Here is a 144,179-nt window from a genome sequence, read left to right as displayed (position 1 = left end):
GTTGTCTTAGAGAGTCTTTAGAATATATGCCATATGTTTTCTTGTACAAGTCTTATGCGTGGATGCCCCTGATCTCCATCTTATATGGTCCACCATCCTCTTCTCCTAGATGTTTTCATCTTCCAATTGTAGTTTGCCATGTCCATCAGTGTTACTTCTCTGGAAGAACGACTTCCTTTTGCGTTCCGAACCAGCAATATTTCAAAATAATAGCAGTAGTAGTAGCAGTAGTTTCAGTAGCAGTAGTTGCAGTAGTAGTAAATTTGCATTCTTTCAAATCGTTTCTGGCCTTTCAAATAATGCTTCTCATTGATATGGGATGTCATTTGGGATTATTTTGCCAAAATTTCAACAATCCCCTATATATTCTATCGGTAAAAGGTACAATTATTACAATTCTCTTCCTAGGAGCAACAAATATTTTTCTATTGTTCTTAGGGCTGGCTAGGATTCACCATGCTATCACATCTGGTTCATTACACACATTATTTCAATCCTTCTCCTCAGGCAATCATACTTCTTTCTTCCTCATCATCTGAGACACATGCATACCACGTAATACAAATTGCTGAGTATAAATCAACCAATCCTAATATCAAATCAGGTTCAACTAGACAAATCTGAATTATCATTAAGTACAACCAAGGTTAGATATGCTACAGAATATTCTGTCTTTTACTGTCTAAATATGCTTGTTATTTCGTATGTCCCTTACAATTCTACTAAAATTTTCTGGACATTATGCTTTATTATTTTGTTTGTTTGATATCACTGTTAGGATGTGATTGATGCCTCCAAAATAAACACAAAGTGAGTTCTAGCTCATTGTGAATATATCAAAAAATAATGTGGCATACTAGATAAGAACAGGACCTCTGGTTTCCAATCCTCTGGGATAAATTCTAACTTACCAAATTGGAATCGCCTTTATTTTTTGGTATTTGGCACAAGTATAAATTTAGGCCTCTGACCCATGACTTGCCCTACAGTTCTTTCCACACCTTGCTCTACCCTCAAAGCAGGAGAGGCCCAAAGGGCATGGGTGTGGACACCCCAGCCCAGGTATCCAAGCTCTATTTCCTCAGCCCCATCTCCTAAATCAGCCAGCCTTTAGCTATCCTCAGCCACCATCCAGGTCTATGGGTGTACACACTGGAAGCATAGCCCACCTTCTAGAATGTGGATCAGCAAAAGGCCCACATAAGGTGAAACAGCATGATAAAATCATGTAGAAAGGGAATTCTAAACTCCACAGTACCAGGTGCATGGTCTAGAAAGGGCGAAGACTCCAGATTCTCACATGCCTTTGCCCAGACACCCTACTCATTGTTCCATGGAGCCTGGTGTGCCAGAGAATGGGAGGGGACCTTTAAAATCCTAGGCTTAAAGTAAAAGCCTACTGTGTAAACTGGGTGACTTGCCCACTGCAAGCCAAAAACTGTCAAGGGCATAGTGTAGATGGATATAACAAGCTCTTATTAAAAGTTATCTATTGTTATTTTTATTCAATTATTCACATTTTTGACTACTACCACCACATTAGCCTATTTTACAGACCTTGTGAAAGAAAAATGGAACAATATTTTTTATTAGATTGTTTTAACTTTCTCTTCCTAATTTCCATTATTCTTACTATTTTTTTTTCCCCCAGGATCAATGGAGTGATATTTCTCTCACTATACCACCATGATGCTAAACTTAGGTTTTGCACTAAAATGGGGCAACTAGAAAACTTTAAGGAAGAGTTTAAGGGCACACTTCCTCAAACCTCACCCTTTTGTTAATTCCACCTCTGCTTCCAAAATGAGTCAAGGTCCTCATCTTTCCTCCCCATGTAGAACTTTAAATTCCTGAATGCTAGAAAAGAAAACCAAAAAACTGGGTGTCCTGGAGCCACCATATATAAAATCACCAGTGTCAGATGGGTCATACTCACTATTCAGCAGCAATTTTTTTTTTTTTTTTTTTACATTTAGAGTCAAATCCCTATGCTGTATCTACAGTACCAACTCTGCAATTTCCATAACCTTCCTTCCAAGGCCATGCCCAGCACGACTTTCTATTCTCTAATACCCCTTCACACAGGGGCTTACCCACTACTTTCCCAGTCCTGTGTCTTAAAACTGATTTGAATCTATCTCTAATGTTTTTCTTCTTTCCAAATCACTTTCACATCCCTTAGCACAATAACTCTCTCTGTCAATGTCCTAGAATCTGTGCTATTCGGCCTCCTCCAAGATACCTTTATCCTTAAATCTTCACACTGTCATCTTCTTCCTTCCCATTAAGCCTTTTCTTCTTTCATGAACAAAAAGCTCCCTTGATCTTCTAGCTATAATTCTACTTACTTCTTTTAAATCCAAGTGTCTTGAAATTTAATCTGTGGACACTGCCTCCATATCTATTCTTCTTATTACTTCTTAACCTGGTCTTATCTGCCTCTGTTCCTTCTACTCAAAAGGTGTTCGTGATCACATCAGAGAATTTATCATTGTTCTAATAATTCTTCTATTTCATTATTTTATTGACCTCTTTATAGCATTTTACATGTTCTTATATTTTCAACTCTTCTTTGGATTTTTGTGTCATGACTTGATCCTAGCCTTTTTCTTACCCTTATCATTTCTTCTTTATATCCCTCTCACCATCTGTACCTTAAGTACTGTAACTTCAATGATTTATCCTATTTTCTCTCAAAAAGTGTCTTCCTGAGTCATTTTCTAAACCCCATGGCTTCCAAAACGTATACCGTTAGCGTTTATCAATTTCAAAATCCCAATATTCAACTGCTTTTTGACTGTTAGCCCAAAAGTAAGAAATGTACCTCAAACATTGCATGTCAAAAACGAAATCACTACTATTCCCACTAAACTGTGTCTCCTCTAATAGTATTATAGACAATATATCAACCACTCAGAATTCACTAGTAAATACAAATCTATTTCTTCTTGAGTGTGGCTAAGCAGATACTTCTTGGATATAACAGCAAAACATAATACAAAAATAATGAACCTCTAAATTGGAATTCATAAAAAAATGAGAATTGTTTTCTAAAGACACTGTTAGGAGAGAGAAAAAAAATACCCACAAATTGGATTAAAATATTTGTCAATCATATATATGCTTATGGTAGACTCATATCCAGAATATATAATGAATATTCAAAACAAAAATGTAGGGGAGTAAACAAACCCAAATAACACATGGCCAAAGAACCTGAATGGACACTGAAAATATCTGGATCAGTAGTTGTTTTATAGATTCCTTATGGTTTTCTTAAACATTCATGCCATCTTGGAAGAAAGCTAATTTTACCTCTTTCCAATCCTTATGACTTTTACTTTTTTATTGCCTTAATGCAATGGCTAGAATCATCAGTAAAAATTTAAATAGAAGTGGTGCAATTCTAATTCTTTACCTTAAACTTTTGGCAGAAGAGCATATTACTTTATTTTTATTTTTTTAAAAAAATTTATTTATTTATTTTTGGCTGCATTGGGTCTTTGTTGCTGCGCGGGCTTTCTCTAATTGTGGCGAGCGGGGGCTACCTTTCCTTGCGGTGCGCACGCTTCTCATTGTGGTGGCTTCTCTTGTGGCAGAGTACAGACTCTAGGCGCGTGGGCTTCAGTAGTTCTGGCACGCGGGTTTCAGTAGTTGTGGCTCGCGGGCTCTAGAGCGCAGGCTCAGTAGTTGTGAAGCACGGGCTTAGTTGCTCCGGGGCATGTGGGATCTTCCCGGACCAGGGCTCGAACCCCGTGTCTCCTGCATTGGCAGGCGGATTCTTAACCACTGTGCCACCAGGGAAGCCCTGAGCATATTACTTTAACCTCTGTAGTTTGTGAGCAATTTGTGAGGAGCTATTTTTAGACATTTTTCTCAAATTTTCAATCACTCTTTACACACCAATGATGATTTTCTAACTCTGATTTCTCTCATTATTTATTAATTGGCATTCTACTGTAAATAAAAAAACTTTGTTTATATTAGAATGGACTCATGGACTTTATTTTACAATAAATACAACTGCTATACTTTGGTACAGAGGCAAATTCTGATTTGTCTACTCTTGTGTACTTTTTTGAGGATCCATCTCATGTTGTCTTTGTATCTCTATTTCTGTCTCTATTTTGTTCTCTCTACATATAAAAATATATATGCATATACATACATTTTATACTTTATAAACATATATATTTTATATGTAAAATCTACTTTAAGTATAATAAGCATTCACAATACCTAATTATTTAAAACTCTTTCATCATTAGATTCATATTTTTTTCTGATATGTTGGCCCTGAAATAATATCATGTATTATTTTTAGATCCTTAGATATGACACCATTTCATAAATTTTACACATACACATTTATAATTTTCTTAAATACTTACTTGGCATAATTTTACAAAATCAACCCATAGAATTGCCTAATAATTCTTGCAATAGGGAGTAGATTGTAAAGTATTATAAATCTTATGAACTATGAATTTTCATTTTGAAATTTCTAGCAAAATAAGTTATGGGACACAAATTTTAATCTTTTTAAAGAACTTGAACAGCTTAGCTAAGGGTACAAATATCTCAAATGGTTTCAGGAAAAAATTTTATGTCCTTCCAAATTACTGGACCAAATAAAACAAAAACAAAAAACCCTGCCATTATTCCTATCTGTTTCACATAGCAAAATTCTAAGTGAACATTTATCTTAATTATAATTTTATCTTTTATATTCATTTATGATTCTAGGGAATAACTTTCCACATACAAAACTGCCTATAACAAAATTGGCATGAATTGTTGGCTGCTGCTTTCAATTCAGAATGGTTGAGATTTTCCAACAGAATATTATAAAATGAAAATTAGTTTACAATATAAATTCAACACAGAGAGACCTGAAAAGTGTTTTTTCCCTTTGGAAATCTAACTGTTCAAGTTAGTAAGATGAAGTTAAATATATTTACCTGTGGCATTTTTTTTCCTTCTAAATGCTGAAATTCTAATAAATATGTTGTGTCAGAAATCATCAAAAGCTTGTTACTAGTCAAGAGTTACAAGACAGATGCCTAACACAGTTAACTGAAAATGAAATTGGTTTACAGTCTAGTCTCATTTGTTTAGTTATATTTAGTTTATATGCTTGCTACTTTTTTGTTTAGTAAGAAGACTTTCTAGTCCTAAAACTTGTGAAAAAATCATTAAAATTTTTTGAAATGTGCATCTATTTTACCATGATGATTTTTATTTGCAAATATTTTTTACCATAGTTAATGACTTTTGTCATATTTAGGACAATATGTTAGCATTACAGCAGTGCATTTACCATGCAATTACATTTCATAAAGTCCTTGAGTTCCACACCTTGAGTTTGATTTCTCATCTTCCCTAATTCTAAGTATTCAGTGGTTTATGTGGTATTTATGTTTCTTTAATTTGAAATTTAATAAAATAGACACTAAAATAGAAAGAGAAAATGTAACTTGTACTTTCTTTGAAAGCAGAAAATAATGTATTCCACTGAACAGCTGGGTAACTTTCATGCTTTATGCAAATTAGTTCAAAAGTAACAAAAGTAGAGAAAATGTAAGTAGATGACTATCTCAAAGTGCAAATGAATGCAAATTTTCTACACATTAAAAAATGTGTGCATACACTTATTTTAAAAACCCATTATATAATCTTTAACAGAAAACAAGATTTCATATTTTTGCTGCATAACTATAGGAGATCCAACTATGATATAAAATACTTTCACCTGGAAACAGAATAAAATGTACTAGATCATTTTGAACATACAAAGTAAAGAGCAATATGGGATCATAACAGAAACAAAATTCAGATTTAAGAATTCCACATAGTATTTTAATATTGCAGAAAACATAAATATCTTTTTTTTCCATTTTAATATCTGATCCTTTTTCCACTAAGCATCTCTCACTCCAAAAGGAAATAATCTTAAGGAGTTCCATTAATCACTATAACTTTACTTTGTGAAATAATTGTTTTAAATTCCTTATATCCTTCATTATGTCTTATATATCATCTTTTTCTTATTCTATAAATGTGAAAACAATGCAGTGATGATGTATCTCAAATGACCTTTAAATTGAGGTCTCCAATTGATATTCAACAATAACATTCTAAATTACCCACATTTTAAAATTATGTAATACATACATATCACAACTAGACAAATTGCATACATTAGTCTATATCACTGGAATCTTAATATTCACTTTTTATTGATTTAGATCTTAAAGTTTCCTATATTGAGTTTTATTGGGGTAAATTTTCATAAAAAGATAGAATACTGCCTTGAAAACATGTAAAGAAAATTTTAATTTAGCCTCAATGTATAGCATTTCTACCATCACATATTGAAATTCATGGTAAATAATGTAGAATCAGATAAGCAAAGCAGAGAGTAGGTAAAAATCAATTTTGTATACATTTGGTGCCCCAACAATAGACACTACCATCTCATAGATCCATTTTTAAGTCTTACATAATTTGAAATAAACACTGTTATTAAAAGAAAAAACAGTGAGGAAACAGTCTTGCTTTTTCCAATCATTCTTTGTTACTCCTAAATAGTGTAAATTTCACTTTTTATTATCAAATATGCAATACTTGAGTCCAGTAGTTATATTTTTATTGCTCAACTATTTCAAATACACTTAAAACATATTTAGGAAGTAGGATATATAAACACATACCAAAAAAATAAAATGATTATGTACACACCAAAACATTAAATCACATCATCATGGAATAGTCATATCTTCATGTTCCTCATCTATGGTAACTTGATACAAGATATCTGTTTGATTCATACACAAGTAAAATGGTAGCTCATCAACTAAATGTACATGTTCCAGATAAAATCATTTTGTCTGCGACGCTCTTCCTAGGCCAAGTTTGCCAGTCCATCCTTTGCTTCTAAGTATTTTAATACTTCTACTTTGTGTTGTAATTTGTCTGTGTTACTTGACAGTGAGCTCTTCCAGCACTGGGGCCAGAGACAAGTTACCTGAGACCAGATCATGTATAATTTACCTTTATAGATTAAATATTCCCTGTCGAAATGAGCTTTCCAAAACACAAATCTAATTATCTCATCCTTCTGCTTCAAATACACTCAGTGATTTCCCATGTATCTACAGAGAGTTTAATATAAATACCTTCACTAGCTGGCTTTAACCTGGTCCCCACACCTCTGCCCTTAATAACTGTTAACTTTAGCTCTATAGAACTAGCATTAGCACATCAAACTCTCATGGCTCTTTCACACTTTGATACAGATGTCTGAGAGCTAATCTTCAAAAGGCCTTCAAACTTCATCTGATACAAGAGGATCTTCCCTACACAAGGTCCAGTCAGTACAGTAGAAACACAAGGATCTCTTCACACCTACCTTTTAATCTTTCTTCTTTCCTCACAGGAAATCGCTGTCTAGAGTTTGATATTTTATATACTTTAAAAACATATTTAAACTTATGGGAACTATTTTTGTATTTTTCTTATTAAACCTTACCTGTTAAATATAAGGCAAATACTGCCCATCAATTCATTTTTGTATTTAAATTTTCTTAAATGTGTATTTTGTAGTATAAAAGTATTTTTCCCTCCTAAAGCTGAATTGCAGAAATCCTTTCTTTACTGCTACTAAGAATAGCCTAAATTAGACAGGCCCTGTCTATCTCACAGCTTTATTTAGTGGTTTGCTATATAGTTTTCTACAACCTTCATAGTTTATTTTTTTACATTCACAGTTTTAGCCTCTTGAAGTTTTGTTGTGAAGGAATTTCTACATCACTTTTAATACATATTTAATTTTATGCAACCCATTTATAAATAATTTATCCTTCCCTCTATAGGCATGAAATGTAAACCTGTCTCATAAATTACATACTCAAATTACATTTATCTTTTTCTGTACGTACAATTTCTTTTGGAAATTTACTATAGCATAAAATATGGTTACTTCTGGCTGTTATTTCTCCTAAGAGAGCAGAAGAGTTTCAGATGGGCTACAACTGTCATCTAGCAAATGGAGAGGTAGCCTCCACTGATACATTTTGAAGAAGTGATAGAAGAAAGAGAAAGTTCTGTATGATCATTTTTCAAAAGTTGTGAGCTTAATGTACTGGTTCCTTGAAAGTGTACTAAAATCTTTTATCTCTTTGAAAAAGATTATCAAAACAGACACATACACAAATGGAACAGAATCAAGTGCCCAGAAATTAACTCATGCATATACAGTCAAGGTCAACTAATATTTGACAAGGGAGCCAAGAATACTCAATGGAGAACAGGTAGTTTATTCAATAAATGGTTCTGGGAAAACTGAATACTCACATGCAAAAGAATGAAACTGGACCCTTATCTTACACCACTCAAAAAAACTAAATTGAAATGGATTAAATGTAAGTTTTAAATCTATGGTTTATTGTTGAAACAAATTGAGTGTGTTGATATAAATTACCTATTGTTATATGTATGTATATAAGAAATAACTGGGGAAAAAAAGAGAAAGATAAAGAACTTGAGGATATAAATTGTCATTAAACAAGCTTTGGAACACTTAGAAAAAAAGAATATGTTTCTCCTGTTTTTTCATTAAAAAATTTTTCTTGGCTACTAATGACCTGTTCCATAAGAACTTTAGAAACAGTGTGTCAAGTTTTGTTAAAATATTTTACAATTTTTACTAAGACTGCATAACTTAACTTGGTAACAATTGTTATTTTTATAATACTAGGTTTCCTCTCAAGGAACATGATATGATTCTTAAGATTTTTTAAGTAAGGCAAGAGTGCTGAGTTGCAATGAAAAGATTGATAAATTTGATTAATAAAAATAAACAATACAGAAATGAAATCTACTTTCTTGATAAGAACTGTTTAATTGGATAGATATAGATGATAAATGCATATATGGAAATATCTATAAATTTTGAATATAATTTATATTTATATGCATATATAGTTTTGTTTCAAGGTTATAGTGGTCTTATATAAAATATGAGAAATATTCTCTATTCTCCAGAAGATTTTGTACAAGACGGTAATGAGTTATCCTTTGAAAGCTTGTTGGTAATTCTCCCAAAAAGCCATCCAGGGCTGATGTCTTCTTTATACTAAGATTTTAACTGCTACTTTGAATTCTTAAATAGATATTCAATCATTTAGGATTTACATTTCTTCTTGAGTCAGTTTCAACATTTTTTCTACTAGGATTAGTCCTCTGTGTCCAAGTATTTAACTCAATGACAAAATATTTCTTTAAAGTTTGTAGTTGCAGTCAAATTTTCACTTGTATTTGTTCTTTTCTCTTGTGTTTTTTGGCCAATCTTGCAGAGTTTGTTTTGTAAGTTTTTTCAAACTTGTATTTGGCTTTATTTCCATTCTAGTTTTGTTTTCTCTGTCATTAATACCTGCTGTAATTTTTATTATATTCTTCTTTCTACCTTCATTTTGTTTATTTCATTTTATTGTTATTTTGCAGTGTTTCTTTTTCTAACTCCTTAAAATGTTCATCAAGCTGTTAATTTCTATTTTTAATAGTTTATAGATTTAGATTGCACTTGAAACTTTTGCTTTTACTGTGTTGCCAATTTTTGATATGTATGATTTATCATTCTGTTCTAATATTTTTACATTCCTATTATGATTTCTTCCTTGACCCATGAGCATTTAGATTTTTTAATTTCCAAAAATATGGCATTTTATAATTTGTTTAAGAAAACTCAGATTGTTGTCAGATAATTTGTTCTATGTGATATCTATTATTTGATATTTGTATAACTATGTAATTTGGCATGCTATTGATTTTTGTGAATATTTCTTAAATGAATGGGAATAATGTTGGATGTAGACATCTATGCATGGCCCTTAAGCAAAGCTTGAAAAGTTTGTTGTCAAGCCTTTTATAATTTTGCTGGTGTTTTATCTCCCAGGTTGGTCAATAACTGAGAAATATGTTTATTTCTCGCAGTTCTACAAATTTTTCCTCCTACTTTTTATGGTGACATATCCCATCATATAAATCATTTGTCAAGTCTTTCTTGATGGATGTTTGGGTTATTTCTAATAATTTGTAATTGCATACAAAGGTGTAATAAGCTTGGACATTTATCATTTTTAATTCTAATGAGTAAATCTATGATACATTTTGAGAAGTGCAATTGCTGTCAAAGGCTATGTTCATTTTTAATTATGCAAGGTATTAGAAAGTCTTGCTGAGACAATTTAGGTAATTTAGGTTTTCATACAATTAAATCATATTGAAATATTAAAAATTATTAAAGTAACACTAAATCCAATGTAATATAAACTCTGAAAGGTATATATTTTATGATTTTTTGCTGTCATTAGAACCTAATAAAGTACCTGGTATATAATAACTGCCTAACCAATATTTTTGAATTAATACATGGTACAACGTACATTTGGTATTTTGGCCACTTTGCACTCATTTTCCTTTCTACTATGACCAACAATGCCATGCTGATTTTGCATTGAGGAAATCACCCATTCTTCAATCTCAGTCAATGGGCTTAGGATTGCTTCCAAACCCAGTTCCTGAGTGATAATGAAAACTTGTCATTACAGGGCTTCCCTGGTGGTGCAGTGATTAAGAATCTGTCTGCTAATTCAGGGGACACAGGTTCGATCCCTGGTCCAGGAAGATCCCACATGCCACAGAGCAACTAAGCCCGTGTGCCACAACTACTGAGCCTGTGATCTAGAGCCTGCGAGCCACAACTACTGAGCTCACAAGCCAGAACTACTGAAGCCCGCGGGCCTAGAGCCCATGTTCCGCAACAAGAGAAGCCTCCGCAATTAGACGCCCGCACCACAATGAAGAGTAGCCCCTGCTCGCCGCAACTAGAGAAAGCCCGCGCGCAGCAACGAAGACCCAACACAGCCAAAAATAAATAAATAAATAAAATTTAAAAATAAAAAAAAAAAAGAAAACTTGTCATTACAATGGGCTCAGTGATTAATTCAGTGATAGGTATTTGACCCAGTCTCATCCAGTGAGGGATGGTGAGACTTTCCTGGACAAATTTCTTGGCAAATTTAATAGGATTTAAACATGGGATGATGAAAGCCTTACATTGCTACAGTCACTTTGGCACTGCAAGGAGAGAACCTCTCTAGGAACGAAATTCACAGAAGATGTGTGCAGCTGAGAGACTGAGAAACAACAGGCACTAAAGACATATTAATCCTATGAACCTAAAATGACTAAAATCAACTCAGTTTCAGTATTTTTCAATAATGTGTGCTGAATGATACTTTTCTTAAGCCAGTTTGTGTTGAATTTCCTGTCATTTTCAATCAAAACTGATTCATGCATTCTTTAATGTAATATTTATCTCTATTTGATCTTAGTTAAATTCTCCTATACATCACTAATACATTTTCTTTTCTTTTTTGTTCATAATAAATAATGCATGGTTTATCAGGGTATTAGCCTTTTCAAAGTAATTTTATCTTTATTAATTCTTTCTACTTCCTTAGAATAATTTAGTTACAGTGTTTAGGTTTTTAAATTTTAATTTATTTTTATACAGCAGGTTCTTATTAGTTATCTATTTTATACATATTAATGTATATATGTCAATCCCAATCTCCCAATTCATCCCACCACCACCAACACCCACCATACAGTGTTTAGTTTCTTGATACGAATATTTAGTTCAAAAAAGTAAATGAATAGATTAATTTGAAATTTGAATGCTACCTGAGAAACTTTCAAATCTATCCCATTAATTTTCATAAAAAGTTGTATAATAGCCTTTATTTCCTTAAAAACCCTTCTTTTTTATTCATTAATGATTTAGGAATATACGCAATAAAATATTTGCATATATTTTATTTCACAGAGGCCAGTGTATATAGCCAATATAGATTTTGTTTTTAATATATTAGTTTTCTTTGTATGTGATAAAGTTACTATTTTGTATGTGATAAAGTTTGCTATTGTTTCATGCCCAGTTAAAAAAGAAAATATTTACTTATAAGTCATAACATTTGTGTTTTCAAACTAAGTATAATTTTCATTACATTACATTAATATCATAGAAATCCACCATTGTGCTTAATATTCCATATACTTTTACTATAGCAAATATAAGTTCATTAGAAAAAAGTTTCATTGTATCAATGATAAATTTTCCTCAGTTTTAAATTTCTCAACTCTAAGTTCTCCTTGAATACTGGTTTTCATAAACCTTACTGGTTTACATAAACCTTACATCAGTGGTTTATAATTAAATATAAATTAGATTAAAATTTCATAAAGTAACAGTTTCCAGAAAATATATAAAGTAACAGTTTCCAGAAAATACATGGAGCATATTATTGGTTTCTTTTACAAAGTTTGATGTGTAAACAATGTTTTAAAGAATGAATTTCTTTCTAATTAAAATTTTTAACTATCTCCCACTTCAATTTTGTTTAGCTGATATAGAAAAGTTATCATTTAAATCCTATACTTTAAAGTAGGATTACTATTTATCTGTCCATAAATCATTTCCAAGATATTTTTTCTACTGCAAAAATTACTTAAAAGTTTTACATATAGAAATTTATGTGTCAAATATGGCAATCACGCAAGTATTGCAAGACCATAAGTTTGAAGACTGCCTCATTCCTTGTGGCTTATGTAGTCAATACCAATCATATTAGTCAATGCCACAAGGTGAGAGACCAACCGTGACAAAGGCACAGAAAATGGAGCAAATAATATGACTTGAGTGTATGCACAAAGATAGTATTGATAAAGGAAAATGAGATTTTTCCAACAATTACAGTAGACAACGTAACAGTCATAATTGAATGGACACCACACTGTAAATGAAAAAGCAGCTATGGGCTATTTCAGTTTTGATTCTATAAAGAATGAGTAATAATGTCCCAGGAGTTAATGGGGCATTCACTGACTCATGAAAGTTTAGGGAGTAGAAATGAATCACTCATTTAGCATCCAAACCACTCTGAAGTGGTACTTGTGGATTAATAAAGCCATTCATCCCTGGGGCTCAAATAAGATTTAATATTGACTGGCTTTAGTATACACTATCAAAAACCATCCAGATGAATCATGGCCTGCTACTTTTTATAAGAAGGAAAACTTGAGAAATCTTAATAGAAGGAGCTGGCAAAGCAAACAACTGAATTGTATCTGACACATTTGAAGATATTAAATAATTTATCCTATTCTTACACATTTGAAAAAGTATAACCATGTATCTGGACTATTTGCCTGGGGAGGTGAGGTTATTGAAATTCAATCGATCTTGCACATTTTTGTGAAACAGATATGCATTCTGTCTTCCTTCTTTCATCATGCATTTTTAAAATATATAACTATATGGTTATAAAATACACTTATAGAAAGTAATTTAATAAGGAGAAAATGAGAGAAAAAGTTTTAAAAACACATGAATTCCATCTAGAGGTAACCATAAAGTTTTGCTTCATTTTGTTGGCATGTATAAACACACATTTTATGATCATGTTCCTTACATATTTTGTAAGTCATGAATCCAACCCACTGCATTAATCTTCCTTGGATGTGCTTTTACTAAGAGCAAATTAATCACCACATTGCAAAATCTCATAATTTTCAAAGACATGAGCTTTTCAAGAAATGATAAAGAATTGGTTTTTACATGGCTAACAACTAGATAAATTAAGCCTCAATTACTAAATGAACTTTCCTAAATCATCAGTCATTCTGCTTATCAAGTGCTTCAGCTTTAAAAATACAAGTCACCCAGAAGAAATTTTGATTTTGCCATAGATGAGAATAGTACCTTGTGTGCACACACATGTGTGTATATGTATTTATACCTCAGTACCGGTTTTTTTTTTCATCAGTATTTCCTCACTAAGAAAAATGATCAAAGTCCAGAGTTAATTTCTCCCAGCAGCTGAATTGGTATGGCTTGTTCTGAAAGGAGGCCCACTCACTCTTCTTGTAAGGCTTTCAGGTTCACTGCACAATTCCAGGCCTCAATCTGCATAAGAATGCTACCTTGGCTACAGGCCTGAAATATTAGTGGAATAAAGCTCTGACATCAGCTGCTCTCCCTACTCAGAGTGTAATTATGTGTTAGAAAAACCGTGCCTCCTGCTGGGGGCTGCTCCTCAAAGTCCATGTACAATGCTTCACCAGCCAAGGACAGTCTTTGAATGTCTTTGCTGGTCACCGCTCCACCAAAACATACAAATCCCAGGATTCCATTTATAAAATAGCTCTATCCTGGCTAGAGTTTGCTTCAATTTTTTCCTCTGCTTTTCTATAATTCAATTGTCACCCAAACCACAAACCTTAGAAACACAGTTCAGAACTCCTGCCTTTTCTTAGCCATATCCAATAATTCTAGTTCAAAAATGCCTCTCTAATTTCATTCTTTGTCTCCCTCATTTCTTTAAGCACAAATAGTAGATGATAATGATCATCTAGTTCCTATACACAACGTGGTTGAAAACACAGGACTATCCTTAAAATAAATTTTATTTCATATACAACTGAAGTGAGTTTTTCCCTGTCTTACACAGTTGATCTGAAGTAAAATCTATGATAGTTACTGAGGGAGTTGAAGAAAAGAAATAATTAACTTTACAATATATTTGGAGAGACGAAATGAAAATATAAGCAAGCAACACAGTACCATATCACAACAGTATATAGATATGACACTCTCTGCCGCAGAGAATATGCAGATAAACATGGACTGGAGAAGTCAGAAAAACTTTAGGATAGCGTAGGACTTTTCTGAGCTATGAGAGGTGACTAAAGTCAGGTTCCTGGTACACTATAAAACATCAAGTGAAGATGACAGTATGAATATATGTAGTCATATACATAGACAAGGCCACTAAGAGAACTTCAAAACAAGGCCATTACAGTAAAAAATAGTTTCTCAATAAGAACATGACTTCAGTAAGTAGAATTTCAGGAGTATAGAGAAATACGTGGATTCTAGGAGATCAGATGTGTGTGGGTCTCTAGTGAAATTATCCCATTTTAAGATGATGTAGGTATGGATGAAGTGATAGAATGTGGAGATGAAAGAGTTAAAGCTAACTTTATGGTTTACAGTACTGTCATTGGGATAATATGATATTAAAAACAAAATAGAGACATTTGGATTAGGTTAGTTTTTGAGGAAAGACACTAGGGAAAAATGCAGTTATTTGCTTAAATAAGTTTTCTATTTTTAGGCCACAAAAGGGAAAAAATACAGAACTATCTAACTAATCAACAGAAGGTAGACCGGTATGAAGTAAAAGCATTCATCCAAGATTTGTCTTGGGTCCATTTCAGTAAAAATCATTGTTACAGTTACTCCAAATTCTCATTTTAAAATAACAGCTGTTAAAATTGAGTGCTTACTATGGGCCAGGCACTATGGTAGACATAGTATATTCGATTTATCATGGTAAGCTAATAAAGTAGGGGTATAACTTATTACAATGTAACAAATGAGAAAATGGAAATAAAGGGAAGTTTACAAACCTTTTAAAGGTCATAGAATTTGGTAGACACAGAGCTAGAGTGTAAGCGTGCAACACTCTATTATACTGCTTCTTTCTCAAATATAAGCCCCTATATATAAATTTTACATTCAAATCAGCCCATTAATGTGGACGCTGACTGTAAAAATATCATTTACTTTTTGAATCAAGAGGGACAAAATGAGAGTTCACCCGTATTATATGTCTATTTTCTATTTTTAATTAAATCCTTCTGGCCCAAATTTCCAGATGATCTTAAAAAAATTGAGTCTGACACATTAGTGTTATTTATTATTAGGCCCAGAACATAGGATGACTTATAAAGTTTTGTTGGTATTATCTGCAATTTCACTGATTTTTCTGTGAAGAAATCCATTTGACCAGAATAATGTGGCATAGTTTTTCATCTACAATGACCAATGGAATTTGTTTGACTTCTATTAAACTAGATTTACAAGTGAGAATATTCAAACTTAGAAATTTGGCAAATAGGCTGCAAACGTGGAATATTCGTCATAATATGTACAAATATAAATGACAAAGTAGCTAGCAAAGCATTTGTTATTATATTGCAAATTGTCCTAGGCCAGAACACAGATTAGTAATAATTTTACTCTAAGATTTCATTTAACCAAGTGTTTGAGAGAGGGGAAGAGATAAATTATAATCTTAATGCATAAGGATTCTCCTTTATGGATATAATTAAATTTTTTTCTCTTTGGTACTCTTTCATACTTGGCTATGGTCCTACGTAAAATCATGTATTTCTAAATAATCTCCTTCAACTGAAGTTTCTTCCACACATCCCCCAAAATAAATGTTTCCCAATTCTTTCTTTGAACATCCTTTTCATTTTCTCTGTTACTTTGAAAATATCACTGACAATCATTTAAGCCTCAATTCCAAATTTACTTTTTGTGCTCCAGACCCCACTTTTCTATTTCAAGCCATTATTCATCTACATCTCTTCAAAATCTGTTTCTTAACTATCCTCTCTGCCTCCTTCCCCTCCCTTCCTTTCAATAATTTCAGCATCCTCATTATTGCCATGCTATTATCAGTGGACCAATTTCATATACCTATATCAAGTTGTGCATATTCAGGCTCCACAAGTTTTACTGCATTTCTAAATGCACCATTTTGTTTATCTATTAGTCACCTTGCTCCCAGAATATTGAAATGGCCCCCAACTGATTTTCCAGTCTCTTCCTTCATATCGCTTCAAAATTCATAAACCAAACCATAGCTCTAATCTTTATTTCTTTATTTAGCCTACTTCCACTAAAAAATTAACAAAGAGTTCTAAATTTCTCTCAAAATAGAACTCACTTAATCAAGAATTCAATCATACCTTTCATACATATTATATTTACCCAAACTAGAATCCTATTTCTTCCAAATAGGTCTTTCTTCATATGATTTTTTTTCTTGTGCTATTCTCAAAGTCAGGAATGTCTTACCCTATGTGTGGGAATTTCCAGGTGGTACCAATCTTTTAGCTCTTGAGATCCAGCTCATATTATACCATCAGTAGAAAGGGGTTTTTCCAGCTTCCTAAACTGAAAATTACTTCCCTCCAACATATTTTCATTTATATTCTAACACTAGGAATGTTTAGCATTATACTGTTGTTTTTATTAATTACTGTAAAACAATTTATGCCCAAAACCAGTGGCTTAAAGCAATAATATTTATCATCTCATGGTTTCTGTGGGGCAGGAATTCAGGAGTGTTTAGTTGCCTCGTTCTGGCTCAGTTTTTTTTTTTTTTTTTTATTTATTATTTTTATTTATTTATTTTTATGGCTGTGTTGGGTCTTCATTTCTGTGCAAGGGCTTTCTCTAGTTGTGGCAAGCGGGGGCCACTCTTCATCGCGGTGCGCGGGCCTCTCACTATCGCAGCCTCTCTTGTTGCGGAGCACAGGCTCCAGGCGCGCAGGCTCAGTAATTGTGGCTCACAGGCCTAGTCGCTCCGTGGCATGTGGGATCTTCCCAGACCAGGGCTCGAACCCGTGTCCCCTGCATTGGCAGGCAGATTCTTAACCACTGCGCCACCAGGGAAGCCCCTGGCTCAGTTTTGTCATGAGGTTGTAATCAAGATGGCATCTTGGGCTATCATCATCTGAAGTCGTGAATGAGGCTGAAAGATTCACTTCCAAATTATGCACTCACATGTTGTGAGGAGGCCACAGTTCCTTGCCATGTAAGATTCCACATAAGGATGCTAAAATCTCATGACATGACATGTCCTCATGACAGGGTCCTTGATAGCAAGTGACCCAAGAGGAAGAGGAGGAAGAAGGAGGCATCCACAAGGTCTCTCATGTTCTATCTCATGTACTGTCACTTCTGCCTTATTAGTTAGAAATGACTCACTAAGTCCAACCTACCCTTAAGAATTACACTCCTTATATTGATTGGAATAACACAGAATTAATGGACATATATTTAGATTACCAGACTTATCTTTAATGTGTATTTTTCTACACTATTTACTTAAAAGCAAGCACCCTGCTTGCTTTTTTGTATCCCCCAGGAAAGCTCTGTGCTATGTATGTTCTTTTATAGCTATTTGTGCTCATGCACTTGATTTGATTAATATTTACATATTTTGTGCTCAGAACTCTAAAAAAGACCAATTAAGCAGTTTTAGCACAAAGAAAATATTTGAAAGTTTATTTAGCTTTTCCTTAGAATACTCAATATTCTAATGTGATTCTACCAAATGCAAGAGCTTGTAATCTTGTAATCAGTAGTATATTAGCTAAGAGTTATATCTTAGCTAGATTAAAAAACACATATTGTATCACTTCTGTTTCTAGACTACGGAGACTGGCAGCATAGAAGAGCTGGCAGTGAAGATATGTCACTTCTAGACTTTCATTTTCAATGGACAGCCTAGGTTATTTCTGGTGATTGTTTTTCTCTTGGTGTTTTATATAATAGTGTTTTTGTTAAATCTTTTCAAATGCCTCTTTTGAATGACAAACTTACAGTTCAAGAGATTTAAAAGTATGATGCTGCAAGCCATGCCTTTTAAACAGTTTTCAATTGACAAATCACTGAGATAAAAACATATCTTTAAACAACTATTCTTATACTTCCCAAAGATTTAATTTTGGATTTATCACTTTAATATAAAACAAATATATTTTTATTAATAAAGGTATTACTTTTCCTATATAAGAAATGATATTTTGAGTAATTAACTGATCATATTTAAATGTTTGCATATAGAATAAGTTTTACACATTGTCATATTAAAAATCACTCTTTGAAATGCAAGAACCTAATCTTTTTAAACAAATGGCTATAAAAACCCTATTCTTGCAGACAATTTTGAATTCTTTTAACTATAAAAACTATCTACTTAAGATAAAATTCTGTTTACCAAAACAAAAGCTTTCATCTTTTCAATATAAACTTTGAGTATTAGGTAATAACGTGTAACTTCTAAACTCCAATTCAGAAATTCTTAAAGATACAATCAGAAAATATTCAAAACATTTACCCAATGCCTTATGTTATAAGCTGAATATATCATACACTCTAGGTTATATGGTCATCTAAAAGTGACAGTCATAAAGCTGTTTAAATTTTAATTATCTGCAAGGAGTCTGGCTCAAACATCCCTATATATTTCCCTTCATTTTGGCATCTTGGATACAGCAAAATTCATAGCAAAATCAACCCCAATATACAGTAAGACATTTTCCTCCATTTCTGAAGTTATAAAGGAAAGGAGTCAGACAAAACCACAGTAAACCATAAGAAAATGAAAGATCCAGAAGTAAGCCCATCAATAAGCAGATGTTTCTCTGGCAGAGTTATAAACCTGGGAGGAATAGCACAATGGGGTCACTGGAGAAGTAAATCCAGGAACCTGAATCTGCCTGAGAAAATATGTAGGTCATAGACAACAGATAAATGTAGCATAAATAAAGGGAGTTGGTGTTTTAGTAGTCTGAAATTTTGCCTGATTAAAGAAAATGGTAAAGTAGAAAGTTCAACAGTATTTCCTAACTTTTTTTATCCTGGTCTTTATTTCTCACTTTCTTAATATTTTTAACCAAAGGAGAGATACTAAAAGCCTAAGTTTGCAACATTCATCATGGGTGATAAAGCTGAACCGTAATATTTTTTATCCCATTTTTCCCCTCAAATCAAAATATTTAAAAATTTGTTTTCTACCTAGCATTAAAAAAAAACCCTACTGTGAATGATTTTTAAAAGGTGAAAAAAAAATAGAAAAAACATATTATGTTTCTCATTTTTAAAGATAATTTTCCATCTTTTATATTTGATATATATAAAACATGAGCTTAAAGTATACAATGTGAAGATTTGGTATACATAGATATTGCAAAATGATTACCTCATTTATTTTTATATTGATGTTAGAACCTACAGTAGGTAAGATATTTGCTTTTGTTTTGAAGTATTTATTTAGGACATTTTCATACATTGCTAATCTAGGAATTATTCATAGAATTATGCTTTGTGTCACCTTCATTTACAGGAAAAAATTGTCTCCCTGAAGTTATAGAACAATTGACCTTTTATGCCAAGTAATGTGTGTATTTTCCAGAAGGAAGAAAAAAACTGACTCAGCCCACTCATGTCTAAACATTGCTGCCATGCATGTATGCAAAAGGCAGTCTGCAGCGTACCCAGAGTGTCTGGCTGTGCAACTTGGTCACGAGAATTTCCTCTGCCTCTTGAAGATCTCTCACAACTCTAAGTCCATTGACATTTGCAGAGCTATGTGGAGAATATGAATGAATATGAATGTTATTTTTCTAAAATGAACCTTCACTTGTAAATCTATTTGATGAAATATATTGAATGCCTGTGTATAAACAATAGATATTTCTCTGTAGAATAAATCACTGGGGCAATCTGCCCACCGTGTGTGTGTCTATAGTTCAACAATGGAGTCATTTCTATAGCAAGAAACAATGATGCTACGCTTATATAGTAAAAATGCAGTGGACTAAGGGGTCATGTTGTAGTAAACTAAGGAATAGATACTATTTTTTACAATCTAAGTAATAATAGAAACTTCCGAGAAAAATGCAGGACAAGCTGTTTAGATACAAGATTATATCCCACAGCGAAAGTATTTTTATAGTAAATATTTAATTAAGTTGATTTTCTAACAATTTTATTTGTAGGATAAGAAAATGGATGAATATTTTCTCCAAAAGTGATTAATTTTCCAGTTATTTCATTTTTTCTATTTATTTACTAGTTGATCTTTAAATTTCAAGGCTATGGAGTATTCATTTTCCTTCAAATAAATGTAACAATTGGTATTTTATATCTTTGAAATAGCAAGTTTATTGCCAATAAAAATAAAGACAACAACAACCATAGAAAACAGAAGTATGAAAAGACAGGAAACTTGATAAGGCTGATCTGGGAAATTCCAATCCTCATTAGAATAGTGCTCCAAATACTCCCGTATCAGATTACTATGTGGTTATTACTGAAAGAAAGAAATATCTTCAAGTGAAAACAAAATGAAATAATAATCCTTAGTATTTTGTTGTGAGGGACAACAATTTTGTCAAGTATATTGCTTTTTCACCACATCTAAGTGGTAGGGTTCATTTTAAATGGCTATTTTAATCATTCTTTTATTATGAATTTTAGAATTCAAACTTTTTCAGGCCAACAAAAGCAAAACATTCTCATAAGGGATACCATTCCTCTTGTTCCTTCCTTTTATTTTCCTGTCTTGTTGGAACTTAATAAAATTGATCCAAATGCTACAAACCCCTTTGTCAATTTCTCTATTGCTTTGCTATGTCTCTAGATTTCTTCTAAGGCCACATATAAAGCTGAATTAGTCTCTGTAAATAATGAAATTAAGAAAATTGGAAAGCATCTTAAAACGCATGTCACTAGAATCCTACATGATGATGTCTTTTTAAAGCATATATGATACTTGGTTATACTTTACTCATCTATTGCTAGTTTCAAATCATTTTCTGAATGCAGCTAATTCCATCATTAAGTTTTTCCTACGTTGGTCTAAAATCTGATGTTTTATAACTTCGTCCATTTATAAATATCTATCACTCTTTTCCTTACTTCTTTCAGGAGTCAATCATTCCTGTAATTATTGGAAGTCCTAGGAAATTTTGGTTCTAATAAAGACATTTCATTTCTATTACTTCATATATTCCTCCCTAGTAATACATTCTATTTAGTCAGTGGGGGGAAAAAAAAAAAAAGAAAAATACGACATAAAGACCTGAGGCTTCAGGCCAAAATTTTTCTTTTTATAAGGCACAGGCCCATTGAATTAAGGACTACCTTACTCCAGGATGACGTCATCTTAATTCTATCTGCAAAGACCTTTTTTTTTTTTTTTTTTTTTTTTAAACAGAGCCACATTCTGAGGTAATGGGGGTTAGGTCTTCAACATGAATTTGTGGGGTGTCCAAATCAACCCATAACACTTTTCACTGGCTCATTTCTTTCTTAAAATGTGCGGCTGTTAACACTTCTCAGTATACCCATCAAACTTCCATTTTCCCATATTGTTCCTGAATCAAAGTCTATCATTTCAAATCCCCATTTTAAAAAAGTCCTAAGGCTGTTGTTTTTCTCCTCTTCCCCCTTTTTCTGCTATGGCTTTTTTTTTTTTTTTTCAATTTTTATTTTAATGGATTTTTTAAAAATACATTCATTAGGTTTTGGAGGAGCCGAATTTTGTCAATTGTCTTTAGATCTACCATTTTTGCCCCCAATGCCCAATTTTAATAATGCCATTTTAAAATGCTTCAAATGTTTTGTTAATTGTCACTAGTGGAAAGGAATAGAAATTGCTGAAGTGAAATCAATACATTTGTCCCTTGGTATCTGCAGGTGCTTGATTCCAGGACCCCAAGGAATACCAAATCCACAGATGCTCAAGGCCCTTCCATAAAATGTACTTGCATATAACCTAGGTACATCCTCCCATAAGCTTTAAATCATCTCTAGATTACTTATAATACTTAGTACAAAGTAAATGCTATGTAAATAGTTGTAGATACAATGTAAATACTGTGTAAATAGTTGCTAATGCATGTCAAATTCAACTTTTGCTTTTTGGAACTTTCTGGAATTTTTCAAATATTTTTGATCCATGGTTGCCTATGGGAAACCCACAGATATGGAGGGCTGACATAATTGCTTGCTAAACAATTAGTTTCCTCAGTTTTAAGAGATTTTGAATCAAATTTGTTGGCTTGTTCTCTAAGTGAACATTGTATGTTTGATAAACATTGTGTTAAAAAAATGTCCAGAAAGATTTTTAATCTCTGAAAATATTTGACCAATATTGGAGAAGCTAATTAAAATGTTACTGTTTCCTGAATAGAATTCATCTTCCAAGAAAATTGAAGATAATGGAGATAGATTTCACCTCATTTTTTTTTTACTTTTCATACTTTACAACTTACCATGAATTTATTTGTTTTGTAGACTTATTTCTAACATCCTACAAGGAACTGTTTACGTTTTGAGTTATTCAGTGTAGGATATTTTTAAGATATGAGTTAAATGATATAGATACAATGTGAGTGTGTGTTTTGAGAGGTAAGTGCTGGTATGTCCAAGTTTGCATTTCTTTTATAAAACAGACCAAAGATAAAAAGCTGGTAGTGAGCTCAAATTATGTGAAAAGGTACTGAATAGTATCACACTTTATAAATGCACTATACTGTAATTATGATTGCTTAGCATTATTTGGTTAGGAGTATCTCATCTATGAATATTGTCAGTTTTCATGTAAATGTCATTTTCATAACAATTTAAAAAATGACTTTGATCGTTTGTGTGTATGCACGCACGCACACACACACACACACACACACACACACATGAATGCCCTTGAGTAACTTCTGAATGCCCCCTAAAGCTCTGTCCTCAATTTATTTTAATATCCCTTCAGAAGTTTGTCAAATTCTTAGTAAGATTTATTTTTCAGAAACCCGTAGTGGCATTATTTAGTCTCTAAGATACACCGAAGTTTGACTCTTGAAATGATTTTAGGTTTTATCTTGGGACTGCAGTCAGACTTTCTTTCTCCAGCTCTCTGCTTCCCCTCTATTAACCTCTCCCAATAATCAGCAAACACATAGCAAAACTTCAATAACTTCCTGTTGGCTTTTGTCTTGTGCTCTGTAATCGTGAGCCTTCAAATTGTTTTAATCAATATTGAGATTTCTTTGAAATGTTACCCATGCGTTATTATTATTGAAGAAATTAATCACAGCCCCTCCACTAGCACCCCGGATCTAAATGTATGTGAAGAAATGGAGTGAGACTAAAGACAGCCACTGAAGGAGATCCAGCTCATTAAAATTAAATATCATTAGGGACAAGAACCGGCATGAAGTAAAAAAAAAATGATGGATTTACTCAGCTTATGTAATCATAATACTTTCTTTTGAATATTAAATATCTTAGAATGGGTTTTATACCAATGTTAACATATAGGAACTTAATTAAAAAAAAAATTCTGGTATTTATAAATAGTGCTACAGGACTTTAAACAAGCAAGCTAAAATGGTATCATATGCTTTTTGACATGCATTTGACTTTCTTTTTATTTGCCCACTTTCCCTTGTTTCTGTTCAAAGAGGACATTTTCCATTATCAGGTAAATAGTAAAGATCAGAATATGTCATGAAACCTATATACCAAAAGAAATATTAGGATGATACAATAGTTATGTGGACCTCAGGAATTATACTTTAAAAAAACACTCAGTGGTAGTAGTCAACAGGGTAATTGAGCAACTCTCCCAGTAAGAAGAACTAGAAAAGCTACACAAAATATTAAATTCTGCATAAAGGCATCAAAGAGATATTAAGGCAGTTAAATTAGAATTAAGGAATGCCTATTTGTCAAAAAAAAAAAAAAAGTGAAAAATCTCAAGAAATTGAAGATAATCACAACTCTAAAAGTCAACCTGTATCCAGAGTACATCACGGAGTCCTACAAATCAATTAATAGAACATAATCAAATTTAAAAGGGCCACCGACTTAACAAGACACTTCAAAAATGGCAAAAGTTGTTCAACCTCCTTAGTCTCAAAATAATATAAATTAACACCAAAGATATATACCAATACAGTCAACAAACATGGCTACAACTCAAGTCTGAATACCAAATGTTGCTAAGGATATGAAAAACCTGATATGGAAAATCTGGTACTCTCATAGACTGTTAGAGTATAAATTGATACTGTCACTTTGGAAAGCTGTTTGGCATTTTCTACTAAATTTGAATGAATGCATACTTCATGACCCAGAAATTTCATATATATTATGCATGTACATGTGCAGCAAGAGATATGTGTATTTTGCGAAGAATCTTCTTCTACATAAAACATAAAACAAGGTAAAAATCTATCAACATTGGAATAATTGCAAATTGATAAACAAATTTCAGTATATTGATAATACAGAATACTCTAACAACTAAAATAATGATATACAGGTATTTTTAATACTATGTATAACTCATAAGCAATGTTGAGGGAAAGATGTTAGATACAGAAGAATATATACAATATAATAGCACTTACATAAAGATTTAAAACTTGCTAAAGTTAATCTATGGTGCTAGTAATAAGGATTACCTCTAGGGAGGAGTAGGTAGGAATAGTTCTGTGGGTCATAAGCATTTCTGGTATGCTAGTAAAATTATTTTTCTTGACTCAGGTAGTAAATATATGGGTGGATTCACTTTGTGATAATGTTTTTGTTGTACATTTATGATGTATGTACTTTTCTATACCTATATTACTTAAATTAAAAAAATTTACATTTTCCCACAATGTTGTCTCAGGAAATTTTTTACTTTTCTAATAAATTTTCATTTAACTCCTAATAGTCAACTAAAGAAATTTCCATTAAAGTTTAAGATTTATAAAAATATTTCAAAGGAATATTTGTAAATTTAAAGCTAGTGGGTTTAAATATGATAAATTGAATACAACTTTGGATAACTGGAAATTTTCTTCAATGCTATTTTTATTCTCATAACAGTACTTCCTTACCTCATAGAGAAGCTAAGATAGCGATAGCACATTATGATAGAGCCATGAATTGACATATGCTTGGTGTTACTTAACTTTATGAATATTCATTAGAAAATTAGCACCAAGACCAAATAGTTAACTAAGCCAACTGTTTTAATATATATATACATTTTTAGTAAAAGTGTCGACCCGCTAAATGCAGGTACATATAACATTGCATATAAACATTCATAAACCATACTAAGTAGTTCATCATTTCATGTAACTTATCCTAATATATAATGTTAGTTTAAACAGAAATATAAATCCTAAAAATAAAAACTGACTGTAAGAGTAACATAACTTACACAATTTGGGAAGTACAAAAGCAAGCAATATAATTATCTTCCACATCTAAATGTGATCACAGATATACAAATTCTCTTTTCCTTTCCATATTTTTGCTATTCAGATGTATGTATATTCAGCACAGTTTGGACATATTAACTCTGCTCTTCTCTACATGTAATTGTCTAGCAAGACTTTTACCATGTCATTAAAAATGCACTGCAAACAAACTTTGAAGGTTATGTCACTGCCTAAATAAAACACTTATAGCCATTCTACCATTGTTGGGCATTTAAGGTTTTTGCTCATTTTGAATAGTAATTTTTAAATGCTGTTATAAAAATACTTGAATGTAATATTTTGTTAGACTATCTAATTTCAAGTGGAAATACTGTGCTAAAGCATATAGTTTATAGGTCTTGATAGATACATTGTTAACTCACTTTATTTTTACAGAACGCATTTGGAAGATCCTAAAAATTATACTATCAGGAATAACTATTTTAAGCTTACTAAGTTTGCTACTACAGGTTCTAAAACTGGAATATAACAGTGGCTATTTGTTATTTGATAATTTTAAAATGTTTATACTTCATTTTTATGAAAAATTAAATATTTCAAATTGTACTTAAGGGCCTACAGTAAGTTAATCTCCCTTCCATACCAAACCCTCTATTACCCATGGTCAGTTGAAAAATGATCAAATCACTGGTATCTCCATTTGTGAGAGAACTACTCTCTGTAAACATTTAGGCCAGTACTTTTTAAAATTAACAATATTTGCAATTTCTTTCAAGGAAATTATTGTTTCAAGAATCTCTTGTTTTTAGGGGTCATTTTAGTAATTTGTATTTTCCTAACAAACATTTTAATTAAAAGTTATTTTGCATAAACAAGTTGTTCTCGTGACTTTGATATCTTACTTGTGATACTTTCCCAAATTTAATTTTGTGGACAATATTATGCTTTTGTTCTTTTTCCTTGATAAAGTGATATGTTTAGTAAACTCTTGTCTCATTTTTTATTTTTTGGAGGACCATTTTTTTTTTTTTTTGCATTGAAACCTCTTGATTTATTCAGATTTAACATACAATGATGCAACTGTGACTCCAAAGTGTGCAAAGTTAAAGCCTTCAACTGCAGCTAAGAGGAGAGGGCAGGAACGGTACACCTGGGGATGGGGGTGAGTCAGGAATGATGGGCAGCCTGGAGGACCAGTTTTAACTAATATTTTGCCTAATGTATGTATTGATATTTTAGTCTTCATCTAATTTTGTTTCTCTCAATATTTTTATTATTTTTCTTATTAACCTGTTTATTTTCTCAATATTTTGAAAAATATCGGTTGTTAAAATAAGTTTCACTGTTTTGCTGCAATATCACTAGAGGTATATGTACATTCTTATTGATTTGCAAATGTTTTGAATGATGGCAAGGAAACTGCTTGATTGATGGAGTGGGAAAGAGATACTTGTAAAATTAATAATTAATTTGCCATCTCCTCTCTAGATATTTCTTCAGTACTGATTCCACGTGAGACTCACAAATATAATAATGGGACAGATGATTTTATGAGCAAGGAAATTTAATCCAACATGAACCTATTTGTGGTTTTACTAATTTTCAGCAGTAAAGATCTTTTATTTGCATTTTGTTTCTGTAACTTGAAGACCTACAGGACCTAACACACTGTAGAAATCACTTAGGAAAACATCCCCAATAAAAATGACTTGTTAAAATCACTAATTGTAAATTGTGTCTAAAATAATTTTAAATATTAAATATAATTAGTGTACATATTTAGAAAAAAGGCTGTCAGATAACTATTAGATGCATGAATATATATTTGTTTTGATTTCTATAATAAAATATTCTAGGTAAAGAAACAAATTTTTAAAAAATGAGATAAAATGTTATTTACTTTTTTCTATTTGTTGACCTGCTGTTTTTATTTACGCAAGTACCAATACACATCTCTCTAGCACAAAAACCTTAAAGTTCTCATGTTTTCACCATTTCCTTAATACACTTTATGTCTGGGTCATTATCTCTCATTGTTTCAATACTTTTTGTTTTGATATTTTACTTTTTTACTAAAAGTTTTAGGGTTATTATTGTTATTATTATTATTATTTTTACCAGACATAAGTTTCAGAAAGACAGAGTATTTTAAAAGATTAGGCTTAGGAGAAAAAGTAGGACTTTCACCCAGGTGTAAACTATCCTGCAACACAGGATTTATTCCATATTTGGCAGGTTTTCACTGTTCTTTTCTAAATGGGTTGACTTTTATAAAATACTAATTTGGATCCATGCTATATACTTCTCTTTTTTATCGAATATTTAGAAATCACATTATTTAATATAATTCTATTTTTCAAAGATGAGAAAGTTTTTTTTGGCAGCATGAGCAAGCTCTAGGAATGAATTTTTTTTTTTATGCATCTTTATTGGGGTATAATTGCTTCACAATGCTGTGTTAGTTTTTGTTGTACAACAAAGTGAATCATCCATATGCATACATATATCCCCATATTCCCTCCCTCTTGAGCCTCCCTCCCACCCTCCCTATCTTGCCGCTTTAGGTTGTCGTAAAGCAGCGAGTTGATCTCCCTGTGCTATGCTGCTGCTTCCCACTGGCTAGCGATTTCACATTTGGTAGTGTATATATGTCGATGCTACTCTCACTTCATCCACGCTTCCCCACCCCCAACCAGCGTGTCCTCAAGTCCATTCTCTATGTCTACGTATTTATTCCTGCCCTGCTACTAGGTTCATCAGTACCTTTTTTTTTTTTTTACATTCCATATAAATGCGTTAGCATACGGTATTTGTTTTTTTCTTTCTGACTTACTTCACTCTGTATAACAGACTCTAGGCCCATACACCTCACTACAAATAACTCAGTTTCGTTTCTTTTTATGGCTGAGTAATATTCCATTGTATATATGTGCCACATCTTCTTTATCCATTCATCTGTCAATGGACACTTAGGTTGCTTCCATGTCCTGGCTATTGTAAACAGTGCTTCAGTGAACATTGGGGTACATGTCTCTTTTTGAATTATGGTTTTCTCAGGGTATATGCCCAGTAGTGGGATTGCTGGGTCATATGGTAGTTCTATTTTTAGATTTTTAAGAAACCTCCATACTGTTCTCCATAGAAGCTGTATCAATTTACATTCCCACTAACAGTGCAGGAGTGTTCCCTTTTCACCACACCCTCTCCAGCATTTGTTTCTAGATTTTTTGATAATGGTCATTCTGACCAGTGTGAGATGATACCCCACTGTAGTTTTGATTTGCATTTCTCCAATAATTAGTTATGTTGAGTAGCTTTTCATGTGCCTCTTGGCCATCTGTATGTCTTCTTTGGTGAAATGTCTATTTAGGTCTTCTGCCCATTTTTTAATTGGGTTGTTTGTTTTTTTGATATTGAGCTCCATGAGCTGTTTGTATATTTTGGAGATTAATCCTTTGTCAGTTGCTTCGTTTGCAAATATTTTCTCCCATTCTGAGGGTCGTCTTTTCGTCTTGTTTATGGTTTCCTTGCTGTGCAAAAGCTTTTAAGTTTCATTAGGTCCCATTTGTTTATTTTTGTTTTTATTTCCATTTCTCAAGGAGGTAGGTCAAAAAGGATCTTGCTGTGATTTATGTCACAGAGTGTTCTGCCTATGTTTTCCTCTAAGAGTTTGATAGTGCCTGGCCTTACATTTAAGTCTTTAATCCATTTTGAGATTTTTTTTTGTGTACGGTGTTAGGGAGTGTTCTAATTTCATTCTTTTACATGTAGCTGTCCAGTTCTCCCAGCATCACTTATTGAAGAGGCTGTCTTTTCTCCATTGTATATTCTTGCCTCCTTTATCAAAGATAAGGTGACCATATGTACCTGGCGTTATCTCTGGGCTTTCTATCCTGTTCCATTGATCTATATTTCTGTTTTTGTGCCAGAACCATACTGTCTTGATTACTGTAGCTTTGTAGTGTAGTTTGAAGTTGGGGAGCCTGATTTCTCCAGCTCCATTTTAGAACAGCTGCCAAGGATTTGAAATATAAGAGATATATCCAAGTAGGGCAGTCAAGAGAGCTAGTGCTCTTTGTTTTTTGATTAGGGAGAGATAAGTTTGTTCATTTTCACTTTATGTTTTAGGACTTAATAACAATAATATTATTGTTAAATTAAATATCCCACTAATGAGAAATTCAGTTATGTCTCCAGTAGAAATTATGATTTGGCAATGTTACATAATTCAGGGATTGAATGTAAATCAGCTGCGATGGAATAGTAATATTTGTATGTTTCATAAAATCACTAGTAAGATCTCTCTCTTGAGTGTAACTCAGGAAATGCTAACATTATCTGCAGAAACTTGATTTGGTTTCTGATTAGGTTTTTAAATATTTTATTTTATAATACAACTACATAATATGCTGTTTGCTTTCATTGCTTCACAAATTAGATTAGAAAAAATGTAATAAAGTATATGATTCTAAATATTTTAAAGAAAATTATTGGTTAAATGATACAATGTGAAATTCCTCTAAGAATTAATGTATAACCAAATATAAATCAATATATTGGTTGTTAATTTAGCTAAGTATACTTGAATACTATTAATTATAAATAGATATTTACTAACAACCCCCAATGTTGGCATCACTGTACAAAGTACAATAGATGATAAAAGTAGGAGAAAGTCATTGCCTTCAACATGTTTATAAATAAGTTAGATTGGATTATAAACACATGTAAGCACACAACTTGTTAAAGTTTAAATGTGGTATATCCATAAAGCAACTGAAACAGTAAATGTCATAGATTTAAAAATAAATGGACATATTATGAACTATAAAATGGGAAATGGAACTCATATATATTGACTGCATGCTCTTTGAGATGATTATTCAAAACTGAAGATGAGGTAAATTACACAGCAAGATGGAGAGAATGCATTTTAGGAAGCCTCCATGGAAGAATCATGAGCAGAATCTTGAAGTTTAAAAAGGATGTTAGTAAATAGCACCCAAGTGAAAGGAGGTAGAAAAGTTTACTGTGGGCTCAAAAAATAAATGTGCTTAAGTTGAATGGTTTACTTAAGGAAAGTGTAGGAGGTAATGTAATGTGTGAAAAACCCCTGGAATGTTGTCTGGCAGTCCTTCTGAGGGAGAGACTAGAGCATAATGGTGGTTTTGGGGCTCTGGTACCAGGCTTCTGGGTTCCATATCTCAGTCCTGTCATTTACGTCAGTTAGTACATCTCTTAAAACATTAAGAGCTACCACTTATTGAAAAGTTACTGCATACCAGGCACAATTCAAGGCATACTGCATATACTAATTTACTTAGCTCTGACAAAAACCTTATTAAATAGGTGTAATTATCATCTGCTCTATTACAAATAAAGAAACTGGGGCATAAGGAAATTAAGCCACCAAAATGTATGTCATTAAACACTATGTACACTGTCTGTCTAGGCTTCTATTTCCTTCAACATGAAATGCAGATATTAATAGCCTGAGTTTCCCTGAATTTCTGTGATAAATACATAATAATTGCTCACAAATGTTAATTGTTATATTAAATAATTACCAGATGACTCCTCAAAAGTAGTTTGGGTTTTTTGGCTGTTGAATGCTAGGATAGGGAGTGCAGGCACTATCCTTCAGTCAATGCGGATACACTGAATAATATTTTTTAAACATACATTTGGAGTTTTGGGAGACTCCCATATCTGGAGAGACAGAAAGTTATCAAAACAGAAGGTTATTGTACTTTCCCAGCAACAGGATACTCAGGGCTAACAAGAATGCTACCAGGAAAAATAATAGTTGATGTAAAATATGGGTCTAACTGGCATGAAGGATGAGAAGATATGGGGGAAAGAAGAGCAATCCTCTTGACACAAGTCATATAAAAACAGCATTAATACATACAAATCAAGCAGTGGTAGAAGTATTATTTTACGATGGAGAGTAGAGTACGGTTTTACTTTAGAAAAGACAGTTTAAAATGTACAGACAGGGCTTCCCTGGTGGCGCAGTGGTTAAGAATCCGCCTGCCAATGCAGGGGACATGGGTTCAAGCCCTGGTCCGGGAAGATCCCACATGCCGTGGAGCAACTAAGCCCGTGCGCCACAACTACTGAGACTGCGCTCTAGAGCCTGTGAGCCACAACTACTGAAGCTCGTGTGCCTAGAGCCCATGCTCCACAACGAGAGAAGCCACTGCAATGAGAAGCCCGCGCACCGCAACGAAGAGTAGCCCCCTCTCGCTGCAACTAGAGAAAGCCCGCGTGCAGCAACGGAGACCCAATACAGCCAAAAATAAACAAATAAAATAAATCAATTTATAAAAATAAATAAATAAATAAAATAAAATAAAATGTACAGACATTTGCTAGGAAATATATGGTAAATAGTTTGAGTCAGGTATTTATGGAGGAGGGGATGGTGGAGATAAAAAGGAAGTTATTCACAAGCGTATTAAGATGTATTAAGGATGTTAAGTGTTAATTAAGATTAACACTTTTAAATAATGTATAGGGCTTCCCTGGTGGCACAGTGGTTGAGAATCTGCTTGCCAATGCCGGGGACACGGGTTCAAGCCCTGGTCTGGGAAGATCCCACATGCCACGGAGCAACTAGGCCCGTGAGCCACAATTACTGAGCCTGCGCGTCTGGAGCCTGTGCTCCGCAACAAGAGAGGCCACAATAGTGAGAGGCCCACGCACCACAATGAAGAGTGGCCCCTGCTTGCCGCAACTAGAGAAAGCCCTCGCACAAAAACGAAGACCCAACACAACCATAAATAAATAAATAAATAAATAAATATTAAATAATGTAATTCGGGTATACTTTTGGGTCAAGCACTATCCAATGACCTTGCATGAATTTTGCTGTTAAATCCTCACAACCCTACTAAGTAGAGATTGTTTTTAGCCCTGTTTTATAGGTAAATAATTTAGATATAAAGTTTAAAAAACTTGCACAAGATATCAAGTGCCTAAGTAAGTGACTAGGTGGGAATTGATACTCAAAAAATGGAATTATAATGTCCAATCATTTATAATAAAATCATTACCAGTAACGTTTGATAATTAGAAAATAGAAAGACTATCTTCTGGGAGAAAAAAATATAATTCTCTGTAAACTATATTATGTATTAACAAATTGGACAACGTAGATGAATAAATTCCTAAAAACACATGACCTACGAAGACTGACTCATGATGAAATAGAAAATCTAGTAATCTAGACTGATATCTAATAAAACAATTTTGGGAAGTTTTTGATTACAGATTTGAACAAAAGTCTAGTACCAGACAGCTTCACTGGTGAATTCGACCAAGCATCCAAAGAATACCAATCCTTCTCAAACTCTTCCAAAAAATTAGAAGATGAGGGAACTCTTCTAAATCCATTTTATGAATCCAGCATTATCCCGATATCAAAATCAGACACGGGTCACAAGAAAAGAAAATTACAGGCCAATATCCCTGATGAATATAAATTCAAAAATCCAGCAAAATACTAACAAACTGAATTCAATTCATAAAAAGGATCACAGACAATGATCAAGGGGAATTTATTTCAGGAATGCAAGGATGGACCAACATCCACAAGTCAGTCAATGTGATACACCACATTAACAAAATGAAGGTAAAAAATCATATGATCATCTCAATAGATGTAGAAAAAATTACAAATTTCAACATCTTTTTGTGATTAAAAACTCAACAAAGTGGGTAAAAAGGGAACGTACCTCAACATAATAAAGGCTGTATATGACAAGCTCACAGCTAACTTCATACTCAGAAGCTGAAAGCTTTTCTTCTAATATCAGGAATAAAATAAGGATGGCCATTCTCAATTGTATTCAACATAGTATTGAAAGTCCTATCTAAGTAATTAGGCAAGAAAAATAAAAAGGCACCCAAATTGGAAAGGAAGTAAAACTGTCACTATTTGCAGATGACATGATATATATACAGAAACACTAAAATCCTTAAAGATGTCTTAAAAACAAAGTTAGAACTAATAAATTCAGTAAAGTTGAAGGATACAACATCAACAAACAAAACTCTGTTGCATTTCTATACACTAATACTGAACTATAAGAAAGAGAAATTAACAATTCCATTTACAATCACATCAAAAAGAATAAAATACCTAGGAAAAAATTTAACCAAGGAATTAAAAGACCTATATACTGAAAACTGTAAGACATTGATGAAAAAAACTGAAGACACAAATAAATGGAAAGATATTCCATGCTCATGAATTGGACAAATATTGTTACAATGCCCATACTACCCAAAGCAATCTGTAGATTTGATGCAATCCCTATGAAAATTCCCATAGCATTTTTCAGATAAATAGAAAAAACATTCCTAAAATTTGTATGTAAACACAAAAGACCCTAAATAGCCAAAGCAATCTTAAGAGCAAAGCTAGAAGCATCACACTCCCTGTATGTCTTTGACACAAAAAAGCTAACATAGATCAATGTAACAGAGAACCAAACACATGCATATATGGTCAATTTATGACAAAGCAGCCAAGAATATTCAATGGGATAAAAACACTCTCCAATAAATGGTGTTGAGAATACTGGTTAGCCACATGGAAAAGAATGAAACTGGATCACTATCTTACACCATACAGAAAAAAAAAAAAAAAGATCCAAATGGATTAAAGACTTGAACATAAGACCTGAAACCACAAAACTCCTAGAAGAGGGCTTCCCTGGTGGCGCAGTGGTTGAGAATCTGCCTGCCAATGCAGGGGACACGGGTTCGAGCCCTGGTCTGGGAAGATCCCACATGCTGTGGAGTGACTAGTGCCGTGAGCCACAATTGCTGAGCCTGCGCGTCTGGAGCCTGTGCTCTGCAACAAGAGAGGCCGCGATAGTGAGAGGCCCGCGCACCGCGATGAAGAGTGGCCCCCGCTTGCTGCAACTAGAGAAAGCCCTCGTACAGAAACGAAGACCCAACACAGTCATAAATAAATAAATAAATAAATAATTTAAAAAAAAAAAAAGAAAGAAAAAAGTGGTCAAGTACTTTAAAAAAAAAAAAAAAAAAAAAAAACTCCTAGAAGAAAACATAGAGAGTAAGCTCCTTCACATAGGTCTAGGTGGTGATTTTTTGTTAAAAAAAAGACAGAAACTGATTCCTAGACATAGAAGACAAACTTATGGTTACCAAAGGGGAAAGGGAGGAAGGGAGGAAGGGATAAATTAGGAATATAGAATTAACAGATACAAACTACTATACATAAACTAGGTAAGCAATAAGGCTTTACTGTATAGCATATGGAACTATACTCAATATCCTGTAATAACCTATAATGGAAAGCAATCTGAAATATATATATATATATAAAACTGAATCACTTTCCTGTACACCTGAAACTAGCAAATTATAAATCAACTATATTTCAATAAAAAAGCAGAACTTTCCCACAAAGATAACTTCAAACCACATTGTTACACCGCTGAATTCTACAAAAAATATAAGAAATGACACTTTCTATAATGACATTATATTTATAATATAAATATTATATATTTACCTGCTATTACACACTAGCAAGGTGAAAATGAGAGAGACAGAAACATTAACCCTAAATGTTGGTGTTGGCAAGAATGTGGAGCATCCTGAATTCTCATTAATCTCTGATGAGAATGTAAAATTGTGCAACCACCTGGGCAAACAATTTGGCTTTTTAATTTTTATTAAAGTTAAATGTATACTTCATTATGAGGCAATTCTGCTTTTAGCTATCAAGAGAACTAGAAACATACACTCAGAGAAAGATATTTATAATAACGAAATGCTTTATTTATGATAAATAAAAACAAAAACTGTGGTCCAGCAACAGGAAAGTGAATAAACATAGTGCATTCCTACTGTACACTATTAGGAAGCAACAAAAGGGAAAAAACTACTTATATATGCAATGACATGCATGGAAATTAAAGAGAACGTATGTTGAGTGACACAAGCCCAAGTTATGTGTACATAAGATGCTATTTCATTTATATGAAGTTAACAGAGAGAACTAATCCACCATGGATAAAAAACCAATCAGGATAGTGGTTGCCAATGCAATGTTGGGAATAATAGTAAAGGGAAAATGTAAGCAAAGTGTCTGGGGTGATGTGAATATTCTAGCATGAATGGAGTGTGGGGTTCCATGACATTGCATGCATATCAACATTCACTGAATTTTGGACTTAAGGTCGTATTTCACTGTGTGTAATGGGGGGCAGGAAGAAAAGGAGCTTAACTCTCTAGTATAGTCATACAGTGGTTTCAAATTCTAGTCATATGGACAGATAACATTTTAAAGGCAGTGGGATTAAAATAGATTGCCAATTTTCGTTCTGCCAATAATAGACACGTTAAAATATACTCATGTGCAAGTTCTGAGAAATCTTTGCTCTTTCTAGGAAAGTTTTTGAAAGGTTATTTTAACATTTAAAAATGTATGATGGAAATAGCTCTGTCACATATTTTAGAAAGTAACATTCTTTAAGTATTATCTGCAAATACTGTATGTTCTGCTACTATTTTATATAACAGTTTGTTTCATCCCTGTCTTGTCTATAGATACATTTTATAATGAAAATATGTGCTATTGCCAATAATTTCAACATGCCAGATTTAGAACCTACAGGGATGAGACATTACATGCCTCTTCAATTCTGATTTCTGAAGGAAACAGATCATAGTACAGATTAGAAAAAAATATTTAGATATCTGTGATTAAATAGAACACAGAAGTGATTTCCAGGCACTATGTCCTGATACTTCTCCCTTATCAATAAGGGTATAAAGTAGTTCTATTTCTTGGCTTAGTTCTCTTTTGAAAGCCCAGTGGGATGTGAGCAATGTGTCCTTCCAAGTTCTGTAGGAAATAACAGGACCAATTTTATTAAGTGAGAGAAATTAATCCCAAGTTGGGCCTTCTTCAGGGTTCATCTCAGTTCAGGTAGCTTATATGGCTATGTCCCACTAACACAGGGCAAAGTGGGGGGAGTAACAGTTGTGTCAACTGCCAATGTAGTTAAGGGCATTTTCTATCAAAGTGGACATTAGGCAAGACATCCATCTTCTCATCCAGCCTTCAGACTGTAACACAAGACACAGGCCACTGCTACGTTCTCCTCACCATGACTGCTGCCAGAGCTTCTTTAGGTTCACCTGCTCTCTCTGTTACATCTATATTTTATCCCTGATATTCCTCTTCCCACTATACCAGACCCTATATAAGGGAGTCTGTCCCATTCCAAAACACTCAATATATCTCCTTTGAATTAGCATGCATTCTCCCCATTTTTAGGTTTTATTTTCTTTTTGAAATTCAAAGGCCAAAACCAATTTCTTTAATTCTGAGTTTTGTACGTCACTCTTTGTGCCAATGATCATGAAATATCCTATCTTACTGGGCTGAGAAAAGAACCATGTGTACAGTAAATCAGTGTGGATATAGCAAAAATCCCCAAACAAATATTAATAAGTTGAAACACTATCACAATATACATCCTATCAAATAAAGTGTGAACTAATCAGAGCAGATAAATGCCTTCATGATGGGACTCCCGTATACCTCTCCAACCACATCCACTCCTCAAGTACTCAACTCCAACCCCACTGATCTTTTTCAGTCCTTAAATACTCCAAGTGATTTGTTTTCACAGCCTTTATATTATACATCATTCCTCTACCAGGAATGCTTTTCACTTCTCAAGCATACTAGCAAATCTCACATCCTTCTTGATACTGAAAAGAAATAACTGAACTAATCTACACCACTTTTGACTGTTAATCCCTTTATCTTTTTCTTTCAACCATGAAAATATTCACAAAGAAGTTTCATTTAAACAAACAAAAAAACCCTTTTCTGTGAATTTAATAGTGAATTTGAAAGAATTTGAGGTCATGGTAGCAATTTGTTTTTTGTCAAGAAAGGGTTCCCATTTAAAATAAAATTTGGATGTCTGTCTCTTAGGTTACTGGGCACTTAAGGGTCTTCCGAAGGACTTCAAAGAAACAAGTTACCTCTTCCTTCAACTAAATACAAAAAAAGTCTGCTGAAACTTCCATGGAACCAATCAATCTTCAATACCTGCCAATACAGGTTCCTTTACTTTTTGGGGGGAAGTCTTTTCACACTGCATTCCAGAGACCCAAGATGTCTGTGCTCTGGCTTCTTGCCAAGATCTGCCTTCTCCTCTTGAAGGAGAAGGCCTAACTGGAGGTCTAACCAAAGATGTGTCTCTTGGGACTTGGGATGAATCTTTTCTCAAGCCATTTCTAAAACTGTATTCATAAAAGGTGTTTTTCGTGGAAATGTACTCATATTATGGTTTCTGTATATCCTTGAAGTAGACATATGTTCACAACATTAAAATAATGGGTATTGATTTGATGCCATCACTTGATTTCAAGGGAAATCATACCTCTATAACATATCAAAAGCATTGTTATCAGGTTAATTTTTCAATTAAAAATATAAACTCATTGCTACATTTGCAAAATGCAAACAATAGATGCAGTGAATTGCCCATGATAAACTGCATTAAATAACATAAATTTTATTGGAATGAATTTTCTGATGAAAGTATTCTGGTTTTTGTTAAGAATGGAGTGCAAGTTTCAGATCTTTTCTGTGATTAAGAGTTTGATAATCTTTGAAGCAAAATGCTGAGAAACAATTTTTGATTTATAGTGAAATAAACAGTGCAGTAACAGACATTTTTCAAGGTTAGAAATTCTCTACTCAACGACATGCCTCCATAAAGACAGAGCCTTTATAAATTATTGGGATAATTTCATTCAGAGTTCAGGTTTATTGCACTGAGGCCAACATACTGGATATAATCCTTAGGAAAACAATAGCAATCTGGCCTGTCTTATGAATAGATGGGAAAGAGGGTCAGGAGCAATTTACCAATTCACTCCGCAGTAAAGATAATTACTGTTTTTAATGATAATGTACTACAGGCCGATCTAATTGGTTCATGCCTCATTTTTAAACTGTTCTAGCTTAATAAGTGCAAGAACATTATATTTACTTTGCTTGGCCTAAAAGCACATGATATTGAAAATTGACCTTTAAGTGATCCCCAGTGTAGTTCTGTACTATTTGTTTTGGATTATTGGAAGTCTTGAGTACTTTTAGCTAAAGTGTGTACTTGTATTATACATTTTCATAGGTCCTCATTTCCTCTATGTTGTGCCCATTAGGACACAGAATACATTGAGAAAGCATGGTCCTGAAAAGCACACACCAGAAAATTAAAAAGAGAGGACTGTTTAAATTATGTGAATTAGAGAAACAGGGTCAGAAGGAACTCGAAACTTTTTCAGTTGGATCTCTTTCTGCATAACAAATGAATTGCATTTATTTTTTCCTCAGTCATTTCAAATGAGTGCTGTGTGGCATAAACTGTTGTATTTATGATTCCAAAAGTATCATGCTTGAAACATGTTTATTCTCAATTTAAAACAGGTAATCTTTTCAGTTTCTTCATTGTCCCTGCTGAACAAATGATTTTTTTTTTACAGCAATAATTTTGTGCTGTTATCTCTTTAATACTCGAGTGCCAGAGGGTATTGAGAGCAATGCTAAGATCCTCCGTTTCTTCTACCACCAACTTAATTGCCGAACTGAAACTCATTTCCCCAGCTGTTGGGCAGATTGTCAGATAACACCTTACATCTCGGCCCCCTTCATAAAGAATGTCCTCAGCTGAAGGAAGTTGGTTCACCCAAGGTTATGTCACCTTCCCGATGCCGTACACATCCAATGACTGATCAATATGCGTGATATTGAATGAGCAGACTATTTACCTCAATTCAGGCCAATTGTGCAGGGCCATCTTAGCTCCAGGACTCCCTGTGTGACACTGAGTTTTGCTGCTGTTTTGCAGTGACTCTGGTAGCCCACATTTCCCTTCCCAACTCACTTGCAGACAGTTGACAGCTAGAACACTCCCAAATTAACTTCCTGCATGCACATCTCCTCCATGTAAATATCTCACAAGCTGCTTCCCAGATAACCTAACCTGTGAAGCTACTTTATTTTTAACCTGTTTTCTAGATCACCTTTCTAGTTTTGTTTGTTTTTATTTTTATTTCGTTGGTTGAGTGTCCTTAACCAAACTATTGTTTTCAATACATATTTGTTATTCAACAATTTCTTATAACAGTGGTTTGGACAAAGATCATGAACAAATTGTCATAACCATTTATGTCAACAGCTGACATAAATATTTCAGTAAAATCCAAAACATGAAACTTATAGATTTGAATTTGTATACATCTTTCTTTTTCATTTACCTCAATCATACCACCTAAGAATACTTTGGAAAATATCACTTTTAACTATGTTCCCAACTAACTATGATCCACAATTTACTTGCAGCCAGAACTTTATTTTTCCAAGAAAAAAACTCAAGCTCCAAGTGAAGAAATTAGTTTGTGAAGAGCAAAGGATAGAATGAAGCTCTTCCTAAAATTTGAGCTTTGGATATATAATCTTAGTGATTCTTCTAATGGCAATATATCATTATCATGATATTTGTGCTAACTCCCATACGGAAAAACATTTGTTTCCTTAAGTTTAATAATCTTACAGTAACTGCCCTCCCCCCCAAAAGAATCTTAACACTTTTCTTAGTTTCAGCCTGTGAATTTTACTTAGAGAAATACTTCTCCCTCATTAAGCCGGTGTAATTTAGGTAAAATTGTCTCCACCTGCTCCAGAGGTAGAGCCTATGGCTACAGCTCCCTGTAGCTCGTTTGAGCACTTCATTCCTCAGCCTCAGTGAGAGTGTAGGGATGGACATGTGATTCAAGCCAACAAAAACCGATCTGAATATTGCTTCCGTGACTGGGAAGAAGTATGCTCTTTCTTTCCTATTAACCTCAGGGCATTCAAGACTGATTGGCTCCAAGCTACCTTGCCGCAAAAGTGAAAAGTATTCTGAGAATGGAGCCCACTCATAAAATAGAGAAAATAGCTGAGCCAAGATTTGGAAAAAAGAAAAAAATTTGTTATGATATAATTATCTAAATCCCTGTTTCCATCCAAGCCTGAAACTAAAATAATCTCTGGACTATTCTATACTTTTTTTTTCTTTCTTGAAATGGTATGGGTTTCTTCATTTATCTTTTCAGGATAATAATATCCCATCACACACATTTCCTGAAAATTATCTGAAATAATGCATTTTTTATTAGTTGAACATTTATCATCTCTATAACATGTATACTAAATATAGATTTTCAGGATTGTTTTGCTTGAAATAGATGGTATAGTAAGAACTCAGGGAATCATGTATTATATAAATCTGCCTCTTGCATACAAGTTGGTGATAGCTTTGAGTCCTTGTTTCTGCTTCTGTCTGAGTTTGGAGTATAGGGGTGGAGGACAGGGTTGAGGCATTAAGAATGAACAAACTTTAGGTTGAGAACAGTGAACAAGGAGGAAAAAAAGAAAACCCAAAGTGTTAATACTATTTTATGTTTTTTCTCCCAATTTACCTACCAAATTCAGCAGAACTTGGTTTATTAGGCTTTTTATAACATGGCTCACAACTACATTTTCCCAACACTGTGAATTTTGTCATAATTTTCTGGAATGCTATTTGAAATTCCATTGCTGATCAAGAGTAAAAACTGCTGACACTTCTGGTTCTGCCTGTAAGAAGCTTAGAAGCCACCACTCAGTCCTACTAACAAGTAAAAGGCTAGAGAAGATGAAAAAAAGCAACAACTCTTAAGAGAACCTTAAGAGAGGTTAGGTCACAGGGCTAACAGAGGTTCCCAAGAATGGAGAGACCAACAGCCAAATACAAAGAATAAAAACTTAACAGAGATTCAGGAGCATGAAACCTCCATGAGAACCACTGCCGGGTAGGAAAACAAGAACTGTAACTGATAAATTGCTGAGGCTAGGCATAGATAAATCTGAGAGTTATAAAATTCCAGGGGGACCCAGTCATAGGGCAGGACCCACAGTTTTGTGAGACTTACATTCAGGAGCTCAACCAGGTCCTTGCAGTGAATATCAGAGAAAAATCCTCTCCCGCTTCCCACAGGAGCTGGGGAAGAGGAACCATTTTGAAACGCACCCTGGCGTTCTGTCCTTCTTAAGAAGCCTTGCCTTCAGGAGAAACTAATTAAGCAGAGCCTAATCTGCTGGCGTAGTAGCGGAATTTAACTCACCTGGGGGAAGGAAATACCCAACTCCAGCCAGCTCTAGTCTTCTACCTGGATGAAGGGAAATACTCAAATATAGCCCTAGCCTCCCTCTTTCACTTAATGGAGGGGAAAACAAACACACAGACAAAACCAGCGATGAAGTTAACAGTCCAGAGGCATAGGCCTACTAAACACAGAGACCTAATTACAGGACTATGGAACAACCCCTCCCCCAAACCTCATCGTCACGTAACAAAGCCTTTTAGGGCAGTTCCTTTTACCCAGTATATCATGTCAAGGAAAAATTACGAAGCATACCAAAAGACGAAAAACAATTAGAAGAGACAGAGTAAACATCAGAACCAGACATTGCAGGGATGTTGGAATGATCAGACTGGGAATTAAAAATGGTTAAAATTAACATGCTAAGGGCTCTAACTGACAAAATAGATAACATGTAAGAACTGATGGGCAATGTCAGTAGAGAGATGGAAATCCTAAGACAGAACCAAAAAGAAATGCTAGAGATAAAAAACACTGTAACAGAAATGCAGAGTGCCTTTTATGGGCTCAGTACTAGATTAGACACAGCTGAGGAAATAATCTCTTGGCTTGAGACTATCTCAATAGAACCCTCTAAAACTGAAAAGCAAAGGAACAGAGTTTGAAAAAAACGGAACAAGATATCCAAGAACTGTGGAACAACTACAAATGTGTAACATATGTACAATTGGAATACCAAAAGGAGAATAAAAAGAAAAGGAACAGGAGACCTTTTAAAACAATGACTGAGATTTCCCCAAATCAATGTCAGACATCGCACCACAGATACCGAAATTTTAGAAAACACCAAGCAGGATAAATACCAAAAACCTACACCTAGGCATATCATTTTCAAATTACAGAAAACCAAACATAAAAAATCCTGAAAGAGGAAAAGGGAAAAAACATCTTACCTATAGGGGAGCAATTACATCTGACTTCTCTTCAGTAACCATGCAAGCAGGAAGAGAGTGGAGTGACAATTTTAAAGTGCTGAGAGAATAAAAATTCATCAACCTATAATTTTGTACACTGAAAAATTCTCCTGCAAAAGTGAAGGAGAAATAAAGACTTTCTGAAACAAACAAAAATTGAGAGAATTTGTTGCTAGTAGACCTGCCTTGCAAGACACATTAAAAGAAATTCTTTAGAGAAAAGGAAAAAAATATATGTCAGAAAGATCTACATAAAGAAAGGAAGAGCATCAAAGATGCTACCAGAAGGATTAAGTGAAGATAAAATTAAAACTTTTATTTTTCTTATTATTTCTTTTCTTGAGGTATAGTTAACATATGACATTATATTAGTTTCAGGTGTACAGTGTAATGATTCAACATTTGTGATATTGTGAAATGATCACCACCATAAGTCTAGTCAGTAGCCATCACCACACATAGTTAAAAATTATTTTTTTCTTGTGATGAGAACTTTTAAGATCTACTCTCCTGGCAACTTACAAATATGCAATGCAGTATTACTAACTAGAGTCACCATGCTGTACATTGCATCCCCATGACTTATTTTATAACTGAAATTTTGTACCTTTTGACACCCTTCACCCATTTTACCCACACCCCCTCCCTCTACCTTTGGTAGTCGCCAGTCTGTTCTCTGTATCTATGAGCTCACTTGTTTTTGTTTGCTTTGTTTTGTTTTGTTCTAGATTCCACATATAAGTGAGATCATATGCTATTTGTCTTTCTCTGACTGACTTATTTCACCTAACGTAATGTTCTGAAGGGCCATCCATGTTGTCAAATATGGTAATATTTCTTTTTAATGGCTGAGTGTGCGTGTGTGTGTCTGTATACATACACAGCACATTTTCTTTATCCATTCACCTGTCAGTGGACACTTGTCTCCACTAATAATGCTGCAATGAGTATGGGGCACATATGCTTTTCGAATTTTCATAAAAGTTTTTTTTCCCCCCTTTGGAAAAATACCCAGAAATTGAATTGCTACATTATATGGTAGTTCTATTTTTACTTTTTTAAGGAATCTCCATAATGTTTTCCATAGCAGCTGCACCAATTTACATTACCACCAACAGTGCATAAGCACTGTTAATAAAGTTCCCTTTATTCCACATCCTTGCCAACACTTGTTACCTTGTCTTTTTGATAATAGTCATTCTGACAGGTCTGACGTGATATCTCATTGTGGTTTTGATTTGCACTTCTCTGATGATTAGTGATGTTGAACATCTTTTCATTTACCTTTTGGCTATCTGTATGTATTCTTTGGAAAAAAAGGCCTGTTCAGATCCTCTGCCCATTTTTGTAATCAGATTTTTTTTTGCTATTGAATTGTATGAAATCGTTATATATTTTGGATATTAGTTCTTTGTCAGATATATAATTGCAAATATTTTCTCCCATTCTGGAAGTTGCCTTTTCATTCTGTTGATGATTTCCTTTGCTGTACAGAAGCATTTTAGTTTAATGTATTCCCAACTGTTTATTTTTGCTTTTTCTTACTCTTAACTGATCTAACAGGGAATAGTGTGTTCAAAATAATAATAGTAACAATGTATTCAATTATATGTGCTTAGGTATATATCATATATATGCTATGTATGCTTATGTATGCTTATATGTAAGTGAAATGAATAATAGTGATGATAAAAGAGATGGGAGGGAGGAATTAGGATTACTTTGTTATTATAAGGTACTAAACAACCTGTGCAGTGTTATAGTGTTATTTGAAAGTGAAATTTGATTAGTTGCAGATGTATATTGCAAACTCTAGAAAAATCACTAAAAAAAGTAAAAAAATATAACTTATATGTTAAGTAATGAGAAAACATGGAATCATAAAATGCTCAATTAAAACCATAAAAGGCAGGAAAAGGGGGAAGACAAAAAGAGGAACAAAGAATAAGAGCAACAAATATGACAGATATTAACCTAACTGTATTAATAATCACTTTGAATGTCAATGGTCTAAGTGCTCTAATTAAACAACAGAGACTGACAGAGTGGATCAAGAAACAGCCCCCAACTATATGCTTTCTACAAGAAACCCACTTTAAATATAAAGACACAGATTAAAAGTAAATTGATGGGAAAAAAAATTACCATGCTAGCACTAGTCAAAAGTAACCAGTGATAACTACATTAATTTCAGGAAGAGCAGCCCTCAAAGTAAGAAAAGTTTATCAGTGATAAGGAAGAGCATTACATAATAATAAAAGGGTAAATTCTACAAGAAGATATAATAATCCTTCATATCTATGCACCTAACAACAGAGACCCAAACAATGTGAGACAAAATCTAAGAGAACTGCAAGGAGGAAAAGAAGCATCCACTATTGTAGTTGGAGACTTCAACATCCCTCACTCAGAAATGGACACAACCAGCAGACAGAACATCAGTAAGGTCATAGTTGAACTCAGCGTCATCCGTCAATAACACATCTCTCACCAAAAAAAATGTACAGGTGGAAAAATAACATATGAAAAGATGCTCCATACCACTTGTTATCAGGGAAATTAAAATTAAACAAGATACTGCAACACATCTATTAGAATGGCCTAAATCTGGAATTCTAGCAACAGTAAATGCTGGCAAAGATGTATAGCAATTGAAACTCTCATCCTTTGCTGGTGGGAATTCAAAACGATACCGTCATTTTGGAAGACAGTTTGGTGGTTTCTCATAAAACTAAACATACATTTACCATACAATCCAGCAAATGTATTCCCTAGTATTTACCCCCAAGATTGAAAACATGTCTGCAAAAAATCCTGCACATGTTTGTCTATAACAGCTTTATTTATAATCACCAAAACTTGGAAGTGACCAAGATGTCCTTTTAGTAATGGAATGGATAAATAAACTGATGTGTATTTAGACAATTTATAGAAATATTATTCAGCACTAAAACGAAATGAGCTATCAAGCCATGAAAAGGTATGGAGGAACCTTAAATGCATATTAGTAAGGGAAAGAAGCCAATCTGAAAGGGCTGCATGTTATATGATTCCAAATATATAACAATCTGGAAAAGGCAAAAGTATGAGGATCAGTTTATGGAGTAACAACATCAGGTGGTTTCTGGGGGTGGGTGGATGAAGAAGCAGAGCACAGAGCAATTTTAAGGCAGTGAAAATCATCATAAATATATTACAATAACGGATACATGTTATTATATGTTTGTCTAAGCCCACAGAATATAAAACACCATGAATGAACCTTAATGTAAACTATGAACTTTGGGTGATTATGATTTATCAATGTAAGGTCATTAATTGCAACAAATGTAATGAACAGAATCACAACTCTGAGGAGTGATGTTGATAATAGGAAGGCTATGCATTTGCGGGGACAAGAGTTAAATAAGAAATACCTGTACCTTCCTCTCAATTTTGCTGTGAACCTGAAACTACTCTGACAAAAGCTAAGTATTTTTTAAAGTGTTGATTAGCACAAGTCATCTTCTCTGCAGTATCATATGCCAAAAACAATGGACATATTACTACGTTTTGAGGAAAATAACCCAAGTCTTCCACATATCAAATTGTAGATCATAAAATGTATCACTGATGTAAACTCTTGAACAAAAAATCTTAAAGATAATATCTAGCTTTGAAAGATGAATCAAAATGGTCTAATTAATGGAATGATAGTCGATTATTTTTAGCACCAAACCTGATTAAATATAATATGATCTGAATGATCGAGGTAAAGATACAGGGTAATTTTTGAAAGTGAAAGATATTTTTTCAAAGATTAAAAAAAGTGTGAAAGCCAACCATATGCTATTTATATGTGTTACACTTGAAAATGCCACAGAAATAATGAAAATAAAAGAATATTAAAATATTATGTACATTCAAAAATAGAGATGGTTTTACAAGATTTATAGTCTACAAGACAAATAATAATTAAAATATTTTACTCAAAACACGCACAAAAATATCATGGTTTATCTTTCTATATCACATCAAAGTACAGCCATCACAAACCTATGTATCAAGGGTCAAATTAGGTATCAGCACAATATACAAAGCATTACAAATTAAAAAATAAGGAGCATTTAAAAAGAAAACAAAAGTAGCAGGAAACTTGAACCTATCTCTTTAAGTTGTTCACAGATCAAGTACTGAAATCATGCTTGACACCTGATGCATTACAAAAATCTCAATAAACAATTAAATTATTGAAACAAATGAAGCAACAAATAGGTTAATTAATCAATATTAAATTATGCATAACAGAATAAAAATCATATAGTTAATAAGGTTTATCTTATTAAACAGTTTAACCTGAAAATAATGACTATAATTACTTTTTACAGTGCCTACATGCTCAGTGTAGGTTAAAAAATTTAACCTACAGGTTTCTTCAGGTTAAAAAATTATAATGCATAGTCATTGTACAATTTTTTGAAAATATGTAAATGTAAATAAGGAGAAAATTTTATTTAAAAATATGTCAGTATATAGATTTTTTATCTACTAAACATCCAGAATTTCCACATTCAATGTTAGTCATAATCTATATCTTGTCATATGTGATTCCAGTTTGTTTTTAAGATGAGTGGAAACATTTTGAATTATCACTCAATTACTTATGAAAAGTATTTAGTGTCTCATAAAATATTGAAAGCAAGGGTATTACTATTGAGTTATTATTATAACACTGGATTGAATAAGAGCCAATGAGAATAACAACAACAACAACAAAAAGAAACCAAATGAGAATGGAGCAAAACTAGTGCAGAAATAGAAAATTGGATAGCTCACCCTTCCATAGTCAACTCTGCAAGTTATAGAAATATCACTCTCCCGGTAGAAATTTGCAACACTATCCCCTACTTTGTAACGATTCTCAAACCAGTGTTATTTCTGAGTCTAATATGAGACTGCTAGTTGTTAAGAGTTTACCATCACTGCTTTTAACACCCCCTCCACCGTGCCTAGTAATGGCATGGAAAAACTGAGAGGCAGGAGAGCAATAATGAACTCCCATAGTCATGCAGATGACTATCAAAGCGATGTAAAAAATGAGAGCCTGTAATTTCCGTATCTTCAAAGATTTTTCGGATGCTGACTATGGGTCCTCAAATGGCAACATTAAAGATTAATTTATTTGGCTTTAAAGCTTTCAGTCTTCAGAATTCCCAGAATAGCCATATTCAGTCATTTAGCATCATTTTGGTAATTAGTTTATTGAATTATTTTCTTACATGACAGCTGATTACAAGTGACTAGGACTATGGCTTATAAAACCAAAAATGGGGAAAGAGCCATTACATAGAGAAAGTTAGACCTGACTGGGACAATGCAATGAGAGTTTAGGACAATCAACGGTTGACATCAGTCTACTGAAAATCTGAAGTAAGGAAAATCCAAGAGGAAGAAAATGTGGGCAGAGTAGATGTTGGTGAGTATTAACTTTGTCCCCTAAATGTCCCAAGTCCTTCAGCTTTCTGAGTTCACTTTTCTTGTCAATATTCAAGAAAATATAATTAAAATCCTTATTCTTGGGATTGCAAGAAAGATGATGCCTTTCCAGTATATCTAAGAAGCTTCAAAATTATTTATATTTTCCTAATACAGGAAAATTTCATGTCACTTCTTGCTCCTAATTATCACTAAATGCTTTTTCTTTGATAATCCATAACCAATTTATAGTTGTAATTCATTTCTGTTGATAATTCCTCTGGTCGCTTTGTCCCAAAACATGGATAAAAACTTCTATCTTCATTCTCCAAGGAAGTAGTGGTAGATGTTCTGAAGTGTTTGACAAACTTTACTATAGACCTGGTAAATTTACCTAGCCTGTAAACTAGAAGAATTGCATGCAGAAAAAGAAAAAGAAAAAAACATAAACATATCAGATATCACTTCAGTGACAGTGGCAAAGAGGAGCTATATGAGAATTATACAAGAGATTTAAGATTCTCAATCCAGAGCTATATCTTGTTCACTGTGGATCCCTACCTAAATTTAGTGATCTTCACATAATAGGCACATGCTGCTAATAAACAAATAAATGTCATTGCTCTTCAATGCAATAAATCATGTACTTTTACCTGGAATTATTCTCCAGTCATCTTCCACCTTGGTACCTGTGTCTCCTTAAGTCTGCCTCCTCTTTTCCATCTTCCCTCTATGAGTTCCCAGGCCTAACCACATTCCATTGTTCTTCATTCCTTCTGCATTTCCGTGTTTTCATCTAGTATAATTTTCTTTCTGCCTAAAGACCTCATCTGTACTTCGTTCAGTCTCTGGTCTACCAGAGATGAATTCTCTTGTGTTTGTTGGTATGGAAGTGTATTTATTTTGCCATTGCTTGTGAAAGCTATATTTTTGGAGGGGGGATAGAGAATTGAAGATTTCACTGATATCATATTATCTCTTCAAATATTTTCCCACATTCTGTCTCTCCTCCCTCTCTGAAACTCTAGTGACAAGTTTTTATGCCTCTTTCATCTATTCCACGTTTAATACATTCTTTCTTTCTCTTTTTTTTACCTTTTTGCTCTCCACACTTCCATCTATATATATTATAATGACCTCTGTTTCAGTTTATTAACACTGTTTTCTGCTGAGTCCTACCTGTTATTAAACCCATTTATTACCTTTATCATTTCAGATATTTATTATTTTTTACTTGTGAGACCCTAGCTTCTGAAATCGGTAATCCCTCCATAAACATAAACTCTCATTGCAAAAGTAAATTTTATAGTGGTGGTAGTATATTCATGTAGATTTTTATGAAGATTTCTTATAACAAAACTTACCGGAACTCTACTTAAATTCTAAATTGACTGAGTTTTTTATAAGCAATATCAATAGAGGTCTATCACTTCTTCCATATTTCTGCTGCTCTCATTTATCCTCAAGGTAGCTGCAAATTTTCTGTTACTGAGTATGATAATTCTAGTTTCACCCCTGCATGTCAGCCTCCACTGAATCTGGGTAATTATCGGACTCTTCCTTTGCCTCTGACCTTGCCTTATATATGGATTCTTGCTTCCTAACCTTTGCTTTGCACTCTCCAGATTATTTCTCTGACATTATTCCTGCCACTCCATGTAGTGCCCCTCATTCGCTTCAAGATTGCTTACATAAAGCGGATGGAAGTTTCTCTGTCTTCTGAACAAGGATGGCTAGGTTCATGAAAGAAATGTTCACAATCAATGTGCCAAGTTGACTTTCTGATTGCTTAGAGTATTCTCTATAAGCTTTTCTCAGTCAGCATTCCAGACTGATCCAAGAAAACACCTTGCATTTTCTTCCATGAACCTTGATAATGGATTCAGCATCACTGTCTATCAATAGAACATTGGATTGATTGAAACATCTTATTCTTCAAGAGTGAACTGGGGAAAAAAAGAGTTTTCTATAATAGGGAATTCTTAGTAATCATTTCCATGAAATACATACATGAAAGCTATTCTATACTCCACACCCATTTTCCACTTCTATTAACATCTTATTGTAGTATGTCATATTTCTTACAAATAATGAACAAATATTGGTACATTATTATTAACTAATGCTCATATTTTATTGAAGTTTCCTTCATATTTATCTAATGTCCTTTTTCTGTTTCACAATCTAATCCATTACATTTAGTTACCCTATCTCCTTAGGCTTCTCTTGACTGTGGCAGTTTCTCAGACTTTCCTTGTTTTTGATGACCTTGACAGATTTGACTAGTCCTGGTCAGGTGTTTTGTGCAATATCCCTCAGTTGGTTTTGGGATAGCCAAAATGTTCCTTCGGTTTTTAAGTAAAAATAAAAGACACATTGTTCATTTTCAACAAGAACTTTACTGAACAACATATTCACACTTTTGTTCCACTACCTTCTGCCATTTTTCATGCAGCTTCATAATTCCATCTTCCCAAAACTTTTTATCTTTTTGAGCAAAGAACAGTTCCAGGTGCCTTTTACAGTCTTCCAGGGAATTGAAATTTTTTCCATTAAGAGAATTTTGTAAAGACCAAAATAAGTGGAAATCCAAAGGTACAATGTCTGGTGAATATGGCAGATGAATCAGAACTTCCCAGCCAAGCTGTAACAGTTTTTGCCTGGTCATCAAAGAAACATGCGGTCTTGCGTTATCCTGATGGAAGTTATGCATTTTCTGTTGACTAATTTGGGATGCTTTTTGTCGAGTGCTGCTTTCAGTTGGTCTAATTGGGAGCAGTACTTACTGGAATTAATCATTTGTTTTTTCTGGAAGGAGCTCATAATAGAGGACGCCCAACCTCACCATATACACAACATCACCTTCTTTGGATGAAGACCAGCCTTTGGTGTGGTTGGTGGTGGCGCATTTCACTTGCTCCACGATCTCTTCCATTCCACATTATTGTACAGTAACCACTTTTCATCATCCGTCACAATTTGTTTTAAAAACGGAACGTTTTCATTATGTTTCAGTAGAGAATCACATGCAGAAATAGGGTCAAGAAGGCTTTTTTTGCTTAGTTTATGTGGAACCCAAATACCAAAGCGATTCACATAACCAAGCTGGTGCAAATGATTTTCAACACTTGATTTGGATATTTTGAGTATGTCGGCTATCTCTTGCGTGGTATAACACTGATTGTTCTTAATTAATGTCTCACTTTGATTGCTATCAACTTCAACTGGTCTACCCGACCGTGGAGCATCGTCCAGTGAGAAATCTCCAGCATGAAACTTCACAAACCATTTCTGACATGTTCGATCAGTCACAGCACTTTCTCTGTACACTGCACAAATCTTTTTTTTTTTGCGTTTTAGTTCTGTTTTTACCTTTCTTGAAATAATAAAGCATAATATGCGGAAAATGTCTTTCTACTTCCAGCTTCAATATTAAAATGGCTACACAAAAATTCACCAATTTTGATAAGCCTTTTTACAAATGCACGCTGATATGACAGCTATCACATACAATCTAACAAAATTGTTTTGAATGAAATTAAAGACAGCTAAGTTCTACTAGAGCCATACTACGGAAAACAACCAAAGAAACTTTTGGCCAATCCCATATTTTCCTGTTGGATTTCTCATGATTAGGCTGGGATTCGTTGTTTTAAGAGAGATATTGCGTTTTTCATCTTTAAAATCTCTCTTTTATTTAACAGATTTTGTTTTCTGGTGAAATTCAGCATCTTGTAGTCTGCTTTCTTGGCCATGTTAATAAAATCTACTTTAGAATCCATGGATGATATTGTTATCATCTAAAGAATTCACCGTCTCTTCTAGAAGATGCATAGACTGGAGGTAGATAACCTTAATCCAATCAGGCCCTGGGCTGACCTGCTTTTGACTGATGCCTTTATAATGTCCAGTCTACCTTTGGTTCACCATGCATTTGGTATATTCCTTAAAAGATCTCAGTTGAAATCCTGGGGTGATTATAAAAGCCTCACCTCTTTGACAATTTCTGAACTACATTTTTTTCTTTTTTGCTCTGCAAGGCTGTGGAACAGTTGGCTCTGCCCTCCAGCAGCTTTCTGTCTAGTTTTTTATTGTCCTACCCTTTGCAATTCAAATACCCAATATGCATCTCAAGAGAAAATTGGCAGAGTTTCTGGATCAATTCCCTGTATTTCCAATCTCATCAGGATTTTGGCTCCCTCCCATTCTTGGCTGCTTTGGCATCCCTAAACTCCATTTGTGTCTCCAACCCTATGATATTGCCAAAAACTGTGCTGGCTTCTTTCTTATTAGCAGAGGACAACATTCTTGGTGTTGGCTAGGATTTGTGCCAAAAATTGGCAAATGCCCCAAGATAGAATCAGCTACAGATTTCCCTCTTTTGGAGATCTTGACCCCTAGTGTCTTGTTTACTTCAGCAGTTTTCTAATGTCTTTAAAAATATATTTTTGGCATTTAATCTTTTTTTTTTTCCTTTTTTCTGGTTGTTATTGTAAGGAACACTGGACTGCTGCAAGATATATCAGAAGTTCAGGATTTCCATCTTCTTAACTGTACTTTACATAAATAAAATATACTTTTTAACTTTTTAAAATAATAAATGTGAATTTAGTAAAGTAACAATAGAAACAAATATTTTGAGTTTAAAAGCAAGAAGAAAAAGTCTATAAAATCTTGAGCTCTTTCCACCTGAAATATATCACACCAAAAAGCAAAGTAACACAAATAAATTGAACAAAATAATGAACAAACGTGTACAAGAAAATGAATTGTAAAGAATATTAATTTTAGAAGGAATAGAATTCAAGATAAAATTTCATTTGGGAAAAAGGAAGGATATTTTATGTCACTGAATTCATTCTTCAACATTGATCTAGAGACCCTACATGGTGAAATAAGAGAATTTAAAAATAAATCTTAAAAGTTAGGTAGAAAAGAGTTTAAACTTTTAATATTTGTATTGCATAGTTCTTTCTTCTAGTAAATTCAAGACATTTTCCTGGAACATTGTTTACATGATGAGCTAATTTAGGAAGTGGTCCACATAAATGATTAACATATAAAGTCAACATAAGTTTCCAGAATAAAAGCAGTAAAAATTAGAAAACAAAGGGAAAGAAAGAGTAATACCAAAAATGAATAAAACTAAATGTGTAGTGCAATAATTTTTTTTAATGCACACAAAAAGGAGGTTTGACTACATAAAATGAAACACCTGTTCCTGGATGAGAAAACGTCATATTATAAAATGTCCATTTTCCCCATTTCAACTACAAATTCAAAGTAACTCCTTTGAGCTCGTCTTCTCCCCACCTTGCCACCTGCCAAATGTTTTAAATGGGACTGCAACCATAAAAGAAAAAAATAAGTAACAATATATGAAAATGTTTTGAAAAGATGAGCAACGATGAGGCATGTTCTTCAAGATATCAAAATATTTTATATAGCTAAAACAATTAAACACTGTGGGAATTGTATAGAAATAGGGAAAAACAGATAATGGAAAAAAGAGTGGCCAGTGATTTTAAGTTGTCAACCACATTTAGTGGAGAAAGTATAAACTATACAATAAATATTGTTGGAACAATTGACCATAACATTTCACCATAACAGTTGGCCATTCATTTGGAAAAAGTAGTTAATTAATTATCTAAATGTAAAATCAAAACAATATAAGTACTAAAAGTAAATTATTTTATTTCTCTTAAATATTAGTATGAAGAAATCTATAAAGGAAAGGATATACAAATATAAAGGAAAAGATTTTATAAACTTTAAATCTTTGGTTCAAAAAAGAAATCAAATTTGGAAAAATACATGTATTTAGAAAGAAGAGTAATTAAGAAAAAGACCTTATTAAGTGAGCATACTATACAAATAGACAATTCACAGTAAAAGGTTATCAAGTGTTTACTAAAAGTTTGTCTCGTTCATAATTTGCTGGCATATGTATTGACTGTTTCAGCTCATTAGAATGGAAATGCCAAATCAGAGCGGGAACCTGACTTGCAATGTTTATCACTTTGTCCACAGTTCTTAGAATAGTGTTATTTTGAAACATAGTAGATTTTCAATCAAAAAATATGTTGAATACATAAATAAATGATATAGAATATACAAATAAAATAACAAAATATCCTAACTTTAAAAAGATGAATATATTTGTTGTGAAAACTGTGAGGACTAATGCCCTTTTATATAATTCTTGTGGTATTGTAAATTTGTAACACCTTTCTGGAGGTCAAATGAAAACATGTTCAATAAATATTCAGAAATATTATAATAAACTATAGTCCATTCTTATCATGGCATTCTATGCATGTCTTAAAAAGAATATGGTAGGTATAATGATATGGAAAAATCACCAAAATATATTGTTAAGATGAAAATCAAAAAAAAAAATAGAATAGAAAAAATAACTATAGAGTGTAATCCCATTTATGTAAAACAAAGCCTATTACTGTATATATTTGGTCCATCTCAACATGTCTTTCTATTTCTCCTATGTATTACCTATGTATCTATGCATATAAGTATGTATATATCTGTTTATCTATTTATCTAGTGAAACATTCATAATACTAGGAAAGAATCTGGAATTACACACATTGATTATATGTATTTAGGGTGAGGAAGGAAAATACAGAGATAGATAAAGAGGAAATTTCACTTTTAAACCCATATATGTGTAATTTTTTGTGACAGACACAGATTTGTGTAGTAATTGTTACTAAAATGAAAAAAGTCATAGTTTTAAATTTTTCACTTCCTTGACTAAAGTCATGGAAGGTTTCATATTTCAAGTCTATTAGCAAATTACATTTTCTTGTCATTTTTTATTTTTAAGATTTTTCTAATTCTTATTTTAAATTGCTTTTATTAATATTTCTTCTTATTTAATTTTTTATTCTCCAGATTTACTTGTTTCCCTCAATGGAAGAACAGAATATCCTTCAAGCAATCTTGTTTAGCCAAAGTTGCATTTGTTCATTTTTAACTTTTTAATGCAATTTTGAAACAATGTCTTTGGAGTTAGTTTTGGGTATGAAGTTTAGTTCTGTTATTTAATAATTAGAGGCATAAAGCATTCCACTTAATTTCACCCGATCTCAGTTTCCTGACAGTAGAATGGGGATCAATTAAATACCATATCTAGAGTGTCCCAGCTGGTTTCTGGCACATAGACTACAATAAAATTTGTTTTCATGTTCAATTTTCCTTGCTAATAACGTTTATAGACTTCTTAATATATTTAATAAATATAGTATAAAAATTATAAACCCAAACGAACTTCTTGGCCAACCCAATATAAATGCCTTGAGACCAGATACTGTCTTTCACTCATTATTTTGTCCCCTAAAGCAGTTACCATCGATCTTTGGAAGTGATAGGCACCTAACATGTATTTGCTGAATTTAACTGAAAGCCTGAAATAACTTAAATGAGTATATCGGCACTGTTGTGAAGAAATATGTTCAATCATTTGAGAGTAGAAAAATAAATATTTTTTAGAGTTGTACAACTTATGAATTTATAGGGAGAGCCACCGCTCTTGAAATAATTATTTGAAAAGGCTCCTTTAAGACCTATATTCACTGTTGTTCATTTACTAGTAGCACCACTTTAGCCTACAAAAGGAAATTTTCAAACTTCAAAAATAGTAGACTCTTCTAATTAAAAAAATAAATAAGTAAATCGACTGGCCTCCTACTTGATAATCCTTTCCGGTGGTCCTTTGTTAGTATAAGCCAAATGATAAGATTTCCTAGCAAAGCATTGCTCTCCCACTTTTAAATTTTTTTAAAAATTATAGCTCTCTCCAAAATGCCATCAGAGTACTGTTAATAGAGTAATGGTCTTCATCTTTGACCTATAAAACTATTTTTATTTTTGTAGTTTGCAATATTTGGGTAGGCAATGCTAAAAATGTGTGTGGGCACATGCAGTTAAATGATGGAGAAAGAACTAAAAGAGAATCCAAAATATAATAGCGTAACAAATTGAATTACTGAGGTTTTTTTTTTTAATTTGCCATATAAAATATACTCTAAATTAAACAATATGAAAACTTGTATTTTTCTTTTAATTCATTTTGTAACCATTTCCTATTTTTGCATATGTACACAAGAAAAACAACAGAATTAATTTTTTGGCAGACATCCTTGTATAGGGAGAACTGTTAATTCCTTCTACTATTTGTGGAAGTCACAAAAAGAGTCTACTGCTGTAAAATGTCCTACATATAGTTGAAATTTCTGAAAATAAGTTGAGACAAGAAATTATATCCAGACACTACTAAGGAGACTTTAGCTTCTCAGTAATTATCAATAACTAATGAACAATTTAAGCTTACTAAATGAGTAGATAGATAAAAAGATAGATGAACGATAGATGATGATGATGATAGACAAGAGATATCAATAGATAGAGAGATCAATAGATAGGTAAACATACATGAACATGACCCTTTCCCCCAAATCATTGTTAAATTTTGTTTTAAACAAGTATGAATACTTGCAAATATTAGTACCTCCACAGTACTTCATAGCACTTTATTATTATTTATAATTTGAAAAGCTGATATACTATCATTTGTTTAATCTATGGTTAACTCTCTGGCATGAAAGCAAATTGATAGAACTTTAAGTTTCTAATTCATTATTTTAAATCTTTATTTAATGTAGTGACAAAAGTGAAGAAAAATTTAGCTAAAACTGAATCAGCAATCATTTAATTTTGTTTGTCAGTTAGTGTGTAGAACATTGACTGATAAATGTAACTCTTTGATATTCTACCAACTTGATTCAGTGCTATTTACAGCTATTTATTTACAGCTCTGGAACACAGTGTTTTCCCTTCCTCCACGTGACTGATCCTAAATACCCTATAAGTTCTACATTTATTCTATCTAAAATGTGGATGAGTGAAACTGATTCTATTCTGCCAGGACTGTCAGTAATAAATGATGGGATAAGGTAGATGTCCTACCACAGAAGAAAAAAAAAATAAAACAAAACCAAGACAAAGGAAGAAAGGGAGGGAGGGAGGGAGGGAAGAAAAGAAAAAGCTAATGAGTTTTGAATCAATTCCATTAGCAATGGTCATGATTGCTTGGTACATGGGGATAAAAGATTATTATAAAATGGTCTATTAAAATGCCAGAAAATTTCTCAGTAGTTTAAATACTCTTAAAATTTTAAATGCTATACTAGCTAACAGAGCTGTAGTAGATTGAATTAAGCTTCATTATTGATTCCCCAAGACTTTGTTGGTGTGCTGCCCATTTAAACACATTATCAGATACTTAAAGAGTAATTTATAATGCTTTGAAGAACATTTACTTCATTTAAAATAGCTAATAACATCATTCAAATGAGAGAAGGTGTCAGGATTTAATAAATGAAAACACTGGATGCAGATATAATGCCCATTAGAACAGAAGCCAAACAGATTTTATAACGTCTTGAATAAAATATTTCAAATATAAAACTTTTAATAATTGAACGGCTTTCTAAACTATGATTATGAAGAGTCGATTAAATAATTATAGTTAAGAACATCCATTACATTATGGAGATATACTAGAAAACAGTCTTGGAACTGTAAGATTTCAACTCATCTGTAACTCTAAAATGGCTTTCTGTTTGAACAGACGTTCTAATATGTTTACTAAAATTTTTACATGAATACTAATATTGCATGTAAATTTCCAGCTTTCTGTAAAAATGTCTCATTAGTAATCTTTTCTGTTTGATATTTTACAGAATGCAATGTCTAGTCAGAATTTCAATGTAAGTTTTTAAAGAGGAGGAATAGTTATTTAGGTTAATGTGCATATTAACGTATTATATATTCTGAGCATTAATGTGAGGCATTGGCAAAACTTCCTCCTTAATTCTCTTACTAATAGGTTAAATTTATATTATGCAAATTAAATTTAAATGGGTAAAATTTATTCAGAAATTCTTAGTCTATATTCATATTTCATTGGCCAAGTAGTTTGACTTGATCGTTAACATGCTTGACTCATTCAATCTAAACATCGTACCATCTAGTTTTAATCAAAGGATCTAGTATTTAAAGGGAGGAGCGAATTCTCAGTCTTAAACATTACATTAGTGTTTTACCACTTATATCTGGAACTAGATGTTTTTAACATATGAGCCAACCACAATTCAATTCAAATAGATAATTTTCTTGGGGTCAAAGCCAACTATTTTAGATTCCATCATATAGAATGTTTTATTGTAACAGTGAAGCACAATGAAAAATTACTAAATTACTTAGGTTAATATTCAAACATACAGAAACAACGTCTATTCTTTCCATAGTAGATTGATGAAAACTTTTCTATTTGTGTTCATCTGAAACGCACTCATTTTCTAATCAGTCCAACATTTCAATTTTAAGGTTATTAGAATGAAAAATATATGTCATAGCCTTCTATATGCTAATTATTTACTCCAATTATATGTTATTTATATAAAATACTCTGAATATTTTTAGTAGAGCATAGCATATAATGGTCCACATGGAAAGAGCTCCATTTGTACAAATATTTATTGAAAGGCAAATTCTGGTCTTTTGCAGTGGTACAAATGAGAACACTGTAAGTACACTTTTATACTTCCCAGACATATTATATAGTACTTGTTCTAATTCACTATGGCCAGCTGACATGACTAACTCAGGCTTTATTATACTTATTGAGCCAGAATTGTACCTCAGCCTGCCATTTGGAACATACCTGAGGGTGCAGATAGCTTGAGTGTCTTTACAAGATTTATATTTATCATACATATATATGTATAATAGAGTACACTTATTAAGTGTACAATGTTAGTTATTTGCTGCTATAAACTGAGAAAATAATATACTTGAAGACAGATTTTCCCCAGGTGAGCCATAGAACACTCCCTCTGTGGGAGACTGTTAGATGCCTTATGAAAGAGAGGTTTCCTTTGTTTGGAAAATGTTTGAGAAATGCTGGATTAATTCTATTTTAAAAGATATATTCAGAGCTTTTAATAAATGCATATCCATTATGCCACCTGTAACATGGAAATATTGAAAACAGTGTTGCACAATGCAACTAGTAGTTTGGTTTTTCGCATATACTAGTAATATATCCAAGCCAGACTTTAGCTCTATCCTAGAAATTAGATATAATATTTTCTTTATCTCTCAGTTCTCAGCAAACTTTAATTTTCATTTTGACTCTTTTTTTTTACTTGCTTTGTGAGTTGAACATAAGCTAGTCAACTACTGTAAATGCTCCCTGTGTGTACTAGAAAAGATACATTCTCTAATTATTGTATACTGTGTTCCATTAATACCCATAAGGACAAGTGTTAAAGTTGAAGTCTTTTACCTTCTTGCATTTCTTTTTATCTACTTGAGTTATTTGTTGAAAGCTATGTTGATATTTAATCGTTTCATTGGAAATGTCATTTATAATGTCTATATTTCCTTTAAATACTTTGAAATCTTATCAGGTATACATATTTTGGAATAATAACATATTTCTAGTGAACTGTTACTTTTATTGTTAGATATTGAGTCTTTACCTAAAATATTTTTTCTTCCTATCCATTTTGTCCGATATTAAATTTCTATTGATTTTCTTATTTTTAATAAAGTTTTTAAAATTAAAATTAGATTTACAGAAAAGTTGCAAAGATAGTAGAGAGTGTTTGTTCCCTTATCCCTCACCTGCTTTCTTCTAATGTTAGCATCTTACATAACCATGGTACATTTGTCAAAACTAAACCAAAAACAAAAAAAACAAAAAAACACAAAACAACATTGGTACATTGCTATATAAACTAAACTCCAGATGTTATTTTGACTTTGCCAGTTTCCCACTAGTGTCCTTTCCAGGATAACACATGTATAGTCGTCAGGTCTCATTCATCTCCTCTGGTCTGTGACTGTTGCTCAGGCTTTTCTTATTGTTCATAATGATGTGAGTGCTGAAAGGTATTTTTCAGATATTTGCAGAATGTCCCTCAATTTGTGTTTGTCTAATGTTTTTCTCATGACTAGACTTGAAATGGTATAGGTTTTGGGGAGGAAGACCACAGAGGTTAAGTGCTATTCTCATCATATCCCATCAGGGAGTGCCTGATGTGAACATAATTTATCAATGACGATATCACCTTGGTCACTTGGTGAATGAGGTGTTTGCCAGATTTCTACATTGCAAGGGTAATGATACTATCTTTTCACCCTTTCTGTACTCTATTCTTTGGAGCAAGTTAAGTCCAGCCCAAACTCAAGGGGGAGGAATTAAGTTCCAACGAGAGAGGAGAGTAGTTATATATATTATTTGGAATTCTTCCCTGAAGAAGATTTGTCTCTTCTCCCTCATTTATTTATTTTTTCAATAATTTATTTATATCATTATGGACTACGTATATTTATTTTACATCTTGGATTGTAAATTACCTACTTTAACTTTTATTTGTCAGATAGTGCCTTGCCATGTGCCTTTTGTAAACAACATAGTTGAACATTTTAAAAAAATTATTCTCTCAATTTGTCTTTTATATTGTGAGATGGCCTGTTTAAAATTACTGAGACACTGACATATTGGTATTTGCTTCAACATATTTTTCTGTTTCCCTTCATCATGCTCCAGTATTAGTTTAGCTAATAAATAAGTTAAACATTCTGCATTTTTATTCTTTTAATTGTTATATTAAAATAAAAATCTGCATATTTGATGCATTCCATATTAGTCATTATTATATTTTTATTAGTAAGTAATTGCTTACATTTACCCACAATCTGTAAGATAATTCTACTGGGTATAGATTATAGGATAACATTTTTTTTTCTTCTTCTTTCTATACTTTTAAGATGTCACTCTATTTTCTTCTGGCTTGCATAGTATTTGATGAGAAAGCTATAATTCAGAACTTTTACCTGGTCTCTGTCTTCAAGATTTGTCCCCATCTTCAGTTTCAGCATTTTATAATATGCCCAGTTGTGTTTTTATTTGTATATACACTTTTTTGGGTACTCTCAACTTCTTGGATTTATAGTTTCCTGTCTTTTATTAATTTTGGGAAGTTTTCAGGCATTTCTTCAAATATTTTTTATGTCCTTTTCTCTTTCTTTTTCACTTCCAGGATTTAAATTACCCATATGCTAGACCATTTGACATTACTCAACAGCTATCACATGCTCTGTTGTTCTTGTTTGTTTTTAGTGTTTTGTTTTTTGGGTTTTTTCTTTCTTTTCCTTTACATTTCATTTTGGATGATTTCTAGTGTCTTATCCTCAATTATTCTTTTCCCTGCCATATCAAATCTGTTAGTCTGTCAAAAGAATTCTTCATCTTTAATAATGTCTTTTTATTTCTACCATGTACATTTTACCTATTAAAATATATTCTTTTCTATCTCTATGATGGAATCCCTATCTGTTTATACATTCTGTCCATCTTTTCCACTAGAGCCATTTAAATATTTACCAGAGCCATTTCACTGTCCCTGTCAGGTATTTCCAACAACTATATAATCTCTGTGGCTGTTCTCTTGTCTGCTTTACCTTTTGTTAATGAGTGTTTTCCTCATTTGTTTTTCTGTGTGTCTCATTATTTTTGATTCAATGATAGACACTGTGTGAAAAAAACATTTGAGACTGAAGTAAATAATATTTACACCCAGAATGGACACACCTCATCTTCTGTCACACTGTTATTGTGGGAGATTGAGTTTGTCTAGTAAGGAGTTGAGCTGGTTTGACTGTTAATGTTGCTATAATTATTTTCTGCACACACTTGCTTCAAATTTTTCAAACTGTGTGCAATTGCTACCACGTGGTTAGTGTGGGATCTAGAGTGCTAAGGACTTTTTTCGGTGTCTGTGCTCCATCCTCCACCAGACTGTTCTTGATTATTACTCAGTGAGTCTTGTAGGGGATGCAGGGAAGATGCATTTAGTTCCTAGGACTGCTGTAACAAAGTACCACAAACTGGGTGGCTTACAACAAAAGATATATATTCTTTCACAGTAGTGGAGGCTCAGAGTCTGAAATCAAAGTGTTAGCAGAGCCATGTTTTCTCTAAGTCTCTCTGGAAGAATCTGTTCCATGCTTTTCGCTAAGCTTCCACTGTTGTCAGCAATTCTTGGCATCCCTCAGCTTGTAGCTGCATCACTCTAACCTCTGCCTCCATTATCTCATGGCATCCTCTCTGTGTGTCTCTGTTCATCTCCTCTTCTTACAAAGACACCAGTAATATGGAGTCATGGTCTACCCTAATGATCTCCCTTAACTTGATCACATCCACAAAGACCCTATTTTTATTTTTTTTCCCCTTTAAATTTATTTATTTATTTAGTTATTTATTGGCTGCGTTGTGTCTTCATTGCTGCACTCAGACTTTCTCTAGTTGCAGTGAGTGGGGGTTACTCTTCGTTGCGGTGCACGGGCTTCTCACTGAGGTGGCTTCTCTTGTTGCAGAGCACGGGCTCTAGGCACACGGGCTTCAGTAGTTGTGGCATGTGGGCTCAGTAGCTGTGGCTCACGGGCTCTAGAGCACAGGCTCAGTAGTTGTGGCACACGGGCTTAGTAGTTGTGGCAGACGGGCTTAGTTGCTCCACGGCATGTGGGATCTTCCCGGACCAGGGCTCGAACCTGTGTCCCCTACATTAGCAGGTGGATTCTTAACCACTGTGCCACCAGGGAAGTCCCAAGACCCTATTTTTAAATAAGGTAACATTCCCACAAATAAAGTACCAAAGGGAAGCGTTTAGGACTTAAAAATATCTTTTGGGGTGGGGGCAGGCACAGTCCCCACTTATCACAGAGTTTCTCAGTTCTTCTTCACCAGCCTACTTTATACTATTGCTGTATGCTTGGTTTTTGAGATGGCTCTTTGTCAGCATTATTGCCCACCCTGTATAGTGTCTGAACTCTGCCTTGTATTTTGGGAGGTCTTGAGCAGGAGGGAATTGTGTGCCTCACCCCAGCAGTAGCAGATATCTTCCTACTGCTGTTGGAATATTCTGTCCCCTGGCAGGTATTCTTTCCCTCTGCCATAGGCAAAAAGCTCTTCTTTTACCCATCCCTCATCCTCAAATGCAGTACCTGGGCTTTGGAGCAGGAGGGATTTTACTCCTCACCCAACAGCTTCCAGCTCTTGATTAACATCTAAAACTGCTGTAGGTGGTGGGTAGGATTTCTTGCATTTGTGTCATTGAGGGGAGCCCTCTAAACTTTTCTGACTGGACCTCGATCTTTCTCATGAACTTGTGGTAGAGAATCATGCAAAATAACTGGTGAGTGAGTGTGTACTCTTCTGTCTGGGGTTCACAGAAGTTCTAAACCTTTACAGTGTACCACATTCAGCTTTTTGGAATTTGTTCAAATTTAATTGTTTCCTCCCTCCCAACTTGTGGTGGACATTCACCTCTTCCTCTAATACTCTCCCAACAGTGAAACTATTTGCCCTGTCTTTGGAATTTAGCTGGCTATCCTGTGACCTTAGCTCTCTGATAGATTCAAGAAAAGTTAGGGTTCTGCAGATTATCCAGTCTTTTCTCCTTGTTAGAGTGGGAACAGTGTTCACTTGGCTTTCCGTATCTAAATGGAAGCAAACTCTATTATCCACAGTTTAACACCAGTTTTTGTGTTTTTTTTCACATATTCACAGGAATATTCCTGTTCAATTTTCTAGTTCCTGCAATTTATCATTTGGAAGATATTTTATTGAAAACACATTCACAGAAAACTATCTTTCCTATTGCAGAAGCTGGTGTCAATCTAATTGTTTCTTTGTGAACGATTTGTTTCTTAGCTAAGGGTAAATTTAGCTCTTACATTTATCATTGTTATTCTAAATTGTACTAAGAAATGTTTGTCTTTGGTCACTCAGGCTGCTATAAAAAAAATACCATCAATGGGGTGGCTTATAAACAAACAGAAATTTATTTCTCACAGTTCTGGAGGCTGGGAATATCAAGGTCAGGGTACCTGCAGATTTGGTGTCTGGTGAGGTTCCCCTTCCCGGTTCATTGATATGTCTTTTTACATGTGTCACATGGCAAAAGGGGGTGACGGAGCCCTTCAGATCCCTTTTATAAAGGTACCAATCCCACAAACATGTAGTTTATAGTGATGTCTATGCTCGAAATATTTTCCATTATTTCTGTTTGAGAACCATTATGATATCCATATCTGAGGATTCATGACTTAATTTTGGAGATTTCCCAGCCTTATTTTGAATATTGCCTTTCTCCCAGTGTCTTTCATTAGTATTTCTGGAAAATTTGGTGGATATATTTTGTACATTCTAATTCTATCCTTCATTTTTTAAACTTCTATTATATATATCTTAATTTCTTAACTTTTCATGCCACTCTTTATTTCTAAAATAAATTTATTGATGCTTTTTACATTACCTTGTTAAATTGTGTTTTGATGCACTTTTACGTCTATGATCATTTTAAGCTTATTTATTTATGGTTTCTACCTATGATTTTATTAACTGAGATTCTTTGGTGTCTTGTTCTAATGTTTATGGTTACTGCTAGTCTTGCTTGTGATGGATCATTTCTTCATGTGTTTTTATAATTTTGAAATGTGATTTCATATTTCTTAAGGATTTAGCCATGGGAATCCTGTCTGGATGAGAATGAGAGAGTGGCTTTCCAGATTTATGTTGGTTTATTATCAGGTACCCTAGGGGCATGAGTAACTAGAGATTAATCTTATATTTTTTCTTCGGATATTCTAAAGCAAGTATATAACCCAGTTTAAAAAACAAGCCTGTAGTTCTTTTATTTCTTTCTGATATATTTTATGGTAGATGATTTTTTAAAAAATAGTAATAAAAGAGATGTTTTCCTTAAAGAGAATATCACAGACATTATTCATCCAATAAATTTGTATGAAACAATGGTTAACATTCAAATCATTATACTCCAAATATGGAGAATAAAATAATATTATAGCATTTGCCTTTAGGTAATTTACCTTTGAGTAGTAAAATAATAAAGCAAGAACGTACATAATAATTGTAATGCAGACAAATCTAAGGCTTTGAGTAATACACCACTGTAATGAGGGATTCTCAGAAGGAGGGATTTTCATTTCTCTATCTAACTTTCTTTATTCTTTCCAATACTCCAGACCTGAGAATTCCTATGTGCCTAATGTGTTTCCTCTATCATATTTTCCCACTCTTTAACCTTTAGTCCTGCCTTCTAACATGATTTCACAGCTCATGATATACATACATGACTGTACGTAGATATAAAAGTTCAGAGCAAATAAATTGCATGGAATCTAAAGAACTAAAAGTAAACCGAACATTAATTACATTTGAGTCACAGTGACCTCTAACTTTGGATACCCTGCTCTCTCTTTAACTAACAGTCCCTCACATAGTGAAAATCATTTCTAAACAAAGCTGCTTATATTTTATCCTAGTTGGCAAGCAAGTAACAGTTATAAACCTAACATTAGTTGTTGGGGTGAAGACTAATTTTGGCCTCATGCACTTGGTGACTCTGGCAACCCTTTAAGAAATGGTTATATATGCTTAGTACATAATACCATAATTTAACACGATGCCTATATGGTATATAAGAAGCAAATATTAGCTGATTCTGAAGGTTTTTGGTTGTTTGAATCTGATAGCATGGACCATCTCTAGGACAGGGAGAAGTGTATACCAAGGGCATTAATTGAAATAAGCTCCAACAATGTTGTACGGGTATCATTTTACCTTTCTTTAACCATAAAGATTTTTGAATTGCAAATACATAGTATGAACATTTATTATCCCTCTTTGCTGCTTATTTTTCTCCATAACACTTCTAACATGCTTTAGGTTCTACTGATTAATTGTTTGTTGTCTACCAGTAGAATAAAAGTTCCACTAGGAGAGAGGTTTTATTTGTTTTGTTCACTGTTTGTGCACATAGGAGGCTCCAAGCCCACCATTATTTGATTAATTCAGCTTTTATCTCAATTTACTTTCACCAAAAGAGTGAACAAATCTGGTTTTTTCATCTAGAATCAGACATTCACACCTGTGGCATCAGAAGAAGGATTGTATGGAATGTAGGGCTCCTAAAAAAATAGGATATGGAACAGAAAAAATGGAAAGTGTCTAGTTCAGTACTGCTCTGAAATAACTTCTTATGATCATGTTATCAAAAAAGAAAGAGAGGATCAGGGAGATGAAACTTGTTTAAGGACACAAAACAATAATCTGATAGAAAATGAACTTGACCCCAAATTCTCAGATTCAGTATTTTTTAACAACTGCAACAACAGACTAAATAGAAGTTCTAAAGAGACCATTTCACTTCATTTGAGATCATACATGCTGACATAATTTGGCCCAAGATTAAACATCACCAGTCAGTGAGGCTAGGCCCAAGAGAAACAGCTAGAATTTTTATTATATTGATAAATTCCAGATTAGGAAGAGAGACAAGACCATCTGATTCATCATTCTTGGGGAAGTAAATTATCCACTTTATAAAGAAAGTGACAGAATATGATTAGATTAAACTAACTGTATTATATAGTCTGTCTCCAAAGGATGTTTTTCAATTTTTTTCTTTTATAAATCCAGATACATTTTTATTAAAACTATAACTAACTGTAACTCTTGCAATATGCAATACAGTAAATTTGAGGTAGAATGGCAGCCAGAAGATAAGCCTTCCTGATTTTGAGAAAAATGCCGCTTTCAATACTTTGAATACATTACATAGTTATTAATTTTAGTTACATATATATATATATAAATAAAATGTCAAGATATAAATCAGTTAAGAAAATAAGAAAATATATGAAAACTTTAGTAGACCTGGATTACATGGCAATACAACAAAAATATTCAATATATACCATATAATATAAATTTTTTGGAAAAACATTTAATATTTTGAATTATCACAAATTGGAAATAATGTAGACCAAGTATATCACATAAATGACATTTTACAGTTAAAGCATTGCTCTTACTTTGTCCTATTTAGCCTGTTGGATATTATTTTCAAACTTCCACTGTTCTGACCACATGCATTAAAATTTTGTCAGAGGTTGTGAATAATCACTTGTCTTTGATGAATAGTTAATGAAATACAAGGAATGAAGATAAGGAAGAGCTGCATTTAGTTGGAGTAGGAAAAAAAGACACTTTCAAAGAATTTATAATGATTAGTGAATTTTATCTTTTGCTTGCTGTTATAATTATATCCTTCCCATTTTAGGTAATATTCTAGTTGATGAATGAAGGTAAATTATTATTGAAATAATGAGTATTTGAAACATTGAAGTCATTAGCAATTGTCCTCAAGGCTCTCAGCTTCAATGGTCCTTAGGACCACTGAATTATATCCTGCCAAAGAGTGGATACATTTTGAGAATTTCAATCTAGAACTTTGAATATATAAAAGGAAGATTGCTTGTTTGACTTTCAGTTTGGACACCTCATGCTTATAAATTGATTTTTACATAATTCAATGTGCCCAGGATTTCACCATGAAGTGTATTGGGGTGTTGTCTCATAAGTGAGGAGATTCAAGGATATCAAGTGCAAAAAGGCATTCAATAATGGATGTAGTAATGGTTATAGCCAAATATGTACTTATATCCACAAGTCCACTCCCTAATCGTGTGAGATTACATGAAGTCATTAAGCTATCTTTTCTATGTCAATATAGGTGAATGGTACTTTCTATGTAGAAAATGGCTCCATATACTCAGTTATTTGTAAGACAGTCACAAGTACATATTAGCATCTTTCTTAAAGCAGCATCATATGAACACTATTTAAAAATATGTTTCATGATTTATTTTTGAGAATTTAATCACTCAACATTAATTAAAATTGAAGAAATCTGTCTATATTTGAGAATAAAAAATCCTAAGTATCTTTGAATATATACTTGAAATAGCCATTTGAAACTGAAGAAAACTGACATAGTGTTGGCTTTAGCTAGTGTTTAGATTCCCATCTTATCTATTTGTTCTCTCTAGAATTCAAGAACTCTTCTTGCATGGTAACATCTGAAGTAAATAACTTGAGTGCAACATAAAATGTACCATCACTGTTAGAGGCAGCAGTAAAGTTCCAAGTAGCCAAGTGAAGAGAGAACAGGATTGTTTTGTGTTCCAGATATAAACACAGCAGTTATCCCTGTCAGCAGTTGCTATTTGGATGAATGTATGAGCTTCCCCTTAAGATCCAAAGCAATTTTTCTTGCTATCTTTAACCATTTTTATGCATTAATATTTGGAATATCACCAATGTTAAACCAGAAGTTAATGTTGTGATCTATTTATTTTCTGAATGATTCACTTATCCTCCGAAACAATCTATGCCTTTAGAAATGAGAATAGTGCCTATCTCAGAGGGCTGAGCAGTGCATTTGAGAGATCCAAGGGGTTTCTGTGTGCAGATACTGATGCATTTCTTGATCTGTGTCTGGAAACACAGATGTACTCAGGTTGAAAACATTCATCAATCTGTGCTATTATGTTCTGTTCACTTTCTGGTGTGCATATTTCACTTCACTAAGTTTACCCAAAAAGTAGCCATGCTGTTTTGCAACTATTTTCTAAAACAAAGGTTAAAATAGTACAGAAAGTTAGATTTCTTATTCACATTAGATCATTCTGGGATATTTTAATAATATAAAAGCAATAAGACTGATGAACGGTAAAGTGATATGGACAACACAATATTAAATGTCAACTGAACTGTTGCATTATCCTCTTTTTAATTTTTAAAAAGGCTAAGGCTGGCATGAAAATAACCAGTGCTTGAGAATAACTTTATAATTTATGATCTTGTGCAACACTACTGTTTGATAAATCTCCCTTAAAAGAATTACGTTTGCAACTCTGTTAAGGAAGATTTATCAGACAGTAATGTTTGTTACATACAATTATTACATAGTCATATGTACATTATTGTAAATAATTAGATATATAATACATTTTTATAATGTTTAATATAGTTATAATTAGATACATAATAATTATATAAACTATTGTAAATAATTAGGGTAATCTACCATTATTATTACTTGCCTACAAAGCTAAATTTTGAAGATTCTATTTTCTTCAATATTGACAGAATATCTCTTGTATTAAGATTTAATGTGACATTGATTACTTTTGAAGTCTATTTATGTAGCTACTTTAAGCCCTCATACTCAAAAAATACTTAAAAATATTAAGCCAATGATTTTAAAGATACTGAATCGACTTGGTGGCAAACCAAGTGCCACCAAGCAAATCTCTCTCTTGGTGGCAAATCTCTCTTTAGGTTGAGGGTGTGAGAAAATGAAAATGCATAAAATAAAAGTTAGGTGATTTGTTTGAGCTCCCTATGATAAAAGAACAACCCAAATGCCTCCCATCCTATCAGGATTTCTGTTCACTGATCAACAATATCAGCATTTTAAAAGTAGAACCAACTTTTCCTTGAGGAGTTCAAGCCATAAGTATCAGGAAGTTCTACATGCTGAAAAAAACGCATGTATTCTTTGTGCCTGATATTAATTTCTTTCTTGCCTAAAATATACCTTTCACATGTTTTTCCAAACTGGAGCCCTACAATTTTCCCTGTGCACCAAAACCTCTCTCTGAGTTAGGGCTTTATGTAGCAACTCACTCAGCGGATGAATAGTGCAACACATGTTGCTTACTACCATGTTAACAAATCCTTGCAGAAGAGCAAATGAAAAGATATAATAATCCAAGTCAAGAGGGATTTTGAGCAACTGTCTAAATTGTTCAGTCACAGATCTGGGCCCAGTGGAATTATCAGCCCCGAAAACCAGCTGCCTGATGTCTTTGCTGTGTCGTTCCATGCATCTGTGGCAGCTCTAAGCTTCCCCTCTGTGTTAGACAAGCAGGTATCATAGCAGCAGCCACTGCAGTGCATGCCTGCAAAGCCTCTCCAGGGTCTATACACCAAACTGCTGGCAAACAGGACTGGATTGGAATTAGAAGCTTGCATTTTCTACCCAGAGAAATAAACAGTACACACCCTAGAAGATTTTTCCTCTTCATTAAAAATTACAGATGAAATTTTGCTGCAGGAACATTGCTCGATCCCCCACCATCTCAACAAGTTCATACTGTGTAAATATTGCGATCTTAATAAATAAATACTGAAGCACAGCTGGCGCCGGCAAGATATCGCTGTTAGGTTGCTGTGGCCCTGTTATCACCAGTGGGTGTTGCTAATTATTCTCAGAACTGAGGCTCTGTAATAGGAGGGGAAAGGAATGCAGAGGAAAGTCAACAGAGGTTGAAACAAAAATAAAACATTGTTTGTTTCGGTCCATAGCAAGGGCATTCCACCCTTATGAAAAACAGAGATACATATAGCGTAGGTCTGTGAGTTGCTTTTCTCCGTAAAAATGATTTAACAACACTATTTATTTCAGCCCTTGATTGCATTCCAGCTGATTAAAATTCACACCACTTGTTTGTAAGGGCAAGAGGAGGTAATTGGGGTGTTCAAAGGACAGCACTGTGAACCTGAATGTCTTAAATGAATGAGTTTACCAAGAGAAAAGATTTTTTTTTTCTTCCTCCCTCTTATTCTGGCAGGTGTGTTAATGACCTAGCTTTGCACATTGCACACAAAAGAGGTTCATTGTGTGTAACTGTCTTGACTTGAGAAAGCAGCTGCTCTTTAGACATATTGTCAAGAAGGAAAGAAGCTGCATATGAATTGGTACCTTCTTTTTTGAAAATGCCAAGGTTAATTTTTAATTGCTGGCAGCAGAGTAGACCTGATGACCACAGCATTCCACTCAGGTAGAGCTGGTGCTGGCTTATCAAATTATTGCTGCCTCTCAAGTCATGGTTTTTTTTTTCTTTTGACTTTGAGCCCAATGGATAAGCAGGGAGAGTACTGTTAAAGGGCTTCCGGCATTGTGTTGTGCTGGTATGTTAAAGAAGCTCCTCTCAGTTACCGCTGTCAGCATTTCATTACACAACAGGGAGGTGTGACTTCACACAATGCAAATTACCATACATATAAGTAATATAGTCTCTCCTAGTTCCTCTCACTTTGTTTCTTCTCCCCTAGTCTACTCCACTTAATCAACCCTCAACACCCTCTTTTCCCCTCCTATTGTTAAAAGGATTTAGATTCTAAGAGATGATTTGGAGCCAGCTGTTCTTGTGCCTCTCACAGGGACATCTCTGTCCCCTAAAATCTATTACCAGCTCTGAGACTGTTGGCAGTCCCCTGCTGCTTTATTCAAAAATGTCTCAACAGGAGGCAGTACATTCTGGGGTTTTTCTAGCCTAGGGAAGAAAAACGTTCAATACTTCCTGAAACTGTAGGGAAATTTCTGCTAGGCAGAGTGTGTTTAGAAGAAACTCATGTTGTTTCTTAGTTTTTCTTCTTTCCAGGATTATTCAACCAAGACCATTCTTCCTGTTATTCTTTGTCCCAAATAAATTTATAAACCAGATAATAAAGCCATTATTGCCTGCAACAGATTGCATTTGTTTTGACTAATCCTATCTGAATGTTGTTTCTATTGTTGCCTGTTTGAGTCACTTTATTAGTAAAGTGATATTCACTTCAATTAAACAGAGAACAAAATTAGCATCTTGTATTGTTCTCAAGCATAACAAACATTGATGCCAGGGGCACAATTCAAAAAGGCAATTATTTGTTAGTGGGATGTGTGCACAAATTGGGTACTGCTAACTTCTCAAACTTTGGACAGCACCATTCTCATTTCCTGCATTACCTGCCTTCTATAACAGCAAACCATCTAAATCCATCTTTGTAAAGATATGACATCATCAAAATGAATATAGCAAAATCTAATGTTCTAGCATTTATGATATATCTGTGTTTCCCTTGAACATTTAAAATATCATGTGACATTCCCCTGAGTTTCTTTGCACAGGTTAAGAACCATGGGTTTAGAGGTTAGGTTTTGCTTAATGTATTGACCTGGATCAGTATCAACTGTCCCTATGATGTGCTTTAGAAATTCTTAATATGAAAACAAGGAGTACACACTGTCAGCTGAAGTTTTAATGGATCTTGATTTTCCACCAAACGTAGTAGATCATTTTCCATGTTTTCCTTAGATTAAGTCGTGTATTAAATCCATATATAATCATTTTCTCCTATTTTATTACCTATTGGTCACTGATAAACAGAAATGGATTCAGCCACAGAATGCCATACAGTGAACTGAGGTATGCTCTCATACATGAGATATGAAACTGAGTTCTCATTACTATCCAAATTAAAGATAAAATTATTTACTAATTCGAAGGCTGTCACACCATACTCTCAACTTATTTTAATAAATCAGGACCTACAGGTCCTGTGGCTTTATTTCTGTCCTGTTTGCTTCTCTGAAATTAGAAACTGTAATGCACAAGTGTATCTCTGGATTATCTCTGGGGAATTCCCTTTATCCTTGTTAGGAGACAAGACTGTGGGCTGGGATCATTTTACAACTGTCATGAGTGAAGTGTGTTAGCTATCAAATACTATACTTCTGAGACATGAAGAAGACTCCCTCTCGAGCCACTCATGTGTCTGGAATAGTTCATTAGTAAACACTATTCTTACGTAAATTCACACAGAAGCTTCCTTTTCCTAACTCACTCATCCCTATGGACTATTCCGAAGCCTTGTAAGTGGCAGGACTATTACTGCTTTTTGCCAATTTTATAGAAGATAATTATTTGCCTCCATGTGGCCCCTTCAGCCAAGGTTACAGTCTAGTGGGAGAATATCCATGTTATCCTAATATACGAGGCTCAAGGTTACTTTGTAGTATCAGAGTTTTATTTTTGAGTTTTTGTTTTGTTTTTTTAATAAACTATGAATACACTTGCCCTAAATAATATAAAATCTCTTTGCTTTTTTTTGCACTTATTTTTCAGTATAGTTTTTTATAAACATCACAAAGATTTCAAAGGATGTTTCATTTGTTATTATAAACCTATTGCCTAGATTTTATTCTTAAATCTTTACTTGAAAATAATTCTAACAAACAGTTGATTTTCTAAATCATGGTCATAATCATCACTAGAGTTTTTGGATGGTCCTAGAATGCAGTACTTTGAACATTTTACTCAATATAATATTCTCCTTTGATATGAAGAAATTATCCTATAATATTAAGAATATGACTATTCTTATCTTCTCTAGATCAAATTTTTATTCTGGAGCAATCCATATATCATAGACCTGACCCTATAAAGGTCACATCACTTAGATCATAACACACGTCTCTCACACTCTATCTCCCCTACTCCCCCCAAAACCAAACACCAAAACAAAAAACCAAGACTGTAAAACTGTATCTATCCATGCCCTTTATCATCAAGGTATACTTTCACATTTAAAAAGACCTAGTATATATTTTTGAATAGCCACAGCTTACACTTTGCACCTTTTCTTGTATCTTCTAAAAACTGCATTACTTTCTACTCTCTTGAAAATTGTGTGAAATTTTCTAGTTGCATAATGATTGGTCAACTTCCTTCTCAGATAGCACCCTATATGATAGAAAGACAGACAGACACAATAAAAAGACAACAAAAATAGTGCACAGTAAAACAAATATATCATACAGTGATATATTCCATGCATCATGGGAGAAAAACATTCAGAATGAGGAGATAAATGTTCAATTGAACTGTGTCAAGAAAGTTTTTGTAGGAACATTGGAAACACACTGAAAGGCAAAGAATAATTAAGGGATGAGTGAAGGAGACTCACTCATGAGTGGGAAGAGAAGGTATCAACAGCATCATAAGCAAAACCACCGTGACATGGAAACTGTTTTATGTGTTTATAGGACTTAAAGCAGTTTGCTAAGGCTGAGATCTAAGTGTGAATATGTGTGTGCGTGTGTGCACGCACAGGATAGGGGAGAATGGCTGAGGATGAGTGGGCTCTTGCTCGAGAAATGCTGGAAAGGTACAAGTGAACAAGGCCAGTTTCTTGAGGACTTTTAATCAAGCTTGTTTATGTTTGGGACTTGGTTAATCACTCCAGCAGCCATGTGCAGGATGAGAAGGAGGGCTGAGAACCTAGGCAAAGAGATCAGATAGGAGATTAGAGAAGAGACCATTAAAACCGCAGGTTCCCCAGTCAGACATGTTCCAACTACTTAACAGTTGCATGGCTGTGGTACGAAGGGTTGCTTAACCTTTCTAAGCCCCTAATAAGGATGGTAGGAAGTCTAAATAAGATAGTTCATAGACATTGATTAACTATAAGATAGTTCATAGACATTGATTAACTCAATAAATGTCACATTAGTGCCTAGGAAAGGAGGAAGATGATGGATTATATCTGTTAGAGGTAGATTATTTAAAATACGGTGATTGTTAGATATAGGCAGTGAAAGATAAAAGAGAATCTAGAACAGAAGTCAGAAGACTACACCCTGTGGGCCAAATCTGGCTTTCCACCCATTCTGTAAATAAAATTTTATGGCAACAGAGCCGTGATCATTTATTTATGCATTGCCTTTGGGTACTTTCTTGTTACAATGGCAGAGCTGAGAAGTCACGATGGATAACTTATGACTCTCAAAGCTGGAAAGATTTACTCTCTAGCCTTTACAGAAAAAAAAAAAAAAAAAAAATCTGTGGAGCCTGGTCAAGATTTGCCATTTATCATATTGGCAAATATTTAAAAATTAGAAATCCAGTGTTCTCAATGGTGAGGTCTAGGATCAGCACCCATGCTTCCCACAGTGCCAACTTGCCCTTTATCCACCCTTAGCAAATCTTCCTAATCACTTAAAATCTCAAAAGTATTTTTATTTGTTGTTCTCCAGTATGATTTTACAGAGAAAGAAGTGTGATTTAAGGGCTTCGGAGAAGGCTACTGAAACCAACAAACCAACCAAACAAACAAACACATCCTCTGGCCAGTCTTGATGTCTTAATTCTATCCCTGAGGGGTCAACAAAGATATTAAGTCTTCACATTTCTACTCAAAATTAAATAAACTTAAATATGCAAACATAAACATGTACACTGTATAGACTGTTGACTTTGACAACAATATTTATGACTCAGAGGTGGGAAGGCGGAGCTAAAGAAAGAAAGGAGTGGGGAGGAGGAAGGAAGGAATTATAGAGAGTGAGGGGTAGATGCAGGAGTCAAGGAAAGAAACTTTGGGACCATAATTAGGGGCCTGAAAGAAGAGCAGAGAAATAGGAAAGCATGGACTTTGGATAGAAGCTTACCTACTTGTCTCCTCTCTCCTTGGTATGTAACCCTCCCTATTAAAATGCTCATTTCATACCCACCAGTATACACAGTTATTGGAGAAAAAGGAGCTGATATTTATTTTTACTCACCTGGGAATAACTAATATTTGAATTTTCAAAGAAATTCCTAATGATGCAATTTATATAATTCTCAATTATGAAATTTTAGACCCTATGCCAAGAAAATTGGAGTTATCCTACCTCTCAAAATATCATATCACATTTAAGCATGACTAATGCATTACAGCAGCGTCTTTTAATGAAGAGTGACAGTAATGACAAGGGAGGGTGGGTGGCATGATGGACTTTGGATTCAGAGAAAGTTGAGCTTTTATGTAGATCCAGCACTTATTCATTCTGTTACCTTAAACAGGTACCCCAATTCCCTACATTTCAACATTTTCATGTATAAGATGAGAATAAAAATATCCCACATGGTACTTGTGAAAATGAAAATCAACTATTACATGTAAAAAGCATAGAGTCATGTGTCTAGCATGTAGTATATGTTGAATAAATTGCAAGTGTTACTGTCATTGTTGTGATTATTATCATTAACAATACTGGCTGAATTCTAACAGAAAAAAATGGTTAGTAGTTAATTGCCAGGAGACTTGTATATGCTTTGAACTGAGGGGAAAAAAATCAGAGTGCAGGCTTTTGCTGCGCATTGTTCGATGTTCTGTTGGAATCAACATTGCTCCCTTCAGTCCACAGATGCTCACACCTCCAGTAGCTAGCACTTTTCTAAACGTAGCTGATATGAGAAATCATCAGTTTTCTTATAAAAAGCTGATGGAGCAGTGGTCTATTTAGAATCTGTAATTAGTACCGTAACGAGATATGTAATCTTGACAGGTATAGCACACTGATAAGAAATAAGAGGTTCTGGTGCATGGGAAGGACAGGAGTTTGAGATGACCAGGAGAATAGAATTTTCTTTGCTCTGCAGGTTTTCCCATTTAAGCAGTCCCCGTGACTCCCTAGAAATTTATACCTCTGTAGAGATACAGTAAATGGAAAAGTGTTCATTTCCAAATCTGTCCCCCTCTGAGGAACTCCCCTGCTGGGCTTAAGCCGACTGTTCATTTTAGGCCTCATTTACTATTTTGTCTTCAGAGGTGTTTTCAATATGAAAAAACATAAAAGCAATAAATCAAAGCAAAGTTGCTTTAATTTCACTTGTTCTTAACCTATTCATAAAAAATAAAATATTTGAAAGCTGCAGGATTCAGAAAGAGTAAATACAGTTACAAAGATTGGATTCAGGTTTCAATAAAGAACTTACTTGTTCAGACAGTTAGTTCAGTAGAATGATAAGCCTATTTCCAAATATCTCCATGTGATATTTTACCATTTAAAAGTATTAAAATCCATTAGTTCCACCTCACCATATCCTTACTACATTATTAAACCTACTTAAGGCAGAATTTGATGTAGCTGGAATTTGTGATTATCCCAAAATTTTGGCAAGTTAGTCATAGAAAGGAAATTAAAAATCAGAGTCCTTGATTCCCAGGTGGTTGGCTCCTAAGGCAGTATTACCTCTGCTAGAATCACTGTTCGAACTTAGAAACTTACTATTTAAAGAGCATAGGAAAATCATACAAATTAAGTTAACAGGGTGAGACTGAATAGGCTTTTGAGGGATAAAGCACTTTATGTCTATAGATATTGATTGAGGTGGAAGCAGGGCTAACTTACTGGGTGTTTCACAAAAATGATACATTTAGGGTTAAGGAAAAAAGGAAAAGTCATTCTAAGTGGTTTATAACAATTTAATTTATTTGCATAAGAAATATAAATGAAGGTGGGTTCCATTTGTTTAAAAGTGAATTTGCTAGATGCAATACAACACTAAGTGATCAAAGACCTATAACAGGTCCACTCAACTCTTGGAAGAAATCATTAACACCACAAAGCCTTGGTTTGCTTTATAAAAATAACAGACAGTAGCAAAGAGGACAGAATATAATGAATGGCTAGCAGTTAGTGGGAAAAGATATTAAAGAGCTGAAAGGCAACTATCTCTGGTAACAATTGAGAGAGCTTTTAGCCACAGTCACCTTGATAGTTACTGGACTGGGCTCTCTTAGGGGTTGTACCAGTGACTGCTTCCAATTTCCAGTTAACAACAAAGCAAAAGAAAAACCTCTCCTTCAATCTGTCATTCTACTCAAAAGTGATTAATCTCCTTAAGAAAATGAAGACCTGAATCTTATCCTGGAGGCTTGGGAAGTTTATTAACTTTTCTTTAGTGTCAAGAGTTCAGAATTTCCCAGCAGATTTTCCCCCTGAAACTTCATTTTAGAAAGAAAAAAAAATCCAGCATAAATTAAAAAGCTAAACAGCAGTTGTTTAATATCCCTCTCTTATTGGATAAACCAGTATTAAGCTTATATTTGAGAGAGCAAAACATATCTAAAAAGAAGGCAAAGATTGCAGCTATCTGAAACCATTCTTTGTATTTCTTTGTATCCTTACCACTCTTGCAAAATGGATGAATGAGAAAGAAAGACTTACACCTAATAACTATGATGTCTGCCTGAACAGTGATTCTGCTAAGAACATTAGGCCCAACAGGGGGTCTTCTATCTTGAGTGTGACATAATGAGATCATGGCATGGAGAGGATCCTTGGTCTCCCGGGAGCCAACATTTCAATTCTTTATCTTGTTGTGAACCACATATATGGTAGAGGACAGAAACATAACAGGGGGAGCATACCTGGAGACTGTCTTGGCCCTGTATTACACATGCTCCCTAAATGGTTCTTGTTTACATACTGGCTTAGTACAGATTATTGCTATGGATTCTAGGGGCATAGAGTATGAACTTTTAGCATGTTGCCATAAGAAGAAAAGAATACAGTGGGAAATCAGAATAAATACAGATTCTTGGAACAATAGTAAAGACAACTAAATGAGATTTATAAAACTCCAAAGTCAAATTTTTGTAAAGAAAATTTGCCTTTAGAAGTTCCTGGCCTTTTAAATCAGATTGCCACAAGTATAGTGTAAGAAATGTAGTCAGCAGGAGCAGAGAATGTAGGATATTTTTAGTGAATAAAAACTGTTTTTTTCAGAACAGATTTAGGGTTTTATTTTGAAATAATTATAGATATACATGCAGTTGTAATGAATAAAACAGAGAGATCCCATATACCTTTTACCCATATCCCCCCAATGGTAACATCTTGAAAAATTATCGTATATTTTCAGAACCACGATATTAACACAATCTATTGATCTTATTAGATTTCTTCAGTTTTACTTATTTGTGTGTCTCTGTGTGTGTGTGTACGTAGCCCTGTACAATATTATCACATGTGTATGTTTATGGGTATACCATTATAGTCAAAGTACAGACATGTTCCATCACCACAAGTTTCCTTGTATTACTCCTTCATAAGGTTTAAATTAAACTGAAAAGGAAGGGAAATTGCTATTTAAAAGACTGACTGAATTCTAGAGGTCAGAATAGATATATATTAAGGGGAAAGTGAAATACACATAGACATAACTGCCATTAATGATGGGGATCATAAATATTCCTTGTTGGTTATTAGTGGGTCATATGGGGTGATTAGGGACAAAAGGCATTTTCAAATCAACTTTACTGAAGTATATTTTGCATACAATAAAAGGCATTCACTTGAACTCATACTTCTCAATGATGACAAATGTATAGCCATATAACCACCATACAACCAAGATATAGAATATATCCATCTCCTCAGGCAACTATTGATCTGATTTACATCACTTTAGATTTGTTTTGTATGTACTAGAACTTCTTATGAATTGATTCACACAAAATATAGTCTTTTGTGTTTGACTACTTTAGCTCATCATAATCTTTTTGAGATTCATCTCTATTGTTATATGCATCAATGATTTATTTCTTTATATTAGTGAGACATATTCCATTATACTCATATGCCACAATGTTATCCATTTACCAGCTTATGTTTATTTAGGTTATTTAGTGTTGTTGGCCACTATCAAAAAAGATGCCATGACAATTTGAGTGCAAGTGTGTGTGTCCCTGTGTATGTGTGTGTGTACGTACATTTTCACAGGGGGTGTAAATATTTAGAATTGTTAGGAAGTATGGTAAATATATATATTACTTTTTAAGATACTGCTATCAGTTATAAATGAGAGCTCCAATTTATCTACATCCTTGCTAACACTTGGGTTTTCGTCACTTGAAAAAACAAAGTTTAGCCTGGTTGTGTAAAGGTAACTCATTTTGTTTTAACTTAAATTTCCCTGTTAATGATTTTCAGCATCTTTTATGTGTTTAGTAGCCATTTTTGTTGTTTTATTTTGTAAAGTATTATGTGTCACTGGCAAATCTTTGGCATTCCTTGGCATATGGAAGCATCACCCCAATCGGTGCCTTTATCTTCAGATGGCATTCTCCTTGCATGCATGTCTGTCTCCAAATTTGCCCCTTTTATAAGGACATCAGTATATTGGACTTGGGCTGACCTCACTCCAGTATGACCTCATCTTAGGTAATAACATCTGCAATGACTCCATTTTCAAAGAACATCATATTGTGGTTAGGACTTCAACATATGAATTTGGGGGCCTATAATTCAATCCATAACAAAATTCATAGAACATAACATGGATATACATGGACCAATGAAAATGGGCCTTTGTGAACCAAGAATTATGGTTACTCATTTTCTCTTTCCACCTCTTTCTTACAGATGGCACTGTTTTTTTTTATAGCTTATGGCTAATAAAAACAACATAACATAATATTTAATATGTTTCTTCTTGCACTGGCAGGAGTGTATTAAGGGACTACACTTGAATTATAAACTTTAAAGAGGTAGCATTTTGGGAACGTGTGTATGTGTTCTATAATTGTGGATCAAAGGCTGGTTTTATAATATCCACATGTGTATTTTTGAAAACTTTTGGAAAAGTAGGACCTATGAGAGTTTGGGATGGGGGAGTGGTTCTGAGCTGGTATACTGTTTCAGTGACAACACCAGCTGTGGACCTTGCATCTGTTCTTACACAGAACCCCTCTGATTTGGGCCAGAGTATGATGAGAGTGAGTGAGGGGAAATTTTGGAATTTGAATTTAAATTGATGTGATTAGAAGAATGGAATGATTTAATCTTAAAACCTTCTCTTCTCCCTGTCAAAGGCAGGGTTAGGAGATTGGTGAGTTTGCCCTGGCAACTCAGCTGAGCTGAACTCAAGCAGGGAAGTAGAATGTAGGCTGCTTGGCAGTACAGTGTGTAATGTGGCCTTGTGTTCAAACTGTGTTGTTTTGAATCAATTGAGAAGCTTAGACATACCATGGAGGGATAATCAAAAGGTTTCAAATCCATGTATGTCAGAACTACCATGAGGAGGTCATAGAGGTACAGCAACAAGGATCCAGGAAGCGCCATCATAATTTGGTGGTGCTTTTCTGACTGCCTGCATTTTCCCCCTAAAATGGGCATTTACAGCTCTGACTCATTAAACCATTCCAATAACTATGCGGGGTTGAAAGGCACTAAGAAGCTCTGAGACTAGGTAAAAAAAAATTCTCTACCATCTTTTTCCCTTCCCACTGTACCATTCAAAGACAGCAGGTGTTGATCTAGATAGGTCATATTACAGAACCCTGACTGTGCCTATTTATATCAAGGGTAGTTTTCAAAAGGGTCTGAAGATCCAGGAAACCATGTAAAAGGTGCTAAGATCTGATGTTAGGCAGTCATTTATAAGATTAACTGGGGAAATCTTTCTAAACCTCTTCCCCCTAAAAATCTAGAGAAGTACAGTATTGTTTGGGGCCTCCACCCTTGTCTAGTGAGCAGCTGGGTCTAGGCTTCTGCACTGGCCCAAGGTAACCAACTGACCGTAAGTATTGGGCCACATTACCTCTTTCAGTCTCTCTCCTACATTCCTCTTCCATCTTGCTTTGCCACCACCCAGACCCCAGGCTAGTGCCCATCATTCCTCTCATCAGACTGGTGAGAACGAAGGTACACAATGGTTTTGGTAGTTGTACAAAAATAGTTAAGGCAAATTTTAAAACTCTCATTATTCAAGGAGTTCTTGAAGACACCGTGGAATTGACATTAAAGTCGTTTAAGTGGGATCCATCGCAATTCGTTCAAGGTCTAAACAGAATTTTGGACTAAGCCCAATAAAATAATAAAGTATTATTTTGGTTGCATGAATCTCCCTCATGAGTTTTGGTGGCAGACTTGCTTATTTTGGGCAGGATTCAGGCATTACTGCCTCATTAAGTCAATTACCATCATTAAACTCATTCACAGGTAGCTCTTATTACCATGTCATTTTAACCACGCTTTCTAAAGTTCACCTTTAAGTGTTTTAAAACTAATTTTTAAAAATCTGATAGGTATTGTGCAATGGTTTACTCCCAGTTTAAATGACAATGTCAGTAAGAATACTTTTACAAAATTAGTTCATTTACCATGTTGTCAGTTGCTATGTTTCAAGAAAAGAATTTCCCTTAAAAACGACACCAACCCAAATAACAGAAAGGGAGAGAAGTTTTGTATTGATTTGTTTTCACTGCTATTATTCAGGACATTATTTTTGTCCTCGTTAATATTAAGAAGACTACAAATTTAAAGTAAAATTAGCCATTAGCTGTTGCTTGTTACTTCTTCATAGGCTTATATCAATATTTTCATTTAAAATACAGAGCAAGTCATTCACACTGACATTATGAGCAACATTGGAGCTATGATTTTGAGTGTTTAAAATATTTCTGTGTAAATTGTTTTGATTTTGTTTTAAAATTATTTAAGAAACTAAGTTACAGATATTGTATGTGCTTTAAAAGTCTACAGTGACCCTTAAATTTGTGTCCTCATATACTGTATTGAAAAGAAACCATCAGTGAATTTCAAATGCAATATAATTTTTTTCTTTGGAAGCTACAATGGACAGCAATTTCTAATCCTGTTATTTTTCAAATGTCACATAAGTATTTCAAAATAAAATGCAAGGTTATTTCTTTAAAATTTAAAATGTAACTTTAATATGTAAATAACTTATTTTATCAAAATATTTTATATCTCTACCTATATGATGGTATATCTAATATATAATCATAAAATTTCACATCATGGTTTTAGTTTCAAGTGTTAAAATGAAAACTACTGAGACATTTCAAGATTTAAGTATTTTATATATATACATATATATTTATACATATTATGGGATAGAGTTTTAGGTAAGAAAATATTATTGTACCAGGAATTAGAATATCTATTCTCTCTTCCACCATTAACACATGTTTAAAATTGGGCAAGTGATCTAAACCAGCATCTCTTAACTTTTTGGTTTCAGGGCCCATTCTACATTCCTCAAAATTACTGATGATCCAGAAAAGCTTTAGTTGATTGAAATTAAGACTTTGAAATTAAATTTATGTATACTATTAATTCATTTTAGAAATAGAAATATAATACAAATTAACATTAAAATATTTTCATGAAAATTATTATATTTTCCAAAGTAAAAATCTTTGGTGAGAAAAGTAGCATTGTTTTACTTATTTTCAAATAACTTTAATGTCTGGCTTAACAAGAGTGAGATACTCATCACTGCCTCATACATTTCATTAGCCATCAGAGCAATGGCTTTATCAGTCATCCTATAACTTCTGAAGAACTCCATTGTACACTCATTGGAGAATGAATGTAAAAAAATGCAAATGATTTATTATTAATATTATTATGAAATAGTTTGACCTCTCAGATCTTTTAATAGGACTTGGGGTCCCGAGAAGCCCCTGGAAGAAACTTTGAAACCACTGGCTGAAACCTGCTATGCCAACATATTTTTCTATGCACTGGAAGGCATTTAAAGTGATAACAGAATTGAGGGAAAGAAACTGAGGGTAAAGGATAGGGCAGGGAAATAAAACTAAGAAAAAGCAGGTCTCAATTAGAAACTTTTCTGCATAGTCGCATGGTTCTCCTAACATGATCCCACCTTAATATCAATCGGCTGGCTTTTTATTCCCTGGTGTACATCAGTCTAGTTGGAGGAGCGAACTGGGAAAAGAGGAAGAGAATAAATGGGTAGTGGGATACAACTTTAGGCATAGGATTGCCAAATAAAGTACAGGACACCAGTTACATTTGAATTTCAGATAAACAAATAATTTTATAATACAAGTATGTCCCAAATATTGCATGAGACATACTTACACTGGAAAAGTATATGTTGGTTATCTGAAGCTCAAATATAATTGTGTGTCTTGCATTTTTATTTGCTAAATCTGGCAACCCTGTCTGGGCCAGGAGGTTCCTGTTTGGTGAAGGGCAGTTTGAGAAGGGAGCAGCTGTTAAGGCGTTAGCTGCTATGACACTTACAGCAGGTGAGGGATCCTGAGCTGGCCATCAAGGGGAACAGAACAGGGTACCAACAGCTTCCGTACAACATACTATTTAGTTTCTGATAATGACGGTTAATAAAGTCATAAAACTCAAGCAATTATTTTATTTTCATGATCCACTGATTCTTAGTTTAATAGAAGAATCTTTTCCAAAAAGATTTCCAAAATGGAACAAAAATAACAAAAACATTTAAAAGATCAACTCTACTGCTGTCCTTTACATAAATGAGATAATATTTACTTCGATCTATCAACAGCAATAAGGACAGTTTTAGAGGAACCTGAACCCTGACCTCAGAGCTTTGTAGTTTTGTATCATGTATGTAAATTGATGATTTTTGTGAAAGTCTGGGTTTAAGTGAATATTCTCACTCATAAGAGGATCTCTGTGTTTTCTACTATAAAAAAATGTGATCATTACCCCATTTCTGGTTGAGAAACACCGGATAATTTTGTTTATTATTACATATAGTTAATATACAATAGAAAATAGAAAGTTGTGAATGTACGTGAATGTTCCCAAAGAGCCACATGATACATAATGTGTCAGATAATAATGTGAACTGTATCTGGCTACTCACCAAGAGCCCGGGAGAAAATTATGTGTGATATCAAATCAGAATAAAACATAATGGTAAGATTACAGAGAATGTGGGTGTCTGTCATACAAAGGTTCCTTCTTTGTATGAAGTTTCCTTCTTTGTGGACAAATATTGGGTTCCTAAGTCATTAGTACATATGTTAGTTTAGGATCCCCAGAAGTATTTCTTCAAATAAGAGTTATGTGAAAGTGATTTATTAGAACATGTTCCCATGAAAACCATCAAGGAATAAAGTGGGATACCAGGGGAAGTCATGCAAGGCTCTTGATATGAGGCAGTCTCAGAGGACAACTCTGGTTCCAACCCACAGAAGAGCTCTGGAGACCAGGAAGGACACACCTTAGAGCCCTCCTGATCAGACCGAAGGGTGAGAGTATTTATGTTTCTGTATTTGGCATTTTTTGGTTAAGGACTTCACCTGTGGGAACATACATTCCCAGACACTCATAGCTTACTGTGCTCACAGACTAAAAACAATGAATAAGAGCCTCACAAGATGCAGTGGTTTACATGCCTGCTTCCTCTTTTGAATTACATGAGAAGAACCTTATAAAATATTCCAAACTTAATAAATTGTGTCACCAATATGGATTTCTTTGCTTTGCAAATATCAAAATACCAAGAGTCAATGGAGACCATGTTGGTCCTTTGACTTCCCTTTTCCAACATCCCACCTGCTCTAAGGCTTAAAAAAAATGGTCAATAAAGTTAGGAGCAGTAAAAGTTTCTGAGGGAGGCACTGAGACTCAGCCTCAGTTCCAGGGTTCCTCTTAACCTGTCTAGTGTTCTTAAATCTGTCTGCTAGAAGGAAAGTAGAGATCATCAATTTGGCTCAAAAATGTGCTTCAGGAAAGGAAAATTAAAACAAAATGTAACAAAATACAAGTAAAGAATTATGTCAAATCTATAACTCAAGGCTAAGCAATACTTGAAGAGATCATAGAAACTAGCCTAACTAGGTACATTTATTTTAATATTAATCACTAATCTGTAGGTTTTCAACAACCAGAGATCCTACTCACACTAGCAGTAATAAAAGAAAATTTATTGGCTCATGGGATTTAAGACAGGTTAGAACTCCTGAATTAGGGATTCTGTGTAGCAGGAATGTCTTTGGACCTCAGAAACAGCTAAAACTAGAACTTGAACCCCCTCCATACTCTTGCCTCTCCTGTTCCATTTCTTTATTCTCTTTTCTCTCATTACAAACTTGTCTCCAAGGAAAGACTGATTCATCTTGAAACAATCATGGTTACAATTCTGCCCTCCACTAGCCCCCTCGTCTGCACCTCCATTATGACTTGGTGGGAGTGGAAGTAGGTGTGAGCAGTTCTTGTGAAGAGAATGGAGGGGTGCTACATGGAGAAGACAATAGGTATCTTCTGCAATCTTCACTAAACAAATAAAAAATACTTTATGAAAAAGATAGGATGAACTGGAACAGTTAGAATAAAAAGTTGAAGCAAATAGTAAGACATATTTTCTCCCTTCTTCTTGAATAGTGTGCAAATGGAGAAATATCAATGGAAATGGGAGTTTTTATGCTTTTCCCTAATGTAGTTCTACCCTCATTGTCTTGCAAGCCATTCCTGAGGGAAACATGTTAATTTCTGAATTAGAAAAGAATGTTTTAAACTGAAAGCACAAGTTAACTTAAAAACTAGAATACAAAATCACATGAATCTTTTAAAAAGAAACTTAACAAAGTCAAGGATATTGTTAAGTCGATTTAAGAAAAACAAAAGAGAAAATGTGGAAGAATGTCCTTCCCCCTCAAAGTAAGTGTAACATGCAAATATAATGGTGTCACCATTAAACTTTGATTTCTGTAAGGGTGACTCAATGATGGTGTGAAAGTTTTCATAAAGTAGTGGGAAATTTTCTGCCTAAAAAACATAATTGGACAAGGCAAAAAATGGAAAGGAGAGCCCAGATCTCTACTAATTTGGAAAAAGTGACAGTATTATTATGACATCATTGTGACAGATGAGCAAAGATAGGGGGCTCAATGTCCCTCAAAGAAAAGTTGTGAACCACTCCTCATGGTTCTGCAAGGGAAAGGTAAATAGTGAGGTTCTGGCATCCCAACTATTCTAATGGAGATTAGAGGATAGACAATTCTGTCACAATCATAGTTATTCCTTTAATGCATTAAATGTACTCTTGGGTTTGAACGGCCTAGGAATTCTAATTCTTGTTTTAATCATATCAGTACATTCGTAATTCGTTCAACCAATACTTCTCAGTATGATATAATGACATAATAAATACATGGAATTTGAAGGTTGTAAAGGACCGTAAATGTCTAACCTATCCTACCAAGGGAGAAATAGTTTCTATTCCTGAAAGATGGACATTGCTAACATATAGCATTGCATACTTTCTGAAGTATCTTATTACCTGTTAAGCACTTCTAATTTCTGGCAAATTCTTCTAACACAGAGCTAAAATTGCCTCCTCAAAACTTTCACATATTGGTTTGGTCTTATTTCTGTCTTCTGGAGTTCAACAAAATATGAACATTTTTCTATATATTACAGTATTCCAAATATTTGCAAAAAATTATTATAACCTGTTAAGTGGTCTCTTCTCCATACCAAATAGTCCCAATTCCCTTAGCAAATGCTGAGCTGGTTTAAAAGTATCCCCTATGATATCAAAGGCTCTCTTCTTCTAATCATTAAACCCCCAAGCTAAACAATAAAGCAGACGTGCATTTAGTACAAAATAGAGTAAGATTTTTTCATCCTGATTAATACAACTTAATATTATGCAAACTATAAAATAAATCATCCTATTTACTTTCACTGTCTCAATACCATTACTTTTTGGAAGCAAGAAGTTAATAAGTTAATCAATATATTTTTTAAAATACTAAAGTTTTCCATACATTTTACATAAAAAAATCTGTCATGTTTTTGAAGGACAATTTTTTTAAATTTCATGATTTCTATTCATATATGCTTTTGGTCTCAGTCGACTGATTCCACATATTATAACATTTTTGAACCCTAAATCTGCCATTAATATATTAGCTATCTCACCCAGTATTATCATCATGATTCCACTCAATACAGATTTTTTGAGCACTCATTAATTATTAGATACCTTATACCTTAATAGCTGCTAATGATAGGGTGTTAATGCCTTGTTCTCACAGAGATTATAGTATGGTAGGCGTATGGATATGGTCTGATATCTAATTTTATGAATATTTGCAAATCTCAGCATTCATTTCACTTGCTATAAAAAATTTTGTACAAGCACACGAATTTGTGTGGAACTGGGGTGCTTTTGAGACTGAAAACGATGTTATTAACAATTACAAAGCAAAGCAAAACCAAAACACTCAAGGAGGAATTCCCTGGCGGTCCAGTGGTTAGAACTAGGCGCTCTCACTGCCGGGGCCCCGGGTTCGATCACTGGTCAGGGAACTAAGATCCTGCAAGCTGCGAGGCGCAGCCAGAAAATGAACAAACAAACAAACAAAAAACAATTACACCTATGTAACATGCATAAACTGGCAATGCACTATTTATATTAAATGGTCATCTTACATTTAAGAAAAATTCTACAACAAATTTCTCTTTGAAGTATTAACACTTTAGCATTCAGAAGTGGTATGTTTATTGGTACCCTTGGTTAAGCAAATTACAAACCTATCAATAGGGAAAACTATGTTTTTTCATAGGGAAAGTTTTATAAAACATATGGTGCAGTATATTAGCCAAGGCTTTTTAGAAATATAGCTAGTTTTGGTAGATTATGTGTTGGATTATATGTATATGTTGCATCTGAAATTTCATAGATAGTTTTCTAAACATGCCTTCCTCATATTCTACTAATATGTACTTTTAATATATATATAATAAAACATGTTTAAGTTGAACCAACTGAAATAAGATTCTATCACTTGATTACAGGTAACAATCTTTGTGATTTTTAAAATTGGCATGAAGTCTCAGAAACTGTTTCACCAGATAGGGCATAGTTAGCATACTACTATTTCCTTTTAGGTTTTTGTGTCATTCAGGATAGCTCTGTTTTGCTGCGGTAATTAATACCATCCAATCTCAGTGATTTAACTTCAATGTTTTATTTCATTATGTGCCCATTGAAGATTATTAAGGGTCTCTGTTCTTTATGATTATTTAGAGAACAGGGTTCCATGATTACCTGTACTGGGAAGGTAATCACTAAGATTGTTTACAATGTCATTTTTTACAATGACAATTAAATGCCTCCACTTGCAAGTGACAAATGACACTTCCATTTGTATTTTGTTGGCCAATTCAAGCCATTGTGCCAACTCCAAGGGGATGTGCACTCCTCTTATGTGCCTAAAGGGCGAACTGTACAATTTATGATTATCTTAATAAACTCCTACAGCCCCTTTTCATTAACAGCATATTGATAACTCTTTAAAAATGCTTGCAGACAAATTACTAATGGAAGTCGAGGATTCTTTAATTTTCTGGGTTAGATCACAGTGTATGAAATTAGTTTATAAAAGATACATTTCATAATACAGGGTTAAGCCAATGGGTACAAATAATGTTTGACATAATGACTAATCTTATGAAGAATTTATAAAAAATTGTTTTTACTATAATTTAGAGCCACCAGAGCCTCGCAAACATAGAAGTAATCAATACTAGATATATTTTTAAAGTAATTCTGGGAAATAAACAACTACTTTAAATCAATATAAATACTGACAAAGAAAAACAGTGAAGGAATTTAATAGAAATGCTGGACCCCTTTCAAAGATTTTATTATTATTAAGTGTTATGGGCTATTTGCAGTCATAAAACACAAGGAAAATATGTTTTATCATTGAAACATGTGTTTAGGATTCTTATCAACCTATCAGTTGTTAATTACCACAGACACTTTGAAATACTACCAATGTAATGTGGCTGTTGAGTTTTCCATACATTCTTAACCACATTTATTTCTAAAAACAGGAATTTGGGGCACACATATGTTCAGAATTTAGATTTCTTAAAAATATGTGTTGTTAATGGCAAAAAGAAAGAAATTTGCCTTCTGTTTTTCTAGGCTTAGTTATTTGGCTACTTTCTGATAAGTGTATTACTTTTTTTTTTTCTTTAAGAGAAATATCAATAAAAATGAACCTCACATAGTTTCTGTTGAAAATACTTTTATTCATTTATTAAAGGTTTGACATCATTCTCTATTGCACGAGTGTTTGTGTTTGTCTGAGCATGTATGTGTCGACCAGCACAAGGCCTCAAGGATGAAAAGTCAATGATAGAAAATAGAAATGCATAAAAATGAATCCATGAGGAAAAAAGGCAATAACTAGGTGAAAGTGACCTATATGCAGGAGAAATCAAAATGCATCTTCTCCCTGGGTTCAATAAGTAACTATGTCCCATACAATAATATTTGATTAAGTATCAGTCATATTTTCTACCTTATATATTTTTGTAAACATAAAAATTACATTTCTGCCTTGGTCAGCAACAGAAGACAAAACAGAAAAAGTAATTAAAAGTATATTACCTATATACATAAAAGATAATTTGGTATAGTAATCTAAACTTTGAATTTATTTTTAAAGCACAATGCTGGCTTTTAAATAAAATGAATTTCAGTATGTCAACACAGCCTCCAGAAAAAGTATTTTCAAATAAGTGTAAATAATATATGTGGTATTGTTTTATTAGCACTTTTTTTGCCATGAGGCATAAGTGTGCTAATATAAACATAGGAAAGACATTTCATTCAAGATAGGCAAATTGCAAGGGAAAAAAACTACATTCAAGATCTATCACAGTTATTTTGAAGCTCATGTTTTCTAAATGCTTTTGCTTAGAAATAGAATTCAATGTTATTCATTTCTTTTTTCTGTGCTATATAGACAAAATTTGTAACTGGTGAGGAGTGGCATTGTAATGCATAAAAGTATACATGACATAGGAAAGTGACTTGTTATATACACGCATTTTGCTATTCCTTCCACTATCATAAAGCTTTCCATATATCATGATTAGTGAAACTAAATAAAACAGAATCTCTACTAATAGATGTCCTTTCCCCTAGATTGTACTTGACATCCAGATATTTGTACATTTGCCCACCATTCTGGAGTACAGGGTTAGGGCTTAGTTGTTTAGAAATTCATAGGTCAATTGCCTGTAATTTCCTTTACCAGTTTACCTCTTTGTTTTTGAATTATGGACAGTGCCTCATACAGTAAGAATCTTTTCTCTTTTTCCATCTCTGTACTGTTACCAACCTTTCATTCTGTATTATACTTCCTTAAACAGAAACCTGATGATTGACCTAGATCTCTCCACCCCATTTCTTTGTCCTCCAGTTCAAACCAATCTCTTCATAACTCTTTCCAATCTCAATCCATACTTGATCTAGTTTATTCTTGAATCATTTTTCATATGAAACACTAGAATGAAAGGGATCTAATGTAGCTTCCCTTACCTAATCCTTTAATTAATAATAAACATTTATTGTACAACATATGATGGATTAGAAATCCATTTTACATATCTTATCTCACAGGTTCTCCCAATAACTCTATGCCGTAGGTGGGAGAGTATCTGTTATACACAATTAAGAAAAAATAAACTTGATTCCTCAGCAGCATTTAATATCAGCTCTCATGACCCTTATCTTGAAATGTTATATTTGCTGGCCTCAACTTCCATGGCACAGCACATTTTTTCTAGAGCCTCTTTGCTTTCAGTCTCCTTTGTGGATTCATTATATCTAACAGGTCATTTAATATTTAAATTCCTCAAGCCAGTCCCAAGGTCTTTTTGCTTTGCTCCCATCATTATATCTCTCTAGTCCATTTCATCACCTATATTCCTCCAGTTCAAAATTCTCCTTGGAGTTCTACATACATATTTTGAGTTAACTTAATATTTCTTAATATTCTTAATATTTATTAATATTAAGTTAATATTAAGTTAACTCAAAACCTGTATGTAGAGTTTAATATTTCTTTTAAGTGTTTCTTGGGCATCTCAAGTTTTACATTTTTTTTTTTTTTAATGTACTAATTTTTATTATTTATTTATTTTTGGCTGTGTTGGGTTTTCGTTTCTGTGCAAGGGCTTTCTCTAGTTGTGGCAAGCGGGGGCCACTCTTCATTGCGGTGCGTGGGCCTCTCACTATCGCGGCCTCTCTTGTTGAGGAGCACAGGCTCCAGACGCGCAGGCTCAGTAGTTGTGGCTCACGGGCCTAGTTGCTCCGCGGCATGTGGGATCTTCCCAGACCAGGGCTCGAACCCGTGTCCCCTGCATTAGCAGGCAGATTCTCAACCACTGCGCCACCAGGGAAGCCCTCAAGTTTTACATTTAAAGTTAAATTTATTGTCTTCCTTTCAAACCTTACTCTCCCGTGGTATTCCTTTTACCAGTGAGGTCAAAAGCATCTTTCTAGGTGTGCAAGCTAAAAATATAAAAGTCATCTTTTATACTTCTCTCTTCATTACCACCCTCACCAGTGGTCAAATCTCCTAACAAGTTTCAGCTCTAACTTTGACCAACATTTATTCTTCATTTCCACCATTACCACTTTACACCAATCTAGGAAATCTTTACCCTGGACAACTGCTTTGTAATCCTCATTTTTTAACCTTATGTATTCTTGGACAAGTTTTATCCATTCAAACTGATATTCTGTATGAAGTATTTCCTCTCAAGGCATTTGATTCTCTTTAGCACTGGGGACCACAATAAATGCAGAAGGAAAGACAGGACAGATTTCAGAAATTTTATGAACATAGGGAGATAAAATTTGGAATTGAGAGTTACCATGGCAGCCAGCATTTGAGGGACCCAGATGGCACAGTGGTTGTTCCTTTGACATATTTTAATTATTGTTAAGCTAGATGTGACAAGAAGCGAAGAACCCAATAAAAAGACAATGAGACAGAGCAAAGTTTCTGGAACTATCATGATGTTAAAAAGAAAAAAAGAAAGAAAGAAATTCAGGATCAGCTATGGAGGGAGGACTACAGGAAACAGCTCAGGCTTTCAGTTGGGACCATGCTGGAATGAGACCCAAGGATTGGGAATGAAGGAGGAATAGAATGAGCCTTAGAAAAGAGATCCTGATCCCAATGTCAATTTCATTCCCTAACTACATTAGAGTGAGGGGTCACTACTCTAACAGCCTATTGCAATCAATGTACTTGTTATCCAGACCTTAACAATATATTATAGTTAATAGCTGTCTTTTAATAAATAATGACTGAGCATATAAAAATTCGTGAGGCAAGTCATGTACAGATACAGAAGCAAGATAATGTGAACCAGTGATCATGAGAAAACACGGCTTACAAAAAAAAAAGCAGACTGGCATTCTGGAATTAGCAAACAAGAGCTTTGAAAATGATAAAGTAAGTTCTGAAGAACTAGGAAAATTCAGCCTTCAGCCTAAAGGCTAAAGAGAATTGATACCAGGTGGAAACTTGATCCAAAAGAAGTGACGGAAAGCACTGGGAAAGAGAAAAATATGTAAGTAATTATAAAATATTATTTATGTTTAACCGATTAAAATAAAAATAAAATATATTTTCATGTTTGTAATAGATAAATATATTGATAGAGATAAAATATATCAAAACAATAGCCCAATGGATGGGATAGAATTTAATGGAATTATACTGTTTAAGGTTCTTAGAATGTCTATAAATAAATATAATATTAATTCAAGGTAGAATAGGATAGTACATTCATCACTGTTTTACCTCTTAGAGAAAGAACTGAAGTGATAATATAAAGAGGGAGAAGTACATAGGTAGTGGAGGAGATAAAATGAAATGTTAAAACAATTCTCAATCAATACAAAAAAGAAGGCAATAAAATAGTAACAACAGAGCAAAGAACAGATGGAACAAAAATACAAGCCGGAGGACTTAAAAGGTAAATGCAATCATAGTATATAATTACATTAAATGTAAATGGAGTAAACACTCTAAATAAAGGTTGAGATTATAAGACTGTATTAAAAAAAAGATCCAATTATATACGTATATATTTTTATCAAAAATATTTTATACAATATGACACAGAGGGTCTGCTAGATCACATCTCAGGACACACAAAAAAGTATCAATTTAAAAATCTGAACTCATACAAAATATGTTCTCTTATCACATGGAATTAAATTAGAAATTGGTAAAATATGTCTAAAGTGTCCAAATATTTAAAACTTTATAAAAATAGTGACAAATACATGGCTCAACAGTGAAATAAAGTCATATTTAAACTGTATAATAATAAAAAGACATATTATCAAAATATGTGAAACACAACACAAGCAGTATTTCTAGAGAATGTTATATCTTTCTATGCTTATATTAGAGTAGAAGAATATTTTAAAATCAAAGGTATAAGCTCTGACTTTAAAAAGCTAGATATTCCATACACTTATTTTTTATCCACGTGATCTGTATTAAATTTAAGGAGATTTTAAAATCTCCTAGTATCAATATATTGAATATTGAATTGAAATATATATTTCAATTTCTCTTTGGAGCTTCTGTAATTTGTGCTTCATGAATATTTTGCTGTGTTACTATATGCCTAAATATTAATGCATGTATATAATATATACCATATTTTATTTTACAATTATAAATATTAGCATTATAACGTGGGGTCTTGTCTTCACCCTTTTTTGGTTTGAGTTCTAGTCTGTCAAATATCATGATATTGGCCCTTGAATTTTTAAATTTAGATTTGCCTATTTGTTCTTTCTATTCTTAATCTTTCTGGAATATCTTTAAGGAGGTTCTCTGGCTCACAGCATAGTGTTGGATTTTTTGTTAGACAGAGTGATTTTTCCTTTATAAGAGTTAATTTGACCAGATAAATATATTCAGCTGAAATTCTATCAGAGAAAGAGAGGACAAAAGAGAAGCAGAGAGAGAGGGAGAGAGAATTTTACAAAGTGATCCGATCTCCTTCGCTTTCTTTCTCTCTCTCGTATATACATTGATATGCAAGGATTCTTGTCTTTTTGTCTAAAAAGTTATTATTGTACAGCACATGGATAAAATATTTCCATTCTCATCCTCTTCTTCTTCTTCCTTCTCCCCCCAATCTTCCTCTCTCTTCCTCTTCCCCTTCATCATCTCCTTCTTCTTCTTCTTATGGCGTATCTAATGATTCCCTACTTCAAACATTATGAGCATTTTTATATCTGTTTCTTCCTTTACCCACAGCATCTAATTTGAACTAACATATTTTTTCTTCAGTAAACACAGGAAATCATCAAGATTATTTTACTTTTATATTCTCTTGTCACTCTCTAACAATTTATGTTATTCTATGTCTATACTGTCCAAATATATCACCGTAACATACTATAATATCTTCCTTAGGTTCATCAATTAGGCTGAGCTACACAATAAATTTATATTCATTGTTCAACACAAGCCTTATGCTAATGATTACCGATTCATTTTACTTGTCTAAAGCTCACCCATTTGATTTATGAAAAGCGTTCATGAGAACAACATCCTGAGGATCTTGCACCGTGTGGCAGTTTGTCTACAGCCATTCATTCTACTTGAAATCCAATTTGCCAGGATATAAAACCATGACTAAACTGGCTTTCTTTGTGCAGGCTAAAGTATTACTCTATTATCTCTTGGCATAAATTGTTGCTGTAGAAAAATCTGACGCTAATTTGATTTTCTTCCTCTTAGAAATGAGTATGTCTTTTTTGATTTCTGAAGTTTTATTTCAAAGTTTAACAGTATTACTAGAATACGTCTTGGCTGATCTAAGGTATGTTTTCTAGTTATGTGCTGTGACATCCTCATATATAGGTTCAAGTCATGCTTTATTTCAGAATGTATACATTAATTACAAAATTTTAGTGCTTGCTCTGGTCCAGTGCTTTGATTTTCTCCTGTAGAGACTCCAGTTATCTGTATGTTAGATCTTTATTGCCTATCTTCTTTAACAATCACCTTTTCACACATCAAAGTTCTTTCCTCTATATCCTCTTTTTTATTATTTTCTCCTTTCTATGTTTCACTTATTTTATGATGCTATTTGTGATATTCATTTACCTTTTGTGTTTTCTAGGTTAATCTTCAATATCACAATAAATATTTTTGTAATTTTAATCCTTTCCTGCATAGTATCAGCTGTCTTTTTAAGTTTTTCTTTATATATATACATAAGTTCTGAATTTCTCAAATTATAATTTAGATTGTTCTATCTATACATTACATTCCTAAATTACATGATCTTGTTTGTAATTATTAGCTTAAATTTTATAGATGCTTTCTATATATGTGTTTCTGTTAAGCATTTGTTGTCTATTATCCTGCTCATTATTCTCTGTATCTTATAATAAATGTCTCTTCTCTTTCCTTTGACAACTGTCCCTGGACTTTTCAATAAAGCTTCTCCAAACAATTTCTTCTCAGTGCTGGTTTTTATTCTGGAAAGGGGCTTTATTTGATTAATTTGAGAGTTTCTTCATTACAAAACATTCTGGCATCTTTTGACCTTTCCACAGTCCTTTTGTATTTGCCTGTGAATGGGAGATTGATAAACTGTTCCTTAGTTTTGGCTGTGTTCCCAGATTATTCCATTGAGATTTCCGTTCAAGTTGTGACTCCTTAGTTTGGTAGCGACAACTTACATTTTAGAGATTTTTGCTGTCACAAATGTAGAAAACCCTTGGCCTTTTCTCCTGTTCCTCACAAATAGTTACTGTTGCCACACAGGTCTTCTATATTTTTATGAATACTTTTCATTCAGTTTTTTTTGTTTCTTGTTCTTAGGTATCTCACCTTGTCAGCCAAATTGCTCAATCTCTATTAGTGGAGGTGTTCACAGAGATTCAAACACTATATCTCTACTGACCTGCTTAGCTAACTGAATTTTTTATCTCAATACTGAAAGATGAATTGTAAATTCTAAACCAAAGAATCTTAGAATGCAAACTGATAAGCATTTTAAACGTAGGATTCAACAAATTAGCTGAGGTAAGAGGTTGCATATTATCTTCAAAAGTCAACTATTTGTCTAGAAAATGGATTATGTATAATTTATACATTTAAAATAAAATTAAAAATGTTTTTGCAGTGGGGTCAGAGGGCTCTGAGTATAAAAATTTCTTGTTATTACTATTTATTATTTTCTTTTTCCTCATCATATTTTTTCAGTTATTGTTGTAAAGCTTCCCTGCTGCTTTTTTAGCATTGGATTGTGACAGATGTTTAATGAAAGTTGAAAGTGTTTTTATTCAATACCATAAGCTTTTCAGAAGAAAGACAATATGCAAATTTAAATCATAAATAACTGAAGTGTGAATCAAGATGCTTTCTCAAAGGAATACATAACTAGTATCTTAAAAAAAAGATAAAATATAATAGCCTTAGATTTAAAGGATTATGAAATTGAAGAGTGCATAATTCCAAACTGCTTCATTATTTTTAGGAAAAAAATTAAATTTTTTCACTAGAGTATCTACCTAGACAGGGAAGAAAGTGACTATAAGGCTCATTAGGTAAATGGCTCTGCCAAGAATTCCTACATAACTAGAAAATATCTTCTAAAGGAGAGAAATAAATGCATTTGAAAACTGGTTATCTTCCAAAATCATCAACATTATGGGGGAATTGGTTAAGTAAATTATGAATCATTCTTTTGATGGAACATTGCTTTTACAATGATATTTTTAAAAATTTAATATAATGAAATATGTTCATGTTAAATGGTGTTTATGCATGTATTTATATTTTGTCAGGGGATAATTACTCCCATACATTGTTTCTTTCCAAGTGGACAATGTTTCATTGGTGAAGCACTCCTGACCTATGTCTATCATTTTAATCATTCTCTCCTCAAGGTACATGGAGAATTTTAATATCAGTTTATTTGAAAGGAATCGATTGTTTATAATCACCTCAGTTGTGAAATTTTATTTTTTGGGACCAAGGTTTTTGCCTGGAGCAGGAGTTCATTCTTATATCAGATGATCAATATAAGCAGGTTGGGGAGCTCTGTTTCAAAGTTGCCAGTGAACAGGTGGGTAATTCTGTTTAATTGTGGGATTCAGTTAGCAGATGAATTTGGCTGTCATACCAGGTAACTTAATCCTTATTGATAGTATTATTTTTCTTTATTTTTTCTCTTTTTTTTCACAAAGTATACCAAAAAGGAGGGTACTGTTTAATAGGTCACCACAAAATAATTTCCCTGGTTCATCTAATAATTCACAAAGACTCAAATGTACATGCCCATCAACAGTGAATAGATAAACATGTATATACAATGGAATATTACTCAGTCATAAAAAAGAATGGAATAATGCCATTTGTAGCAACATGGATGGACTTGGAGACTGTCATACTGAGTGAAGTATGTCAGACAGAGAAAGACAAATATATGTTATCACTTATATGTGGAATCTTAAAAAATGGTACAAATGAACTTGCTTACAAAACAGAAATAGAGTCACCATTGTAAAAAACAAACTTATGGTTACCAGGGGGAAAAGGGGGGGGAGAGATAAATTGGGAGATTGGGATTGACACATACACACTACTATATATAAAATAGATAACTAATGATAACCTACTATATGGCACAGGGAACTCTACTCAGTACTCTGTAATGACCTATATGGGAAAAGAATATTAAAAAGAGTGGATATATGTATATGTATAACTTATTCACTTTGCTGTACAGCAGAAACTAACACAACATTGTAAATCAACGATACTGTACTAAATTTTTTTTTTAAAGACTCAAAGGCAACTGTTTGAAGACACACACACAGATTGAAATTGAGATAATTCACATTTCAAATTCCCCTGTAATTTCAGTTTAAGACACTCATGTGATTTTCACTATGCAAGAAAATATGAGTTATTGCTCATTGTTTTGAATATTAATCCATCATGTCATGGAAGTATAGTGCAGATGCCAATTGTGGATCTAGAGTTAAAATATTTAATTCCCAGTGGATGCTTAAGGTAATAATGCATAATTTAGGTTTTTTATTCACCTGAACACAAATTTTCATGACCTAATTTTGGAAAAAAGATTCCAAAAATCCTAGCAAGTTAAATGGTGGTATAATATTAAAAAGAGTTAGACTTATAGCTGAAGTGATAAAGAGCCCACACTTGGAGAATTAGCAAAAATCAATCCTAATTTAAGAACTGTATAAACAAATGAACACTATCCAAATATGTGTTTACCACTTTAATAAAGAAAACTGCTATAAGAAGGAAATTTTCATGCACTCACTGAAAGTGTGGACTATGTAGATATCTCCTTGACCTTAATTATATACCACTAACACTATAAAAGAATATTAAACAGTATTGTGTGTATACTGATTTGTAGGAAGTATATCATATCAGGCTATTTAACTTTTAGACTTAAATATACAGATTAGATAGATAAAGCTTTTTTTTAATATGTGTAAAATCACACATGTAAAGTTTCAAAGGAAGTATGTCAATACATTACTAATGACTGACTCTCAGTAGTAGGATGATAGATTCTTTTTATTTTTGTATTTATGTTTCCTCTATATTTAAAAACTTCTACATTAGGATCAGCAAATAATTGATTAGAAAAAATGCTGGCACTGTGTAAACGAAACATCTGGGTAGTTAGTTAGATTTTTAAATTTTCAATATATTGCTTTGACATTAGATATTTTGATATATAAACTCAGTGAAAGCCATTCATGTAATCTATCTTCATTATGAAAAAAGACAAAGATTTTGATACAAGTGCTGAAAAATATAGAGAAAACTGACTTCCATACTGGGGCAATGCAGTCAACAACCAGATGTGCTGGCTTATTTCCTATCAAAACGTTTGCTTATCTATATCTTGCTTTATGATCCATGAGAAAAATATCATATTCTACTAATTATGGTACATCTTATTCAAAATTACAACATTATGAGCATATCTGTGGATGCAGAGTTTGTTCACTTTTTTTGTCAGTGAAAATTACAAGGCTGTAAAATTTCCATTAATTTTTTTTTTCTGTATAAGAAAAATCAGAGATCTTTACTATAATTATATATTCTTTTCTGGTAATTTATAAAAAGTAGGCAAATAAGGATAAGAATTAGCATTGGTTTTCATTCACATCCTCTTGAAGCTGTAGGAGAAATTTTTGAGGTTTTCCAGTCTATGATTTTCTAATAGAGATTCATCTTAAATAGGGTGCAAAAGAAAAGGCGCACAGCAACATCTCAAGTCTATTTTTGATATAATACAACATAACATAATATAATTTTAAAAGTATTTCACGATTTAGAAAAGACAAAATTTTTATAGATCAGATTACTGTAAAATTCTGACTTGCCAATCAGGCACAATTTGGTTTTACTTGACATTACCCTTTCTTTGAAAAGTCACTTTCCTTCTCCTTTGAGAGTACATGGTTATAAACTGAAGACAGTAACATTGCATTGGGAAGCATACGTTAGGAATGATCTTTATTTTACGGTCACAAGTGACTTTTTTTTTTCTATTCATACCCTATCCTTGGTGTTTAGAAGAACCTGATAGGACCTTTTGGTAAATTTTAAAGGAGTTACTCCCTTCATCTTCATTTCCACTTCACTACCTTTACTGAGTATCATCTTTCGTCATCTGAAAAATACAACAGTGGCCTAATATCCTAATTTTTATATTATTCTCATAGCATTACTTTTAATGGCATTTTCCTATTATCCTAAATCAATGGACATGAATGGATTATTTATTACATGGGACTGGGTTAATTGAATAATAATTTAGAAACCAATATACTTGGTCCGTTTGTTAAAATGGTCAATCTTACTCTTCCTATTTCTCTCTGCAAACATGTTAGGTAAACCAGTCAGCTTCTTTATTGTGCAGAGTTTAAAAAAAGTATATCTACAAACAATAAATGCTGGAGAGGGTGTGGAGAAAAGGGAGCCCTCATGCACTGTTGGTGGGAATGTAAATTGATACAGCCACTATGGAGAACAGTATGGAGGTTCCTTAAAAAACTAAAAATAGAACTATCAGATGACCCAGCAATCCCACTGCTGGGCATATACCCTGAGAAAACTATAATTCAAAAAAAAAAGAGTCATGTACCACAATATTCATTGCAGCTCTATTTACAATAGCCAGGACATGGAAGCAACCTAAGTGTCCATCGACAGATGAATGGATAAATAAAATGTGGCACATATATACAATGGAATATTACTCAGCCATAAAAAGGAAAGAAATTGAGTTATTTGTAGTGAGGTGGATGGACCTAGAGTCTGTCATACAGAGTGAAGTAAGTCAGAAAGAGAAAAACAAATACTGTATGCTAACACATATATATGGAATCTAATAAGAAAAAAATGGTCATGAAGAACCTAGGGGCAAGACGGAAATAAAGATGCAGACCTACGAGAAAATGGACTTGAGGACACGGGGAGGGGGAAGGGTAAGCTGGGACAAAGTGAGAGAGTGGCAGTGTGTATATGGACATATATACACTACCAAATGTAAAATAGCTAGCTAGTGGGAAGCAGTCACATAGCACAGGGAGATCAGCTCGGTGCTTTGTGACCAGGTAGAAGGGTGGGATAGGGAGGGTGGGAGGGAGGGAGATGCAAGAGAGAAGAGATATGGGGATATATGTATATGTATAACTGATTCACTTTGTTATTAAGCAGAAACTAACACACCACTGTAAAGCAATTATATTCCAATAAAAATGTTAAAAAAAAGTGTAAGTAAAACACAAATAAATTAGAAAAGGATATAAACATAATGCCTAAAAGTGGAAGTATAATCAGTCAACACACTTTTGAAAATATTTTTAACGTCTCTGGAAATAAGCTTGCAAATCAATCTGCAGTGCAGTGCCATATCAAATAAATAAATATTCTTCAGATAGTTAAACAATTCTATTTAATAAGGTTTAAAATGACACACTCATATTTCCAGTGTCATGAAGAATTGGTAAAAGTCTTTTAAATAAGCAATATGTAACAGGCTCTAATGATATGTAGATACTTGGAAATAATAATTATACACATGAAAACTTATCCAAAGGAGACAATCTTTAAAAGAAATATGATTTGCCCAAAGATATTCTTAGGAAAATGTATTATTTATAATGTTAGGTGAAGTAAGTAAGTATAATATATCCAAAATATATTATCCCATGATGAAAACAACATTTAAAATTGTTTTCAGAAAACAAATTGAAAAATGCATATTTTAACGGAGATACCTGGTAATATGCTGGATGATATATATTCTTTACAATTTCAAAAACTTTATCTTAAATTTCCATGAGAAAAATACTATATATATATATATGTAGTAAACAAAACAATATTATCTTTCCTGCAAATCCTCAACCTTACTTAATACTATTCAGTCAAAATAGCTAGTTGGATTTTGGTATTAAAATTCCTTTTTCATGTAAAAAAAATCAGCTCTTAAATGTCAGCGCTCTCTACATTGCGTAAGGCCAATATCTGATGTATAACAATACCAATTTCATAATGCTTATTAACTATATTAGCCAATGAAGCGATAATGCATATTTTATATCCACTTTTGTTATTTCAAATTATCTGTTATATTATGACTGCTATATAGTCAATTTAGCTGTTAATTAAAAAATCTTATGTGGTTGTAATTATGCACGTTGATGTTAAGTTTTTTCTCCGCTTGATTTATCTTAGCACTACTTTAGATTTATATATAATTATATATGATTTTTATAATGCTACTATCTTAGAGGTATGAAATTTCATTTTTAGTACACTGACATTTTGTTAAATTTAACATAGCTCAGCATATACTCCAATATTCTTCTAGCTCTACTATATTACAAGTTTTTCATATAAATGAATTCCTAAATCTCCCAAATATTTTCATTTTCTCAAGAATGTTTACATTGTTCCTTTTTAAAGTGTCTCAGATCATTCTGTTTCTTGAATTTCTGTTTTTCTGTTTTGAATTTGATTTATTTGTTAGACTCGATTGTTCTTATTTTAATGTTGCAACAATATATTTTTATACCAACTATGTTGATCAAATAGTCAAGTATGTAGGTGATCAGACATGACAATTATTAAGTGCTTTCCATGTGCTTTGACTACTCACTAAGAATAGAGAAGCACGCAAAGTAAAGTCCTCCTGAGTCTTATATAGCACTCCATTTCATTCCTGTTTGCATATCAAAACACCATGCATGCCCCACAAGCAGAGGTAATCATTTAAATTTATTTTGTGTACTTTCTATGAGTTATGACTAAAATTGTTATTAAATTTTCAAAATACTCCTGCAAACTTTTGCATTCCTATAACATGTGTGAATACATAAGCAAGATTTAAGAACAAATAGAATTCAACAATGTATACACAGACCTGCGTGTTACCACAACCAACACACATCCCCCTTCTCTGTCTTTACAGAAAGTCACTACTCAGAATTTATTGTTAATCATTTCTTTGACTTTTTGTAACAGCATTCCTAAATAATATATTGATTAGTTTTGCCTGTCTTTTTAAATATATTTAAATGGAATCTTTCTGTTTGTATTTTTTGTGACCATTTTGTTATCAGCCCATATTAATATTATTGAGGTTCATCCATGCTAACTTGGGACGCAGTTCATTCTTTTTCACTGCTGCACAGTATTCCATTATATGACTATTTTACCATTTATTTATAATCCCACTATTGATAGGCATTTGAGCTGTTTCCAATTTTTTGTAATTAAAAATGATAGTATTTGAAGGATATAATTCATATAATATTTGAAGATTTCATAATGAGACATGGAAAAACATGTGCTGAAGATACACAGAATTTGTAAATCTCATTTGTAATCTCTTGCTATCTTCCTGGTATCTAACCAACCACTGGAAATTCTTGATTTCACCTTGTCTGCCCACCGTTTCTTGATTTTTTAAACTCCTAATGCTATCTCTTTCTGTCTTGACTCAGAATTAATGGCTTGAACAATAGAGCTCTTCTCTATGACTTTGTCCTGATATTATAACTGTCCATAATAGAATCATTTTTTTTCCCCAGTGGTGTGCTGGAGGTGGTTGTTACTACACCCAAGACTTAAATTTTCTTTTAAACTCCATCTTCATTGAAATGGTGCTGGTAGCTTGAAATCAGTCAATGCAAGAGTATTTGTGCCATGAAAATCAGTATAGGCAATAAATCAGACCCTACCACCCACAACTAGCTGTGAAATATTTACCACCACGCTAGCAAATCTTTGGAAGTAGAAAGACTGTGGGATATAGAATCAGACATAATTAGTCTCTAGTTCCAAATCTTACCAGCTATTTAATCTTAGAAATACATCTAAGCCTCTTATTTATAAAATAGGGACAAAGTATTTTTTTAATGTGATAATAATTACATGTATAAAAATAGAGTTAAAATATTTGAATCAAATCAGAATTCAGTATATGTTGAGTCTATTCTGAAACATAACTGTTAAATATAAACTGAAAAGTTATATGTAACATATATACACATATATACCCTACATAAAATTAAGGTGTATACTGAGTTTAAAAAAGGCCTATATAATCATGTTTTTCTTCTAAACATCCTACAGGAAATTCGTGGATTCCCAATCTCTTGGAACATACGAAGTTTACTTGTCATTTTTCTATTAAAGGGAACAAAGCAGAACACCACCAAAGCATATGGCATGCTTTCAATGTAAAATTTCAATTTATATATATTTAATGTTTCTTAAATAAAATTCATTATGACTTATTTACATATTTAGCTTTTATTGGATGTGTACATACTGCTTAATTACTAGGAACTATGCCAGTTTATTCTGAATTTAATTTTTTTTTAAACCCAAAACATTTATTAAATGACTACCATATGTTAGTATGCAGGTAGTGGTTACAGAGATAAATGAAGCATTGTCCTACCTTGAAGGTCTTAACAGTTTAGAAGGTGTGACAGTCATATAAATGAATGACTCTAATAAAATATGATAAATGATAATTATGAAATTTTATAGAAAGTAATATGAAAGCATAAACAAATGAATGAATAAGTCTGCTTCATTATAAGTAGCCTGTGGGTTGATCATATTTAAATATGAGGTTTCTTCTGTAAAAATATTAACTAAAACTACAATAACATTTCTTTCTCATGTAAATGTTAGAAACATACTGTAATATGGGAGGAAAAAATATCTAACAACACAAACTCAGCAATAGCAAATAATGATCACAAGTAAGGATGTAATTTTTTTCCAAAACAACCTTACGATATGACAGTTCCTCCTAATTTATGACCTGCACTACAGTTCTAAAAGTCAGTGTTCATTCCTTTCAACCTTAATGCTATTACCAGAGAAGCAGTACAGAGTCTAAAAAGGATATAACATCCCATTGATTCAGAGCTTCTGTGGCTCCCCTTAAGAATTAAACATCATTTATGAGCATTTTTATATTCATAAATTATATTTATTAGAAAGGCTTATTGTTCAATAATCTTTGGGCATATTTACTAAAGTAGTAAGACAATCTCTGAGACTGCAGCTCCAATTTAATAGGCAGCAGAAAAGCAAAACATACTTAGCCACATGAAATACAAATGAAAAACAGGTCCAGATAAAATTTGTTCCAAATCTTGAGAATATAAAGAAAGATACTAGCATTTCAAAATTTTACGCTGGCTGTGGAGAAATAATTATATTTTGTATATTTTGTGTGTGTACTTTACTCAATGACGTATATTCTAAGTTCTGGGACATGTAAGGTTACGGGCATGTGTAAGTCTACTAAAGAGAATTCGAAATAAAACCAAAAACCAAAATAGAGTACACTTCCAGCTCTTCAAATGAGGCTACATGATTACATGGGAACCAAAAGTGTTCACTCATTGAAGTCACCATGACTTTGGGTACACTCTACTACATCTTTAGCATTCCTATTTCAAACGTAAATTTATTATACTACCACTGAAAGGACTTAATCACATTCCTTTTGCAGAGGGATCTAGTATTTGTATAAGGTGGTATGAAAGCCTACTACTGATTGATGTCAAGCAAAATGTGAGTTCAGATGATTGCTGTTTTCCATGTTAGGAAAACATTTTAAATATTTTTTGATACCTGTTATGAATTGAATTGTGTCCTCCCAAAAAGACGTGTTGAAGTTCATCCATGGGAATCTCTGAATGTGACCGTATTTGGAAATAAGGTCTTTGCAGATATAATCAAGTTAAGGTGAGATCATACTGGATAATAGTAGACCCTAAACAATGACTGGTATATTTTTAACAAGAGAGAAATTTGGACAGCAACATACAGAGAAGAAAACCATTTGGAGATGGAGGCAGGAAAATTCATCTATAAACCAAGGAATGCCATGGATTACTGAAACCAGCAAAAGCTAAAAGAAATATTCTTGCCCTAGAAACTTCAGATAATGTATGGACTTGTTGATTTTGGACTTCAACCCTCTAAAACTGTGAGAGAATAAGTTTATATAGTTTGCAGCAATTTGTTAAGCAGCTCCAGGAATTTAATACAATGTCCATTCCAGATAAGAAAACATTATATAAATAAATGTTATAGTTTTCCACTCAGATAATTCTCTAGCAAAGAATCAGACATTTTTTTTCTATAAAGGGTTAAAAAGGAAATATTTTTGATTCTGTAGGCCATATGATTTCTGTCACAATTATACAACTCTGTCATTATGGCACAAAAGCAACCATAGGCAACATATAAATGAATGAATATTGCTATTTTCCAATAAGACATTATTTACAAAAACAGGTAGCTGGCGCATGGTCTACACATTGTCTTGTACTGCTTTTCTTCTACTTTCTCATTTTCATATAGATTTTCCGATTTATTTCCCTTTGGCTGTGGGAAATGTGCTCTCTTATTGGATTTTAGATTGATAATACTTGGGATATGTTATACAGATGTGGTAAGAAGAATAATGGGCCCTGAAAGATGTTCATATCCTAGTCCCTGGCAACCTGTAAATATGTCACCTTATATGGCAAAAGCGACCTTGTGTATGTGATTAAACTAAAGATCTGATGGTGAGATTACCTGGACTGTGTGGTCCCAATGTAATCCTAAAGGTCCTTATAATAAGGAGATGGGAGGATTAGAGTCGAAAAAGGTAATATGAAGCAAAAAGCCAAGAAAGAGAGAGACTGGAAGATGCCACACTACTGACTTTAAGATAGAGAATGGGGCCACGAGCCAAGGAATGCAGGGGATCCCTAGAAATTAGAAAAGGCATAGAAACATTCTTCCCAGAACCCCCAAAAGGAATGCAGCCCTGCTTACCAATTTTAGACTCTGACCTCTAGAACTGTAAGAGAATACATTTGTGTAGCTTTAAAGTGCTAAATGTTTGATAATTTGTTATAATAGCAACAGGAAACTAATAGGCCAGGTTTTTTTATCTTAACATTCCAAGATTTTCATTTAGATTCTCTTTACTAATTTCCATGTACTACAGCCTCCAAAACTCAACAACTTATTCAGTGTTTATTGCTGGACATACCCCATAATCCAAGGCCTATACACTGGGGCCATGGTTTTCTGAAGGACTGAAAGAAAAATACAGAAAAAACAAAAACAAAAAAATCAAACTTTTAAAACGTGAGCTAGCCTCCTTGGATCTGTGTGATGGCTGAATGTGGCTTACCATATATGGTATAATACACAAACCTAATCTTGAAAAAGAACTGCATTGGATGTACAATATTCGTGGTCTAGACCTAAGGGCCTCTGACAATGTTGGACTAGCACTGATTTCTCTACTGGAAGCACAGTCCCTGTTGGGGAAGACTATTATTCAGTATAGTTAGGAGATGAAATAAACTAGCATTGGAACTCAATTCTTGTGAGATTACTGTTAGAAAAAGGCAGTCTTCAGAGTATTACCTGGAAGAAGGGCTCTCTCATATATCCCTGGAAATTGATTTTAATACCAGTTTATAATTTTTCTTCCAAAATCAGTAGGAAACATCTTATATGATATGCAAAATAACACTCTAGAACTAGGGAATACAGCCATTGTAGAGTGCTCCTAGTTTGTTCATATGTTTCCCCATCAACTTCAGTGCTGAACCTGGGTAATGATAATGTCTCTTGGGGAAGTTACTGAACCTCCAATTCTTCCCAAACCAATCACTGCAAGAATTTTACCTTTCAGTGTAACAGCCCTTTACTGGAAACTAAACACGTACCCACGAGCCTGGCAGAAGAGTATCTCATTTCATTTCCTTTTCAATCCTTTCTCCATCTCACAACAGCATCCCTTGGCTCTGAATGTCCCCAGCAAGAATCACTTCTCACCCAGGCTCCACTGGGGACTTGAAAATTCTCTGCATCTATGTCTCCAGAAGAAACAAAGTGCAGTAAAAGATAGTTTTTCTGAAGGATACACAGAACACACCCACAAAACATACTTGCTCTATAATTTTAACAGATGTTTATCCACATGATAAAGGAGCAAGCTACTGTAATAATTTAAAAACTCTCTGCTTTAGTTAGTTGTGTTGGTGATGACTGGATCAATTGGAGTGTGGTGATGTCTTTGAGGCCCACTTAAAACCCTAAGACAGGGTGGTATAGATCATAAAAGAATGTTGATTATGAATCTAAAGGAGTTAGGAAAAAAAAAAACTCTAAGAAGGAAACTCAGAGCAAAAGCAAACAGATGACAGGGAGGGGAAGTCACAGGTGTATTTACATTTCAAAACCTACCAAACTTTACATTTTAAATATATGCCATGTAATACTTGCCAATTATATCTAAATGAAGGTTTTGGGTTTTGGGGTTTTTGTTTGTTTTTTAAATCAGAAGAGAGTACTGAAGAGAAAGCAGCATGCTAACATTTAGAGATCTGACAGAGAAGAACACTGGAAGGCAAAGAACTTGGATACAAATAGACTGGCTGTATTTAAGGACTATTATTAACATGCTAGTTCCTTAAGCAGTCCTTGATGGCAGAGTGGATGGTTTGAATAACTTTTCAGACTCCAATAAATCTTCCTTTAGCAGGGTACACAACACATTATCTCAGTCTACCTGAAACTCACATTAAATATAGCTGTATCCTTACATAATATGAGAGAAAGATAAAGAGATTATTTGATTATTTTTCATTTGTGGCTATTCAACACCTATTAGTACTGAGTTGGTATATTTCTTCTAGTATTTATTTATTTATTTTATTTTATTTTTGGCTGTGTTGGGTCTTCGGTTCATGCGAGGGCTTTCTCTAGTTGAGGCAAGTGGGGGCCACTCTTCATCGCGGTGCGGGGACCGCTCTTCATCGCGGTGCGCGGGCCTTTCACTATCGCGGCCCCTCCCGTTGCGGGGCACAGGCTCCAGACGCGCAGGCTCAGTAGTTGTGGCTCACGGGCCTAGCTGCTCCGTGGCATGTGGGATCTTCCCAGACCAGGGCTCGAACCCGTGTCCCCTGCATTAGCAGGCAGATTCTCAACCACTGCGCCACCAGGGAAGCCCTATTTCTTCTAGTATTTTAGGGTCAGTAAATTTATTTTTCCTCACAGATCTCAAACGTTCTTCTAGGCTCTTGAAAAGGCTATAGGGCAGAAGGCTACTTACAGAGCCTACTAGAAAAAAACGGCTCAGTAGGAAACTTAACCCATTAGGGAAAAGGAAGAAAAGAATTTTTGTTTTCTGGAAAAGGGGAAGAATAGCAGCTGAACTCCTAAGGAGTACTTAAGTGCAAGTGTTTAAATCATACCCTTCTCCAGCACTTTTTAGGCACTCAGTAAATTTTATTTTCAAATATTATGGGCTCTTGATTATATTCAGTAGATTATAATGGTTGAGTTTTCTCACTCAGTCTGATCCTATCTCGGCTCACATATTACTACCCGAATGACCATAACACAACTGTATTATTTAACTTCACTGATCCTTTTTAAATTGTGAAAGTAACATGAAATAATCAACTTAAACTTTTAAATTGATAACCATCACGTGGTAAAGAACCTGACATTTCCATTCTTGGCAGCTAAAACTCAATATATACCAAGTGTTCACTTTAGAGACATTATCACATTTAATTTTTAAAGTAACCTTATGAATGTCATGCTTTTATTATATCTATTTTAATGAAGAATATAATGCTTGACTATAGGAATTTGTTTTCAAATCCATATAGCCAGCAAATGTGGGACTGATACTCAAACCTCTGAGTATGACTCCAGCACCTCTTCATCTTTGTGGATGTCATTTTAAATCAAACAGATAGATTGCACAGTTATAAAATATTTAATTTTTGTATTAAAGACGTATTTGTTAGATATTATGGGTAATCACATTGCTGTGGAACCCTTCTTATCTAATGCATAAGTTGCAAAAATTTTTATCTGGGGTTCCACAGGGTTCCACAGATAAGCTGGAACCTTTGAAAATGGATACAGCACTTCAGTCCAAAAAGATTTCTACCAAAATATCAATTAAAGGAAAAAAGGCAGAAATCATCTAGTGGAATTTGTGCCTGTTTGGATATTTGTAACAAGAAATAATATGATGGTCAATACTCAGGAGAAACACTTTTTGTGCAAAAAATAATATAATATCAAAGATAAGAAAACAAATAAGATAACTGGCAAGCAGAAAAATATTCTACTCTCTCAAAACACACCAGGAACATACTTCACAATCAGCATCTTAGAAACAGATTTCTTCCTGATGATTTGTGTATCTCAAAAATCAATTAGGAAGGTACATGATATTCTATTACAGCACTCCAAACTACTAATCTTAGCTTCATCAGAAACCCTAAAAGTCTAAAACTATTTGTCAAGTGGCAATACACTGAGAACTGCATTATGTTCTCTTGGCAGTGTACTAAAATATTTGCAATTTTCATGTTTTATAGCTCCCTGGAAACATTAGCACACTTCCATTTTAGAGGCCATGCTAAATTCAGCACAAATTTGAGTGAATCTTTGGAGGAAATAAAAGTGAGGGGTAAGATTCATTTTAATAGTTGGGGAACTTGACTGGGAAAATGATCTGTCAGTATTTTTCTGGAACACAACACTCTATGTAATTAGATTGGTGGAATGAAGGGAGATAGAAAGGACAAGATTAGATATTTTGGGGGGGGGAATAATTATCCTTGAGAATGCAGTTAAAACTATGTGAGCAAGATGCAGCCTGGAAGATGGCGGAATAAAAGGACACACGCTCACTCCCTCTTGTGAGAGCACTGGAATCACAACTAACTGCTGAACGATCATCGACAGGAGGACACTGGAACTCACCAAAAAAGATGTTGCACATCCAAGGACAGGGGAGAAGCCGCAATGACACGGGGGCTCAGTCACAATAAAATCAAATCCCAAGGCTGCTGGGTTGATGACTTACAAACTGGAAAACACTTATACCACAGAGGTCCACCCACTGGAGTGAAGGTTCTGAGCCCCACGTCAGGCTTCCCACCTGGGGGTCTGGCAGTGGCAGGAGGAATCCCTAGAGAATCAAACTTTGAAGGATGGCGGGATTTGATTGCAGAGCTTTGACAGGACTTGGGGAAGTGGAGACTCCACTCTTGGAGGGCATACACAAAGTAGTGTGAGCATCAGGACACAGGGGAGGGAGCGGTGACCACGTGGGAGACTGAAGCAGACCTATCTGCTAGTGTTGGAGGGTCTCCTGCAGAGGCAGGAGGTGGCTGTGGCTTATGGTGGGGACAAGGACACTGGCGGCAGAAGTTCAGGGAAGTGCTCCTTGGCGTGAGCCCTCCCAAAGTCCACCATTAGCCCCACCCAAGAGCACTGGTAGGCTCCATTGCTGGTCGCCTCAGGCCAAACAACCAAGAGGGAGGGAACTCTGTCCCACTGATCAGCAGACAAGTGGATTAAAGTATGACTGAGCTCTGGCTACCAGAGCAACACCCAGCTCTACCCGCCACCAGTCCCTCCCATCAGGAAGCTTGCACAAACCTCTTAGATAGCCTCATCCATCAGAGGGCAAACAGCAGAAGCAAGAAGAATGACAATTCTGCAGCCTGCGGAATGAAAACCACATTCATACAAAGACAGACAAAATGAAAAGGCAGAGGACTATATACCAGATGAAGGAACAACATAAAACCCCAGAAAAACAACTAAATGAAGGGGAGATAGGAAATCTTCCAGAAAAAGAATTCAGAATAATGATAGTGAAGATGATCCAGGACCTCGGAAAAAGAATGGAGGCAAAGATCGAGAAGATGCAAGAAATGTTTAACAAAGACCTAGAAGAATTTAAGAACAAACACATAGAAGAATTAAAGAACAAACAGAGAGGAACAATACAATAACTGAAATGAAAAATACACTAGGAGGAATCAATAGCAGAATAACTGAGGCAGAAGGACGGATAAGTGACCTGGAAGACAGAATGGTGGAAATCACTGCCATGGAACAGAATAAAGAAAAAAGAATGAAAAGAAATGAAGACAGCCTAAGAGACCTCTGGGACAACATTAAAAGGACCAATATTCCCGTTATAGAGGTCCGAGAAGGAGAAGAGAGAGAAGAGAAAGGACCTCAGAAAATATTTGAAGAGATCATAGTAGAAAATTTCCCTAACATGGGAAAGGAAATAGCTACCCAAGTCCAGGAAGTGAAGAGAGTCCCAGGCAGGATAGACCCAAGGAGAAACACACTGAGACACATAATAATCAAATTGACAAAAAGTAAAGACAAAGAAAATTTATTAAAAGTAACAAGGGAAAAATGACAAATAACATACAAGGGAACTCCCAGAAGGTTAACAGCTGATTTCTCAGCAGAAACTCTACAAGCCAGAAGGGAGTGGCATGATATATTTAAAATGATGAAAGGGAAGAACCTACAACAAATATTACTCTACCCAGCAAGGATCTCATTTGGATTTGACAGAGAAATCTAAAGCTTTATAGACAAGCAAAAGCTAAGAGAATTCAGACCACCACACCAGCTTTACCACAAATGCTAAAGGAACTTCTCTAGCCTGGAAACAAAAAAAAAGGAAAAGACCTACAATAATAAACCCAAAACAATTAAGAAAATGGTAATAGAAACATATATATAGATAATTATCTTAAATATAAATGGATTAAATGCTCCAATCAAAAGACATCAGCTTGCTGAGTGTATACCAAAAAAAGACCCATATATATACCTTACAAGAGACTCACTTCAGACCTAGGGACACATACAGACTGAAAGTGAGGGGATGGAAAAAGATATTCCATGCAAATGGAAATCAAAAGAAAGCTGGAGTAGCAATACTCATATCAGATAAAATAGACTTTAAAATTAAGAATGTTTCTTGGATTGGAAGAAACAATATTGTGAAAATGACTATACCACCCAAAGCAATCTATAGATTCAATGCAATCTTTATGAAATTACCAATGGCATTTTTTTCAAAAACTAGAACAAAAAAAATCTTAAAATTTGTATGGAGACACAAAAGACCCCGAATAGCCAAAGCAATCTTGAGGGAAAGAAACAGAGCTCGAGGAATCAGAATCCCTGACTTCAGACTATACTACAAAGCTACAGTAATTAAGACAATGTGGTACTGGCACAAAAACAGAAATATAGATCAATGGAACAGAATAGAAAGCCCAGAGGTAAACCCACGCACCTATGGTCAACTAATCTATGACTAAGGAGGCAAGAATATACAATGGAGAAACGACAGTCTCTTCAATAAGTCGTGCTGGGAAAACTGGACAGTTACATGTAGAAGAATGAAATTAGAACACTCCCTAACACAATACACAAAAATAAACTCAAAATGGGTTAGAGACCTAAATGTAAGACTGGACACTATAAAACTCTTAGAGGAAACCATAGGAAGAATACTCTATGACATAAATCACAGCAAGATCTTTTTTGACCCATCTCCTAGAGTAATGGAAATAAAAACAGAAATAAACAAATGGGACCTAATGAAACTTAAAAGCTTTTGCACAGCAAAGGAAACCATAAACAAGACAAAAAGACAACCCTCAGGATGGGAGAAAATATTTGCAAATGAAGCAACTGACAGAGGATTAATCTCCAAAATATATAAACAGCTCATGCAGCTCAATATTAAAAAAGCAAACAACCCAATCCAAAAATGAGCAGAAGACCTAAATAGACATCTCTTCAAAGAAGATATACAGATGACCAAGAGGCACATGAAAAGCTGCTCAGCATCTCTAATTATTAGAGAAATGCAAATCAAAACTACAATGAAGTATCACCTCACGCTGGTCAGAATGGCCATCATCAAAAATCTACAAACATTAAGTGCTGGAGAGGGTGTGGAGAAAAGGGAACCCTCTTGCACTGTTCGTGGAAATGTAAATTGATACAGCCACTATGGAGAACAGTATGGAGGTTCCTTAAAAAACTAAAAATAGAATTACCATGTGACCAGCAATCCCATTACAAGGCATATACCCAGAGAAAACCATAATTCAAAAAGACACAGGCACCCCAATGTTCACTGCAGCAGTATTTACAATAGCTGGGTCATGAAAGCAGCCTAAATGTCCATCGAAAGACGAATGGACAAAAAAGATATGGTACATATATACAATGGAGTATTAGCCATAAAATGGAAATAAACTGGGTCATTTGTTGAGACATGGATGGACCTAGAGACTGTCATACAGAGTGAAGTAAGTCAGAAAGAGAAAAACAAATATCGTATATTAACGCATATATGTGGAACCTAGAAAACTGGTACAGATGAACCAGTTTGCGGGGCAGAAATAGTGACACAGATATAGAGAACAAATGTATGGACACCAAGGGGTGAAGGCGGGGGGTGGCGGTGGTGGTGGGATGAATTGGGAGATTGTGATTGACATATATACACTAATATGTATAAAATAGATAACTAATACGAACCTGCTGTATAAAAAATAAATTAATTAAATTAAATTTAAAAAAAAACTATGTGAGGATAAAAAGCTGCATAGTCAAATCTTAAGGGGAAAGAAGAAAAAATATAGAAAGATTATGAGCGATTAAGAAGGACATCTCAATAGAAGTAGAAGGCAAAGTTCAGGCCTTAGATCTAATAGAATTTATTGTTTTTAAGTGAACTGAATCATTAAAGGATCTTCTTTGTTGTTGTTAATTGTGTGTATTTGTATTACACTAATATTTTTTCCATTTTAATTCAAATTGAAAAAAGTATATACTGCTTTGTTCATGCTCTCGATTAAATTATAGAACCCTTGAAGAAGAAACTGCACCCTTTAGTTTAATTATGCATTATGCTATGTATATTTTTAATATATAATATTGAGCCAGAAAATCTTAGGGATTTTTAGGTAGATATCAATATAGGTCACAGGTAATTTTATTTTTCATATGTTGTTTGCCTAACTCAGTACCAAAATTCATTCTTTGCCTACCAACATAAAGGTCACTTGCCAAAGGCCCAAACAGAATCTCTTACAGATTTCTCCCAAGAAAAGGCAAGCTTGTGTTAAGAGTTCGGAGGTACTACCCCAGGTGGCTCACTACTGAAGAGTTCTTCTTCAAACTATCAGGGCTTATGTTTAAAATCCATCTGAATCATATATGTTATTAACATAATGTCTTTGCTTTAACATAAACATTTTCCCCTATGTATACTGTGGATTAAATCAGGAAGTAGGCAGATGCTCCAAGTTTATCCTATGGCCCTGCCAAACTCTCTGGAATACAACTGAGTACCCACAGGTTATGGTTATCACAGCTTGAGAAAAATAGACTTATGGGAGGAGACTTAAAAATAGACATGGGGGGCAGAGTCAAGATGGCATACTAGGAGGACGTGGAATTCACGTCTCCTCACAACTAGGGCACCTAACAGCACTGGTGGGGGGCCATGGACACCTAATGGGATGGTAGGAACCCCTAGCAACTGGCTTGCAGGATCTTTGTTCCCAGGCTGGAGGTCGGGGCCAAGCTCCTGTGGTGGGAGCTCCGAGTCCAAACCGCTGGACTAACAGAGAACCTCAGAATCCAGGGAATATCAATCGGAGTGAGGTCTCCTGGAGGTCCTCATCTCAGCACCAAGAACCAGCTCTATCCAACTGCCTGCAAACTCCAGTGCTGGATGTCTCAGGCCAAACAACCAGTAAGAGAGGAATACAGCACCACCCATCAAAAAAAGAAAAAAAAGAAACGACAAAAAAATTTATTACAGATGAAGGAGCAAGGTAAAAAGCTACAAGACCAAATAAATGAAGATGAAATAGGGAACCTACCTGACAAAGAATTCAGAGTAATGATGGTAAAGATGATCCAAAATCTCAGAAACATAATGGAGAAAATACAAGAAACATTTAACAAGGATCTAGAAGAACTAAAGAGCAAATAAACAGTGGTGAACAACACAATTACTGAAACTAAAAATACTCTAGAAGGAATTGATAACTGAATAACTGAGGCAGAAGAACGGCTAAGTGACCTGGAAGATAAAATAGCAGAACTAACCACCACAGAGCAGAATAAAGAAAAAAGAATGAAAAGAATTGAGGACAGTCTCAGAGACCTCTGGGACAACATAAACGTACCAACATTGGAATTATAGGGGTCCCAGAAGAAGAGAAAAAGAAAGGGTCTGAGAAAATACTTGAAGAGATTATAGTAGAAAACTTCTGTAACATGGGAAAGGAAATAGCCAGTCAAGTCCAGGAAGTACAGACAGTACCATACAGGATAAACCCAAAGAGAAACACGCTGAGACACATATTAATCAAACTATCAAAAATTAAATAGAAAGAAAAAACTTTGAAAGCAGCAAGGGAAAAGCAACAAATAACATACAAGGGAATCCCCATAAGGTTAACAGCTGAATTTTCAGCAGAAACACTGCAAGCCAGAAGGGAGGGGCAGGACATATTTGAAGTGATGAAAGGGAAAAATCTACAACCAAGATTACTCTACCCAGCAAGGATCTCATTCAGATTCCATGGAGAAATTAAAACCTTTACAGATAAGCACAAGTTAAGAGAATTCAGCACCACCAAACTGGCTTTAAAACAAATGCTAAAGGAACTTCTCTAGGCAGGAAACACAAGAGAAGGAAAAGACCTAAAATCACAAACCCAAAACGATTAAGAAAATGGCAATACAAACATACATATTGATAAATACCTTAAACGTAAATGGATTAAATGCTCAACCAAAAGATTTAGACGGGCTGAATGGATACAAAAACAAGACCTGTATATATGCTGTCTACAAGAGAGCCACTCAGACCTAGGGACACATACAGACTGAAAGTGAGGGGTTGGAAAAGATATTCCATGTAAACGGAAATCAAAAAAAGCTGGAGTAGCAATTCTTATATCAGACAAAATAGACTTTAAAATAAAGACTATTACAAGAGAAAACGAAGGAAACTACAGAATGATCAAGGGATCAATCCAAGAAGAAGATATAACAATTGTAAATATTTAGGTACCCAACATAGGAGCACCTCGATACGTAAGGCAAATGCTAACAGCCATAAAAGGGGAAATCGATAGTAACACAATAATAGTAGGGGACTTTAACACCCCACCTTAACCAATGGACAAATCACCCAAAATGAGAATAAATAAGGAAACACAAGCTTTAAATGACATATTAGACCAGATGAACTTAATTGATATTTATAGGACATTCCATCCAAAAATAACAGAATACACTTTCTTCTCAAGTGCTCATGGAACATTCTGCCGGGTAGATCATATCTTGGGACACAAATCAAGCCTTGGTAAATTTAAGAAAATTGAAACTGTATCAAGTATCTTTTCTGAGCACAATGCTATGAGACTAGATATCAATTACAAGGAAAAAACTGTAAAATATACAAACACATGGAGGCTAAACAATATGCTACTGAATAACCCAGAGATTGCTGAAGAAACCAAAGAGGAAATCAAAAAATACCTAGAAAAAAATGACAATGAAAACACGACAAAACAAAACCTATGGGATGCAGCAAAAGCAATTCTAAGAGGGAAGTTTATAGCAGTACAATCCTACTTCAAGAAACAAGAAAAATCTCAAACAAACAACCTAACCATATATCTAAAGCAATTAGAGAAAGGAGAAAAAAAAACCCAAAAACCCAAAGCTAGCAGAAGGAAAGAGATCATAAAGATCAGATCAGAAATAAATGAAAAAGAAATGAAGGAAATGATAGTAAAGATCAATAAAACTTAAAGCTGGTTCTCTGAGAAGGTAAACAAAGTTAATAAAACATTAGCCAGACTCATGATAAAATAGAGGGAGAAGACTCATATCCACATAATTAGAAATGAAAAAGAAGTAACAACTGACACTGCAGAAATACAAGGGATCATGAGAGACTACTTCAAGCAACTATATGTCAATAAAATGGACAACCTGGAAGAAATGGACAAATTCTTAGAACAGCACAACCTTCTGAGACTGAACCAGGAAGAAATAGAAAATATAAGCAGACCATCACAAGCACTGAAATTGAAACTGTGATTGAAAATCTTCCAACAAACAAAAGCCCAGGACCAGATGGCTTCACAGGTGAATTCTAACAAACATTTAGAGAATAGCTAACACCTATCCTTCTCAAACTCTTTCAAAATATAGCAGAGGGAGGGACACTCGCAAACTCATTCTATGAGGCCACCATCACCCTGATACCAAAACCAGACAAAGATGTCAGAAAAAACAAAACTACAGGCCAATATCACTGACAAATATAGATGCAAAAATCTTAAACAAAATACTAGCAAACAGAATCCAACAACACATTAAAAGGATCATACACCATGATCAAGTGGGGTTTATTCCAGGAATGCAAGGATTCTTCAATATATGCAAATTAATCAATGTGCTAAACCATATTAACAAATTGAAGGAGAAAAACCATATGATTGGGCTTCCCTGGTGGTGCAGTGGTTGAGAATCTGCCTGTAAATGCAGGGGACACGGGTTCGAGCCCTGGTCTGGGAAGATCTCACATGCTGCGGAGCAGCTGGGCCCGTGAGCCACAATTACTGAACCTGTGCATCCGGAGCCTGTGCTCCGCAACAAGAGAGGCCGCGATAGTGAGAGGGCCGCACACCACGATGAAGAGTGGCCCCTGCTTGCCACAACTAGAGAAAGCCCTCGCACAGAAACGAAGACCCAACACAGCCATAAATAAAATAAATAAATAAATTAATTAATTAATTAAAAAAAAAACCATATGATCATCTCAATAGATGCAGAAAAAGCTTTTGACAAAATTCAACACCCATTTATGATAAAAACTCTCCAGAAAGTAGGCATAGATGGAAACTACCTCAACATAATACAGGGCATATGATAAACCCACAGCCAACATCATTCTCAATGGTGAAAAACTGAAACCATTTCCACTAAGATCAGGAAAAAGACAAGGGTTCCCAATCTCACCACTATTATTCAACATAGTTTTAGAAATTTTAGCCACAGCAATCAGAAAAGAAAAAGAAATAAAAGGAATCCAAATCAGAAAAGAAGTAAAACTTTCACTGTTTGCAGATGACATGATACTATACATAGAGAATCCTAAAGATGCTACCAGAAAACTACTAGAGCTCATCAATGAACTTGGTAGAGTAGCAGGATACAAAATTAATGCACAGAAATCTCTTGCATTCCTATACACTAATGATGAAAAATCTGCAAGAGAAATTAAGCAAACACTCCCACTTACCATTGCAACAAAAAGAATAAAACACCTAGGAATAAACCTACCTAAGGAGACAAAAGACCTGTATGCAGAAAACTGTAAGACACTGATGAAAGAAATGAAAGATGATACAAACAGATGGAGAGATATACCATGTTCTTGGATTGGAACAATCAATATTGTGAAAATGACTATACTACCCAAAGCAATCTACAGATTCAGTACAATCCCTAACAAACTACTAATGGCATGTTTCACAGAAGCAGAACAAAAAATTGAACAATTTGTATGGAAACACAAAAGGCCTCAAATAGCCAAAACAATCTTGAGAAAGAAAAATGAAGTTGGAGGAATCAAGCTCCCTGACTTCAGACTATACTACAAAGCTACAGTAATCAAGACAGTATGGTACTGGCACTAAAACAGAAATATAGATCAATGGAACAGCATAGAAAGCACAGAGATAAACCCAAGCACCTATGGTCAACGAATCTATGACAAAGGAGGTAAGAAAATACATTGAGGAAAAGACAGCCTCTTCAATAAGTCATGCTGGGAAAACTGCACAGTTACATGTAAAAGAATGAAATTAGAACACTCCCTAACACCATACACAAAAGTAAACTCAAAATGGTTTCAAGACCTAAATTTAAGGCCAGGCACTATAAAACTCATAGAGGAAAACATCAAACACTCTATGACATAAATCACAGCAAGATCCTTTTTGACCCACCTCCTACAGAAATGGAAATAAAAATGAAAATAAACAAATGGGACCTAATGAAACTTAAAAGCTTTTGCACAGCAAAGGAGAACTTAAACAAGACAAAAAGACAACCCTCAAAATGGGAGTAAATATTTGCAAATGAAGCAACTGACAAAGGAATAATCTCCAAAATTTACAATCAGCTCATGCAGCTCAATATCAAAAAAACAAACAACCCAATCCAAAAATGGGCAGAAGTCCTAAATAGACATTTCTCCAAAGAAGATATACAGATTGCCAACAAACACATGAAAGAATGCTCAACATCACTAATCATTAGAGAAATGCAAATAAAAACCACAGTGAGGTATCACCTCACACCGGTCAGAATGGCCATCATCAAAAAAATCTACAAACAATAAATGATGGAGAAGGTGTGGAGAAAAGGGAACCCTCTTGCACTGTTGGTGGGAACGTAAATTGATACAGCCACTATGGAGACCAGTATGTGGAGATTCCTTAGAAACTAAAAATAGAACTACCATATGACCCAGCAATCCCACTACTGGGCGTATACACTGAGAAAACCACAATTCAAAAAGAGTCATGCACCACAATGTTCATTGCAGCTCTATTTACAATAGCCAGGACATGGAAGCAACCTAAGTGTCCATCGACAGATGAATGGATAAAGAAGATGTGGCACATATATACAATGGAATATTACTCAGCCATAAAAAGAAACGAAATTGAGTTATTTGTAGTGAGGTGGATGGACCTAGAATCTGTCATACAGAGTGATGTAAGTCATATGTATGGAATCTAAAAAAAAATAAATGCTCCTGATGAACCTAGGGGCAGGACTGGAATAAAGATGCAGATATAGAGAATGGACTTGAGGACACAGGGAGGGGGAAGGGTAAGCTGGGACAAAGTTAGAGAGTAGCATTGACATATATACACTACCAGATGTAAAATAGAGAGCTAGTGGGAAGCAGCTGCATGGCACAGGGTGATCAGCTTGGTGTTTTGTGACCATCCAGAGGGGTGGGATAGGGAGGGTGGGAGGGAGACGCAATAGGGAGGGCATATGGGAATATACATATGCATATAGCTGATTCACTTTGTTTTACAGCGGAAACTAACACAACACTGTAAAGCAATCATATTCTAATAAAAATGATAAAAAAATAAAATAAAATAAAGGGGAAAATTACTTAATGGATAAGTAAAATGAAGAGCTTGTTATTTTTTAAAAATAAAAACAGACCTCTTTAAGTCAGGCCAAGAAGAAAAGAGCTCTAACACAAATAGCATTAGAGATAAGAAAGGATAATATCCATACCTGAGTTTGACTCTTATTGCTCCAATGGAAGGAATTTTGTAATAATAACCTAAAAAATACATATTATATTATATTATATTGTATTACATTATATTAAAAATTATATTATAAAATTATTTTTTGGCTTGAGGCAGAAAAGATCATTTTTCACTTCTAATTGAGCAATCATCAATAAAATATCAATAACTGACAAATTTGGAAAATGATTAATATATTTACAACAAATGCAAAGGCTTTATGAGAGATTTAGTTACATTTCTTAGGTTGCATAAAATAAATGTTATTTTTCTACAAAGTACAGTAGTATGGAACCTGGCGTCTCTAAGGATATTTTTTCCATTCGAGAAATTATTAAAGATGCATGATGATGGGTATATGATACTTATTACATTTACATAAAATATTTGCCTAAATATAATGTTCAGAGTAAATATAGAGAGTCTTTGTAATGCTATGTGATCACAGTTTATTTTTCAAATAACACCTTGCTTTTTTCTGAGTACAAGGGAAACATGGGCTCACTATACAAAATTTGAATGTCCTATGAATGTATAAGAAATTTTTGTTTAATTCAACCACTCAGAGAAAGATGTACATGTATGTCACACTTTCTTATATCTGTTTTACAAAATTCATGTATTCTTTCATTCTAAATTTTTCATATAAGATTATATTTGATACATATTGAATCATTATGCTGTATACCTGAGACTAAAATAATGTCATATGTCAATACCTCAATTAAAAAATGCAAGGAAATGGGAAAAAATAAATAGACATGGGGAAGCCACTTCTGACACAACAACATGATGAGCCCCACAGACCCATTCCTCAGTGAAACTGGTGAAAACTGTAAAAATGACAACGACTTAAAGTCTCTGAAAATGGCCCTAAAACTATACAGTAAATATAGATTTATTTAAATAAACCTACAAAATTTGGTAAGAACTGAGACGTTCTGTGATATTTGAACCAAACCCCTACCTTCCTTCCCCACAGATAAAGAGATGGAAATTCTACTCCACACTGTTTCAATTAAGAACACAGGGTTCCATCTCCACACAGCTCCCAGTCAGAGGTCTGTCCTCCTGGGAAGGGAGAATATTAGCATTTTTCATCCTGCTCCCAGCTATCTGTTAATAAAGTGAAGTCCCAGGTGGGTGTGGCAAGGAGTGGGTGATCCCTTCTTCCACTTAGGTCCAGTTTATGGTATGGAGGCTCTTGGGTGCAGCAATGCCTGCCCTGGCTTATGGGGTGGGGTTTCCACAAGAAGAGAGTAAGTCAAGGAGACATGGAACTGCTGCCCACCCCTTCCACTAAGCCCTCAGCTCCTAAAGCCACACAGAGAAAAGCACTCCATTGTCCCTAATCTCAGCTCCATGGTCATGACTCAAAAATTCTTCCAAGGGGTGGTGGTGGTGAGGGGGAGAAGCCAAAAAACAGAGAGCTCCAAATCCTCCCCCAAAGGAACTGTTCTTCATTGGTAACAGCATAAGGGCACTCTTCAAAAGAATAGAGGTGTAGGGAAAAGCAATTGGGACTTGATTGAAAGATTCACTGGAATAATTGGATAAACTATAGACTCACCAGGTTCCCAGAAGTAAAAGGGGAAAGAAATAACTGAGGAGAACCCTCCTGGAGTCACAGCCAATTATCAAACAGTGGCCTCAGGGACTTTCCCTTCAAAGGAACCAGAATTTGATTGGACTAGTCTGTGAATTCAATACATGTCTCAGGGCACTGTTGAAAATAATAGAGCAACCCTCCTGTAATCAATGGATGTTAATATCTGGGTGTAGTCAGGGAAAGAGACACTCAGAGATTGCCTTGCCAAAACCACAGACATCCCAAGGTAACAGTGGACTTTTCCAAAGCTGCATCCCCTGAGAAGCAATATCAGAGACTTACCACTGTGGAAGGAAAGATATCAACTCCCCTAAAACAATCCAACCAGTCACTAAACAAGTAAAGGAGAAAATAATAATAACAAGCTTGGGGTGCTATTATATATTATCAAAAATGTATAGTTTCCAACACAAAATTATGAGACAAGCAAAGAACTAGGAAAGGATGCCCCATACATTAGGGAAAACAAAAAACAACAACAACAAAAACAAGCAGACAACACAAAGAGTGCCTACATGTCAGAATTAACAGGCAAAAATTTAAGTAACCATTATAAATACGTTCAAAGCACTAAAGGTAACCATGATAAAAGAAGTAAAGGTCGATATGATAACAATGTCTCATCAAATAAAGACTACCAATAAAGAGATTGGCAATGTATAAAAGAACCAAATGGAAATTCAGGAATTGAAAAGTTGTCATCTCCAGTATTTTCACAGGTGGAGGGAGCCATGCCAGAGGCTTCCAACATAATGGCTCTTCCAGGGAGCCACCAGGGGGAACTGAGGGGCCAACGGGTCTAATAGGGTTGTGTAGATTTACGATGCCCTGATTAAGGTTTGCTTGCACAGTTGAGAACATCTACTGCTACCACAAATTCTCAATAAATTCTGAGGGTCCTGGAAGTACACCATGAAAATGATTGGGTAGTTTTCTCAATCTACAGTAGTAAAGGTTGGAGGCATATGTGTAGTCTTGGTGAAGGAGAATTTAGTCACATGCTTTCAACAGTCAAATGTTTGGCCTTATATTACCAGAGATGGGTCTGAACTACATAAGGCTATCAGCCAGTTAGGGCTGCAATTGGGGCAGTGTAATGACCAGTGCCTGGGATTATTTCCACTTCCTATGGGGAGGTTTATGGTTAGGAGAAATAAGCCATTCACTAAAGCCACTATACATTGGAATTTCAGCTGGAACTTGCATATCAAGTGGGTAGGTGTGGTCCAGCAGGGTCAGGGAAGTCTATGACCTGGGGATCATAGCTAACCACCTGATGGGGTCATCAATGAATATTGGAAAACAAGATGAGAAACATTATTTTTCCTTTTTTCTTTTGACTAGTTTAGTGATTATGAAGATAAGCAGTAAAATATATGACCTGGTGTGGTATTATGAAATTGAGTTAATTAAGGAAAAATAGCATAATACAGGCATCAAGAATGGCAAAAAATGAGGAATCAAAAAATCAAATATTTTTAATGTGCTGGTTATGTGTCAATCATCTGTGCTTTGTCTAGAATAAAGTTAGCAATGTAATACTCTTGCTTAAGGAGCAAACACCATTACTGAGATCCAGAAATAACCCTAAGACATTTAGGCATGGCCGTCTTCATCTCTTGATAATTTTTTATTAGCACCAGAAAAATACAGGCCATCATTTTCAAGTGTATTTCTAGCCAATTACATAGATTTATCATGGAAATGGCATAATTTAATTAAATATTTTCAAAAATAAAGAAAATAAACATTCTGAGACTATTTCTACATAAAATATTCATAGTTCCTCTTTATTTCAGTAGCTACTACTGTTCTTCAAACAACCTCATTCCCATTACTGTATGCTCAAGAAATCCTTTCCTATATTCTTAATTCATATTCTAGAGTTGACCTTCATTTCTGCTATGTGTTGCATCACACCATATATTTAAAGTAAGGGACCAATCATGTCCCTGGATATGAATAGTTCTAGCCTTTTCTCTGCAGGAGAGTTGCTAGAATCAAGATAAGACACACATTCTGTTAGGTATTTAATAACAAATATTTTGTTTCTTAGGCCAAAAAGTCTCAATTCTCTTCCAACTATGTCCAACACACAATTTTAAATAATATTAAAAATGTAAATCAAGTTAGATAACGAATTTTTTTTTCTAATTGAATGGCAAAACTGATCCAGCTTTGCCCTTAGGTTTGTCCCAACATATTTTTATTATGAAACATTTTAAAAGTATTCAAATTTTTAAAATGTAAGGGGACTCAAATTATTGGGAAACATGTAAATAATATTATCCCATAAGATTAAGGCATCAAATTCCCCTCGATAACAATCATAGGCAGCATGGCCAGGTGAGCCCAGTTGGTGTGAGAAGAGCGGTGGCCATATGGCTGAGAGTTTAAAGTGGTAAATGCCCCTGGCAGCAAGAAAAGCCATTTAGGAGTCCATTTACTGCCCTGTAACTTAAAGAGCAAGGATTTTAAAAGACCATTGTTCTGTTCAATAATGCCAGAGGACCACAGGGAAAATGGGAGTCCCATTGGATACCCTGTTGGAGAGCCCAGTGCTGTCTTATGTGGGCAGTAAAATGGGATCCTTGATCTGAGTCAATGATGTCAGGAAGGCCAAATGGGGGCAAGATACACTCAGAAAAGAAAGAGGGTTACCTGCTTCGAAGAGGTGTTCCTGGTGGACGTAGCCAGCAGTAGGCCCATAACAGTATCCATACATGTAATGGCTGGCAAAGCAGGTATTATCCACAGATAGAGGAAGCTGCCCTCTGAAATCAACCTGCCAGCAGCTAAAAGGGCAGTCCCCTCCAGGAACCGAAGCATGACAGCACAGTTTCCAGTGCACACATCAGTGAATATATATATATATATATATATATATATATATATATATATATAAAACGATTGAATTATATACTTTAAATAGATGAATTTTGTGCTATGTGTCAGTAAATCTGTTACTAAACACAGACATGGACCTGAGAAGAAATGGTAATATGGTCAAAAAAGGGCAATTTATTTTTTTCTCTACCTCACTCCCTCATTTCAGCTTCCCACTTGTGTGAATCCATATATGTAGTATAAACCTTCTAATTAGTATTTGCAAGGTATGTGCCCAGAAGGAATCTTCAGTGAAGACCATAATAAATTCCTTGTAGTCTTTACTAGGATGAAGTACTTCTCTTTCCACTGGAGAAAGATTCTTATACTTAAGGCAAGCATATACACTTCTTTTTCTTATTTAGAAATTAAGTAGAATGTTAGAAGTTATGTAGATTGTAAAGGAACCTTCAGATTTTGAACCTGTTCCTTTAGTTCATAGTAGTCAGCAGAGTAATAAAGGTTAGGAATGTAGAGCAAAGCGGCGCCTGCCACTCCGTCCACCATCTTAACCCAACCCATAGTGAAAAAGCTTCTGAGAGAGAAAGAAGGACCTAGAGTAGAGAAGCAGTGTCAGCCCCTCCCAGATCCAGCCTCTCTTCGTGAGGCACCGCCCTCACCCTTTTCCGGGCATTCCACATAGACACATGTTTTTATTTCACATCGGGATTCAAAAAGTTTCCCAGGAGAATCAGAGATTTTCCAATTAGTGACTCAAGCTGAAAGATGACTATTTATAATGTTTGTACCCTGTGTTAACTGGAGAAACCTGATTTATGTGGGTTTTATGTCCCAATGAGAAATGATCTGATTGTTTCTGTTAGAGTGAGTAAAATTTTGCCTACTGTAACTGACATGTGAAAGGCAGGGCACTAAGTACAGTGACTGGAGACTTGAAACAATGCATTGAATCTGTTAATAGGATGGTTGAAAATATACATGCTATATATACTAGGTTACACACAAGGAGGATAGTCATTCCTGGGTAGTTATTTTTCATTTTTTTTCACAACTCTAAAATATATGCATGCACAACAACTCAGGCTCCCAGAGCATATTTATTTTTCCAAGGAAACTATTTATCACATTGTTTTGGTGTTTAATTTATTCTAAAATTATTTGCTTTGAATATATTGCTATTCTATTTTATGTTTCAGGGTGGTAGCATAGACTCAGAATATTTATAGATTTCTAATGTAAACCATTTACAATAAAAGTCTCTTTTTCTGTGGTATGCATATAATTGACTTTACTCTTTGTCTTCTGTCAGATCAATGTGTTCTCTTTTAATCAGGATATTCTTTTTAAAAGAATAATAAGGGACCAAAAGTAGGGCGTGACATTACATAATTATAATGTGTAGAAAGCTATGTCTTAGACGCCACAAGCCAATCAAAAAAAGAAGATTTCATCTCCTTTCAATATTGAAAATTAGTTTCCTATTTAATTCTTTTCCTGACAGTTAGATACTGAGGAATCAACCCAAGAGGGGCAAAAAGACTCAAAAGACATTATTTTTCTGAAACAGAGTAAGAAGGGAGAAGTTTCCTAAGTAGAAATATTCATATTTTCAGAATCAGATTAAAATTATTTATAGGTGTTACATTATTCCTGTTATGAAGTCAGAATTTCATCCTATAATTTTTGACTATATGTTACTTTATTATGTTTGCCATTAATATTTCTATAGCATCAATATATTTTTTAAAATCATGGCATGTTTGGAACCCACATAATTTGAACTGTTGTTTCTCCTAGAAGAATAAGTATTCCAAAGAATATGTAGCAACCTAATTAAAAAAAAAAAAAAGGAACATATGACAACTGGATTAAGAAACTTAGGAGAAAACTAGGAGCAGAATTATTTCAACTATAAAATTTGATTAGTGTATTTAATATTGATTTAAGGTAAAAGTTGATAAAAATAGGGAATAGTCACCATTGTCTTTGTTAATAGAAGCATAAGAGACATATAAGATAAGCAATCAAATACTTGAGGGACTTAAACATTATGCTAAGCCGTGTTGATAGGATCTGCAGGTATTAGGGAGCTAGGGATGCTGTGGGGATGGAAATTGCAATATTTAGTGAGAATAACAATATTTTACAGTGTTAAAATATTAAACATATTACAAATATGAAACAAATTAATATTTTAAACACAATAAATTTTTTTTTTAATTTATTTTTATATTTATCTTTGGCTGTGTTGGGTGTTTTTTTTTTTTTTTCTGTGCAAGGGCTTTCTCTAGCTGTGGCAAGCGGGGGCCACTCTTCATCGCGGTGCGCAGGCCTCTCACTATCGCGGCCTCTCTTGTTGCAGAGCACAGGCTCCAGACGCGCAGGCTCAGTATTTGTGGCTCACGGGCCCAGTTGCTCCGTGGCATGTGGGATCTTCCCAGACCAGGGCTCGAACCCGTGTCCCCTGCATCGGCAGGCAGATTCTCAACCACTGCACCACCAGGGAAGCCCCACAATAAATTTTAATATTCTTTTTATTAGACCTGAATCTGACGTTTGACAAATGGTTCTTTTATTAAGTTGTTAAATAGTTAGCATTAAATCAATTCAGTTAAAGTAATGTATAAAAGGAATGAGCAAATCATGGTACAGCCGGAAAGGAGGCTGGTGTCAGAGCACAGAGAGATTTAGATGGTAAGCAATGCATTTAATTTATTTTTATCAAGCTTTCATTACTTTGTTGTTTGAGTTATTATTTCAAAACACTTCATTAAAAATCTCAAATAAATTTGACTCCAAATGAAATTAGAGCTCCTTAACACCAAAGAAAAGAAAAAAAAAATCTCACCTTTTTGATATGAATTAGCTTCAGTTAATAATGTCTTTTGGCATTTTTCTTCAAGATAGTTAATTTTATTTGCTTTTGTTTTCATCTTGTTGAATCTTTTATCTATCAGTTGAATATGCAGACCCATCAACTGACAAAGTTTTATCAACATTTATATTTGATGAGACTTAGTCAAAGGAATATAAAAAAATACTTGTCTAAATTCAAGCAGACATAAACCTTACTAGGATAAAACATTTGATCTTTCCGACAACTTTGCATTTTTCTGTAGACTCCTACACAACTTTATGATCTCACAGTGGCTAACACAGAGCTCTGCACCTGGTAGGTAAATATATTTACCTCAGTAAATATAGGAATTAATGGAACTTTATAACAAATTAGTAAAATGTTAAAGGACTGATTAAAGCAATGTAGAAAAGCCATCTAAAAAGTCTATATAGCTCAAGTATGATTCTGCTAAAGTCATTACCTGATAAAGTGGGGGAAGGGATTAAAAATCCTTGGCATAAATTTTGAGGATTTGTAACCAGAAAATATTATTGCAACCTTGGGGCTTTTGTAAATGTCCAAACATCTGTTGGCTAACATATACTTATGGTTCATTGAAAAGATGCAAAAGTCACATAGGGGACAAGTTAATGATGCAAAGAAAAGAAAGTCTGACTCGTTAGCAATCATTTAAGACTTGGGCAACTGTCAAAAATTTATCAAAATATAGTGTTTAATATATTTTGGCACACTTTGTAATCACTCAAAATAGACATCAAAACAAGCAACATTATTTACTCTATTATCTTTTTATTATTCAAAGCTGAGTGGGAGAGTTATAAACATCCAATAAATTTTGTTTGCCATATGAGTAGGATCTTAGATCTAATTAATTCACTAAACTTTCACTGTAAAATGTCAATCATTTAACAGACGAAACATAGATAAACTCAAAATTTTTCTTTTAGTATTTAACTGCATAACTTCATTGAGGATATACATGATTGATTTAAGTTCTCCCCACCATCTTTTCTTTTTCACTTTTTGAATTAAGAAATACATGTGAAAAGGTAAAGAAAACATAAATGCACTGTTTAATAAAAATATAAAGAACATGCCTATGTGATATCTTCACTGGTCAATAGGATAAATAGAATATTTCAATCAGTCCAGGAGTCTCCTATGTGTGCCTTGGACATCACAGCCTACACGTTTCCCAGAATTGCTTGGAAAACAATTTGGCAGTTGCATATAGCTAAACACATACATAATATTTAAGAAAGCAATTTCATTCTCATGTATATGTCCAAGGATAAGGAAAATATGTGACCATAAAAAGACCTGTATGTGAATGTTTATAGTTGCTCTATTCATAATAGCCTCAAACTGGAAACACCATAAATGGCCATCAACAGATGAATGGGATAAGCAAATTGCAGTCTAATCCATGTAATAGAATTCTACTCAGCCATAAAAAGGGTGAACTACTGATATATACCACAATATGGATGAATCTCAGAAGCATTATGTTAAGCAAAAAAAGCCAAACATTAAAACTGTTATTCTATTTATATAACATTCAGTCAAAGACAAATCTACAGAGGCAGAAATCAGTGGTTGTCAAGAACTGAGAATGTGGGAAGGACACTGACTAAACTAGGAATAGGAGGAATCTGGGTGGTGATGGAAAATATCTCACATCTTGATTTTGGTGACGGTTATAAGATGTATGACATTAGTCAAAAATCATAGAACTGCATACCTAAAAAGAGTGAATTTATTGTATTGAAATTATACCTCAATAAACAACCTTAAGTGGGAAAAAATCCTGAAGAACACCAGAAAGGTGAGGAACACAAGAAACAATTGGCAAATTTGCCTTCGGTTCTAGGAGAACTGCAGCCCACCCACCCACATGGCAGGAAACCTTCCAAGGGTGTTCACTCCAACACAGGGTACCAATGGCAGTCACACCATTCATTAAAGAAGACTTAAGCCTCCTTCCTCTCGGGACACAAGAAGCTTATAGTCTCTGCCAAAAGATACATTTTTTTCTTGATAGGAACTATAATTACAACTCATTCATTCCACAAATAGTTATTGAGCACTTAAAAAGTGTCAGCCACTGTTTCATATACTGGCATTTCAGTGGTAAACAATATAGGAAAGCACATTATTCTCCAGGAGCATAAATACTGGTCTGACTCAGTTTATGAAGGTGTTACCAGACAATGGGCTGAGTGCTTTAGAGAATCATCTCCGTCTCATTTTTTTCCAAAATAGAAATAACTTTAATTTTTTTATGATGATGTAAATATGGTCATTTAAAAAATTTAATAAGATCCTAAAGAATCATAAAGAAAAAAATTATAATCACCTGTATTCCTACCACTCAAAGGTAGCCTCTGTTACTATTCTGGTACATCATTTTACAAACACACACATACACACACACTCATATATTCACTTAGCAAAAATATTATCTTGTGTATTGGTGATGGATATATAAATATGATAAAAAAATATGGAAAATATTAGCAATCACGGGATCTAGGTTAAAGGATATTTATCATGTAGGTTTTTTAACTTGAAAAATTTCGTGTCAGTTTTGGTAAGTAATTTTTTTCCAAGAATTTTTCCATTTCATCTAAGTTGCCAAATTTATTTACAAAAGCTCGTTCATAATATCCCTTTTTTTTTTTTTTTTCAGTCTCTAGACTCAAAGTGTTATCTCTTTTTTAGTCTTTAGGTTGGAAATTTGTCTTGTCCTCTTAAGATAAAGATCGGCTTCCCCCTAGAAAGAGAGAATTCTATCAGCAGACTGCCTTCAAACTCAAGCTGCAGCAGTAACTCCTTCCTGGATATCTTCAACCTCCCAGTCTACTTTGCAGATTTTGGAGATATATATATAAATATAAAGACTATATAAGCTCTATAGTCTTTTGTGTATGACTGAATGCACCTAATATTTTCGAGATTCACCCATGTTGTTGCAGGCTTCAATAGGTTTTTTATTTTTTATGCTGGATATTATTCAGCTTTATACATATACCACAGATTTTTTTAAAATCCATTCACCTGTTGATAAGTATTTGGGTTGTTTCCAGTTTTTTATTTCCATTTTGAAAAAAAATTCTAGGAATTTTAAAATCCAAGGCTTTGTGTGAATGCATGTTTTCATTTATATTTTTGTGTTATATTTAGGTCTATGATATATTTTGAGTTGACTTTTGAGTATATATGAGGTAAGGTTTGTTGTTCACATTTTTGTATATGATAATCCCATTGCTCCAGCACAATTTGTTGAAAAGACTGTCTTTTCCCTATTGAACTACCTTTGCATGCTAGCCCCAAATCAATTGACCACATCTATTTGGGTCTATTTCTAGATTCTCATTTCTCTTCAATTGATCTGTGTTTCTATCCTTATGCTGGTACCATGCTATCTTGATTAATGGAGCTCTCTAGTAAATCCTGAAATCAAATAGTCTATGCTCTCCAACTTTATTGTTATTTTTCAAAATTTTTGTCTATTATAAGCTCATTGAATTGCCACATACATTTATGAACAGTTTGATAGTGTACACGAAAAGGTATATTGGGCTTTTAACTGGACCTATAGATGAATTTGTGGAAAATTCAACAATGCTGAATATTCCAACCCATGAACACAGTATATTTCTCCATTATTTAGATCATCTTTATCTTCTCTCAGGAATATTTTGTATTTTCAGTGTACAGAACTTGTGCATTTTTAGTTAAGTTTATCCCTAAATACTTTATGCTTGGTGATATTGTAAACAGTTCTTTTTCCTTTTTCAATTTTGAATTATTCTTTGGTAGAATGTAAAAAATAACTTCTTATGTAAGATCTGTTCTTTACAATGCATTGACTCAGACTTCCTACTCTGCTAAAACAATACTTTCACTTCTCTAAAGTTATAACTTACTAATAATTCATTCATTTAATCTACCAAAATTTGCTGCAGCAGCCAGAGGAAACTAATACACTGACTTTCTCATCCTTTCTATGCCCATATAACATGATAAATTCAACACATTTTTCAGAAATCAGTATGATTATCACAGCAGAACATTAATTAATTATTCAAATAAATGTTAAAGTGTGATAAATCATGCAAATTAAAATTCACATTACTCAAGAGGATGTTAATGACAGAGAAACAAATTTATTAAAGTAAAAATATATAATTTAAGTGGTTTTCATTGATTTTTCTATGTAACAATTTAGAAAAAATATTGAAAAGCATCAATACTTTTTTTCCATTCATGGAATTCTAATTTCAAATGATTTTTTAAAAATGTGAAACCCAATAATTATGTTATTTCTTGATATAATCTAATTAATTTTGTATTAATGAATTTTTTTTACATCTTTATTGGAGTATAATTGCTTTACATTGTTGTGTTAGTTCCTGCTGTATAACAAAGTGAATCAGTTATATGTATACATATATCCCCATATCCCCTCCCTCCCACCCTCCCTATCCCACCCCTCTAGGTGGTCACAAAGCACTGTGCTGATCTCCCTGTGCTATGAGGCTGCTTCCCACTAGCGATCTATTTTATATTTGGTAGTGTATATATGCCAATGCCACTCTCTCATTTTGTCCCACCTTACCCTCCCCTGCCCCCCATGTCCTCAAGTCCATTCTGTATGTCTGCATCTTTATTCCTGCCCTGCTCCAAGTTTCATCAGAATCATTTTTTTTTTAGATTCCATATATATGTGTTAGTATATGTTATTTGTTTTTCTCTTTCTGACTTACTTCACTCTGTATGACAGATTCTAGGGCCATCTACCTCACTACAAATAATTCAATTTTGTTTCTTTTTATAGCTGAGTAATATTCCATTGTATATATGCACCACATCTTCTTTATCCATTCATCTGTCGATGGACACTTAGGTTGCTTCCATGTCCTGGCTATTGTAAATAGAGCTGCAATGAACATTGTGGTGCATGACTCTTTTTGAATTGTGGTTTTCTCAGGGTATATGCCCAGTAGTGGGATTGCTGGGTCATATGGTAGTTCTATTTTCAGTTTCTAAGGAATCTCCACATACTGGTCTCCATAGTGGCTGTATCAGTTTACATTCTCACCAACAGTGCAAGAGGGTCTGCTTTTCTCCACACCCTCTACAGCATTTATTGTTTGTAGATTTTTTTGATGATGGCCATTCTGACCAGTGTGAGGTGATACCTCACTGTGGTTTTTATTTGCATTTCTCTAATGATTAGTGATGCTGAGCATTCTTTCATGTGTTTGTTGGTAATCTGTATATCTTCTTTGGAGAAATGTCTATTTAGGTCTTCTGCCCATTTTTGGATTGGGTTGTTTGTTTTTTGATATAGAGCTGCATGAGTTGCTTGCATATTTTGGAGATTAATCCTTTGTCAGTTGCTTTATTTGCAAATATTTTCTCCCATTCTGAGGGTTGTCTTTTCGTCTTGTTTATGGTTTCCTTTGCTGTGCAAAAGCTTTTAAGTTTCATTAGGTCCCATTTGTTTACTTTTGTTTTTATTTCCATTTCTCTAGGAGGTGGGTCAAAAAGGATCTTGCTGTGATTTATGTCATAGTGTTCTGCCAATGTTTTCCTCTAAGAGTTTTACAGTGTCTGGCCTTACATTTAGGTCTTTAATCCATTTTGAGTTTATTTTTGTGTATGGTGTTAGGGAGTGTTCTAATTTCATTCTTTTACATGTAGCTGTCCAGTTTTCCCAGCACCACTTATTGAAGAGGCTGTCTTTTCTCCATTGTATATTCTTGCCCCCTTTGTCATAGATAAGGTGACCATATGTGTGAGGGTTTATCTTTGGGCTTTCTATCCTGTTCCATTAATCTATGTTTCTGTTGTTGTCCCAGTACCATATTGTCTTCATTACTGTAGCTTAGTAGCATAGTCTGAAGTCAGGGAGGCTGATTCCTCCAGCTCCGTTTTTCTTTCTCAAGATTGCTTTGGCTATTTGGGGTATTTTGTGTCTCCATACAAATTGTACATTTTTTTTTTTTGGTTCTATGAAAAATGCCCTTGGTAGTTTGATAGGGATTGCACTGAATCTGCAGATTGCTTTGGGTACTATAGTCATTTTCACAATGTTGATTCTTCCAATCCAGAAACATGGTATATCTCTCCATCTGTTTGTATCATCTTTGATTTCTTTCATTAGTGTCTTATAGTTTTCTGCATACAGGTCTTTTGTCTCCTTAGGTATGTTTATTCCTAGGTATTTTATTCTTTTTGTTGCAGTGGTAAATGGGAGTGTCTCCTTAATTACTCTTTCAGATTTTTCACTGTTAGTGTATAGGAATGCAAGAGAATTCTGTGCATTAATTTTGTATCCTGCTACTTTTCCAAATTCATTGATTAGCTCTAGTAGTTTACAGGTAGCATCTTTAGGATTCTCTATGTATAGTATTATGTCATCTGCAAACAGTGAGAGTTTTACCTCTTCTTTTTTGATTTGGATTCCTTTTATTTCTTTTTATTCTCTGATTGCCAAGGCTAAAACTTCCAAAACTATGTTGAATAATAGTGGTGAGAGTGGGAACCCTTGTCTTGTTCCTGATCTTAGAGTAAATGTTTTCAGTTTTTCACCATTAAGAATGATGTTGTTTGTGGTTTTGTCATATATGGCCTTTATTATGTTGAGGTAGGTTCCCTCTATGCTCACTTTCTGGAGAATTTTTATCATAAATGGGTGTTGAATTTTGTCAAAAGCTTTTTCTGCCTCTATTGAGATTATCATATGGTTTTTATTCTTCAGTGTGTTAATATGGTATATCACAGTGATTGATTTGCCTGTATTGAAGAATCCTTGCATTCCTAGGATAAACCCCACTTGATTATGGTGTATGATCCTTTTAATGTGTTGTTAGAGTCTGTTTGCTAGTAGTTGTTGAGAATTTTTGCATCTATATTCATCAGTGGTATTGGCCTGTAGTTTTCTTTTCTTGTGACATCTTTGTCTGCTTCTGGTATCAGGGTGATGGTGGCCTCGCAGAATGAGTTTGTGAGTGTTCCTCCCTCTGCTATATTTTGGAAGAGTTTGAGAAGGATAAGTGTTAACTCTTCTCCAAATGTTTGATAGAATTCACCTGTGAAACCATCTTGTCCTGGGGTTTTGTTTGTTGGAAGAGTTTTAATCACAGCTTCAATTTCGGTGCTTGTGATTGGTCTGTTCATATTTTCTATTTCTTCCTGGTTCAGTGTTGGAAGGCTTTACTTTTCTAAGAATTTGTCCATTTCTTCCAGGTTGTCCATTTTATTGGCATATAGTTGCTTGAAGTAGTCACGCATGATCCTTTGTATTTCTGCAGTGTCAGTTACTTCTTTTTCATTTCTAATTATGTTGATTTGAGTCTTCTCCCTTTTTTTCTTGATGAGTCTGGCTAATGTTTTATTAATTTTGTTTATCTTCTCAAAGAACCAGCTTTCAGTTTTATTGATCTTTGCTATTATTCCCTTCATTTCTTTTTCATTTATTTCTGATCTGATCTTTATGATCTCTTTCCTTCTGCTAACTTTGGGGGTTTTTTGTTCCCCTTTCTCTAACTGCTTTAGATGTAAGGTTAGGTTGTTTATTTGAGATGTTTCTTGTTTCTTGAGGTAGGATTGTATTCCTATAAACTTTCCTCTTAGAATTGCTTTTGCTGCAACCCATAGGTTTTGTGTCACCGTGTTTTCATTGTCATTTGTTTCTAGGTATTTTTTGATTTTCTCTTTGATTTCTTCAGCAATCTCTGGGTTATTTAGTAGTGTATTGTTTAGCCTCCATGTGTTTGTATTTTTTACAGCTTTTTCCCTGTAATTGATATGTAGTCTCATAGCATTGTGGTCAGAAAAGATACTTGACACAATTTCAATTTTCTGAAATTTACCGAGGCTTGATTTGTGACCCAAGATATGGTCTACCCTGGAAAATGTTCCATGAGCACTTGAGAAGAAAGTTTATTCTGTTGTTTTTGGATGGAATGTCCTATGAATATCAATTAAGTTCATCTGGTCTAATGTGTCATTTAAAGCTTGTGTTTCCTTATTTATTCTCATTTTGGGTGATTTGTCCATTGGTTAAAGTGGGGTGTTAAAGTCCCCTACTATTATTTTGTTACTGTTGATTTCCCCTTTTATGGGTGTTAGCATTTGCCTTATGTGTTGAGGTGCTCCTATGTTGGATGTATAAATATTTACAATTGTTATATCTTCTTCTTGGATTGATTCTTTGATCATTGTGTAGTGTCCTTCTTTGTCTCTTGCAACTGTCTTTATTTTAAAGTATATTTTGTCTGATATAAGAATTGCTACTCCAGCTTTCTTTTGATTTCTATTTGCATGGAATATTTTTTTCCAACCCCTCACTTTCAGTCTGTATGTGTCCCTAGTTCTGAAGTGGGTCTCTTGTAGACAGCATATATAGTGATGTTGTCCCTCTGGTGGGCAGGGCTGCGTCCAGGGATTTGTTTTGAGGTGTCTGTGAACTTATGATTTTAGGCAGCCTCTCTGCTAATGGGTGGGGTTGTGTTCTTGTGTTGCTAGTTGTTTGGTATGGGGTGTCCAGCACTGGAGCTTGGTGGCCGTTGGGTGGAGCTGGGTCTTAGCGTTGAGATGGAGATCTCTGGGAGAGTTCTCACTGATTAATATTACATGGGGCCAGGAAGTCTCTGGTAGTCCAATGTCCTGGACTCGGCTCTCTCACCTTGGAGGCTCAGGCCTGACTTACTGCCGGAACACCAAGACCCTGCCAGCAGCATGGCTTGGAATAAAAGGAAGAAGAAGAAGAAAAAAAGCCAACGGACAGAGTCCCAAAACAATTGGTAAAAGCAAAACTAAACAGACAAAATCACACAAAGAAACATAGACACACACTCACAAAAAGAGAAAAAAGAAAAAGAGAGCAACCAAACCAATAAACAAATCCACAAATAATAACAATTGATAAAATCTAAACTAAGATAAACATAAAACCAAAACAAAAAAAAAATCAAATGCAGAAAGCAAACCCTAAGTCCACAGTTGCCCCCAAAGTCCACCACGTCAATTTTGGCAACACTCCTTGTCTGTTCAGGTATTCCACACATGCAGGGTTTATCAAGCTGATTGCGGGGATTTAGTCCTCTGCTCCTGAGGCTGCACAGAGGAATTTCACTTTCTCTTCTTTGTCCGCACAGCTGCTGGGGTTCAGTTTTGGTTTTGGCCCCGCCTCTGCATGTAGGCTGCCATCAGGCATCTGTTCCCTGCCCAGACAGGAGGGGGTTAAAGCAGCGGCTGATTAGGGCTTTCTTGCTCACTCAGGCCACGGAGAGGGAAGTATAAGGTAGTCACAGTTGGAATGTGGGGCATGCCTGCAGCAGCAGAGGCTGGCATGACATTGCAACAGCCTGAGGTGTGCCGTGTGTTCTCCTGGGGAAGTTGGCCCTGGATCACAGGACCCTGGCAGTGGCGTGCTGCACAGGCTCCAGGGAGGGTGTGGGCAGTGACCTGCGCTTGCACACAAGATCCCTGGTGGCAGCAGCGGCAGTGGTAGCAGTCCGTGCCCGCCTATGGGGTCCGAGATGATAGCCGTGGCTCGCGCCTGTCTCTGGAGCTCACTTAGGCAGTGCTCTGTCATCTGTGGCACACAGCAGGAATCCCCTCTCCTCACATACCACAAGACAATGGTCTCTTGCCTCTCCGGCAGGTCCAGACGTTTTCTGGGACTCCCTCCCGGCTAGCTGTGGTGCACTAACCCCTTTCAGGCTGTGTTCACGCAGCAACCCCAGTGCTCTCCCTGGTCTCTGACCTCCGAAGCCTGAGCCTCAGCTCCCAGCCCCTACCCGTCCCGGCGGGTGAGCAGACAAGCCTCTCGGGCTGGTGAGTGCTGGTCAGCACCGATCCTCTGTGCGGGAATCTCTCTGCTTTGCCCTCCGCACCCCAGTTGCTGCCCTTTCCTCTTGCTCCAAAGCTTCCCCCCGCCACCCCCCCGCCTCCGCCAGTGAAGGGGCTTCCTAGTGTGTGGAAAGTTTTCCTCCTTCACAGTTCCCTCCCAGAGGTGCAGGTCCCATCCCTATTCTTTTGTCTCTGTTTTTTCTTTTTTCTTTTGCCCTACCCAAGTACGTGGGGAGTTTCTTGCCTTTTTGGAAGTCTGTGATCTTCTGCCAGCATTCAGTAGGTGTTCTGTAGGAGTTGTTCCACATGTAGATGTATTTTTGATGTATCTGTGGGGAGGAAGGTGATCTCTACGTCTTACTCCTCCGCCATCTTGAAGGTCTCCCCTTTATTAAAGAATTTTAAGACTAAGAAGGAAAAACATCAGCCCTCTTCATTTACAGTTAACTATGAAGTATGCATATATTAAAAGTGATGAGTTAACAAAAAGTTAATACATATTAAAACCATGGTTATCACTCAAACTTAAATAGCCTAGTTTGTTTTAAAAGCAAATTACATAAGCACTCATGGACTAAAATAGGTGGTAATAGTTCATGAATTGATATTTCACAAATTAGCAGAAAGTTAAATTATGCTTTATAAGTATATACATCAATAAGTAATTTTATTTGTGTTGTAAAATCTAAAGGAAAAGCTAAGAGGGATTTCTCTTACTTAGAATATAGAGAGAACATTTTATGTTTTAAGTATTTTAAAGTGTCATAAACACATAAAATTAAATTTTGTAGATATGACTTATTTGTTTCTTTAACAAGTATTTACAAATTTGCTTCTATGTGACAAGCTTTGTTGGGTGTTGATGTAGACACATCAGTATACCAAACAGAGCACGTGCTTGTCCTCATTGTGTTTATACTGCAGTGAGTTACAAAACCAAAATGAATCTTAGAAGCATAAAAATTATATTTACTTCACTGAGAAATAATTTAAAATCTAATCTCGAAAGACATTGCTCTTTCTGTTAATATCATTATAATGTTTCTTATAAGATAAGTGGGATTTTTAAATGATTCCTTTATATTGTATGAATGACAACTAGGCCACTCACTGGTCACACATCTCCCTTTTCTACACTAAGCCCTACTTCAACATATTTGGAATAATTACTTTCAGAGACATGGGTGACATTAGTGCAAATCAGTGTCACTGAGCTAAAATCAAGGGAATGGCAAAAATGCTCTTCTACCAGAGGCTCTAGGGGAGAATCAGTTCCTTGCTTCTTACAGTCTCTGGTGGCTACCATCATTCCTTTGTGGTCATTCCAAAATCTCCCTGTTTTTATAAAAACAAATTTTCAGTAAGAAAGGGATCCTAAGACTTCATAGACAAAAATAGTGGTTAGGTGGTAATGAGCTAGTCAATGACAATGAATGGGACACAATCATCCTGACAGCAAGATGTAAGTGAAAAAGGGGTTAGTTAATTGGAAAAGGCAATTAAAACAGCAACACTAAACATAAGTCACCTACTTCATTCTTCACTTGAGAAGTACCCACTCCCCAGCCTGGTTACCAAACAGTTTTAAAAGAACAAAAGAACAAAAATGAAGATTATCACTGTTTCAGTCCTATTCATTTTGTACACCGCCATTTCTGTTAACCAGGGGTTTGAAGAAAAGTCACTATTTTGCATTTTGTGCATGCATAAAGTTCTGCCATTATCATTTCATCTAAAGATGTAGATTAAATATTTTAATAATGTTATATTCTCTAGATTCAGAACTGTATTAAATATTCTTCTTAATAATTTAGTCAGGTGTTCCACATCTCTTTATGTGGACAAGTAACACTATGCTGTATTTAAAATTCTAATCTTTCATAAAATAGTAAGAGTGCAATAAAAACTTGTTGGTTAGATATAAATAAATCTTGGTTGTGGCTCTTTATTTCCTAGGAACTGTATTTTTTGTTTCGTTTTGTATTTCTTTGTTTGACTTGGTTTTTATTATGTTTTCCAAAAACCTGAAAAATTATTGTTAAATCATATAATCATTTATGTATCTTAAAGGATTTATAAAAGGTTGTTTTTGCAGGGTCTCAGACCAGCGGCTTGTAATTGTCATTGCCTTAGAAAGGGGGGGAGGGAGCCCTCCGATAGGCATGAAGTCAGTTTCATTTGCTGTTGGCAGTTCTAAGCACAACAACACTTAAATATAGGACTTAATCAAATAGACTGTAATATTATTTATAAATTTTGTTGAACAAAAGAAAAACTATTGGATGTGCTATGTACTATTATTTAAGTATTCTAAAAAGCAAAGCAAAGAGGATTTCATGTAGAATTAATTAATAACACTATTGCAACAAAAAGTCAATTTATTCCTTCAACCGTAGCATATTTCTCTCAAGCCTCTTACTCAGTCCCATAGAAGATTATGGGGAAGATGAGACACAATGATAAGCTTATTCATTACCTCTGAAAAGCTGATCTAAGTAAAAGAGATATCTAGATCAAATAATACAATGGATTCACTATATTATACTCCTGTGATTTGTGAGGAAAATTCTACTAAATGTTTTTGTATTAACATTTAAAATAGTTATCCTTAATATTGAAAATGGAACTTCTATTTTTATTAGGCTTCAGATTTAAAAAGCAATATTCAGAGCTCAGTTTAAATTGATATCTAGCAGACAGTCTGATAAAACTTCTCTTAAGTTCTAACCAAAATGCTTATAAAAACAAAAAGAGAGCTGGGTTCCCACATATTTACCTCAAACAAAGACTGCCACAGCCCATCACCAGAATGGAGTAGGATTGTCCTGGGGGGTTTAAATTCCATGAGATTAAATTTACGGTACAAACTGTGACCTACTCATGGATTTTCATGTGAAACAAAATAGACCTGTCATACAGAAAGAAGACAAAAGGCATTCAATCCATTCTACCTTGTTTTTTCCTTTGGCTGAAAGACTTTCAGTCTTTAATAACCAAACCCTGGCCATTCATTCCTGCTTTTCACCTATACACATGTGGTGAAAGGTAAGTATCCATTCATTCTTTCTACTCCCATTCAAAGAGGGAAAGTTTCAAAAATAACTAGCCATAGGAAATAGACTGGGAGAATGGTGAAATATCTGATACTGATTCCAGATTCCACATACCCTTAAATTAGTAAGTTAAGTAAAAATGAAGCTATAGGAAAACCAAAACACAGAACAATACAGATGAAGAGATTTAATGCTGCTATTAGATCTAAAATGGGCTGTAGCCTCCTCACTATAATATTCTGGGTTTTGTTGTTGTTGTTATTATTGTTGTTGATAGGAAAGAGATATATCAGTAACAATGAAGACAAATGATTAGGATCAATGTAAGTTAATATTTGTTTGGAAAATCTGAAGTTCACATAAAGCTTTTCCCTTTTCAACAATGAGTAAATAGGGGAAAAACAAAGCAAACACAGCAAACAATCTTAGAATAAATACTGTCCCATTATGAATTTAAAAAAAAAATAGAAAGAAGAGTCTACCATGAAAAGTGAAATAGTGGAAAAATAAGCAGCAAAAACACTAAAATATGAGACATAATTAAAATCATCCTCATAGACAATAATGTTGGAAAAGGCAGAGTGGTATATTAGAAAATCAAACCAAATGTCACTCAAAATGCAGAGAAAAAGGATAATAAGGTGAAAACAATGAAAGTAAAAATAACAGATATCAAGGGGAGAGAACTGATACTTAAAGAAAGTATTTTGCTATTACTAAGAAGGAAAATAAAACAGTCTAGACCATAAAAGAAAACAAAGAAACATTAAACAAAATATTCTAGGCTTTAGAAGAGACACCTCTAATTATTTTTTAGATTTTCAGATACTGTCACAATATTATAGAGACTTGTTACCAGACTTGTTACATTTTGTTCCAAAAGGAAGGCAAGTCTTCTTTCAGTCAGGACGGGTCAATTTTTTTGAAGTACCACATTTTAGGCAAAACTAATGAAAGACGCCCATTTTATTTACCAAAGGTAAAATTTTGAATTCTAATATTAAGAAACAAGTTATAATCACAAGAGATAGAAGGAAAGTTACCAGTAGAGGATAAAAAGCAGTCTGGTCTTAAACCTGCTATCTCAAAGCTTAAAATGAAGAATTATTTAAGAAGTATTGAAAGGGAAATTGTGATTCTAGAATTGTATATTTCACCAAGTTGTCATTCCTCTATGACAACAACAGGCATGCAAAGGCTTAGACTTACCCATTTTTGAAAACAGTAATATCAAAAATGAATTATACTTGAAAATGTACATTTTAACAAGCTGAAATTCTGTATTTCGGAATAATATAAAGTAGCTTGCGGTTAACACTGATGCTATTTACTTTCAAGATTAAGTTAAATGTGAAACAGTGTCTAAAAAACTAAATAAATATACCAAAATAGTTTCTGAAATGGAAATTTTATAGATCAGGAAACATTAAAATAATAATCTATGTGGAATGTACACTTGCCTGCATAAACTAAAGAAAAATATCATTTAATGTCAAAGAAGGTGTAATTTGCAAAAAGAAATACCACGTATGTCACCTAAAATTTCTGACCACAAATCAATTACAAGTAAGATTTAATGATAAAATATTAAACCTAATCCTTCTGTATCTTTCATATTTAAAAATATTTTATAAATCTATTCAATCACAAGAAATTGTGCAGTAATGGGCTATCTATAAATCAACTTATCAAACATTATGGAAAACTATAGAAACTGTACTTTAGTCCACATATTCATTCCATAGATTTATTGGTTTACCAAATACTTTTAAGTACATACTGTATTCCAGGCATCATTCTAGATTTTCCTATACCATATTATGGAATAGAATAATACTATCTTACCTCATACAGTAGAAACACATAAAATAGAAATTATAATTCTGGGCCTAACTTAAGTTTGGAACTTGGAAAAGTAATGTGTATGTGGTGAAAGGTCAATATTAACAATGACAGCTTTTTGCTGGTATTACTTTTTCTCTCTGAAAGTTCACAGAAATGATGGGAAATAATTTCAGATACTGTCCCAACATTATGGATATTTGTTGCCTTTTCATTCCATAATGAAGGCAAACCTTCCTTCAGTCAGGAAGAGTCAATATAATTGCACTTGAGCTGGAGTTCTATAATAATAAACCATACATAATTATGATGTTATGTAACTGGTGGACTTTGTAAAATAACTTAACCTATCTGAGCTCAAACTTCCTTCATAGGGTCAATTCAAGCTGTTTCCTTTTTGGTTCAAGTTTCTTAGGGCTTTTGTTTTGACGTGAAATAGTAATAAACTACAAAACAGTGTAAAAGTATTATTTTTATTACCAATTTAATTGTTGTTAATAATAGCACAAAACAACACAATA

The sequence above is a fragment of the Balaenoptera musculus genome, chromosome 12, assembly GCF_009873245.2.
Source record: "Balaenoptera musculus isolate JJ_BM4_2016_0621 chromosome 12, mBalMus1.pri.v3, whole genome shotgun sequence".
NCBI classification, from domain to species: Eukaryota; Metazoa; Chordata; class Mammalia; order Artiodactyla; family Balaenopteridae; genus Balaenoptera; species Balaenoptera musculus.
The sequence above is the reverse complement of the archived record's forward strand: the minus strand, read 5'-3'. Positions refer to the sequence as shown.